The sequence below is a fragment of the Lethenteron reissneri genome, chromosome 24, assembly GCF_015708825.2.
Source record: "Lethenteron reissneri isolate LAM-NWPU_2019-01 chromosome 24, ASM1570882v1, whole genome shotgun sequence".
In the NCBI taxonomy this organism is placed as follows: Eukaryota; Metazoa; Chordata; class Hyperoartia; order Petromyzontiformes; family Petromyzontidae; genus Lethenteron; species Lethenteron reissneri.
The window spans coordinates 14,320,263-14,464,008 of NC_083802.1; the positions used below are offsets into that span (position 1 = coordinate 14,320,263).

Here is a 143,746-nt window from a genome sequence, read left to right on the forward strand (position 1 = left end):
TACTGTAATTTTTTTGTTTAGCCTCACATTACAATTTTGCCCTTAAGCATGACTCTTGAGATAATTATTTACGATCATACACGTTAGCTATCCTGGTTACCATTGAAACTGACAAGCTATACTGTAATCCACAAGCATTATAGAGCAGAGTAACGCTCCTGTATAATATAATACAAATACATAACACATTTGTAATGCTCGTAATAAAAATGCGCGTTGCTGAAAGAACGTAATTTATTGCGTATATGACAATATGTAAATAAGTATAAATAGCTTTTCAAATAATGGGGCACTTAATGTATTTGCCGTCATCCTGCAATATAACTTTGCTGAATGATCAACATGCAGTCCACGATGCAATACATTAGTTTGAACATATCTTGGGAAAACATGACGTATCTAAAATGTTGCCTCAGAGAAGATAGATTGAGAAGCGAGCACAACTACCTCTGTAGTAAATGTTATTGAGAACAAATAAAGTACTGTACAGTGGTTCATTCATGGAGTTCCGTTCATTCATATAACTCTTCAGTTCATTAATGAAGTTAATCACTTAAAAATCGGCCTTGTAACTGTACTTAAACCTACCACAACATGTGCTCAAAACCAAGTAAATTTGCAACGTTGGGCCATCGTTGACCCAACGTTCCTTATTTAATGGCTACAATCCTATGCAGGTGTTGATGCAATCCGGATGATTGTGGCATCAGTTGCATATTATGACTACTGATGGTTGTCAGATATGCGGGTTAATATTAATGATGTATGACATGTGATTATGAAATGTTCAGTCCAAACTGGATGCCAAAAGAAAATTTATTCTGAATATGACGCAACGCAGAAAAGTTTCTGATGATTGGACAAGGGCACTGTGATACCATTCACATCATCAGTACAAAACAATAGGGTGGACCTTAATACTTTGTAGATATGTACATTTTGCAAAGTTTATACTAACTACATGTTTCTATTATGTAAATGATGGACAGGAATACAGTGTAAATACTAAAGCCCATTTCAGACTGATGATAACTATTTTCTGTTGACATTTTTTAAATAATTTACAGGATTTTACCAATCCACTTATGTATGTTAATCATGGCCGGTAATCGGGCTCAGTTCGCCCGTGTCAAAAGTACGTTTAAACGCTCGTGTTATAGATGAACAATTCAAAAAAAATTGGACCTATTACATTTTCCTGAGGATGTTCGGAAGGCAGTGTCATTAACGAATGTGATTAGAATTTGCATAATCTTTGGTTTGGAGTTTTAACCAAGTAAAATGTCTTTAATTTCTTCATTGTGTACCTCTGTTGTGTTGTCTTGTGTACTGTAATTTTTTTGTTTAGCCTCACATTACAATTTTGCCCTTAAGCATGACTCTTGAGATAATTATTTACGATCATACACGTTAGCTATCCTGGTTACCATTGAAACTGACAAGCTATACTGTAATCCACAAGCATTATAGAGCAGAGTAACGCTCCTGTATAATATAATACAAATACATAACACATTTGTAATGCTCGTAATAAAAATGCGCGTTGCTGAAAGAACGTAATTTATTGCGTATATGACAATATGTAAATAAGTATAAATAGCTTTTAAATAATGGGGCACTTAATGTATTTGCCGTCATCCTGCAATATAACTTTGCTGAATGATCAACATGCAGTCCACGATGCAATACATTAGTTTGAACATATCTTGGGAAAACATGACGTATCTAAAATGTTGCCTCAGAGAAGATAGATTGAGAAGCGAGCACAACTACCTCTGTAGTAAATGTTATTGAGAACAAATAAAGTACTGTACAGTGGTTCATTCATGGAGTTCCGTTCATTCATATAACTCTTCAGTTCATTAATGAAGTTAATCACTTAAAAATCGGCCTTGTAACTGTACTTAAACCTACCACAACATGTGCTCAAAACCAAGTAAATTTGCAACGTTGGGCCATCGTTGACCCAACGTTCCTTAATTAATGGCTACAATCCTATGCAGGTGTTGATGCAATCCGGATGATTGTGGCATCAGTTGAATATTATGACTACTGATGGTTGTCAGATATGCGGGTTAATATTAATGATGTATGACATGTGATTATGAAATGTTCAGTCCAAACTGGATGCCAAAAGAAAATTTATTCTGAATATGACGCAACGCAGAAGAGTTTCTGATGATTGGACAAGGGCACTGTGATACCATTCACATCATCAGTACAAAACAATAGGGTGGACCTTAATACTTTGTAGATATGTACATTTTGCAAAGTTTATACTAACTACATGTTTCTATTATGTAAATGATGGACAGGAATACAGTGTAAATACTAAAGCCCATTTCAGACTGATGATAACTATTTTCTGTTGACATTTTTAAAATAATTTACAGGATTTTACCAATCCACTTATGTATGTTAATCATGGCCGGTAATCGGGCTCAGTTCGCCCGTGTCAAAAGTACGTTTAAACGCTCGTGTTATAGATGAACAATTCAAAAAAAATTGGACCTATTACATTTTCCTGAGGATGTTCGGAAGGCAGTGTCATTAACGAATGTGATTAGAATTTGCATAATCTTTGGTTTGGAGTTTTAACCAAGTAAAATGTCTTTAATTTCTTCATTGTGTACCTCTGTTGTGTTGTCTTGTGTACTGTAATTTTTTTGTTTAGCCTCACATTACAATTTTGCCCTTAAGCATGACTCTTGAGATAATTATTTACGATCATACACGTTAGCTATCCTGGTTACCATTGAAACTGACAAGCTATACTGTAATCCACAAGCATTATAGAGCAGAGTACGCTCCTGTATAATATAATACAAATACATAACACATTTGTAATGCTCGTAATAAAAATGCGCGTTGCTGAAAGAACGTAATTTATTGCGTATATGACAATAATGTAAATAAGTATAAATAGCTTTTCAAATAATGGGGCACTTAATGTATTTGCCGTCATCCTGCAATATAACTTTGCTGAATGATCAACATGCAGTCCACGATGCAATACATTAGTTTGAACATATCTTGGGAAAACATGACGTATCTAAAATGTTGCCTCAGAGAAGATAGATTGAGAAGCGAGCACAACTACCTCTGTAGTAAATGTTATTGAGAACAAATAAAGTACTGTACAGTGGTTCATTCATGGAGTTCCGGTCATTCATACAACTCTTCAGTTCATTAATGAAGTTAATCACTTAAAAATCGGCCTTGTAACTGTACTTAAACCTACCACAACATGTGCTCAAAACCAAGTAAATTTGCAACGTTGGGCCATCGTTGACCCAACGTTCCTTATTTAATGGCTACAATCCTATGCAGGTGTTGATGCAATCCGGATGATTGTGGCATCAGTTGCATATTATGACTACTGATGGTTGTCAGATATGCGGGTTAATATTAATGATGTATGACATGTGATTATAAATGTTCAGTCCAAACTGGATGCCAAAAGAAAATTTATTCTGAATATGACGCAACGCAGAAGAGTTTCTGATGATTGGACAAGGGCACTGTGATACCATTCACATCATCAGTACAAAACAATAGGGTGGACCTTAATACTTTGTAGATATGTACATTTTGCAAAGTTTATACTAACTACATGTTTCTATTATGTAAATGATGGACAGGAATACAGTGTAAATACTAAAGCCCATTTCAGACTGATGATAACTATTTTCTGTTGACATTTTTTAAATAATTTACAGGATTTTACCAATCCACTTATGTATGTTAATCATGGCCGGTAATCGAGCTCAGTTCGCCCGTGTCAAAAGTACGTTTAAACGCTCGTGTTATAGATTAACAATTCAAAAAAATTGGACCTATTACATTTTCCTGAGGATGTTCGGAAGGCAGTGTCATTAACGAATGTGATTAGAATTTGCATAATCTTTGGTTTGGAGTTTTAACCAAGTAAAATGTCTTTCATTTCTTCATTTTGTACCTCTGTTGTGTTGTCTTGTGTACTGTAATTTTTTTTTGTTTACAATGTCAATTTATAAAATGTACAATAGTGTACTGAATTGCCACTGTAAATTCGCACCTCCGATTAGCACGTGTAGTGCTAAAGAAGTTCAAACATACATACAATTGCAACAGTGATTATTTTAAAATTCTTACCCATGTGCCCGTATTTATTCATGCTTTCCCATTTCTCTTGTTCCAAATGTTAACCCTGATGTGATTATAGACTCTTTCCAAGTTGTGGATGTAAACCTTACTTTACAGGATAGGTTAACAATTACATCTTGTATGCACCCATAAGTCCAAGCATATTTTATGCATCATTTGCAACCACTATAAATCGTTAAAAGTACTGTATACCCATGTACAATAATCACCATAAAATACTACATCAACTTCCATGTAAATCAAATACGTATTGTAACCTTGACAATACTGTAATGCCCGTGTTGTACCTTAAATGCTTTTTTTCTTTAATGCTGTACTGCCATTGTTTTGCCCTTAGAAATTACACTTTTGGTCTCGATAGATTCCAAACTGTTATAGAGGACATCGAAGCATGGAGAGAAAAAACCCAAGCAACTTGTTACACGTTTGGGAAATACCACAACTTAAGTTTGGCTAATTGGTGCCATGCTTATTTAGAGACATCAACTCACCTCGAACTTTGTACTCCTCGGCGTCCATGGCTGTGGCTGGCTGGTGTTGATGTAGATGCCGAGTTGCTAAGTTGGAGACTACACTTCAACTGTTGCGCTGTTGAACAGACTGGTAAACTCAGATTAATTGTTATGTGAGGGTATAGCCGGGGGGTTGAATGATCACACCTCGTTACGATGATTGGCTCTACCGATCCTGGCCCATAGACAATGGGGAGAAGTCTAGGGGCGTGGCCCTGACATAATGGGAAGGTGACATCTGCAAGTAGAGGATTGGATCTGTTGGCTTTAACCACAGCCAATGGGGGGACGAGTCAGGGGCGTGGTCCTGGGATCGTACAATGGAGTCTGGAAGATTCCATGGAGGTTAACCAGGACTTGTGGGATCGGTACCACGTGACCCGTGTATTAAAAGGGGTGGAGACGGACAACACGTGGTCAGATCTGGAACGAACGAAGAGTGAGGCCATGCTGGAGCGGGGGTCCAGGCCTGCCACGTGGCAGCACGAGTCTCTCTCTCTCCCTCTCACGCTGTCAGCAACGTGAAGGAGTAAGACAGGAGTGGAATTTATATGAAGGAGTGTTGTGAACGATAGACAAATAAAGACCCTGATTCCAGAAGCCGCTTCCACGACATTTATTACGTAATTATAGAACGAGCAGCTGTTGACGTGCAGTGGGGGCAGTCGGTGTGGTCTGAGAAAATGTCATGCCCATGTATTTCCCGTGTCCATTTTATATTTGACAAAATAAATAATGAATGCTCGGTATTGTATATTGTAGGTTAAGGTACGAGCACATTCCACAGAAATAGTACCAGAACGTTTGTTGTTCTTGCGTGACATTCCAGGATTAAATAGCTAAACATCGTTCCAGCAATTTACGTGAAGACACGATCTTCTAAACTCTATGGTGTCCATTGAAACCGAAACTTATAACGAATTAGGTTGGAAAAACAAATTGGTATAAATGAATACAATTGCATTTTGGATCAGAGTTATGAATACGACCAAATAATGAAAATACGTGAATCGGTCAATGTTGACTGAAGTTTTGTTTAGCATTCATTTCCATATATATAAAAGGCAAAGTTGTGAATGTGTGTCTGTTCAAAATGTTTAGCGTACTTCCCGACATGCAACAAACTGGAAATTTGCCATGTGGGTACTTTCCAGACTGTACACCATGCAAAAAATTATAAATATATACTTTTGGGGGGGGGGGGGGGGGAAGCTCAATAATGCATATATTTTTGCACGGCAAGTGATCTGTGACGTCAAGTCTGTCAAGTGACCCACGCATGTGGAAGCGTAACGTATTGTAGTGTAGTGGTTAGCGCGCTGCGCTTCGAACCAGGCCACCCGAGTTCGATTCCTGCACACGGCCACCACCGGTGACGATTATTTGTACCGGTCCTGGGTCTCCCCTAGGTCGACTCAGCCTCAAACGAGTAACTGGTGTGGTGTGTGAACATCGCCACTGGGGAGACAAAGGCGGGCCGGGCGTGGTGAATCCAAGTCCAGGGCGAAGCCGGGTAGTAAAGCTAGTGAAATATAAAGTTTAGTTAGCAACGACTTCTGATTTGTCATTTGGAGAAATTTCACAAAAATGTCAGATTAACCAGGATTGCTCACAATTATGAATTCATTACATTATACAGAATATTGGGAAATCAAATTAATTCATTATTTTTTTGACAAGTACTGTAGATTCAATCACCAGTTATAGTCTGTTCCCCAATACATTATAACAATATTATGCCCATCACCACATTGGTAGAATATCTGATACATTTAATGTGTTTGTCGCACAAATATATAGTTCATTATTCACAATAATACTAAAAGCTGTGAAAAAGGAACACTCGTGGACACAGCTTTATAATCAACTTTCGTTTTTCTGCACTTACATTCTACTGGGCTACATTAACCACAGCGTAAATATTGAAACTCCTGAATCTTATCCGAGGCCGTGTTAAACATTTTTTCTATTATCCATACTATCCAAGTGATCTGTGCTATTTCCTATTATCAATCCACGATCATTAATATCCGAGCCATTGCACTGCTTAGAAGTGAAAGTAAATCCTAATTATTCATGTTTAGTTGTGGATAGGGAATCAGACTCTTTCTTTAGACTGGAGGAATGTGATGAGCTATGAAGCTCTTTTTCACAGACGTCCAGTAAGTCCTTCACAAAAGCAAGCCATAATCAACGGATCATGCGCATTATTTCCCGGCCATGACGTACATAATCAAATATGCATTCGTATGTTTCCCACGTCATTATGGTGATGTTGATTGTAGATTTGGTGATTACGGTACTGCATGCTATCTGATGTTTTACTCCACATGCCAGTAGTTTATTTTGGAAATGTATATATATGCAGAGAGTCCACCAGATGAATATTGAGGGTCGACACTTTTCTTAATTTCGCGTGGGCTCACGCCGTACGTGTCCACCCTGCTCCATTCCTCTCCCAGAAACGCCACGATTGCCCCGCCTCTCTCGATGACGTCACCTCTCTCTCTCTCTTTTCTCGTGATGTCATTCTGATACTTTACCCTTAAATCACCCGTGTATTTCTACCCTCGGATCACGTAAGTATCAGTACTACATCAAGTCCTCCCCCTCTTCTGAAGAAAAGTCGTCCTCAACTAAATACAACCCGGTTCGGCATCTTCCTTAACGTTCCATTTTCTCTGAACCCCCTCTAGTCCTTGATGGGTTGATGGATCTGCTATTTGCGTGATAATAGGTTGTGGCCTCATCACCTCCTCATGGGCTCTTATGCTCTTCGCAATCCACAAGGAGGTCTGCTTGTCCTCATCATTGGCTGGCTAAACTATTCTTAAGGCCTGTGCCAGTGCTAAAATTTGCTCAGCAACCATAAAGTCCAAGGCCCCTGCACCCAGGCCCAGGAAAGCAGCCAGGGCCATGAGAGTGCTTCTGTGGGCCAAGGTTGATCCCCCTTCTTCCCACCGACTGTTTTGGAATAGTCTTTATGCACTGGATGGTGGGTCAAAAATCTCAACCATCTCTCGATAAGCAGCTTGTAAGGTATGGAGGAATAAATAATCAAAGCGTCGTCGCTCAGGTCCATAGGGAGATCCTTCAGTGCCTACGCGTCCACTCTACTCTGTTCCTCTCCCAGAAGCGCCACGATCGCCCTGCCTCTCTCTATGACGTCACCATTGATGTCTTGCATGAGGCTTCACCATGCAGCTAGTCCAGCCAGAATGAGCGAATCACAAACCACAACCTCAGGCCATGGCAGCACAGTCAGCGGTATCTGCCAATGTTGAACGAGATGTTTCTCAAATCACCAGATGTGTCATATTTGGGGTTTTTTGCCACAATTATAGAAGCGTTCAGTTACAGAGCAAATTCCACGGCACAATTTAAAATTAAGTATTTAATAATTTTTCTCTAGAGCAAGATGGCGGCAGCGCTGTGCAAGCTTGCAGCAGCAGCAGCCATCTGCTCGATCCCTACTTTCCCTCTGCCATCCCTTACCTCCCCGATCTCTCTCTCCTCTCTTCCCCTTCTTTTTCCCGTCCTCGACAATTATTATTTTATTTATTATATTGGCGACACCTTTGTTTTTTGGAGGCGCCACTCCCCGACCACGTCTCGTGTCTACCCTGTGCCCATTGGGCATCCAATGGCAGCCTGGCTGCCATTGGTTCCTCGATGGTCCGCATCGTCGCCCGCACCGTGCGGCTTCCTCGCTGCCCCTTACGATCGGTGCTGCTCCCCTCCCTCATCTTGTGCCTGACCCCCCGCCCACCAGGCGTCCTCTTGTATCAGCATGCCGGAGATGGAGGGAAGTTTCGCATCCATGGCAAGCAAGCCGGGTCAAGGCTGTGCCTATCCCAACCCCTCTTTATCAATCCATCTTGCTTTGCTGCATCAAAACTATACCACGTACAATAACCCAATTCTTTATTTCAAATTATTGTCTTGCTATGCACAATTTTATAATTGCGGTAAAGCGCCTTGGTAAAGCTGCTATGTAAATATCATTAAGATATGATTCACAACACAAATAACTGCTCCTACATGAATATGGATTTATATTTTCCCCTTGGCAAAATACAAAAGTTATTTCAATGCGCTCTCCTAGTTCATTCGTTATTCACGAACTTGCTATTCACGATTTTGGTTATCCGCGAGATGAGTCTGTGTAGAAAATTTCAGCGCGTTAAGCCTTGTAGATCTGAATATATCAAGGTCAATGGTTTGAAAGAATATAAACAAACAAAAGGGCAAGTTCAATAAAAGTATTTTTTTGTAAATACTCTGCAGACTCTGCTCGACAGTTACCCTTGGACAATACGTCACGATGTTACCAGGTGGTGAGGGGGGCATGACGTTTCATTGCATTCCTGCTTAAAATGAAGTCTTATCTGTTTAAAGTCTCATCACTTGTGTATGGCAAGCTTACTTTAGCAGCAATGCAACAATTCTGCTTTACGCACCCATTGTAGCCTTGTTAATGCGTGATGCAGCTTGAGGTATGAAGGCAAGCACCACACGCGTCGTTGGCTACAAACTTTGATTCACATCTCACCCCACGCTCTGCTGTCCCGCTCTCCCCTCTGGATTCGCACCCCCCGTGGCACGTAATCACACGGCACACATTACTTCTCAACCTAAGTATTTATTAAACAACGGAGCAACAAGAAACATTACCCTTTCGGTAACTGTATAACCGTGTCTCTCGCTCCTGTGTATCTAGTGTATTTCCCGCACAAACAGTATACGCTAGCTACTAAGCTTCACTCCCTGGAAGAGTTATAATTCACTGTGTAACAAAAAAAACGTTTTTTTTGTTCCTGGGTAGTAAGTGTTATTTTCTAATTGCTTATGCCTCAAAAATACAGAAAAATCTATATTGGATATTATTCCCCACAAACTTTTATTTTGTGACCAGGACACGAAAGCAAAGTTAATAATCCACTCCATTAATAACACTGCGTAACAAATGTATTTTTTTTTGTTCCTGGGTAGTAAGTGTTATTTCCTAATTGCTTATGCCTCAAAAGAACAGAAAATGGCTATTATTCCCCACAAACTTTGCTTTTGTGACCAGGACTTTATGTGAAGGAATGACACAAATGCACACGTTTTCTCATTGAAAATAGGTACATTTCAAAATCTCACTGTGCTGGTCACAGGAACAAAAATTGTGTTACATAGCGCGATTGACCTTTCCTCAATATCCGACGTAGAGATGTTCCTTCACTGGGATAATTATTGACGGATTTGTTGTTTTTACATTTTTTTCAACGGTTTAATTTTAGCTCCTATCTTCCATGGCACATGATCCTGTAGCACAGTTCCGTTCTCTAGTAGGCAAATCTGTCTTCTCTTGCAATATTCCTTCTCCATTACTCACTTTTAGTTTCTGTAATCTCACTTGCCATATATATTGGCTCAATATTATTCTTAAAATATTATTTTAACTTCTTCAATGCTTTACTACGTACCTTCTCAACTGCTTCACCACAATACCTCTTGAGCAGTTACTCTATTTCAGCCGTTTTATTGTAAACTCACTTATTTGTATAGGCTTTCCCTGTAACTTAAGATTTGAAAACCAATTTTGTTGTCTGATTGGATTATGCTTATTATTAGATTTGGTCATAGTTAATTTTCATTTTTTGGAGATAAAAAATAGGTGTGTCTTTGTCCGAGCGTTTTTGGTCCCTGTGCAGCGGAGCTAATTACTAGGGAGTATCTCCAGCACATTATGAACCAACCTCATTGCATTTGTACAGGGTTCTCATTGTAACAAAGCTCTCAAGTCAGTAAAAACTCCTGTCTGTGGTGCCAAGTTTCCTCAACGAAAGAAATCTATACTTAGCAATTAACTAACAATTAATAATTGTCCTCATCATTATTAGTATGAAAATACAGAATATGATTGAAACAATTAGTATTTAATAATACCGAACATTAAATGTGTTTCGTAAGGGAATATCGATGACAGTGTACATGTCTTTTGAGTAACGCTTTGAAAAAGGCCTCCTCAAGCTGCCAAATATGCATTTTCCCCACCACACCGGCATAACGTTTGCAGGGGATTTTTTAAAAGTGCAGTGTATGGGTGTTCCAAGTTAATATGTAGAACATTCAAAAATATATTAGATCTGCTCTGCTTCCTCCCTGGACTTTGGTTTTATGAATGAATGAGTGCGGTGAGGTTTTTCCACTTTTGGGAATGCCAGCGAGTGTCACACGAGGCCCTCACCCTGCGTACGTGCTCCTGCAGACCGCCCAGCCCGAATGAGCGAAGATGCTAATTGGAAATGGAGCATGTTCCAGGACGGATTGTACCTTTATGGACAACTCAGAGGACATTGATGGCTTTTATCATTAACAATGTCTGTTAACAGAAAACTACATAACAGGTCATCATAATATAAGGAAATAGTCATTCTAAAATGCAGACACAGCATGAAGACTGAAAACATTAGAAATCCCAATTTGCACTACAGACCTTTTAGTTGTATTCGTTCCGAACTTCATAAACTGAATGTAATTTATTTATTGTGGACCGATCTATTATTTCAACGAGTTATGAATGAAATAAATATATCTTAAATATATATGCAGTAGAAAACATTGAAGTACTAGTACTTAATGCAAGAAATTCAAGTGTTGACTTTATAAATGGGGTTGCCTTCCATTGGTACAGCCTTAAAATTTGAGTGTATCCTAAAGGACATTACTAGCAGCCAACCATATTTAAACAAATTGGATTACATTTGTAGATGAGTACCGCGAGGGGCGAGCGCGAGAAAGTGTAAGTTTTTGGAAAGGTCGTGCAAGGGCATGCATGATGCAACCTTGCGCAAGACTCTCTGTGAGTGGGGGCAATTGGGAGCGAACAGGTGTGCGCGTGGTAGCACGGGGTTGGCGCCGTGGAGATGGGGGTGATGATAAGGATTAACGAGTGCGAGGAGCGCCATGGAGACTGCAGCTTAAGTGGGAGCACGTGCGGGCTCAGAATGAGGAGGGATATATAAGCAGGAGTGTGCGTGAGCTCTGGATCGTCGTCGTTGGGAGAGAGAGGAACAAGAGCCTGCGTGGACGACATCCCAGCCAAAGAGGGCTTGAGATGTAGAGGTCGCACCTAGTCGCCGGGTGGTGTTGGATGATCCCCTGCCCGGGACAGACGAGTGGGTAGACAAAGGGGAGCCATACCGGGGCATAGATAAATGAAGAGATGTGCGCGTGAAGGACAGAGTCCTGACGTGCGCCATAACGGGTGTAAGCGTCGAGTGCAGAAAGTGTAAGGTAGCAGTGAGTATACAGTGATCAGAGTGTGCATGAGTAAATAAACGGCAAGCAGCCTTAAGTAAGAATCTTCGTCTCCATCTGGTTCTACATTCATCCTTGGTGTCCCATGTTTTACCTTCATAAGACAATTTCCCAAGGCAAAACTACGAAAAGCAATCATTGGGTCCAGCACAATTAAATAACACTAGTTGTTCGGGGGCACCTGTGGCACCCCCTCACAAAAGTATTTCCGGCCTTCGGCTAGGAAAGTCACAAAATGTGCACACAAACGACGCATTCTTGCAAGCACCCGATGCTCCATTTTTAACTTTTAAAATGAAAGATCTCTGAATGTATTATGTTTAGAAGTAGAAAATGTTATTTCTTCATTAAAAGCTTATATAATTTTACATCTGGAAGACTTAATTGAAAACGACATTTCGTGTGAATTTTCTCTCGTCGTTAAGTAGATGTCCTTGCTGGGGGTTTGATTCGATGCGAACTTTCACCTGTTTGGGATTGCGGGATCAAGATAAGGAGACATAGAGCTGGCCGTGCGAGAAGACCGCCGTCTGCAGATCGATTCCAACGTAATCGAAAGTCTGTCCCTGCGACTTGTTGATTGTGATAGCGTATGCGGGGATAATGGGAAATTGTCGTCGTCGCAAAACAAATTGGCAAAGTCGTGTTGGCAAAGTCGTGTTGGTGGGGGCCAAGTCGATTCTGGGAATAAACACCGAATCGCCTGGGTTACACTCGGAGATGATCCGTGCCTTGATGAAAGATCTCATGAGCTCCTCGACAATCAGTCGCATGTCGTTGCAAAGTCCTTTCTTTGGGTGGAGATTCCGCAGAAGCATGATGATGATGCCCTTCTTCAGCAGCAGGATGTGTGGTGGCATTCCCGATGGCGACTGGTTTTTGAGAAACTCTACTGGGAAATGTATTGTGTCACTGAGATCTTCGCTCACGACAGAATCGGCGCTGTAGTAGATGGCGGGCTTGCCGGGCATCTGTCCGATGATCTTGCGGTTCATTTTGAGTGTCTGTGTATTGGTCGGTGCTACAATGACTCGCTTTGAAAGGTCGTCTATAGACATGTCTGCAATGCTGCCGAAGATGGATTTGATGAGATCCTCCGTTGCCACCATCTGCTCGGGGATTTTAATTGTGCCCTCTTCGAAGATTCCCAGCACTGGGGGCAAGGTGCCTGTTCCAACTTTAAGCAGCCATTCATTGTGCTCATTGTGTCCCTCGCTGCGCATGTTTGTCGTAAGCACGATCTGCGTGAAGTTCTTCCACAACCGGCTTGCCTTGATACAGCACTCAACGAAGTCTCTTCGCGTTCCACGCTGCACAATGGGAAGAGTCTGTTGGAAGTCGCCACCTACAATGAAGACTTTGCCACCGAATGGTTTATTGTTGCCCATCACCTTGTGCAAGAGCTTGTTGATGCAGAGAAGTCCGTTCTTCGGCAGTATAGTAATTTCGTCGATGATGATGAGCGAAGCTTTGCGCAGAACTTTGGCTTGTGGTGATGCAGGCCGCATGGAAGAGACTGAAGTGTTGATCAAGGGAACTGGAAGCTTTAATCCGCTGTAAACAGTACGTCCTCCTTTGAGCATTGTGCCGGTGATGCGTGTCGTTGCAAATGGCAGTGCAATTTGTCCTCGACCCCGGATGTACGCCATGAGAGTTGTGTAGAGGAAGGGCTTGCCCGAACCTCCAGGACCGTTGAGATAGAAGCATCGGTTCATTACATTCTCGTCATCGACAGCCATGATGATCTTGTTGAACGCGTCGAGCTGCTTCTTGTTGAGCATTGCGAGACGTCGTACACCCTCGTTTTCTTCCTCAAATTGGTCATACACATCTTCTTCCGGTGGGTTTCCCTTTGGTGTTGGCAATCCAATTGCTTTGCAAGAGAATCCGTGCTGCAGCAGAACGCTGTTGATGTCGTGAAGTGCTTTGTTGATGGCGGTGTCGTCGGCATCTCTTCGCATGTAGTCGAGAGTTAAGTCCAATTTGTGGTCTTCCCACAGCTTGAGAGGTGATGCGGGCTGAGAGAAGCAGCAGATGAAAGCAAACATCTCGCGCAACTGCTTCGGCATCATGTAGGTGCCGGCATCTGTCAAGCAGCGATCCCACTGGTCGTTGGAATCAAGAAGACCTCGTGCTGAAGCTGCTGCCCTGAAGCTCTCACACACCATTCCGTCGACGGTCTGCAGCGACTAAAAGCTGGTCGCGCCTCGAACATGCAACAGCAGAATTTGAAGATAGAAACGTTGTTTGTCTTTGACGCTGACCTTGTACATGTGGAACACGATCTTGTCGGCTCCTCACTGCCGCTTCTGCCAGTTGCCTTGAACGTAGACGTAGTGCTGCGGGATGTCCGTGTAGAGCCACTGACGTGCGTCTTGATCGCTTCCATTCAGCAAGAACCACGATTCCAGCTTTGTGCGACTGGTCTGTGCTGCTAGCAGAGCTTCCTCTTTGTGTCCAGCTTGAAACATTATCGTCTGTTGGTTGGGAAGATGGACTGGCAGTCTCATCACCGTGTGCGAGCGATCGTTCATCTTCGAGTCGAGGAGCCGCCATATTGCATCTGGAGCGCTCACGTACCGGAAATCGATGAAAATGGTGATTTCATCGTAGCGCAGTTCCGGCTGTCCATTCGAAGTAAGAGCAATGTTGGCACAATCAAATTCCTTGAAGATGTATTTATATATGTACTTTGTCTCGGCCTCACTATGCGCTACGTTGCAGCACTATCCGAGTAGATTTCAAGTTTCAAGTTCAAGTTCATTTATTAGGTATAGCCCTGTGAGCCATTCAGCTCTTGAATCGGGTGCAACCGCAACAAACAAAAAACAAAAACAAAAAAACATCTTAAAGTGAATATGTGACTAAGTGCAAACAGAAAATCCAAGAAAAGACAGCAAAAATATTGCAGAAAAAACACCGTACACCAACGCTGTGTGCAAAAATCCCACTGGGATGCAAGTCAAACAACAACAACAACCACAAGACAACTTAGATTAAGGCCATCAGTCTAACTCTGTACTACAACAACACAAACATGGCTAAACCAATACACTTTTCGAAATCACCAAAATAAAGCCATGAAGGCAATGAAAAAGCAATCATAGGAACTGACGGAATTTTCACAATAAATGGCATAAACAACATGTACTACCAAAACCCTGCAGCCATAGCTGGCTGCATGAGTCACTCCACAACAGCAGGAGCATCAATCGGAGTATTGTAATTTTTCAATGCACCTTTAAGATCAGCACACTAAATCAAAACACAGGTCATACTTTGTAGCGATCATCCGGAGCGAAACATTTTATTTTAGGTCACTGAATAGCACTGGCAGCTAGGGGTGTACAACTCCTCTAAAGCAGTTTTGAGTGAAGATCTCATAGGTAGTGACTCAAGTTTCAATTTATTTGCAACAGCATTCCAGACCCTGGGGGCATCAATAGCAAAGGCCCTTCCGCCAGTATATGTACGGCAATAGGGAATATTAAGCTGGTAAATGAGTGTAGACCTTAGGTCAAATTTGTTCTTTGAAACAGAGACGAGATCCAGCAGGTAATCTGCAGATTTTTTTGCAAGTACATCATGAATAAATAAGATCTGGTGCACAAGCCGTCGAACATTCAGAGATGTTAAGTTTGACCCAATGTAGAGATCACAGTGGTGAGTCCTATATGGGCAGTTCAATGCAAATCTTAAGGCCGAGTGATACATTGAGTCAAGCTTCTTCAGTACAGTACTTGGGGCTGATTTATACACAATGTCACAGTAATCAAGTAGAGGCAGTACGGTAGCTTTAATCAATTCCAAACGGAACATAGGAGGGAAGCAGTGCTTGTGTCGATATAGAAAACCAATTTTAATTTTTGTCTTTTTCCCAATATAATCAATGTGATCTTCAAAATTCAGTTTTGAATCCAGGATGACCCCAAGATACTTATAGATCTTGACTTGCTCTATTTGATCATTATTTAAGGTATGTAATTGGGGAAAAATAACTTCCCGCTTTAGTCCTGGTGAGAAGCATAGCACCTTGGTTTTGGCAGGATTTAGGACTAGTTTAAGAGCAACTAGCTGATGTTGTAGTTTGTTGAAATCACTCTGGAGCTTAGCAATCACGTCATCCGGAGAGCGGCCAGCAGTAATTAGTACCGTGTCATCTGCAAAAAGATTTACCCTGGAATAATCCAGTTCAGTGCCCAAGTCATTAACATAAAGAGAAAACAAGAGGGGGCCGAGAATGGAACCCTGTGGAACCCCTTTTGTTATCTTAACACTGTTTGACCTCCAACCATCTGTGAATACAGTTTGGGTGCGAGAAAAGAGGTAATTTTTTAACCATTTTACTGTGTTTTCGGAAAAACCGAGGCAACTTATTTTACTAAGCAGGATGTTGTGGTCTACTGTATCAAAAGCTTTGGACAAGTCAAGAAAAAGACAGGCGCAGTACTGCTTATTATCAAGGCTACTGTAAATGTGATTCAGAGAGTCTAATGCAGCAGATGTGGTGCTGTATTTTTTTCGGAACCCAGATTGTTTTAGATGTAATAGATTGTTGGCGGACAGGAAACTGCTAATTTGGTAGGTCAATAATTTTTCAAAAATTTTCATCAACGGGGACAAAATTGAGATAGGTCGGTAGTTATTTGGATCATCTTTAGGGCCCCCTTTGTGAAGTGGACGAACATAGGAATGTTTCCATTCTAGAGGAACTGATGCTTCTTTGATGGACAGGTTGAAAATATGGGCTATAGGTTTGTATATTAGGTGACCAACAGTTAGTAGAGCAAAGACGGGAATACTATCTGCTCCGGTAGAGGAGGACCCTTTGAGGTAGGACAGTTGTTTCAGAACATTACTTTCGTGGATTGGCTGAAAACTAAATTCGCTTAATGTTTGGACAGGAGTGTAGGAATTTGCATGAGCAGGGGTGACTCCCAATACATTATCAAATAGGGTACCAGCTTCAGAAAAATGAAGGTTAAAATTGTCAACTATTTTTTGGGGATCTGAAAAATATTCCCCATTTCGGTTAAGCTGAACGGGCAGATGATCTGTTTTGGATGCCTTTTCGATACATTTGATTGTTTTCCAGAAAATCCTGGCATTTCCATGAGATTCAAGGAGAGTGGAAGAGAAGTAGTTATTTTTTGCATGCCGTATTTTTTTGACGCATCTATTCCTTAAAATCCTGTATTCTAGCCAGTCATTGACCAAATTACTTTTCTGAGCACATGCCCAAGCCTTGTCTCTAGTTTTCATGAGCTTTGTAATCACAGGATCAAACCATGGTGGACGGTTGCCTTTAGTTTTAAATTTAACCAACGGAGCATGTTTGTTAAGAATTTGGAGAAACGTGTACCTGAAGGTCTCCCAAGCCGTAGTCAGGTTTGGAATATCACAGACCTTGTCAATATCCGAGTGAAGCACATCATTAGTAAATGCCTGAGTGCTGAAGTGTCTCATGGAGTGCTTCTCAACCAATTTAGGGGGGGCTTTGGGTCTGGCTGATGATCTCACCCCAAAAATGAAGGAGTGATCACTAAGGTTATTACCTAGAACACCAGTCAGTGCGAAATTGTGAGGGGCATTTGTCAATAGGACGTCAAGCAGAGATGACTGTCCCGGATTTTTTAGGTTGGGTCTTGTGGGGACATTTATTAATTGAAACAGGTTAAATTCATCTGCAAAATTTGTGGCCACGGCCGGCGGGTTTAGCCAATTCCAATTTAGATCACCCACTAAAACTATTTCACCTTTAGGGAGGCCCCCAAGAAGCTCTCTCAGTGCAGATGCAGCTTCAACATCCTTCCCACTAGGCGGTCTATAGCAGCACACTACCAATATGTGTTGATTATTAGGGAGAGTTATTCTGAGAGCCAGACCTTCAAAGCAACATTTTTTAAACAAGGAGTGAGCTGGTGAACATGCAATAGTATTACAAACATAGATGGCAATTCCACCTCCTTTAGATCCTCGGTCAAGCCGAAAAAGATTGTAGTTGTCAATCGTAATCTGCAAGTCATTGACGGCAGGAGTGAGAAATGTTTCTGTTAGGCAAAATATGTCCGGGTCAAGATTTGCTACTTCTAGTTTTAGTTGACTTAATTTAATCAAAAGCCCTCTGATGTTGACATGTAGAACACCAACACCTTTTCTGCCAGAAAAATCTACAGAATTATATGAGTTCTTTACATTTGGTCCAGGATGAAGCTCAATACCACCCAGAAATAAGAAAAGTAGAATTAATAGTTTGCACAGATATTTTCTGTGAAAGGATGAAGAGCGACGAACCTTGGACGAATAGCAGCAGCTCGCAGATGGTGTTATTTTTAAGAGCAGAATGAAGTTTGGAAGGAGTGCTGGTGAAGTAATGGGACAAAGATAGGGTTTAAAAGGATATAATGATGGAGTGTAGAAGTGTCTATAAGTTGTTTCATTAGCAGGTGTAGTTGCAAATTTAGCAATAAGTATTGACGCGAAGTAACGCGGGTAGCCATTTGTAGAGTTGAGTGTGGCACTAGATATGGCCGGGAGGGACAGTAGTAAGATACACAGCAGGTGAATTGACATCTTTAAAACACTAAATTTAAACACACACACACAGCTCACTCACACGCAGCTCACCCTCACCCACTCTCACGCACAGCCCACACCCATGCAGCACAACGCACACGTGGCCGCACACGCCGCCGCCATCTTGCTGCTGTTGTTGTTGCAGCTGCTGTTGTTGTTGCAGCTGCTGTTGTTGCTGCAGCTGCTGCTGCTGCTGCTGTTGTTGCAGCTGCTGCTGTTGCTGCTGCAGCTGCTGCTGTTGTTGCTGCAGCTGCTGTTGTTGTTGCTGCAGCTGCTGCTGTTGTTGCTGCAGCTGCTGCTGTTGTTGCTGCAGCTGCTGTTGTTGCTGCAGCTGCTGCTGTTGTTGCTGCAGCTGCTGCTGTTGTTGCTGCAGCTGCTGTTGTTGCTGCAGCTGCTGCTGTTGTTGCTGCAGCTGCTGCTGTTGTTGCTGCTGCTGCTGCTGTTGTTGCTGCAGCTGCTGCTGTTGTTGCTGCTGCTGCTGTTGCTGCAGCTGCTGCTGTTGTTGCTGCTGCTGTTGCTGCAGCTGCTGCTGTTGTTGCTGCAGCTGCTGCTGTTGCTGCAGCTGCTGCTGTTGTTGCTGCAGCTGTTGCTGCAGCTGCTGCTGTTGTTGCTGCAGCTGCTGCTGCTGTTGCTGCAGCTGCTGCTGTTGCTGCAGCTGCTGCTGCTGTTGCTGCAGCTGCTGCTGTTGTTGCTGCAGCTGCTGCTGTTGTTGCTGCAGCTGCTGCTGTTGTTGCTGCAGCTGCTGCTGTTGTTGCTGCAGCTGCTGTTGCTGCTGCAGCTGCTGCTGTTGCTGCTGCAGCTGCTGCTGCAGCTGCTGCTGTTGCTGCAGCTGCTGCTGTTGTTGCTGCAGCTGCTGTTGCTGCTGCAGCTGCTGCTGTTGCTGCTGCTGCTGTTGCTGCAGCTGCTGCTGCTGCTGTTGTTGCTGCAGCTGCTGTTGCTGCAGCTGCTGCTGTTGTTGCTGCAGCTGCTGCTGCTGTTGTTGCTGCAGCTGCTGCTGTTGTTGCTGCAGCTGCTGCTGCTGTTGTTGCAGCTGCTGTTGTTGTTGTTGTTGTAGCTGCTGCTGTTGTTGCTGCTGCAGCAGCTGCTGTTGTTGCTGCAGCTGCTGCTGCTGTTGTTGCTGCAGCTGCTGTTGTTGCTGCAGCTGCTGCTGTTGCTGCAGCTGCTGCTGTTGTTGCTGCAGCTGCTGTTGTTGCTGCAGCTGCTGCTGTTTCTGCAGCTGCTGCTGTTGTTGCTGCTGCAGCTGCTGCTGTTGCTGCAGCTGCTGTTGCTGCAGCTGCTGTTGTTGTTGTTGCAGCTGCTGTTGTTGTTGTTGCAGCTGCTGTTGTTGTTGTTGTAGCTGCTGTAGCAGCTGCAGCCGACCCAACTGCAGTTGCAGGAGTCATACACGAAGCAGCAGCAGCTGTGTGTACTACAGCAGAGCAGCAGCGGCCGTGCGGCCTGGAGGCGCCGAGGCTGAATAGTTGCGTGATGTGGACGTGGAGAGACGAGATGTTTGGCCCATCAGCTTCATTGTTCTGCTTCCATTTACGAGCGCCCTCCACGTAGGCCTCGACGTAGGCCCCCACGTGGGCCCCCACGTGGGCCCCGACGTAGGTCTCGAAGTAGGCCCCGACGTAGGCCCCGACGTAGGCCTCTATGTAGGCCCCCGTGGGCCCCGACGTAGGCCTCGACGTAGGCCTCTACGTAGGCCTCCACGTAGGCCTCGACGTAGGCCCCGACGTAGGCCTCGATGTAAGCCTCTATGTAGGCCTCGACGTAGGCCTCGACGTAGGCCCCGACGTAGGCCTCGACGTAGGCCTCGATGTGTGATAGTGTAGTGATGTACACTCGTGTGTGAAAAACTAACGTTGTAATTAGTTAGTGGAGGCGTTATACGATAGATCACAGTGTATTAAAAAAGTGTAACTGACGAATTCTTTTGGGTTAATTAAAAAAAAATGCAATGATTCGATCTCAAATCGAATCGTTTTTTTAACAATGGTGGATAACATACACACTTACATATATAACAGTAATAATTACATCGTAACTACATATATAACAGTCAATATGCAATTAAAAGTTAAACATTCTGGCATCATTTATATACACTTATAATGAAATACATTTTCTGAACTCACATCAGAGAGCCGAAACACACAAGTCTTCCATCTGACGCCACTGCTGCAATAACAAGTGACAGATGAGTCAAAAGCCCTGGTGAGGATAACCTCGTATTCAATAAACCTTCAGAGCCAGGGTGAACATCCGACTCCAAACGTATTTAATGAATTGAACGAGGTAAAACTGATGGAAAAACACAGCACAAATACAGCATCTGTTGATACTTGGGAATAGCAATACAATGAATGAACACTACAGCATCATAACATTGTCTTAGATAAAATGAAACTCAACAATAGATCCTGGATGGACCAGGCACCCACATTAGTACTGAACAGCTATACAAGAGAATAAGCTACTGTGTTAAATAAGGGCACATCGTGTAATCACCATACTGCAGCCTAAATGTACAGCACTACACATAACACTGAACTGTGGATGAGATTTCATCATCCTTGCTCTCAAGATCGCAATAAGGTTACATGGGTACAAGTCTGACTCGACTTATTCAATTACAATTTAACATCATTATAAAGGTATTTACAGCATTATAACGGTCATTCTAACATTATAACAGCATTCCCAGTATTATCAGAACATAAACGAACTTACAGACAATGCTTTTTTAAGTCCCACAATGAACAGTTGCATATGTCTTCACGGGGACGCTCTTTGTGCCACCATTTTGTACTCTGTGTAATGGCTGACACCCTGCGGTGTGGCTGAGAGGGAATCTTAAATCGTAACTTCCTGGTTACGTGACCAAACTCAGCATCAAAACAGGAAATTCCTGTGTACACACACCCCCACACCTGCCGTGAGGCAGAACAAACTTGATGGCTTGTTGTATATGCCGGATTATGAAATTTTGATTTAAAAAAACTATAAAATGTAATGAAATTTTAAAAAATGCATAAATCGCACAAATTATGCTAATGTACGCAATTATATGCATAAATTATGAAAATCACGGAGATAATCGTAGTAATTTATGCGAATGCTTGCGATTATGTTAATGTGTGCAGTTAGGATAATTAAGCTTAGCTTCGTCATCCAGAGTTGTATCAATAGGATAAAACGATTATCTGTGATTAAACATTTACTGATTATCTTAGTGTGTTTATGTTATGTTAAGTCTCCAAATTCATATCTCAACGCAGGTTACAGTTCTTATGAATAAGACAGTTTTGCATGGACTTGGAAAGAAACACTCGAGATACTTCTGTGTTAACAATTTTTATTCTAAACAGACCTATGACACTCTAATATGCAAAGGCAAAAGTATACGTCAAGATTACATTTGTTAACGAAATGTTTGAGACAATGGTGGGTGGGTGCGTGTTTGTGGGAGAGCGTATCTGGCTCTGCTTTAATGAATTCTTAGGCGAGAGTGACAAAGAAACAGGTTTGACACGATATTCTCTCTCTGTAAACGTGTAGATTCGTAATGAGGATTTCGAGAGTTTTAGTTTGCATCGACGAATCTATTGGTCACTTATGCGATAAGAGAAAACTAAATTGAAAAGGCAAGAGAAATAAACCTCGCACTCCTATAACCGACTGATTCTTAATCACACGATGGGCCACGATACTCACGGCCAGCTGGTGTTCAAACTTTATAATTAGTCTTCTGATGATTGTCTAGGGTCGGTTCCATTGTGAGAGAGGTGGATTGTCTCTTGAATACATTTTTGCATGCCCCGGGGAATGTAGATGTGTGTGTGCATGTGCTTCCTTGGGTTTGTGAGTGGGAGAGGTGATACGACCGACTCGGAGATTTCCTCTCGCCCGTGCGGGTTGCAGCCGCGACTTTCTCCGCTGGGAGATGAGCGGCGTCGGCCCGCTGCGGTTCGCGGAGAGGCTTGGTCGCGGGGTGGTGCCCTGTGCAGGCACCCGTACTCTGACGGTGCGGCGACGTTCTCTGTAGCTCTGACGGCACGGCGACTCGCTCCTTCACTGCAGCTCTGACGGCACGGTGGCTCGTTCGACAGGCTCTGACACTCTCTCTCTCTCCACTGCTGGATGACGAGTCGGTTCTCGTTGGTGCTGGTCGATCTGTGTGTGTGTATTAAACACACGGCGCATTCGATGGCGCTGTCCTCTTCCTTACAGCCGTTTGATCAGGCTTTTTCCACTGCTTCGTGCTCTCTGCTTTGCTTGCTTGGTCGACGCTTGGCGATTTCCGCCCTTTCTCCAGGTCGCTTGTTGGTTGTCGCTCTGGCGATGAACGATGCTTTCGTTCGTTGCTGGGTGGACATTGGATGTCTTCGTTGGCTCGAGAATGATAACTGGAATCTCCGTCAGTTTCACTCGCAGCTCGGCGGCTCAGTGTAGTGATTCTTCTTAGGTGGTGCAGACCTCAGCTTGTCAATGCACGTCGCTACTCCGCGAACATCGCCATTCTGGATGACGAGAGAGCTCCTTCGTTGGCGGCGACGAGATGAGATGGGGGGCTGAGCCCCGGTGGTATACCCCCGGTGGTATACCCCGGGTGGTATACCGTTGACGGGATTTTGCCTGGGCTTATATCGGGAAAATCCGGTCTGTTTTTTTTTTGGAGTTGTTCAAAGGCCGGAACCATATAATTTTTTTTTGTTTGTGTGCGTGGACACATCTGCGTCCATGTGTGTCCGTGTGTGCGGTTTATTGGAGGAATAAGGTTCTTCAAAGAAGCAGCTGTCCGTAATAATTATGGAAAGAGGGGGGGGGTTTCCTCGCGAAACGGCGTCACAGATGAGTCATCCGACGAAAACCGGACTGACATTCGCGTTCGCACCGAGATTACATCATCATAATGGTTTTTTTTAGGTTTAGATTATGAATACTATTGGTCGCGAACGCCTACGTGTTAAACGAGTTCTATAATCCCTTCCCTCGCTCTGGGCGTTGTCCTTTGTCTCACACAGCTTTAAGTTGTTCGTTTTCGGTTTGGAAGTTAATGAGACTCACTTTACTATTGTAACGGGTTCCGGAGACACTTGTAGAGGTAACTTCTTTATTACAACACAACACTCCAACAGTCCTGATACTCTGTTACAGCCTAGGTACACAGCCTAGGTACATAGCCTAGGTACACAGCCTAGATACTCTACTCTGGCTACGCTCTGGAACTCGCCCTCACAAGGTCATAGAGTCGGGAGTTCCAGAGTCCCAGCGCTGGCTCTCACAGCATCCCAGGGTCTTCAGATGGCTGGTCGTAGGTCTTGGGTCTTGAGTTACAACTGGGCCCTGATCGTCCAGGGAGCTCTCCTTTTATGCCTGGTCCAACGAGGGGTGGGGCCGTGTGCGCCACCAGACATCCCACAGAGCACACACAGCCCCCCCCCCCCGTTGGCGGCGCCCAGAGGCTTAAGCGTCTGGACCCCCTGGGAACCCAACGCCTGGCGCCCAGAGGCTTAAGCGTCTGGACCCCCTGGGAACCCAGCGCCTGGCGCCCAGAGGCTTAAGCGTCTGGACCCGCCCGGGAACCCAGAGCCCCCAGCAGCCCCTCCCTTCTTATGTCACTACACTATTATAGTATTATTGTAATTTGATTGTAAGTGATTCAAGGTATGTGGTAGCCGTGTTCACGGTATTTCTATCGTGGTTTGATTTCTTTATGGGAAGATGTTATTTGCTCGTGTGCGCAAATCTTGCTGTCCGTGCTGCGGGAAGACAAAGACGGTCGGGCTCTCCCTCCCCACTCGCTGCAGTCCTGCGCCCGTAATTGCGCGTGTGTTTTTTATTGTTATAGAGACATCTGTTGAATTCCTTTCTCGTGGGCACCTTCCACACTCGCCATGAAACTTTTTATGAGGGCCATTTCCCTGCTTTGTTTGTTTGTGCCTGCTGCCGTTCCTCTCGGGAAGACAAAGACGGCTGTAAGCCCCCTTTCCCTGGAGTGTTACATATTGGTTAGTTATGATAGACTTCTCCGCCCTTAACTCTCCTAGGAGATCCTCTCTAGTTTCATACTTATTATTGGATTTGTGTTTATTCACGATTTGTGACTTAGCCTGTTATTATTTCTATCTGATATCCCGGGGCTAGGGAATTTGTTTTTGGCTTAGGAGCGACCCTGACTGCCATAATTATTCTTTGATGCTTCGGTCAGGCCGCGTAGAAAATTATTAAAGGTACATAATATCAGTATTGAATTCACAAATGAGGACTCACGACCCCCTGGTGCAGACTGTAGTCTGGTTTTCAATTGGAGTGAGGATAGATAATGTTTGCTTAATCTTCATGGCTAAGTTGGTAACTTTGTTTAACTAATATGGCTCAAAACCCATCTGTTTGCTTTCCCGGTTGCCAATTTGAACTTTTTAGCCGTTATAATTTTTTTTTTATTATATATGTCTCGTGGTGCCTGTTTCTTGTATTGTGAGGGGGCCTTTTGAAGTGTGGGTATTGTCTTAACACCCTCTTGCAATTCCCCCCCTCCTCTCTTGTGTGCAATTCGGGGAGGTTTATGACATTTTATGGCTGTCTCTTTCATACTCTCTGGCCTTTTGAAGCGAGGTGTGCGTGCATCTGCCCGTGGAAGCGGGGAACCAGGTTTTTAAATCCTTTATATTAAGTTCGCTTGCTTGCTTGCTTAGGACCGTGCAAATCTTTCGGTCGTTTTTTAACCCACTTCCCGTGATTCAATCGAGCTGACATTTTCCACACAGACTCGTTGTGCCAGACAATTATTGTTCGTGAAAAAAAATTCCCAAAATTTTACACTTTTTAGGCAAAAAAAATGTGTTTTACATATATTCAAATAGAACGCATTCATGGCTTTGGCTGAACGTCAGAGTGTAAGAGCCCAGAGCGTAACCCCTCCACAGGCCGTGGCGGAGTAGCGCAGTTGGTAGCGCCCTCGCTTTCCATGCCAAAGGTCGCGGGATCGATCCCCGCGTCGTCCACAGGCGAATATATATTTAAATCCTTTATATTAAGTTCGCTTGCTTGCTTAGGACCGTGCAAATCTTTCGCTCGTTTTTAAATCCTTTATATTAAGTTCGCGTGCTTGCTTGCTTGCTTAGGACCGTGCAAATCTTTCGGTCGTTTTTTAACCCACTCCCCGTGATTCAATCGAGCTGACATTTTCCACACAGACTCGTTGTGCCCGACAATTATTGTTCGTGAAAAAAAATTCCCAAAATTTTACACTTTTTAGGCAAAAAAAAATTATTTTACATATATTCAAATAGAACGCATTCATGGCTTTGGCTGAACGTCAGAGTGTAAGAGCCCAGAGCATAACCCCTCCACAGGCCGTGGCGGAGTAGCGCAGTTGGTAGCGCCCTCGCTTCCCATGCCAAAGGTCGCGGGATCGATCCCCGCGTCCTCCACAGGCGAATATATTTTTAAATCCTTTATATTAAGTTCGCCGCCACGCATATAAAGGATTTATAGTGAAAAACTTTGTTTTTACGGGTTTACTTGTTTTCTTTTCCTTTGTTTGCTACCACGTTTTCCCGGTGTCTATTAAAAAAAAATATTATTGGCAGAATTATTCTTAATATTAATTTTTGAAAAAGGGGCATAGATACAACAGGCTTGAAGGGAAGTGCACACTTTCACATTGATGTGCGCATCGTACTTGAGCTTCAAGTAGGGGTTGTATGGCACGATGTATCAATTGTCCATCGAAACGCCTCTGACTTCTGCCTGCTCAGCGTATCAACGACAGTAGAGTGGGTATCCGCTCACATTGGGGATTGTGGTGTTGTGGAAAACTTTTGGGAACTCCTTGCTGCACTTTTCGTCATTCATGCAGGGTGCGCGTAGGTTTGCAGCACCGCACGGACCGTGCATCATGCATCTCGTGACAATCTCACGCAGTCGTGGATGGTCCCGCGTTGGAATTTCGGCGCACACAAACTGGTCGATCTGTTCGGCAGTTGTGAACTTGTCCTGAGCTCGCAGAGTAACCAAGATGTGGGCTCGCTTCTGGAACTCGATGGTGTAGACGTGCGCCTTTGATTCTCCAAACACACCATGTTTGGTCAGATCGTCGATCAGAGCGTCGAACTTGATTTTGAATACACGAACCACCAAGTCGGGTCGAGCTGATGGCTGCTCGCCCGGTCGAAGGCTGTCGGTGATATCTGGCCAGCTTGGATTTGCGGTGAATGTTATGAAGAGGTTGGGTGCACCCCATCTCGCAAAGATCGACATTGCATCACAGCATCGCTCGCGCATGTTTCTCGGTAATCCCTCGAAGCCTCTCTATTCAGTTGTGCTCCCTCGTAAGCCTCGCACTGCCAGTTCGGTTGCCATCCGGGATCGCTGTACGGATAAAGAATCGCGTACGTCATGGGATCCATTTTGGGACTCAAAATATTGAGGTTGATGAACTGCTGATTGGGATTCTGTGGATTTCTCGGGTAGATGCGAATGTCACGCTCGAACGGCGGCTTGCCATGCTCGTTGACAAAGACCATCGCGACTTCGTTTGATATTGGTGCGTTGTATCGTCGTTGATCCGACTGACGATCACGTCTCAGCACCATGCTGACCAATGGAATTTCTTCTCCCGCTTGAAGTGCACAGTCAGCTTCTTGTGCTTCGACTTCGCGCATCAACTGGTAGCTGTTGGCGAATCTGTTGTGCCGGCGGAAAAAGCGATCAATTTCGTCCAGGATAGGTTGACGACACTGAGCATTTGCCATGTGCTGTTGACGGATCTCCGTTGCTTGCATGCTGTCAAGCACGTGCAGCTGCGTGTACTGCGGTGCTTGATTGTCAAGTGGCTGCAGGTGAGATGTGCGGTGATATGTCTGGCCTGGACCTTGATGATATATGGGCCTCGTCCTGGCAAATCGACGATCTTCGCTCCCATCGACGCGAAGGAGACCGCGCTGTTGTAAGATCGTATGTGATCGCGGAAGTGAGCGTGATTCAGATGAGTTGGGTCTGTCAGCAATGCGTGGAGAAACTCAGGATATTACAGCTCAATTCTGTTGATGTCCTTTTGCTTTGGCAACTTTAATTTGCCCTTATGGCATCACAAATGGAAAATTGTCGCCAAACAAATGACAAAGTCGTGTCGGTGGGGGCCAAGTTGATTCTGGGAATCGATTCTGGGAATCAACACAAAATCACCTCGTTCTGCAGATCGATTCCAACATAATCGAACGTCTGTCCGTGCGCCTCCGTTGTTCAAACCTACACGCCCCCTGCATGAAAACGACGGGAAGTGCAGCGTTCATCACAGATAAAGCTAGGCGTTTATATGTATAAATGGACATCTGCCTTTAGTGTCACGGTCTCCAGAGGCCCTGATCCTGACTCCATTAATCTGGAACAACCTCCCCACCCACCTTTTCCCTCAAATCCAATTTCCAAATCTAAACAGATTTACCCTCAGCGCTTTCATCACCATTCTCCACCGAGCCATGCAGGAGGCCCGAGACGGCCTGTGACACGAGGCTCCAATCCTGTAGCAGGTCCGCCTCTGTGGTGAACTGGGACGTGATGGTGAAGCGGATGACGAACTTGTCTCCAGCCATGGCTGACACCACAAATAGCTGCCCCGATGCGTTGAGCTTCTTGAGTAGTTTCTCCGTCATCTCGTTAGGGCCCTGCAATGAGAACAGCCTCAAAGTGAAGAGAGAAAACACACGTAGCGACTGAAAGAGCTGTGACCATGTGGGCCCTAAAAACGTTCTCACACTTTCAGCCATTACAGATGGCCTTGTCGAGAGATAATTAAAGTATTCAAGATGTAGTTTTGGCCTTTTCTCTTAACTGTATATTATAACTGTGCTTATCATGATTTGGCCAAGGTGCAGATATATTTCCATTAGGACACTCATACAGAGTGCATCACTCCTTACTCAAGGATTGATACCCTGAAGGTGATTTCACAAGATTACCTCTGAGGTCTCTATAATTACCCTTTATCCTCATTGGGTGGGATGCACCTTCTTACATGGCCCACTATGGAATTGTTCATTGCATTAAACCAAAATTGTGCAATCCTCAGCTAGAAATATGGTTTAGTGGAAACCAATTTCAAGAAGTTTTTATTTAATTTGTGCAGTCTTTTGTGACCAGGCTCAACTTGCTATACTGGAGAAGCTGCTATAGTCATTGGTATTTTTTTTATATTCGAACCCAGGATTTCAGTGGTACTGGCTCAGCCAGTGGTCTTAAAAGTGTCCACCCCCTCAGCCACCGAGCCATCTCATTGATACTTTACAATTCCAAGCTTAGGTTTGATGGTATATCTCTGAATAAGAAGACTTTAAGGATGATAACAGGTATTCACACACCAGGTAGCTGCCAAATAGCCTATGCCGTAACAAGTGTGCAGGAGGTGCAACTGCACCCAGTGCTCATACCAACATTATCCCACTGCATTTGGAGGGGTCAACACCTTAAATACTCCATGATGAATGAGAGAAGCATGGTTGTTGCAACTCACCTGGAGGCGAAACACGACAAGTCCAAGGTTTCTCTTCACTGGAATCTCAAACCGGGGGTCATCTATGACGAGTCTTTCAAAATACCTGGCAAGCTCAACGCCCTGTAACACATAACAACACTATTCACCTTCCATACATTGTCACTAAAGTATGGTCTATGGTGGCTCATGCAGTGGCGGCTCGTCAATAGAGGGCGCAGGGGCGCCGCCCCCATCAATATTCAAGAAATATAGATATACAAAATTTATATAAAAATACATAAATAAAATATTTTTTTCATACGATGTGCCGGCTGGTAGTAAGAAAAGCATCAGCATTTAATAAAAACTGGCTTTAATCGGTCAACTATGTTCTATGTTTTTCAATGTGTTTCATGCGGGGCGCCGGACAAATGGATGTCTATGTGAGACTTAAAATTTTCGGACAGCATGTGACCTGAAGCTGGTCTCTAATTGGTTTCTTGAAGATTCTCCTCGGGGCGCAAGTCGTTGCGTCCCTGGCCAATCAGAATTGGATACATGTTATTTTATCCAATCTGATTGGTTCTCGTCACCTGTCATTCAAATTTACGCTCTGGGCCACAACTGCGAGTGCGCAGGCGACACCACTTTGACACTTGCTAGGCTAATCAAATTTTTTGTGTAAACAATGGCAGCAGTTCATCCAAATTCTGTAATTTATTTACAAAAAAATCCTTTCACAAGGCTTTCGCTGGAAGAAATAAAAAAGATAAAGGATCTCGGACCGGACCAACCCGATTTACAAATCCAGCAGCAGGCCAGTGACAGAGGACGAAGCTACACACGAAGCTTCACCCGCGCTTGTTATGAGAAACGGAGGTGGGTGGCTGGATGTGATGTTAGCAATTCTCTTTTTTGTTTTCCCTGTCTTTTATTTCAAAGTGTCGGCACTGAAGTTTTGTGGACAACGACGGGGGTAAGAGACCTCAAACATCTCTCTGACAAATGCAAACGTCATGAAAGTAGCCGCAGCCATATTGATAATAGCATGAAACTAACGTTTTTATGTTCAAGTAGGCAACATGCTTTTTGGTACTTTAGTCTGAAATGTATATAAAAGAGAAACATTTATGTTCAAGTAGGAAACATGCTTTTTGGTACTTTGGTCTGAAATGTATATAAAAGAGAAACATTTATGTTCAAGTAGGAAACATGCTTTTTGGTACTTTGGTCTGAAATGTATATAAAAGAGAAACATTTATGTTCAAGTAGGAAACATGCTTTTTGGTACTTTGGTCTGAAATGTATATAAAAGAGAAACATTTATGTTCAAGTAGGAAACATGCTTTTTGGTACTTCTTTTGGTCTGAAATGTAAATAAAGATCATCAAAATTTATATTCAAGTAGTCAAAATGGTTTTTGGTACTGCTTTATATTTATTTGCCCCCCTCAATAAAATAAAAAAATGCGCCCCCCCAAAAATAAATATCACCAGCCGCCACTGGGCTCATGGCTGCAGTTTTAGGAAGAAAATGAACTTTTCTCAAGTTTCCCAGCAGAGCCGTTGCTAGGGTACAACGAATCAGGGCGACCGCTCTGGGCCCCGTATTTTAAGGGGCCCCACGCTTCGATGTTCGTGTGTTAGATGTAAAAACATGCGTTTAGAGTCGTTGGTTGCTATGAATTTCTACGTGATAAGCCACGTCATTGAGCTATCATTTGTGGCCAGGTCGCTTCTAATAAAGAGCTTTATAGCTCAGTGGGCCTTACCTGGTAAAATAAAAATAGTTTAGCTTTAGTTGGGGGCCCCACACAATGTGATCAGACCCAGGTCAAAGTGTGTAGGAGAGGTTTAGTGGAATAACTGTAATCTGATGAGTTATGATTTAGTCAGTTAAAGCACTCAACTCCGAATTGTAATGGTGTGATTCTAAATCAATCCCGGTCGGGGGTTTAACTCGGCCCATAATCTGGTGTCGATAAATCATAAATCACTTGGTGAGAAGTCAACTGCGGTTTTGTACAGGACTCATCAGTTTATTTTGTCTAACCAGGTGAACAACTCTGACTTACTCCTGCTAAAGAAATATGACATCCATGCAAGGCTGTCAATGAAAGTAGACCTACTATAATCACTCAGGAATGTCTGTCCTTAACGCTCGTGACGTCATGAAACATCGACCAGCCCCCCTCATTAATAATCATGAGCAGATGACATTACTCCACATGAAGCACCCTCCCACCTCATTAATAATCATTATAAGTTGACGTCCTCCAAATGGACACCCCCCCCCCATTCATAATAATTAGTGGTTGACGTCACTCCACATGGCGGGCTGAGACGCCTCCTCCCCCCTCCTTGGCGTCAACTTAAAACTCTCACTACAAAGGCAGAACCCTCACATCACGCGATCTCCGTAACGCTAATTAGACATCAAAGTGTAATGAGAGTGCGCCACTTACAATAGTCACCTACAGGATGACCGGGGGGTTATTGCAGACATGTGTAATGCGAGCAAGGACAGGGTCACGTGAGTGTGGGCGGAGTCAGGGTCACGTGCGGACGAGGAGTCAGGGTCACGTGAGGGGGAGGATATAGGGGGAGAACCGGAAGGGGATCGGGAGTAGAGACAGAATAGAGAAGGGAGAGGCCACGCGGAGTGCTGGCGAGGAGTGGCGCGATTGCCACGAGGCAGGAGTCACGGCACCGTCGGCCAGCGGTGTTCGTGGAGCAGCGGGGGTGTCTGCAGAGTGTGCGGGAGCACACGGAGCAGCAGGGTGGCTGCTGGGTGTGCGGGGAGCACACGGAGCAGCAAGGGGGCTGCGGAGTGTGCGGAGCACATGAGCAGCGGGGTGGCTGCAGAGAGAGAGAGCGGGAGCGGAGGACTCAGACGACGTGCGGAGGCACGAGGCGGAGAAGGTGGGGGTCGGAGCGGAGACATCGCGGGGTGCGAGCAAGATCCCAATAAAGGACACGGAGAACAACATCGGCTGAGAGTCCTTTATTACACTGGGGTCAGAAGTGAGACATGTCGAAACAGCTCAGAAGAAAGGCCATACCTGCACCATCTTCTGCGCCATCTTCTGGAGAAGACGACGACCCTTCTCCGGCGGTGGCGCTACCAACAATGGAAGGCGGAAGCGAGACAGGGACGGGCGACGCGCCGAGAGTGCAGGATGTCGCCGGCGCAGCGGGACCGTCCCTGGGGGTGGGCGCCGAGGAAGGGTGGCGACACGTGGCGGCCCAACTCGAGTCGCTGAAGGTGGTTTTAACTCAGCTTTGCACCCTGGTGACGCCCACGACGAGTCTGGGGAGCCCGAGCAGAGGGCAGCCGAGTGGGGCCTTGTCGTCGCTTCCAGCCCTCTCCGCCACGTGGCACGGGGCCGCCATCTTGGGCGTGGTCGGGGAAGAACGGCGGGAAGACGCCATCTTGCCGCCTCCGACGCGGGAGGACACCATCTTGGGAGTGGTCGGAGACAAACGACGGGGAGCCGCCATTTTGAACACGTTGCAATGTGACGCCATCTTGTCGCTACCGCATGGGACATCTTCGGCGAATGAAGGCGGCGTGGGGACCCGCAGCCAGCGTCTGACGACGGTGAAAGAGTTCTCCGTTGGTGGAAATTGGAGCGCATTCGCCTGCCATTTTCAAGCGGCGATACGATCCGCTAAATGGACTGATGCTGAGGCTTTGGAGGTCTTGCCAACGGTTCTTGACGACGAGTCCGTCCGGTTCTTTCGCTCCATCAAAGCCGCTAAGAAGACGACGCTACAGGGGGTCTTTGAGGAAATGGCGGAGGCGTATGAGCCCCCGGACGATGCACACCGCAGGTTCGTGCAGCAGCAACGGGCACCTGAAGAATCGCCGGTGGCATTCCGGGGCGCGGTGATCGAATTAGCAATGGCCGCATATCCAGAGACTGAGCCCGATTTGTTGGAACCCCTGATACTGGGCAAAATGTTGGAGTTATCCCGGGATTTGGGCATCCCCATGCCCGTGTGCGGCCACGATAAGTTGACGTCTCGGACGGCGGCCAAGTGCCTGGATGCCCAATTCAATCTTCGCCGATGGAAACAGGTGACGGCGTGGACAAGGAGCCCTACAGTCGACGGCGGTGCAACAGGAGGGGTCCCGAAGGAGGCCGTCTACGTTCGCGACGAGAGGGGTCCTGACGGGCTGACGGCGGCATCGACCCAGTGGCCGACTCGGGAGAGAGCGGGGTTGCGACCAGGGCCGCCGGCGCGGGAGCGACAAGACAGAGGGGGTGCTGCATGGCGAGCCGATCTGGCATGTTTCCGCTGCGGCCGTAAAGGCCACTTCGCCAGGGAATGCTGGGCTCGCGTTCGACCGCCGCCCCAGCAGGAGGCCTCGGTTACGGACGCAACGGGGAAGGACCACCCACGACAGGCAAGTCGGTATGCATCAGACACCCGGCAAGGCCTGTCACCTCATGCATCACCATCGATACGTGGGCCGGGTGCCATTACTGACGGGGGGGCGTTCGGTGGTCAGCGTCGCTCGCTGACGCAGTGGCGCAAATTGGCACGGAGAGTAGTTGCGGCCGCTACGGGCTCGTCGACCGTGCCGGGGTCGATCCAAGGGATCGACGTGTGCATTTTGGTTGACTCGGGAGCGTTAGCGACCATTATCTCCGACGTGATATTTCACCTCTTGTCCATTCCGCCGGGGCGCATGAGGCCGGTTTACGACTCTTGCATAGCGGCGAACGGGGGTAGTATGGGCATTGTGGGTCAGGTGGACGCCAATATATCGGTTGGGGATGTTTCGGCTACTGGGACAGTGTTGATTTCCAGGTCCCTCGCGGTGCCCTGTTTGTTGGGAACCGATTTCCTAGCCAAGATGCCAATTCAAATAAGGGTGGATCATAATTGTATTGAACTGCCGGGGGGTCGGCGTGTTTCATTCTTGCCGTCACCCTGGGGCCGGACAGCTCCTGACCGTCAGGTGCAGGCGCTGTCCGAGGTATCGGTCGATATTCCGCCTGGCTCGCAGATGCTTATTTCGCTGCGGTATCGGAAACCGGTGCCGGGAATCGAAGGGGCGGCGGGTGTTTTGTTATCACCGTCCGCTGCTGTAACGGGTGGCTTGACGCTGGTGGGGGCACAGACGATTGTCCGGCCGGGTCAACCTCCGTTTTTACAGGTATTGAATGGGAGCGCGGAAAATGTTGTTGTACCGGCCGGAACGGTTTTGGCTCACGCTACAACTGCCTTCACGAGCCATGGCGATCATGACCGTCGAGGCCTCGTAGGGGGGGTATCGGTCTCGACGTCACAGGATGATCGATGGATTGCCGAATTGTGCCGTGAGAATACGTCTTTGACTGCGGACCAGCGGTCCGCGATCCGCGCACTGTTGGGAAGGTATTCCGACGTCTTTAGTGCGGACGATTTCGATTTGGGTCGCACCTCCTTGCTTTCCCACCACATTGATACGGGGGATGCCGCTCCGATTCGGATGAACCCGCATCGGTTGAGTCCGCCGGAGCGGGATCACATTCGCGGCGCAGTGGAGCAGATGCTGGCCGCCGACATTATTTCCCCGTCAAATAGCCCGTGGGGCGCGCCGGTGGTTCTTGTGAAAAAAAAGGATGGGAAGCTGCGGTTTTGTGTGGATTTTCGCAAATTAAATAAGGTGTCGGTTGCGGATGCGTACTCCCTGCCGCGTATGGACGATTCCCCCGATGCCTTGTCTGGGGCGAATTTTTTTTCTACTCTTGATCTCTCATTGGGATTCTGGCAACTTCCCTAAGGACGAGTCCTCGAGGGAAAAGACGGCCTTCTGGACGCCGCAGGGATTATTTCAATTTAATTGTCTTCCCATGGGCCTGAACGCCGCCCCCGCAACATTCCAGCGGTTGATGGAGCTCGTGTTGACGGGTCTGCAGTGGGAGACGTGCTTAATATATTTAGACGATGTTATCGTTTTCAGCCGCACGTTTGAGGCACATTTGCGGAGGTTGGACACGGTGTTTGCCAGAATGCGTTCGGCCAATTTGAAATTTAAGCCCAAAAAGTGTCACCTCTTACAACGATCCGTGCGCTATTTGGGCCACATTGTTAGTTCCGACGGGGTCGCCACTGACCCGGAGAAGACGGCGTGCGTCCAGTGGGCGACGTGCGTCGGTTCGTTGGGTTCGCTTCATACTACCGCCGGTTCGTTCCTAACTTTGCCACGATCGCGAGGCCATTGCACCTCCTTACGTCTAAAGGCCGGAGATTCAGTTGGGGACCAACGGAAGAGGCGGCGTTTCAGGGCCTGCACGATCGTTTGGCGTCGGCACCGACGTTGGACTATCCAGATTTCACTCGACCTTTTATTCTGGATACTGACGCTGGTGACACCGGGATTGGGGCTGTTCTTTCCCAGTCTAAGAACGGCGTCGAACGCGTGGTTGCGTACGGTAGTCGCGTGTTGTCTCCTGCGGAGACCCGTTACTGCGTTACTCGCCGCAAACTTTTGGCCATTGTACATTTTCTTCGCCAATATCGGCCATATTTGTACGGCCGTACGTTTATTGTGCGCACGGACCATGCGGATTTGCAATATGCCCTGCAGGTCGACCAACCATCTGGCCAATTGGCACGATGGTTGGAGACTCTGCAGGAATTTTCGTTCGATATTCAATATCGGAAGGGCACGCGTCACGCGAACGCGGACGCACTCTCCAGATTGCCGCAGGGGTCCCCTTGCGCTTGCGCTTCGGGCACGAACAGATGTACCTGGGTTCAGCAACCCCCTCTGCCTGTTGTGTCCGCTGTAGAAGTGCCCGAGACTCCCGTTTGCCCGGGACCGGTTGGGGTTCCCGAGATTCCCGTATGCCCGGTACCAGTTGAGGTGGCCGAGGATCCCGTGTGTCCGGGACCGGCTGATGGCGTTTTGAACCTGCCACGTTCAGTATGGCTTCGCGAGCAATTGCTCGATGAGTCGCTGGGAGCCATGCGGAGTCGGGCTGCAAAGGGGACGGGGGGCCCGCTGTCCAGTGGGACGCCGGGAGCCGCTCTCCGGGATGGGTTGCTAATGTGGAGAGAAGGGTTGCACGATCGCTGGCGCCTGGTGGTGCCGTCATCGTTACGGTACGAGTTGGTTCGGACTCTGCACTCTGAGACGTTGTTACATCTCGGGGTGCAGAAAACCTTGTTAACAATGCAGCGGGACTACTTCTGGCACGGCATGACGACCGATGTCGTCGGGCACATTCGGGCGTGTCCCGACTGTGCCCGGAGGAAGCCGCCTAAACACCCATGTGTTCCACCAGTGCAGTCCATACAGGTGTCACGGATTAACGAGTTGGTGGCGTTGGATATTTTGGGGCCTTTCCCGCCGTCTGCTCGGGGGAATAAATTTTTGCTGGTCGGGGTGGAATATCTTTCCCGCTGGGCTATGGCTTGGCCCTTGCCCGACCAGTCGGCGGCGTCTATCACGGACGCGTTCCTGTTCGGATACGTAATGAACAAAGGGGCGCCGGAAAGGTTGCTCACAGACCAAGGGCGAAATTTTTCTTCTAAATTATTGGCTGAGGTGTGTGCTGCACTGGGGACCAAGAAAGTTCGAACGTCTCCCTACCACCCTCAAATGGATGGCATGGTAGAACGGCTTAATCGGACCCTGTCGGCTATGCTCTGTCACACGGTTAGCGAAAAGCAGGCTGATTGGGATTTGCACATCCCTGGGGTGCTCTCTGCATACAGAATGACGCCTCATGCGTCGACGGGGTACTCACCTTTTTTTTTAATGTACAGCCGTGAGAATGTGCCGCCGATGGACGTGCAGCTGGGTACGGGGGCGAAGGGTCCTGTTAAGCCTCTTCCGGAGTACATTCGGGACGCCGTTCGTCGCGTGTCGGAGGCACGGGAGGGGGCCAAAGAGTGTTTACGGCTAAGACCCAGGCCCGGAACGAACGTTGTGCTCGGCGCTCGGATGGGGAATCCCCCTGGCGAGTGGGGGACATGGCCTGGCTGCACTGCCCGCAGGTGCGGGTGGAGACATCCCCTAAGTTGCACAAACCATGGCAAGGGCCGGTTGTGCTTATCGAGGTGCCTAGTCCGCAGTCCGCGCGTGTTCGTTTCGGTTCGCGGCGCTGGTACGTACACACATCTCGATTTAAACCCTACGTGGCCCCACGGCCGGATGCGTCATCTCCTAAAGTTGCCTTGCCGATGTCTGTTGCGTCCGACGCGCCACTGACTTTGCCTGTTCAACCTGCAAGCGCGCCTGTCGTGCCTTCTACAGACGGACCAGCCGTGACACGGACGGAGACAGTGAGTTCTGCTCCGGGTGGGCCTACCATGGCGACGGGGACACTTGGCCCCGCCGCCCCTCCAACCCCGCCGCGGACGCATTTGCTGGAGACCCCGGCGCTGGGTCTCCCGGGGGTACGGGACTCTGACATTGGCGGGACTCCAACAACGGTGGGCGGTTCCGATCCCGCCGCTCCTAAAATCCTGTCGCGGTCACGGTCTATGCGGGGGCCGCCCCCCGTGCAGGACGGGCCGGCGACCCGCACGCGTTCCAAGTCCCTTTCCTTTCGTTAATTGTGCTATTTATTGTTGTTGTGTTGTTGTTGTTATAATCTCCGTTGTCTTGTTAGGCCTGTTGCTGGACTTTTGCTCGCATTATTTTGCTCTGTTGCAGCCGGGGACGGCTGGGTTTTTCTACACGGGGGGGGTCATGTAATGCGAGCAAGGACAGGGTCACGTGAGTGTGGGCGGAGTCAGGGTCACGTGCGGACGAGGAGTCAGGGTCACGTGAGGGGGAGGATATAGGGGGAGAACCGGAAGGGGATCGGGAGTAAAGACAGAATAGAGAAGGGAGAGGCCACGCGGAGTGCTGGCGAGGAGTGGCGTGATTGCCACGAGGCAGGAGTCACGGCACCGTCGGCCAGCGGTGTTCGTGGAGCAGCGGGGGTGTCTGCAGAGTGTGCGGGAGCACACGGAGCAGCAGGGTGGCTGCTGGGTGCGCGGGGAGCACACGGAGCAGCAAGGGGGCTGCGGAGTGTGCGGAGCACACGAGCAGCGGGGTGGCTGCAGAGAGAGAGAGCGGGAGCGGAGGACTCAGACGACGTGCGGAGGCACGAGGCGGAGAAGGTGGGGGTCGGAGCGGAGACATCGCGGGGTGCGAGCAAGATCCCAATAAAGGACACGGAGAACAACATCGGCTGAGAGTCCTTTATTACACATGTGCCATGTTGTCTCACATCCAATCAGTAAGGGGGATCCCATCTGGGTGAAAGGTAAATGGGCGGAGCTAGCGGGAAGCCTCGAGAGCCCTCTAGATGGTTCTGATAGGGGCGTGGCTAGAGGCGAGATTTAGCCCCGCCGAGAGGGATATAAGCAGAAGGAGCAGAGGACTCGGGGTCGTTTCTGTGAAGAGCCTGGGTCTGATTGTCGTCACCGCCTGCGCTCCCACCATCAGCCACGTGGCGGGCTCCACCAGCAGAGCGTCCCGAGAGCAAGAAAGAAGCAGGCCGCGAAGGAACAAGGGAGACACGTGCTGTACTGCAACTTAAGAATAAATACAACTGAAGTTTAACCCGTGTCGGAGACGCTTATTACAAAAGTAAAAAGGACGTCATGATGAACAAGGGATTATAACCTTAAAACGAAATTGGTCTGTGTCACCGCGCCCTTACAAATTGCACACGCATTAATGTCAATGAATATCACGTAGCGGTCTGCTTTTTGCTTGCAAGTTTCAGATTTACTGCAATACACCCGTCCTTGGACGTGCAAAAGGCTAGTATTTTAATAATATTCCACCGGTGTATGTGTAATGGTGTTATTGGATGAACGTACACCATCTCCGGCTAGCACCCACTGCTTACCAGTAGGGGGCAATCACGATATCCCTAGCCCAGGGCAGGGGGGGCTGTGGGGTGTCCTGGGATCCCCTGGGGCCCCTCCCGAGGGGAGGGGGCTGTGGGGTGTTTAGATCCCCCGCGCCCCTCCCAACGGGTGGAGGCTGCGGGATGTCCTGGGATCCCATAGAACCCCGCCCCTCGGTGGGGAGATGTACAGTAAGGGAAACAAATATTTGATCCCCTGCTGATTTTGTACGTTTGCCCACTGACAAATAAATTATCAGTCTATAATTTTAATGGTAAGTCTATTTGGACAGTGAGAGACAGAATAACAACAAAATCCAGAAATACGCATGTCAAAAATGTTATAAATTGATTTCCATCAGAACAAGTGAAGGTCGGCTAGCCTAGGACCCTGGATTCGTCTGACCCGCAGTCCTTGTCAGGGCCGGGCAGACTGAGCCAGTGGTGTAACCCTGGAGCCTCGGAGCCCGCAGTCCTTGTCAGGGCCGGGGCGTGTAACCAGTGGTCGAGACCTGCACCTTGGCGCGGTCAGGTCAGACTAGCCCAAGACCCTAGCTAAGGAATAGGGCGAGTTCCGTGGGGAAGTGTATATCCTTAGCTAGCGGGTGGAAGGGCCGTTACCTTCCTCTTAGAAGGTGTTGTGTTGTGTTAAGTTGGTGTTATAATGCATACGTGTTGCCTCAACTATCCGTCTACGGCAGGGGTCGGCAACCAAAATAACAAGAAGAGCCATTTCTTTCCAATTCGGTACAAAATTCGGTATTTCAAGAGCCGCAATGCATCTGAGTACATACTGTACATACGTACATATCGTCAAGAAGCAGCCCGTAAAGAGCCGCATGCGGCTCCGGAGCCGTAGGTTGCCGACCCCTGGTCTACGGCGTCTGAAGAACCCACTACATATACAAAGTGATATGTACCACGTGCAATATTTTAACATTGCGTTTGTAATAAAAATGCACACAGAAACACACAATTTTAAACGCCTGTATATTATGCGTTCGTTTACTCATCGATTAATGAATGGCTGCGGTGAGGTTTTTACACGTTCGGCATTGCCACCGAGTGTCACACGAGGCCCTCACCCTGCGCACGTGCTCCTGCAGGCCGTCCAGCCCGAACGAGCGAATAACAAACCACAGCTTGAGCGAGCGGAAACGCACAGTCAGCGGGATCTGCCAGTGCTGCACAAGACGTCAGGAGTTTTCACCTGGTTAACCAATATCCACTTGAAACTTATCTGAAATGCACTGGGATTATCGCTTAATAAAATGAAGACAATTAGTTTAAATTAAACGAATTGAAAAAAATATATATAAATTGGGGGTGGACAGAATCCACTTACCATGAAGTCGGTGACCGAACCAGAGTGCTCATGCTGTAAGTAGTGTGGCTCCACGCAGAACGTGCTTTGCAGACTCCGCTTGTCCGCCACCCTGGCACAGTGAGTCGGGCTCTTAGCGTGCGGTGAGGGCGCGGCAGTTGGGCATCGAATAATTCATCCTCACAGGGATGCAATGAATTATTATTCAGTCGTGATTTGACTCAAGAAGAGATTATGTTTTGTCCCGTTTTTACCGTCACGTATTTGAAGTTTCACTGTTGTATCACTTTATCACAGTTTTATCCTAAAAGTGACATTATTAATATATGGTTTGAATAAACCTCACCAGATTACTACATAAACGATTTGATTGGTGCATCATGAACTGGTGCATCGTTACATGCATACAGCAAATAATTGTACAACCTGGCACCAGAAAGTTAAAGGTAGTGCAAGGGCAGGGGTGGCACAATCGTTTGCGCATTCTACTGACCTGCCCTTACTGGACATCTTTTTGGCTCATCAGATTCCTCCAGTCTAAATAAAGATTCTGATTCTGCTGGGTACAACTGACCACAGCTAACAACAACACACTGTACAACATGATGAAGAATGGTCAAACAACCTCCATAACCGACGCCGTGTGGGGAGGCCATCCAGCAGTGGATTGAAAAACGAAGTGGGTTTCTACTTGAAGCCCAAATAAATGAAGACGTGCACGAATTTGGCTCCATCATTAAACAGAGTGGATTCCGCGCAGGCACTGGTATAACAAGACAGGGAACAGGAAGACTTCTTCACAATTTTGATAAATCGCCTGATGACGCTGGTTGTAATCACCAGCGAAACGTTATACTCAAATTGTAAATGTTAATAATAATGAAATTTATAACACGCACAAATTTGCGGACGTAAGGGCCGCAACTCAGAGGCGCGGAGCCAAGCTCAGAGTCGGTCGAAAGCATGGTTATAGAGGTGAGTTTTTAAGTCTCTCTTGAAGGAGGCGATTGAGGTGATGCTGCGAATGTGCAGAGGGATAGCGTTCCAGACTGTTGGGGCTGCCACCGAGAAGTGGCGCATAGACATAACCAACTGGATCTTGGTATCAAGAGGAGGTCGTGAGTCGCGCTTGGCAGGCATCTGCCGTGTGCTGAGCTGCAAGTTGTCAATAATGAAGAAAGGTACGGCGGGCAGGCAGATGTGAAGGCATTGTATCAGAGGCAGGCGATTTTGTATATTACCCTACTGGCGATGGGTAACCAGTTGAGGGCACGGAAAGAGGCTAGTGAGTCGAGACGGGGATGAGTGGGGGTTTACTCTCCAACACACCGGTGTGCTGAAATAATAACTAATTGGCACGTTTTGTTCATCTGACAAACCTTACTTGTTGGCTGTGTCGGGTGGTGGTGGGTTAACGACACATTTATATTTACGTAATCTAACCCAAAAACAAACTTTGCTATGAATAATATTGATGGTAAACAGGTATAACAACATCACTTTAATCGTGACTCGCCCCTCCAAATGTTTGGCATTCTGCTCAAGCCGCCGGTTTCGAGCCGTTACTGACGTCTCTTCTCACCAGAAGACGGCGCAGTCCAGGTTGACCATCATCCACTTGCCCAGGTTGACCACGAACGAGTCGGCTATTTCGATCCCGTGCAGGGGGTCGCGCAGCTCGGGGCACAGGAAGGCAGTGCCCGCATACGCCGCGTCCACGTGCAGCCACAGCCCCTCCTGGCGGCCTGCCGGGAGCATAAGTGGAGGAAAAGTTGGTGTTTACACATATTACACGTGGATGTCTGGATTCCTATTGTAATAGTGTAGCACCATTTGTTGAAAACAGTGCTGGATTATCCTAGTGTAGTGTCTTCAGAAATTAATCACACCGACATGTTGTAACAAGTCACCTGCTTACACTTTATTCACCTATTCTTGCACCAGTTGTTGGCACTCCTATAACTATCTATACGGTCACTTATGTTTAATCTCTCCCAACATTTCACCTCCCTTATCCTGCACTCAGCAGCTCTGCTCTCAGCGACTCCGCACACAATGTCCTCGCACACAGCTTCTTCGTACACAGCGTCTCCGCACACAGCGTCTCTACATCTCCACCGCTGCTCTCACCTACGCTCCCTCAGACCCGTTCACCCGTCTCTCCCGGGCAGGAGGATCAGCCAACACCCGCCCGGCGATGGCGTGAAGGTTGAGGTCCCATTGACGGCTGGAGCGGCAGAGGTGAGATGTCTTCACACTTGGTCCCCGGCAACAACCCCCACTCCGCTCACGTACACACCCTTATATCCCTCTGCTAATTATCCGAGACCTCTCGTGTGTCTCTTTAGGCTCTCGCCAGGCTGGCACCTGTTGGCCCATCAATCAACCCTTATCTCCCGTCTCCCTGGCAACACCTCCAGTCTCAAGGTGCACAACTGGTCGACCCCGTTTGCACCTGCTTTGCCCCTTAACAATTGGCAGTTTGGCCGTGCAAACCCCATGTTGCACAAGCGCACCTGTTTGCCCTCATTTGCCCTCGGTTAACTGTGCACACCGCGTATTTTCACTCCTCTACCCCCACAAATAAAAACGCAGCCGCCCCGGCTGTCATATCTATGCAAGCGCGCGCGTATGTGTTGTGACCGACCCATGAACTAACGTAATCATAAGCAATGACCGTGAAAGAGCAAAGAACAACAACCATAAACAGTAACAAGGGAATGTGATGGCATGAACAAACCGTCCGATTAATGAAAAGTGACGCGTTGCGAGCGAGTGTGTGTGTGTGGCAGGACCGTCCCCATGGGTAGAGAAGGTTTCGGTCGGGTGTGAAGAATGGTCCACTGCAGGAGTCCTCAATGCTCCTTCCATGGCCATTAGGCTCTCCGGTCCTTGGATTGCGGGAGGAGGAGGATGGATGCTGCGTGAACCCTCCAGTCCCGCGGCGGCAATCGACGGCGATATGGCCCGTGCAGCCGTACCTGTAGCAGGTACGGTAAGGACGCCCAGGCGGCTGGCTCAGCCTGGGGCGCAATTCCTGTGCTGATGGGCGCAGGCCAGCGCTCCTTGCCTCCATTTCCCAGGCGAAGGAGGCACATGCCCGCTCATGTACGGCCGGCTCCATTGCGCCGGCCGCCACCGCCGGCCAGTCTTTAAGGTTGAGATGCGCTTGGATACCGCAGGCTACCTGCAGAGAAGTCAGGTCGTCTTCTTCTGCCACCGTGAAGGTGACCCCCAACTCCCGAGCCAAGGAGAGAAGCCGTTCCAAGGCGAGGGAATCCAAGGCGACTCTGTCCATGTGTAGTGCTCGAACCGACACGACAGCTTCTTGTCTTTCCTCATTTCTTTATTCACGTATATAGTTCCACATCTCTCCCGTCAACACCGCTCAATGTTCCTCCGTTCACCCCAACCCACAACTCTCCGTCAACACCGCTCAATGTTCCTCCGCTCGCTCGCTGCGCTCCGCTGGCCTCGCTCGCTCCCCTCTGCTCCTCCGTCGACTCTCCTCCCCGCTCTTTCTCTCTCTCCAGCTCGGCTGCTCTTTATCAACTCCGCCGTCCCACTCTGTCGTAACCAACTCCGTTCTCCTTCCACACCCAGCCGCTTCCTACTCTCCGTCGTCTCTCTGATGCTTGCGCTACTCCGCTGCTACCCTACACTATCCTCACTCTTCTCCACTGCTACCCTATGCTGTACTCACTATCTACTACTACCCTACGCTGTACTCACTCTATCCGCTGCTCCATCTCTCCATCCGTCTGTCTCTGCGCCCAGGCACCAACTCCCGTCTCACTCCACAATCCCTCACTTTATCCCTGAACCAATTACCCCTAATTAATTAGGTCATCCCCCGCGACGCCACTCGCCCCCAGCCCCCGGTGCCACGTGGTGTTGTTTTTCCAGACACGCCGGCGCCAATCTCAGACAACAGCCCCTCTCGTCAAATCAACGCCCTGCATCCTTAATTACCCCCGGCCACCTGCGGCCCCCTTAACTATCACGCCACCTTAATTTGAACAACAACGGCCAGCCAATCAGCGCCCTGTGTCCTCATTCGCCCTCACTGTCCGCCGCGTGCGCGCATACCAACCCAGCACGTGACGCGTATCTCAAGCACTACACATGCGAGGGAAACCCGCGTGCCTCAAGGCGAGGAGTGCACTGTGATAGGCCAGCGGCATCTCGCTCTCACACCGTTGCCGCAGCCTGAATCTTCTCCGAACATTAGACGGGGGATCAAAAATAGCGGCCATCTCGGTGTAGACGCGTGCGAGGGTCGCTCTATCTGACACGGGGATAGCGAAAAAAGCGGCTAACGAGTCATCGTCGAGGGCCGTGGGAAGAGCTTGAAGCGCCTCCTGGGATGTCCATCCCAAGGAGATGTAGGTGGCCTCGAATCGGTGGCAAAAAGCCGTCCAATCTCCTCCTGCAACAGTGAACTGACGCACCGGCGGCAGCCGTCGGAACTTGGGAACGACTTCCAACTTGGAAGCTGGCGGCTGCTGCTGCGGCGAGGGCCAATCGCCTGAAATGGCAGCTGAGTGGAGCATGGCTGCAGCCCCCGAAGGCCCAGCGCTCCAGTCGCCTCGGTCATGACAGTGGCGGGAAGTGCATCTTGGCGTCCAGTGGAAGTCGCAGCAGTCATCTTCTGAAAAAGATGAGCGGCGGCTGACAGCAATCTCCCCAGGTGACCGCCGATGTCCAGCCAGCTGTGCAGAGGAGGTGGCTGGGCTAGACTCGCCATGCACTCCGGAGCCGACTGAAGCACGTCGTCAGAGCGGGCGCTCGGAGCTCCAGCAACTGGAGATGTTGGAGGGACGACGTCTTGCTCGGCGTCGTCGTTGGACGACGCAACAGGTAGGTTTTTATGTTTCATCGCTGACTTGGACATGACGGCGAGGGTTCGTTGGCACTTCTAACACCAAATGTAGTGTCTTCAGAAATTACTCAGACCAACACGTTGTAACAAGTCACCTGCTTACACTTTAGTCACTTATTATTGAACCAGTTGTAGGCACTCCTATAACTATCTATACGGTCACTTATGTTTAAGCTCTCCCTATTCTTATCTACCTTTCACCTCCATTATCCTGCACTCAGCAGCTCTGCTCTCAGCAACTCCGCACACAGCGTCCTCGCACACAGCGACTCCGCACACAGCATCTCCGCACACAGCGTCTTCGCACACAGTGACAATACACACAGCGTCTTCGCACACAGCGACTCTACATCTCCACCGCTGCTCTCACCTACGCTCCCTCAGACCCACTCACCCATCTGTCCCGGGCGGGGGGATCAGCTAACACCCGCCCGGCGACGGCGTGAGGGTTGAGGTCCTGTTGACGGCTGGAGCGGCAGAGGCGAGATGTCTTCACACTTGGTCCCCGGCAACAACCCTCTCTCTGCTCACGCACACACCCTTACATCCCTCTGCTAATTATCCGAGACCTCTCGTGCTTCTCTTTAGGCTCTCACCAGGCTGGCACCTGTTGGCCCATCAATCAACCCTTATATCCCGTCTCCCTGGAAACACCTCCGGTCTCAACATGCACAACTGGTCGACCCCGTTTGCACTTGTTTCGCCCCTTAACAACTGGCGGTTTGTCCATGCAAACCCCATGTTGCACATGCGCACCTGTTTGGCCTCAGTTTCCTCGGTTAACTGTGCACACCGCGTATTTCACTCTTCTACACTCGTAGCATGCTACAGGCCCCACACTTTCAAGGGCCCCACGCTAAATGCTTTCAAGCTATAAATTCCGTCTAGATTTGAAGCTTTCGAGACTGCAGGAATCCATACTCTTTCGTTCTTTCGGTAAAGTCACGTAGGTATAAAACAAAATAAAATATAAATTCCGGTTTAGTGATTTTGCACTTGCTCTATTTCTATAGTACGATACAGCCTTCAACCTTTATGAACAACTGGCTGTTTAATTTATCGTATTATGTGGCTGTATAGCAAATCACTGCCGACCTGCACACTCCCCTTCCATGGTCAATTCTCTACGCGGATGACGTCCTCCTCTCAGATGAAGAGAGAGGAGAAGTGGAAAGACAAACGCGCCTGTGGAAGGAACGTTTGGACGAAAACGGGATGAGATTCAAAATCAAAAAGACGGAGTATATGGAGTGTGGCCCCCAAACCGACGGCACCATCAGCATTGACGGAGAAGATCTGAAGAAAGTGACGGACTTTAAGTACCTGGGCTCCACCATCAGCTCAGATGGTAGCATCACGACTGATGTGAGGTCACGAGTCAATGCGGCGTGGATGAAATGGAGGAAAGTCACCGGAGTCCTCTGTGATCGGAAAATGCCGGATAGGCTGAAGGGAAAAATATACAAGACCATCGTCCGACGGGTGGCACTCTATGGATCCGAGTGCTGGCCAGCCACAACTGTACACGAACAAGCTCTCCACACCATGGAGATGAGGATGCTCAGATGGAGCCTCGGGCTCACTCGATGGGATCGTGTCAGGAACGAAGACGTTCGGAAGCAACTTGGTGTGGCCCCCATTGCGGACAAGATGCTTGAGGCAAGGCTTCGGTGGTACGGCCATGTGATGCGAAGTGAAGAGTCATCAGTGGCCAAGACTGCCGTGCGTATTGAGCCAGAGGGCCGCCGTCCACGCGGACGTCCGAAGAAGCGATGGATGGATCGAATAAAGGAAGACATGAAGACGGTCAAAGCATCCCCTGAAGATGCCCTGGACCGAGCCAAATGGAGAAGACAATGCCGAAAAGCGGACCCTGCGCCACAGCGGGAACAACGCTAGGAAGAAGAAGATGTGGCTGTATAGCAAATGAAAAAAAACTATATCTTTACTATGCAAGAATTTTTTTTTTAATATTTACGTGTATTTTTTACCTTAGGGCCCCTTTATAACATATGCTACAGGCCCCACGCTAGCTGAATTCGGCACTGGTTGAAAGTATTGTGCAGTAATACAAGTATTTTACATCGCACCTCTATTTAGCACAGTTGACGGTGCGAAAGAAGTTCAACATACATACATTCATGAACAAGAGTAAAACATTTGTTTAACCTTTTGGCTTTCGCAACGAATATGTATTACGAGTAACAAAATCAGAATGCCTAAGAAATTGTGTCAACACTAAAGCTTGCCTCGATTATTTCAACATCAACATGAGCTATTTATTCAATGCTGTGTGAAGCCCTCATGGACTGCCAATCTGTCGTTAGTATTAATCACCAGTCAGCATCCCCCCTTGCAAAGTGTAATCCCACCTCTCCTAAAAATCAATATGTCTTTAACTTGTGTACACATTGTCTCTGTTTTGATTTAAAGCTTTCGTGACTGCAGGGATTCATATTCTTGGTTCTTTCGGTAAAGTCAAGCAATCATCATCACCTGATGATGATTGTTTGTGTTGCAGTCGAAACGTCGTGATAATTTTAATTGTTTTATATTTGTATTATTTTATTATTTCCCTTCTACGTGACTTTACTAAAAGAACCAAGAATATTGTCTCTGTTATTTATTATTCAATGGTTGGAATTTACACTCAGTTCTAGGCAGGCAGATTAATTATTATGCTTGCTGTACTGCCAAGAAGTAGTAGGACTGCCATGTAGGTCTCCTGGCCACCATGAATGGGACCCAAAGTAGGCCAACTAAAGAGCCTGCAACTACTGTTTGTGTTTGCAACTACTCTTTGTGTCTCCTCGCTCTGTCCATAATATTTGTGTGACGATGGTGTGTTGGCATTCGGTGCATTTCAAAGATGGTGTCTCACAGACAGGGCCCAACTCGAACAAGTTGTCAAAGGCGCACACGCCCGTCGATCCAAGGGTCGCACACACCTACAGAGAGCATGGGAACGATGCACAGCAGTCAGAACAGCCACCACCAGCACACAGATGAGCGGATGATCGACCCAAGAAAACAAACTGGCATAGAAATCCTCAATATTCAGTGCGAGCAGGCCAGACCTTAGGGGTGGGTGATTTGAGTGGCTACCCAAGACGTAAGACATAAAGAGGCATTGAAAATGTCTAATGGACACTGACAAGTTGCAGGCGGAGGAAGAGAGGGGCACAGAGAATAATAGAGAGACACACGACGAGACACAGAGAGCCGGATACACATTGAGAGGCACAAAGAAAAACTCGCAGAGAGATATCGAAGCAAAAAGAAAGAAATAGATGTTTTATATTCAGGGTGGACCTGGCACCAAGGCTCTCTGATACATTAACCATAACTTGGTCGTCTGTGACATGTTAACACAAATAACTTTGCATATAATGAATCTGATTCGTAAAAGATTTTAATGAAATAACGATGCCAAAATAAAATTTATTTTAAAATAAGAAACTGAGAAAAATCATCAAAACTATTCATAACTTCGTGACATGTAGAAGATTGTAGAAGGTAGAACATTTTTGTACAGAATTAGGGGTTACCAGCTTTAACCTTCTCCCATTGTGAAAACAAGTGAACAGTTTGATAATGTTTTTAATAATTGGTAGTATCATGGTATAAATGAAGCCTCAACTTACGCACAAATTATTTGTGCAAAGAGTGAAGCGACTCACGAAGAACGGGACGAGGCCCTGTGCTTGGTCCTCCTCCACGGCGCGTCGGAGCGTCTCCCCGCGTAGCGAGAACTCCAAGTCCGTGGGCAGCGAACGCAGCCTCACCAGAGACACGAGGCTCGCCTTCAGCACCGACGAGTGAGCCTGGCGGATGTGCACAAACATTTACAAAACACGTAATTTTTACATAACGCACAATAAAAAACTAAACACATTCGTCAATGACACTGGGAAATAAACGTGTGTATTTTCGATCCTCTGATTTTACATTAACAGGTTAAATGTCTCACACTAACACAGCCACCGTCGCTCGCGTCCTCGACGTGGCGGCGGCTCTGCGATCTTACATTAACATGCTAATCTCTCACATTACAATAGCCACCTCCGTGCCTTCGCCGTGGAAGAAGCCCTTCGATCTTACATTAACATGCAAATGTATCACTTTGACATCACTAGCCCTGCCCACTTCGTTTAAGAACTTTGGGCTACACCCATTTCAAACCTTTAAAACAGCCTGCCTCAGCAGCTTTTCCCCTCTTTTCTCCTCCTGATGACGATTGCTTGTGTTCCGATCGAAACGTCGTAGTTTTTTTGTTCTATGTGACTTTACTGAAAGACCCAAAGAATATAAAAACTTTGTTTGTTGGGTCCATAATGCAGTGCACTAATCACTGCACCACCACTTCACCCCTTTGGGATATCTTTTTTATTTTGTTTTGTAAGCAATGTTCACATTTGTGGGTGGATCGCGTTGGGGGCCATCTTGTCGGAAGTGTACGCCAAGCTAGCCTGAAGACGGATGGTATGTCTCAGTAAAATAATAATTTTCCAGCAAAAATAAAATTTATTTGTGTAAGTTTGCTTGCCATAGCTCTTCATCAAATTAACCTGTTGTCATTATTCCGGTTGAGCCGCCAAAATATTTGATTCATCATTCGAAATACTTATTCAAGATTTAAGCAATGTTATTCAACATGTGTGGCAATATAGCTTGATGTGACAAAAAAATACCAACGGTAGTTTTCCCCTTGATAACGATCGCAATGTCGATCTGTGATCACACCATCTGATTTTCACAACCGCAGTGCTCCTGGGTGATAATTATCGGTGCGTGTTAGAGGACGAGTTATTATCCGGGCAGAGGTGCGCACCTGGTCGGAGGTGTATGCTACGAGGCGCGCGTTGAGGAGCGCGTCCTGTCCCACGTCTACGCGCGCATCCCCGCGCAGGCGGGCGAGAGCGCGCGTCCGTGCCGCCAGCAACGCCAGCAAGTTGGATTCGCTCACCGTGGTCTGTGGGACACAGAAAGAGGCAAAGATCCCCCTTATAGCCTTAGTAGACTTTTAGGGCAAGTGCTTTTAAGCGAGCACCTATGAAGGGCCGGCTCGGTGCACGAGGGAGGTGGGCAGCCAGCACCTCGCCTCCCCAGTGGCAATGTTTACACACTGCATCAGGTACTCATTTGTATGTATGTTGAACTTCTTTCGCACCGTACGTTGCCAACCGTGATAATCGAAGGTGCGGGGGAAGAACAACAAAATAAACTTTAAAAGCAGCTCTTGAGTCTCAGTCGACCTTGGTTAGGCCCAGAACCGGGTCAGATATTCGTCACTGGAGTTAGCCGTGAGCAGGAATTGAACTTCTCCGTCTGTGGGACACACAGACACTGTCGCCTCAAAGAAGACTGTGGACACGTGCAATTATCTTGAGCACCTAACCCAGAACAGTACAAGAGGGAGTGGTGCAAGCACTGCACCTCTCCACCTTCATATCTCCATTTCCATTGTTCATCACGTAGTGCAAGGCTGAGTCGACGTAAGAAAGATTAATTCGTCTAATTGCCATTGGTGACCATGGCCAGGCATTGAACCCATATTGTTAGGTTTGTGTTAGAGCGCGCAAATCACCACGAGTCCCTTGCACATTTGTACAAGTTTGGACATTTGTACTACTTTGATTGAAAATGAATAAGTCAGAGAAGCATTATGTTTGTTATGATAATCGTTTTCGAATGACGACGACGATGGTGTTTTAGATGAAGCACCTGCATGACTCCGCCACCGCGTCCGCCTGGGTGGTCGTGCCGGAAGGTGTCGGGCAGGGACAGCATGGTCGCCAGCCAGTCCGTCACCACCATCTCCAGCTCCGTGCTAGCCGGGTTCGACGCCTGACCCAGGTCACGCATCCCCCACAACAACAAACACGACGCTCAACCCCAACACCGCCCACTAACGTTGCTCGTTTTGTCGACTCACCGTGCAGTTATTGCCTGACACCTGCCGGCTGGACGGTGTATGCCAGATGTCTGACTGAAAGGAATGGAGTGTCTACGGTTCTCATTTGTACCTATGGGCTCTGCCACATCAACGAATTAAGGAGGCGATAGACACGACACGCACCATTACTGCAGTTCAACAGTGGAAGCAACGAGAGAAGTCACGGAGCTCTGTACGTGAACCTTGTGAACGTTTCCTATCTGTGTGTAAGAGATTCATATTTCTTCGACACAAGACTCATCCAATGTCAAATAAACCACCATGACATTGATAAAATGTATCTTCGCGTTGACTACCTCCGGTAAACTCTTACTCCAGTTGACTCTTTGGAAAGCTGGATTTTTGGCCAAGCTTGTATTGTGGTGGGATCGATATGGCCTAGTGTCATCAACTGAGTGACTGAATCAAGGCACTGTCAGAGTCACATCTCACCACCATTTAACAAATTGGAAATTTTGATCAAGTGAGCCATCACAGCAGGCTCCAGTGAGTAGATGTACCCGTGCACAACGATTAACACATTTATGCAACATTTGTATGCCTTACGAATCCATTATGCTTTTAACAATGCATTATTGTGTTCACAATACAGAAAATTAGGTGTGTATTTGATAATCAGTTATTTTGCATTTAAATATGTTGTATATAAGAGGTTCATATGACCCCTGCAGCCGCTGGAGGCGTTCAATTCATACAAATAAATATATCTTCAATCATAACATGTGATCAATTGTAGCATCACAGAGAGGTGGACGCATGGATAAGTCTCCCAGCCGTACACCTACCCATGTAAACCCAACGCCGTTCATCCCAGTCGCCAGCATGTCACCCAGGAGTGACGGGTACGAGTTGAGCCCCGGGTAGTACCCGTGCATGTGCGGGCTCTGCCAGTGTACGACCTGCACACGGCACAATTCACTTACATTCATGCAGCAATCTACGTGGTCAAATGCAAAATCCAACAGATATTGATTTTAAGCTTCCGTGACTGCAGGAATCCATACTCTTTGGTTCTTTCGGTAAAGTCACGTAGTTAGAAATAAAATAAATCACGTTTCATAAACAGTTTGCCTTTAGAGGCTGACTCCTTTGCCTGATGACGACCGCTTGTGTTGCGATCGAAACGTCGTGATTTGTTTTATTTTATTTCTAACTACGTGACTCTACCGAAAGAACCAAAGAGTATCCAACAAATAATCAATAATAACAATTTCAGCTTGTAACGTGCACAGTATTCGCTAACTCTCGTAGAGAGAACAACTCAGAGGCACGAGGAATCACAGACAAGCAGGAAGGCAGCCACGTGATGAGCCGAAACCAACAATTGCGCAAGCTCTGTGGTTCTCTATACTGTAAATGAAAGGTTTTATGGGCCAATTAATGAGTGTTTTACATGTCGAAAAAAACCACAGCACCAACAGGAAACCCACTCTATCCCATACAGATGGAACAGGTGGAGTCCACACTTGGTGACCTGCCTTCTGGCAAGCCAGGGTATGACACCTTGACGGCCACGGGAAGGGAGTTTTGCAACATTTGTGCGATGCACCAACCCTCGCCTGCACAGTGCTGGATTACAGGAGTGGACCACCAGTGCCTTTTTTTAAACGATTTTCTGCTAAATCGTCAACATCTGCTGCATGGCCATTATCAAACTCAAATAATGCACGCAGGGTGCGGAAACCACCAAATCACACTGCATGAGCCCAATCTCTTTAGTAAGCAGATTAGAGACTGGTTAATACTTAGATGAGAGACTGACTGGCAATACCAGGCCTTGAATAATTGGGCTGTAAGGCAGCCAGGAGATGGCTGAACAGCTATGGATTCTTGAATCAAATTGTGCAGGGCTTTGAGTGTCCCGTGCTCATATGCGGGGGTTTTCAGGTCCTCTGGTTTCCATCCCTCACACCACTCGTGAATATAATTAGCCAAACAACCCACTGGAAGACTCTCCGATATATATATAAATAAAAACTGTTTTGAATTTAATAGCAATAATTTTAATAGTATCTATGTGGTCAAACACATAACTCCATGCTGTTCAGTGGTGATCGGTCTCAATTCTAATATTTCCCTCTATTTCTAAGTCTTATCCATGTTTCTGTGGCTGGGTGCGTTACTCCAGGCATGATGAGCCGCTCCACGTCCTCAAAAATTCTCTCCCAGGGCTCTCCTTGCTGCGGGGGGCCAGGGGGCAGCAGGGGACGCAGGTAGCCGGGCCGCACGGAGGGGTTCACGGGCCGCTTACGTAGCTCACGCAGATACATAGCGATGTAGTCCACCATCTCCTTACCTGCGCGCACCGCCGGGGATAGTGCCGGGGATAGGTGTGGTAAACTGTGCTTAAGGTAATGGTGCAGCCCTGCAATTTCTTGCAAAGCTCGTGATGATGCCTGCCAGTGCTGGTCACATTTGCTATAATCCCATCACCTAATGTTAATGTTAACCTGGGTCGTGGTTGCGTATATATCGGGACTGTTAAGCAAGAACTGGTTACACTATAGCTGCGAAAATGAAATCCCAAAACATGTCAAGCTGCATTTAGAAGCTCTCCGTTGCTATTAATACCGTCAACGGCTTCTCTCGACGCTATGCAAGCTTTGCCAAGTGTTGTTCGTTTGTCTATTCAGTTTTTGAGTCAACTGGCAAGGATTTTTTGCTCTCGCAAAAGCAGACCAAGCATCAAACTTTGTGGAGCACCCTTTGTGATTTGGATTTTTGTGCCTGAAATATTATCAATTGACACCATTTTAAAACGGTCTGAAAGGTAGCACAAAAAAACCAATTCATTGTGCTGTCTGAAAACCATAATGACATAAATAGACTATTTCCTGGTAAATGGAAATACATCTGAATTTTGACCTTGTACAATATTTTTTAATATGAATTCAAATCATGGAGAAATATACTATCATAGGTTACTATAAGTTTTCAGAGAAAGCTAGATCAGCTGGCCAAATTGCATTTTCTCATGGCATCATCACAAACTCATTGCAGCCATTCCATCCATTTGTAATCATAGTCATTATAATTATATAACTCAATTATATTCCACTTTCCTTTACACCTTTAGAGGACATTTTTTTTTTAATTCAGAATAAGAAGGGGGTTTTTCACAAGTAAAGCCCATTGAGCTAAGATGCCCTTTTTCAAGGGCAACTCGGCTGGCAGACATCAAAGCATTCCACAATGAACATCTCGTTGCTCTTCTAATATGCAGTTGTGCAAGGGTACGGCCTTATTTGATCGTGTGAAGCACTTGGTATATTACTGATAAAGTATTGATCATAATGTATGTAAGTATTATGCCCATGCGTCATTCACTATGGGAATTATAATTTGACTGAAATCTCACTGACATAGGTTACGAAATTATTCAGTTTCTTTACCAATTGAAACTCCTTTTATCATTATATAGTTTTGGTGATCTGTGCCTAACGCCTGACACCCTGTACGCTGTATGTGACGCTGGGTAGGCTACGTGGATTTTCATGCAATAAAAACACATTTTCATTAAAGGCTTATTACAATTGTAACTAATAATTGTTGGATTGTTACAAGAATAATACTTTTTTTCAAAAATATACCAGCTCCGCTTTTGATAAAACCCAAGCGCACCCTTGTTTTTGTATTTTATCTTTTCGTTTTACACACCTTTAGAGAATAATGATAAATAATCTATTCAGTTAATTTGTGTGACAATAGTTTTTTGGACATCGACTAGAAATTAAAATAAAGAAGCAGAATCACTTTTAATTTGAACTCAGTGGAGTTTAACTTTCATGACTTTTGCTCGCATTTATAGTGGAAATTTGTGAAAATTAGTGAACACCGACCTCTTCCCTTCCAATCAATAAGTGGAAGTTCATTTTTTTAAAGCGACCTTCTGCTCACATTTTTAGCGAAAATGAAATAGTTTATTTTTTGAATTATCAAAACAGAATGCAGTCAGTCGATACTTATAACAATTCCTACAACAATTGCACATTTGCATCAAACAGAAGTCGAGAACTAAGTGTTTATATTCTTTTATTCACTCTCACAGGTGAGGAAAATGTTAAGTTTGGAAAACCAATTTTTTTATTTAAACATATTGTTCTTATAACCTTACGATGAAGGTGATTTGCAATTATAATTCTTTATTTACAGGTTTGTAATACATTACTCTGAGTAAATTAAATTCAGTACATCACATTCCGTAATTTATATTTCATTCAGATGAAAAAAGAAGGGTCTACACACAAAAGAAGACGTCGATTAAACAGAGAAAGACAGCAGAGATGGCGTAATTGACAAAGTCAAGAAACACTGGATCGTTTACGATCTGAAAATACCTGTCATCTGACGGCCGATTACACTAGTTGTTATGATTATTATTATAATTGGCACCGTTGTGTAATAAATTCAACTCACCTCGATTTCGGTATTCATCATTGTCCATTGTGCTGCTGGCAGGTCGTGATACGCTTGGTGAGCTGTTGGGCTGGTTGTTTATCAGTGGTGAGCTATAATATAAGTTTTTTGAATTAGATCGCATAAATATTTACTGAATGTATTTACGCGATCTCAACGCGCAGCCACCCGCGCCTATTGGCCACCACATGCACGCGCTAAAAGTAGCGCGGCAGCTGCCAGCACGTCGCTCACCTCGCATGCTCCGACTCTATAAAAATAGCAGCACGAGCCCCACTAGCCGTACAACCAACCACAATGCCCACCACCACCACAATAACCGCCACCACACCTACCACTACCACTGTATGAATATGCACGTGTGTACCCGCGTACCTCGCGGCGCAGCTCTACATAGGCCTCAGCAAGGAAAGGTAATTTACCATTTTTACCGGGTAAAAGGGTAAAGGTGTCGACATGCCAAGTGGTAAGGTAAAGGGTAAGGTAAAGGTAGCTCGGAAGAATTACCCGGTAAATACAGTACCTAGTTTACCGCTAAAAGCTCCGTGGCGCAGTCCGTGGCCTCCATTTAATAATATAAAAAAAAACTTTTTTAAAACACGCTTTTATGAAATGTACTAGTAATGGCAGAACTCCACGACTCCAGGAAGTGGCCCCGAAGCTTGCCATAACGTAAGGGACCGTGGCCAATTACAGCCAACGTCAGTTGAGCGTGGACAATTAGATCCAAGCCGAAACATAACATATAAAAAAATATATATTTTATGATAGAATATAGTGTTGTCATATGAGATTCCAAGAACACAGGATGAGATGTTACTATCCTTTGTGCAAGCACTTCCAAGAGTTCATGAACAGTGAGCCTGGTGAAATTTGGGGAGCGCATCGCCAGTAGTGTACCTTTGGTTGCTAGGGTGTTTCGGCTTTTCACACTATACACCCTCCCCAAAGGCGGCCAGCGACAGGGTGATCAATCCTACGCTTGCGTCCCATTCCCAATTAGTCATAGGAGTTGCCTTGTTGTTGATAGCCAACATCCCATGGGACTATGCATGGCAGGGGCGTCCCCCTCCCTGAGTCAAGCAATGTTGACCGCATACCTCCTGGCCCTCTCACTTCGGGGCCCAGCTGGGGTCTTTCCTCTTCATCCAGAGCCACTGACTGCTGCCTTCTACCGCCTCCGATACAGCTCTGATTGCCGAACGCTGGCTCTGGCCCTTAATTCCCAGGTCTCTAAGCAGTCTGGTTGTAGATGTTGCCACAAAACCTCTGCAGCCCACCTCCACTGGTCGGACTTCTGTGTTCCAGCCATGATGCCGTGCTTCGGCAGCTAGATCGGCATAGCGCAGATGTTTTCGCTCATAAGCCTCATCTACTGAGTCCTCCCAGGGTACTGTGAGCTCAATGATGAAGACCTTCTTGAGCGAACGGGACCAGAGCACCATGTCAGGTCTTAGGGTGGTGGTTGCGATCTCCGGAGGAAACACAAGTTGCCGGCCAATGTCAGCTAGTATTTTCCAATCGCGGGCCAAGCGCAGCTGGTCTCGCTCTAATGGTGTAGAGCCGCTCTTCGGTGGTTTAGCTCCTTCGCGGACAAAGGTCGTCCGTAAGTGGTGTGATGCTGCTGGGGGTGGTTGGGAGTTGGTGGCAGCTCGCTTGTCCTCCAGGGCGGATGCAAGGTTTTTAAGGACTTGGTTGTGACGCCAAGTGTAGCGTCCTTGGGTGAGGCTTGTTTTACACCCTGTGAGAATGTGCCTGAGGTTGGCTGGCATGGAACAGAGGGCACAGTCCGGATCTTCACCATAACATTGAAGATTAACTGGTGTTGGAAGGACGTCATATGTTGCTCTGATGGAAAAGTTCAACCGTCTCGCTTCCATGGCCCACAGATCCTTCCAGCTGATCTTCCTCTTCTCCACACTGTCCCATCGAGTCCACTGTCCCTGTTTGGCAAGAGAGACTACATTGGCCCACCTTGCAGCCCCCTCCTGATGGCGTACTTCCTGCACTACCATCTTCCGCCGCTCTGGTGCAGTGGCCTTACTCCAAGCAGCACGGCTAGTTAGCCCAAGGCCTCCTCTCCCTTGCTGAACATGACCCACAATGTCAGCATGTCTGAGGGCTGCTGTTGCCTCCTGGACTGCTTTTCCTGGCCTCCATTTGTATGACATAAGCATACCAAGTCTGCAGTCGATATCACATTAGGAAGTGGGTAAAAATTGAGTTACAAGATTTGAGGATACAGCAACGACGATGACAACAAGTGTGTAAAATTGGAATCATCGAGAGAATTTTATATGAATAAAGCGCTCTACCTGGCATTTACCGTTATAAACCTTGTTCATGTGTAGTCCCCTAGTAATTACCCTGTAATCGGGTAATTTGTATGGGGTAAGGGTAAAAGGTAGGGTAAAAGGTAGGCTCGTTGCTTTTTACCTTTTACCTTACCTGCTAAAGGGTAAAAGGTAGGGTAGAGTGATTGTATTGTGGTAAGGTAAAAGGTAGGGTAAAGGTAGGCACGTTGTTTTTACCTTTTAACGTTTACCTTACCTTGCCGAGGCCTAGCTCTACACACGCGGCAACCACCGCCAGCAGCACCACGTGCTTGGATTACGTAATACAGTCGAACCTCGGTATACAACCGCTTTGGAATACGTCGAATTTGGTATACGTTGTGTTTTTTCAAGAAAAAATGTCTTGAGATACGACGTCTTGCTTGGGATACGACGCACTTGCTAGAACTTGTATGGGTCGGGATGAGTCACCGCGTTCAGTATCCGCGCATGCCCCGTTCACGACTGAAACAAAGCGAGAGGGGCGGGGTGGCGTGGGGGAAAGGGGCGGGGAGCGTGGGGGGCTGCCCCCATGGAGGGTGGAGCCCCGGGTCGAGGCGCGCGCGACGTGCGGGGTTGAGGCACGCCACGTGACCAGCGCAGCTGGCAGCAGCACGGTCATGTGGCTTCTGTATGCATTTTAGTAATTAGTGTCTAAATTATTTTATACAACCCCATTAATGTATAATATGCGATAAAAATATCATTTATTTTTCTCTGGAACGGATTATTTCCTTTCCCTTTCTTTCTTATGGGAAAATTCGTTTGGTATCCGTCATTTTCGGTATAAGTCCTACCTTCTGGAACGAATTAACGATGTATACCGAGGTTCCACTGTATCTGTGTTTTTCTTATAGAATGCAGAGAAACATGTTCAATACAACGGAAACGCTGTTAAATACATCAGAATAGACTTTCATATTAAGGTCAATTTGCTTAGCTAAACTATGTTATTTTAAAGAGAGAGAGAGCAAGATTAACTAATTTTATTGACATCTTGACAAAATGGTGCTTTAGGATGATATCTGCTGTGTTCTCAGAGCAAATATACCCATGTAATAAAGGACTCGTTCACTGTGTCTGTCTCCGTTGTCCTTTATTCGGGTTCTTTACAACTTGTCCCACACGGCCCTCGCTCAGAGCCTCCCCGCTTGGCAGCTCGATGCTGCCGTCGCTCCCGTAGCCTCTCTCCACTCCGATGCAGCTCCGCTGCTGGTTCCCTCGTGCAGGCCTCCGGCTGCCCTCACTGCAGCCCCACCGCTGCTCCCCGTTCCTCCGTGCTCGCCGACGGTGCCGAGTCTTACTGTGTGTGTGGCGATCTCGCCACTCTCCAACCTCCGCCGTGCGTGGCCTCACTCTGTCTCTATCTCCAACTCTCTCCCGTCTCTTCCGGTATCTCTCCCTTAAGACCTCATCCCTCTCTCTCACGTGACCCAACTCCTCCCCCCGTGACGTCATATCCGCGAGGCCGTTTACGCCTGCATGACACCCACATAAAATGTTCGGGTGTGTTTGTGAAATTATTTAAGATTGTATAAAAACGATCATATTCTTTGCACCAAGAATATCAGAGCTGTTGGCTTGGTACGCCTAGACATAATGTAATGGAGCATAAACTGTTCTCTTCCATGAATGCATGCCATTTTACAAACAAAATATGTTTAGTGCCGCAGATTCACCCACCATGAAGTCTGTGACCGAACCGGAGTGCTCGTGCTGTAAGTAGTGCGGCTCCACGCAGAACGTGCTCTGCAGACTCCGCTTGTCCGCCACCCTGGCACAGTGAGTCGGGCTCTTAGCGTGCAGTCAAGTGTGGGAGGCTGGCCAATAAGAGGCATGCAATTACGTAGTTGAACTGTGACAGTTAGTTCAAGAGGTGTCAGTGGGTGGGATCTCTTTAATCGAATGCCCTTGTAGCATTCGAGAAACCGATCAGTCGGTTGCCAGTGGGGTGGAAATGCTGTCACGACACTCTTTGGCACTTCACTTCCGAGAAGACAGGAAATCGAAGCATATTAAACAGGTATATATGATTTCCAGGTCATATAAATATCTGACATTGAGCAGTGAAAAAGAAAATCCAAATAAACAAACCTTAAGTGTCTACATCATTAGACCTCCTTTGCCAGTACCAGAATATAATAAGGGTTTTCCCCTTTTTCTGGCAACAAAACTGAAACCTTTTTTTACAAGGAATCATGTGTGCATTAACCACAATACTTGCGGTCAAAATGCAAACAAAAAACACACTCCGATAATATATGCATTGTCCTTGAAACTGATTGGTCCACACCAGAGACGGCTTTCTTTTGACAACCCCGAACCCTCATTACATTGATAGTGCATTGTCTTTGAGCTGTATGCCTTTTGGCATCCTCTGGTCAAGCACCAATTGAGACGAGGCTCAATTTATGTGTGTATGTATGTTGAACTTCATTCGCAACGTACGTAGCCAAACGTGATAATCGGAGGTGCGATTATAACGGTTATGAACATAGGGTGTTAGGAATAAGAGAAATTCAAAGACCAGATCTCACAGATTGGGCCCAGTTCAGCCATGTTGTCAAACGTGCACACGCCTGTTGTGCCAAGGGTTGCGCACACCTATACACGCACGCACAAGATGCACGGTGGTGAGAGCATGAAAGCATTATACACACGTAGTTATTTTACCAAGAGAGCTATCATAATCTGAGTGTTGCATATGTAGTGTTGCAGACTCTGGAGACTTGTCTTGGAGGCACACTTGTTTATTAAAACACACCGTACGGGAATACAAGTTATGGCTAGCGTGCCTGACACCGGTCACACTCTCGGGTCCTCCGGCTAATAATTACCTAGGAGAGGTTATCTGACCCGACCTAGCCAGGGTGCGGGTCCCAACCACTGGCCTGCTCAGACCCGGCTCTGATAAGGACGTCGGGCCAGGGGTTCCCAGGGTCCTAGCTGGGCTGCTCCATCTTCTATCTTCGCCCCGTCTTCGTACTGGACCCCGAAGCTCTAGAGAGGTCCGTTTATATACGTTTTTCCCACCAAAGGGCGGGGCTGTGTGGGATCCAGGAACACCCCGCAGCCCCCACCCTTTGGGAGGGGCCGCTGTCGGTCGTCACGGCGCCCGGCGTGGTCGGACGATCGCCGGCCTGTCGCCCCGGTTACCGCAATGGCTCGATTGGGGGAGAAGTCGTCATCCCTGCTGGCAGGCTCCGGAGTCGAAGCCGAGGCGGCGATGGTCGCGTCCCTTGTGGAGCAGTAGATGCGCGTGGATGCTCCGAGCTGCTCGTAGCGAGCACATATTTTCGTCATCGACTGCTTGGATGACAACGCGCAGCTCGCGCGCCAGCTCCAGCAGTTTCTAGAGGACGAGAGCATCGATGGCTTCGTAGTCCATGCGGGGGTAAGCCACCCTTGCCATGGCGAGTAGAGTGGTCCGATACGCCAGGGGAGACTCTTTGGAGTTGCGTGTCAGACGTCGGTTCGAAGACGTCGGACATTCGCCGAAGAGCTGATTATAGAGTCGCCCTTCGTTGCTTGGGAATGGTGAGGAGCGTGGCGAGAGCGGCGTCATTCAAAGTAGCCGGCAGCGCCAGTAGTGCCTGCGCGTCCGACCAGCCCACCATCTCTTGGTGGCTGAGGAAGCAACATTGGAATGCCGCCCAGTCGCCTCCTGTGGACTTGAACTCTCGAAAGCTGGGCAGGTCTTGTTGAAGAGCGGCCAGATTCTCTTCGTCAGCTTGTTTGGACTTAATCCGAAAATCAGCGATTACTTGGCCGACAGTATCCACTGTACAACGTCGCCGCTGTGATGACGCGGCGTCGGCTGAGGAGCTTGAGTTGCTAGCATCGCCTGCCGATGATGCGCGTCTTGTGATTGGCCCACAACATTCCCAGGATGCACTTGGCTTCCGCTTCTGGCGGAAACACGTGACCCCTCTGCGGGAAATTCAAACTGTTTGGTTTGCCCGATGGCGGGAACTGCCGGCGGCGCCCAGTCCACCCCGCCTGCAGCCCCCAAGTTGATTTCTTGGAGAATGAAGGCTGCAGCATGTAGCAGTTGGGCGAGACGGCCGTGTGCAGCTTGAATGTCGTCGTCCATGGCGACGGATTGTCGAGCTGGTGGTTGGGCGGCCGGCAGCACGCTGGTATCCTCAGCGGCGTTTTCAACCCCCGCAGGTAAGTCGGAGTTCTCGTCGTCCGGACCTTGCATGCTGGCTGTTCGTCTTGTTTCCATCTTTTATTTATCCACTTCTGACTCCAATTGTAGTGTCTTGAATCACGGACGAATAAACTCCTTTGAGGCACACGCTGTTTATTGCCTTTCTTTCGACACGGTCCCTAACACACACGGGATATACGGTTCCCTTACCCGTTAACTTGAGGAGGTACAGCCTCTGGGCTTGGCGGGACCTACACACAGCCTACCTGCTAACCTAAGGAGGTACAGCCTCCGGACTTGGCAGGAACTAGACTCGAGTCTACCCGCATAACCTAGCGTCCTCTGGCTGGGACCTAGGGGAGGCTAACTGACCCACCGCTGGCTCGGTGCGTCCCCGACCTCTGGTCACGCAGAGCCTTAGCGCTGAGAAGGGCTGGAAGGCTGGGACCCAGGGTCCTGCCTATCCAGGACCTATTCTCCCCTGACCGCTGGAACACTGAGCCTCAGCCCTTAGAAGGGCTAGAAGGCTTGGTCGAGGGTCCTATCTTCTTCAGCCCAGGCTTCGGTCTTCGTGTACGTAGAACTGAGCCAGAGCTCTCAGAGCTCTGGCTTTTATACTGGTTCGTGGCTGGGCTTGTCCAATCCCAAGCTACTTTGTGCACCCTTCTGATTGGTACTTCCCAATATGTCGTTTGGATCCTCTTTCACCTTATCTGACCCTTGGCCGTTTGTCTGGCGGGAATCTGTGATTACGATCTGCTCTCACCTCTCCCTGACCCCGACCGTTTACCGAGGGAGGCAACGCTGTACCGTAGGTCCCCGAATAATGAGTAGCTATCACCTCTACACATGTGTAGGCTCTTAGATGTTCCAGTAGCCTATAAACATATGAAAATTCTTCTCTAAAATCAAATTGTCTAATTGGCCCCAGACACTCAGTGATGGGGTTTTTTCTGGGTAATCCAATCAAGTACATAATCATAAATGTTGGTGCACATTGCATCGATAAAAAAACATTCACGCTTGGAGTTAAGTAACTCACGAAGAACGGGACAAGTTCCTGTGCTCGGTCCTCCTCCACAGCGCGTCGGAGCATCTCCCCGCGCAGCGAGAACTCCAAGTCCGTGGGCAGCGAGCGCAGCCTCACCAGCGACACGAGGCTCGCCTTCAACACTGACGAGTGAACCTGGCGGGAGTAAAAATTCACCTTCATTCGTATTCAGTAATTATGTATGGATGTATGTTGAACGTCGTTCGCACAGTCCGTAGCCAAATGTGCTATTCGAAGGTGCAATTAGGTATAAGTTTTGAGAGCGAAAAGTTACGAAAATGAGAAGCAGGGAGCATTTTCCACACCCTCTGATTGAAGCATCATTCATCAAAAGCGTACAATAATGCTTAATATTCTTCTATTAAAATTACAATTTGTGGGGGGGGGAAATAAATTTTAAAACATAAGGTGAACACGGGCATTAGAGAGTGTAGACTCGCACACCTGGTCTGAGGTGTTCCCAACTAGTCGTGAGCTGAGGAGTGCGTCATTGCCGACGTCCTGGCTCACATCCCAGCGTAACTGTGTAAGAGCGCGTGTCCGTGCCGTCAGGAGAGCCAGCATGGTGGATTCGCTCACTGAGCTCTGTTCAACAAACACGCAAGTACACACGCACACATTTTTGGAATGAGTGCAACTAATAGATCCATTAATAATTATAATTGATCAAAAGTTTTAAGAAAATGGTCCACTGACTTTGGAGGCAACTGTGCTACGCATGAAGGCCATGCAAGCACCCTGATGAACACATGTGACAGTATGTCACTATTACATTGCGGTTAATATGACAATTGCTATCACTCATTTATATCAACTGGCCCCTTCTAGCATTCAAATCTCTTCTTAAACACATCACTTCCAACTTGTATTTCCCACAGCGCCATGCTATCAATTCTCCTGTCTGTCTTGATTTGAAGCTTTCGTGACTGCAGGAATCCATACTCTTTCCATACTCTTTTGAGTATGGTCTCCTGTCTGTCTCCACTCTCCACCCCTTAAATGTTTGCTTCTAATCTTTCTTGCCTATTCTGGTAATGTTTATCGTTTTAGATGTATTTAGATTTTAAATGTACTGCTTTGTAAACCAAAGTGTTGCAAATATGATGATGATATAGATGAAGGACCTGTATGACTCCACCTCCACATCCGTCTGGGTGATCATGTCGAAAGGTGTCAGGGAGGGACAGCATGTTCACCAGCCAGTCCGTCATCACTATCTGCAGCTCCGTGGAGGCCGGGTTAGATGCCTGGCCCAGATCACGCATCAACAGTTACAAAACACAAACGGTCCCCTTATTACCATAGTTTTAATAATAGCGTTGGAGCTGCTCAATAACCAATAAAACAAGGAATTTTACTTGAATCAAATAACCTACCTATACAGTCTCAGCTTGCAAATAAATAGTATATTGAATTTGTAAAAAAAAATATTCTTGCAAGTGTTTTTTTATTCTGTAAATAAAAAAATCTGAATATTTTTTTGGGCCAGATTAAGTCTGGCCATGTTTAACATTTGTGGCAAGCAATATCCGATCTTCCCTGGACCCCCCTATTCATCACTGAATATATATTTTTACTTGCATATCTTAAAATATATCCATTAACACGTTTTCTTTAACATTACGCGATTTTATATAAATGTAAATACTTAATTTGCTGTAATGATTGTGTAATAAACTATTTAAATGATCAAACTTCAGGTAAATTTGTACATTTGTATTGTTACCCTTGCATCTTGTTTTCTCAAAACGTTTCCAAATATCTTCATTTAACTAAGATGCATATCTCAAAGAGTTCCTGCATGATTTTTGATGGTTGTCCATCTAAACTCCCTCACGAACAACAGCCGCTTCTTGAGGGAAGGCACCTCCAGGCGAAATGTTAGTGGCAGGTCGAATTTGGGGAGAAGTGATTATTGCCTGATCGACAAAATGGCGGACGCTCGCGCAGGGCCGGAGCTCCGCCATTTTTCCTGCGCTTGGTCGGCGGCGACGGTAGGGCTGTCTGCTCGCTGCCCCCTTCCTCCGGCTCCTCCACCTCCAGGTGCACAACCAGCACTGCTGCCGCGGATAGTAGGTCCGCGAGGCGCGCCTTGCGTACAAGCCGTCCTCCTCCAGACGGCGGCAGCACAGAGTCGTCATTTCCTGCCCGCTGCTCCACCGGGACCGCCTCTTTGGGACCAGTTACCGGGGTCCTGGATTCCAGGGCTGTCTGGGGGATCACCTCCCCGTCGTCTTCTTCTTTCAATGACGCTACGGTAAGAGCTTTACTCCTCGTTGACTTTGATATTGTAAAGCAAACTTTCATTTCCCTATAAATACAATTAAGAGAATTGTCTTTTTTTTATTACTTCTGGCACCACATTTAGTGATTAACTTCAGAGACACTAATAGTAGGAGGCACTCTGCTTTATTCTAGCCATCACAAGTACAGGGGATAACTATTCTATGGTCAGGACAGCTAGCACACAGCTTCACCAACAACGTCGAGGAGGTGAAGATGAGGATGAAGACGGGAACAAAGACTTGGTAGCACGACCGGTTCCATTCCAGACAACAGCCCCAACCCTGAGTCGGGGCCTCCCTTTCATCCCCCCCAGCGTGGCCTAGCTCTGCCCTCGGCCACGCCCCCTTCTGGAACCTACCAGAAGGTTTCCAGCTTCACCTCACGTGTCCCCTCCGTCACTTTTGCCTGACATCCCTTTCCCCGGCCTATCACATGCCCTGCTGGCAAACCGGGCTGCTCCACCCTCAGATCCCCCTCTCTGCCAACAACCAGCGCAACGTGCCCTCGTGACACATTCTATGTCACTACATCTCACATGCCCTACTGGCAGACTGGGCTGCTACACCCACAGATCCCCCTCTCTGCCGGCAACCAGCGCAACGTGCCCTCGTGACCCATTTTATGCCACTATACTCGTAAATCGCTCCTAATCTTTTGAGTAATCCATAGTCGACAAAAAACGTGACATGATTAGCAGCATTGCTTTGATCACGTTTTCCTGTCGCTTAGAAATGGAGCCAAACCTATAGGGGTAGTGTGTTCCCGCATGTTGCAAAGGTTCACGGTTCAATTCCAGTGACTGCCCTGGTTAACGATAATAATATGCGCCGTATGCTTGATAGTGGATGTTAAATATCCCCTGACGTCATTCGCACGAGAAGGCCATTGTGCGCCTCTGTCAGGGTCCAAGTTATAAAATTACCTGAAATACTCAACTTAGCAAACATCGCCCTCTGTAGGTAGAACAGTGTCCCAGGTCACCCTTGAAAATGAAGTTATCCTGGTCTCTTAACTGCTCGCTTGGTTCAACAAAATAAACTCGAAACAAATTCCTACACATGCAAACGTATGTTTACTGCTTATTGATATAATTGAACTTGCACCTGACCATGTCATTTAGAATCTTTACTCAGAATCTTTATTTATCCTGGAGGAGTTTATTACACTGAATTCCACCAGCAGAGCCAATCACGGTTGCAATGGCAGTTGCATATTTGTCAGTTGCATTGCCTCGCATGTACACACTACATTGTTCAGATTTAAACTGAACGTTGGCTATAAGAATATGTTTGACCCTTTCTGGCAATAAAACAGGTGTTAATATGTTTAAACACCAAACTGAAACCTTTTGCAAGGAATCATGTCTGCATTAACCAGATATTACCACAGTTTGGTGTTTATACATCTTCACACCTGTTTTATTTCCAGAAAGGGTAAAACCTATTCTTATATTTTGATCCTGACAAGGGACTTCCAATGATGAACGTTGGCTGCTTGCTCATCTTGGGCACTTATATAACTTTATCCAGGAGAGGGCACTGTGCGTCTCACTTTCTCTGCTTGCGTGGGGAGATGTCGTTGGGATAGTTAGCGCTACGCTGCACGACGAACCCAGCCGCCCGAGTTCCATTATCTGAACCGTTCTTGGGCCTCCTGAAAGGCCGACTCAGCGTTATAATGAGTACCTGGTCTGATGTGTCAACATCGCCACACGAGGGAGACAAAGGTGACCGGGTGTGGCGCTAACCAACCACACCCCCTCGTGTGCCACAAGTGCCGGCCTTCACAGGTGCTTGCTAACAGCACTTGCCCCAACAGTCTTTTAAAAACTACACTCGGGATCTTTGCCCTGGTTTTGAGAGGGTGAGCGCTCGTGTTGTTGGAAATAAACTGAGGGTAAGAATATGATTCGGTGCTCGGGTTAGTTTGGTGGACCACCATGCAAATATGCATGTATGTTGAACTTATTTCGCATCGTACGTAGCCAACCGTGACAATTTGAGGCGTTATAACGTCAGTAAACCAATGTCAGCAAATGAGCAGATTCAGTCAATCGCCAACTTGTGTGTACGAGTCGCGATACAATCGAAATAGTTGTACAATGGGTAGTAAAAATAAAATACGGTGCTTTGTGAAGAAGAAAAAAAATCGAGCAGTTCCGTGGACCACTTCCCACAGCCTTTTCGGACCACAGGGTGGGAACCACGAATTAGGGCATAACGAATAGCGTTAATCCGAGGCTTTGGGTTGAGGTGAGGAGTCAGGTATGAATAGGGTTTTAACATGGGTTTATATGAGGGTGAGCACAGGGTTACGACTTGGGTTGGGTTAAGATTAGGACAAGGTCTAGAGTTTGCGTTCGGGTTATGGGATGACACCAGACCAACGACAGCATCTGCAATTCGCCACGCAGTGGCGATGACGTTACGGCATTTATTCCAGGCCAGGTGCACTTTAAAGCCACGTGTCGAAGGCTCGCTGGCAAGAGGTCACGGGACAGACCCAGGTACCGTGGGTTGACTGAGGTCATATGATACCTGACCTCGCAAGAGGGCAGAAGCGTGGTCACCACATCTACGCCTCTATATAGTTGTAATTACTGGCGAAACGTCGTACTCAGATTGTAAATGTTGTGGCTTGGCTCTCCAACAAACCGGTGTGATGTACTCGTGAAGAATTGGCACGTTCTGTTTACGTGACAACCCTTACTCGTTGGCTGTGTCGGGTGGTGGAGGGTTTTAACACATTTAAAAATGTACGTGATCTAACCCCAAAAAAAACCTATTATGGATGATATTGGTCGTGAACGCTTACCACGTGTTAAACTGACACCAGCACTGATCCCATTCTCCCCCCCCCCCCCCACCCCCGTGTTGTCTTGTCGTCTCATCCCTCTGGCTGCAGGTGCGCACTTGGTTCTGTGGAGGAAGTTGTCTGTGAGCCACTTTTGGGGAGACTGCCGCCAGCACGGCGTCACCGTGTTCCAGTACGTCGGCGAGATCTGCCGATACGTCCTCAGCCAGCCCAAGGTGCCAAGTGTTGTCTCGTTAACGATCAATGCGCGTTGAAAATTCATCAAGCAATTGCGGGTGATGGGCCCTCAAAATAAAGACCATGTGTGTGGACATGTACGGCCCTTTTTGTCAAGGCACTGCTGCATGAGGAGGACTTCTCAATGGCATGTGGGTCATGGGGTGTGGAGGGTTTGACCATACTTCAGTGAATTCAGTTCAGGAATTCAGTGAAGAAGCTCCTAAGCATGCGGAGCAAAATGTCAGACATAATGCCCAACGACACACGATAACAACACCGAAAACACATCGGAGACAGTACAGCATAAGTGCCAAAATACCTACTCAGTGATAGTACACCACCTTATACATTTTCCACATTGTCAGTGATGGCACACACACTATCATGTCTTCTCCATAGATGCTTCGAAAACAAACTTTCGCTCAAGGAACATTCTTTTCCTCACCCTCCCTACCTCCCTCGCGTGCCGTGTCAAGAACAAGCTGGACCGCTTGCACTCGGTTCGCATGACCGTGGGGAATGGAATGCGAGCAGACGTGGGGGCGCGTTTTCTTGAGCGGCACGGGGACGTGAGATTCTGCGATATCTACGGCGCCACCGAGGGCAACGTGGGCTTCGTCAACGTGGATGGAAAGCTCGGGGCCTGCGGCCGGGACCTGCCCTTCCTGCGTGTGCGTTGTAATTTCTCAGCCGTTGTTATTATTGTTGTCATTCCGCTGTCAAATCCTGGCTTCTTGCCATACCTCCTTCTTCGCAGACTGCCTGGACCAAGGTTAGCTTAGGGAGTGTGCCTGTATTTTGGGTGTGCTGTCTTGGGACGATGTTAACAAAAACTCAACACGTTCGTCAACAACACTATGCCCTTATAAAGGAAAATAGTAGAAATTGGTGATGTGTAGGGCAATGGCCCTTCTTTATAGCACAAATATTTAATATATTAAAATTTTAAGGCAGCGTTATTAAGAAACGTTTTGAGTTTTTGTTACTTGTGCCAACACAGTATCGTCTATAATCTATTTTCCTGGTTATTATCGACCCATAACACTCTTGACCACCATGGGAGGTGAAAATGCTGCTTCAGCTGTTACTGGGCATTTGGAGCTTGTTGAGTGGGGCCCTCCAGGGTTTGTTCAAATTAGGATCATCATGAGCAATGGTCGATAGGTAAGCCCTGGACAAATCCACAGGCATCTTACAAAGATGGACTTTGGCACGTTGAATATTGTATGATTAAGAATGCAAATGAATACATACCAAAAGACAAACATTTATTTTGTAAGCAAGACATGAAGTGCAAATCAAGAAGAAATACAATACAAAGTATAATTTGCAGAAAATGAACTATCACAACTGTAAGGCAGCAAACAAAGTAATTTAAATCTACAGTGTCTTAAAATTCACAAAACTGTTGTTTCCTGAGTGGAATTAAAGAAAGACCTAAAAATTATTTGTAAGACAGCCTTTGCCCCAGCAGTCAAGGGTAACAACTATAGCTTGTGCGGGAGGACTACAAGGGAAAGATGAGTGACCTTGAAATTGTTCGTATGGCTTTGCTTTATTTCAGCTCCTGATAAAGTATGCTCTGGTTAAGTATGTACATGAAAAGGATGGAACCGTGCGTGATGACAAGGGCTTCTGCATCCCCTTACCCAGAGGTGAGGGCACCAGACACTGACGACTATAGCTCAATAACAAGGCAGACACACCAAGATTGAATGATTCCTTGTTTCTGTCGATAAGGTGGAAAGGTGAGAACGTCTCGACCATGGAGGTGGCAGACACTCTGAGTGACCTGGACTTCATCAAGGAAGTCACAGTGTACGGTGTCACCATCCCAAGTTGGTGGTGCAGCTAATGAACGACTTTAAAACAAAACTTCAATGGAAAGCAGATTTATGAATGATTCAGCACCTGCTCACCTTCTTGCCCCTCTTCTATCGCTGTCCCCGTGAACTTCACTCAGTGATTCCTGCTGCTCCCATGTTGGGGACTCAATCTTCCAGACTAATTACTACCTCAGTGGGCTTCGCCTGGTAGGGTGGGGATGGTTTTGTTTTATTTGTATGTTTTTGGTTGATTTCTTTATCTTTTTTGTACTTTGCACTGCTATCGTGTTTTGTATCGCTTGTTGTTGTAACGTTCTACCTTCCCCTATTGACGAGCTTAATCAACGTTGATCTCATTTTTCTCCCTAGTTATTGAAGTAAAACATGTATCGGATCGCCCTCACCAAATGAATAATATGTTCGCATTATATATAAGTGGTCATCAATCATTATGTAGTCAATATAATATTCATGGGAGTAACCACATGCTAAGAAACGTTTTATAGGCACTGAATAAATTAATATTATTTTCTATTTTGTGATGTTATGAATCTTTGTCTTCACTCGTTGTTCGTGTTGATAATGAACGTAGTTAAACAAGTTATAAAAAGTAACACTTAGGCCTAGAGCAGGGGTCTCCAAACTTTTTGCAAAGAGGGCCAAATTTGATAAAGTGAAGATGCCCGGGGGCCAATAGTTCCTTTTTACATTTTTTTTACCACAAAAGTTACGTGAAAATACACACTGTTATAAAACAATTTTCATTGTCACAATTACCTTTATTTTTCAAATGACAATGTAAGCAAATATAAGCCACTCAGGCAGACGTGAACAACTCTCAAAACACAATTCTGCCTTTCATTCAGTCAGATAACATTGAACAAACTGTATAGAATACCTTAAATTTCCATGAGTTAAATATCTTTGCCTCATGAACATTTTAAACAGGAGTTATAAGTAATGCAAAGTGGGCTGTTATCATGAAACTTTAAATCAAGTGAATTTTTCCCCTGGCTGATCTTTCAGAAAGCAATAGTTTGTGTCACATCTACAGGTACATAACATCAACAGTTATAACCAAATCGTATTCAAGAGTTTAGTAAAAACAAGTTCCATAAGTCCAAGTACATTAGTGTGCTTTAGGCTTTTCACTGTCAATAGTGACAGATGTTACAATGTAAGCAAATATAAGCCACTCAGGCAGACGTGAACAACTCTAAAAACACAATTCTGCCTTTCATTCAGTCAGATAACATTGCACAAACTGTATAGAATACCTTAAATTTCCATGAGTTAAATATCTTTGCCTCATGAACATTTTAAACAGGAGTTATAAGTAATGCAAAGTGGTCTGTTATCATTAAACTTTAAATCAAGTGAATTTTTCCCCTGGCTGATCTTTCAGAAAGCAATAGTTTGTGTCACATCTACAGGTACATAACATCAACAGTTATAACCAAATCGTATTCAAGAGTTTAGTAAAAACAAGTTCCATAAGTCCAAGTACATTAGTGTGCTTTAGGCTTTTCACTGTCAATAGTGACAGATGTTACAATGTAAGCAAATATAAGCCACTCAGGCAGACGTGAACAACTCTAAAAACACAATTCTGCCTTTCATTCAGTCAGATAACATTGCACAAACTGTATAGAATACCTTAAATTTCCATGAGTTAAATATCTTTGCCTCATGAACATTTTAAACAGGAGTTATAAGTAATGCAAAGTGGTCTGTTATCATTAAACTTTAAATCAAGTGAAATTTTCCCCTGGATTTTACAAGATCTTTCAGAAAGCAATAGTTTGTGTCACATCTACAGGTACATAACATCAATAGTTATAACCAAATCTTATTCAAGAGTTTAATAAAACAAGTGCCATAAGTCCAAGTGCATTAGTGTGCTTTAGGCTTTTCACTGTTAATAGTGACAGATGTTACCGTTCAAAACACTCAATTTGAGATTGATCAAGGAACAGATAACTTGCTGACACTAATGAGAAGGGTGATACTGAGATCTAGATTTCATCTTCTTGGTTCTTTCGGTAAAGTCACGTAAAAGGGAAATAATAAAATAAAGCAAATAAAAAGTATTTTTCATTTATTTTTATTATTTTATTATTTCCCTTCTATGTGACTTTACCGAAAGAACCAAGAAGATTAATCCCTGCAGTCACGAAAGCTTTAAATCGAAATCTAGATTTCAGTAAAGAGACCAGGTCTGGCTTGAGGGCAGTGGTTGAGATGCGTAAAATGCCACGCAAGTGGGAGTCACTCATCCTTGACCTCAATCGGTTCTTGTTTAAGTTCATGACTGATAATGTTTGCTCACACAAATATGTGGAGCCGAATAAGCTCAGCATTTTCTTAGTGAATGACCGCATTTCTTTTTTTGCAGTCGCCATGGCAGAAATGACTCGAGAAGGGTTTGCGGCACAGATGCAGAGCCAGATAGAATTAGAATGGTGCTGTCACCGTGTGGTGAAAGGGGGAATTACATCTTTAAAGTTTTATGATTTATAAGACCGAAGCTGCAGGCCGTATGGAATCTGACCGTGGGCCGTGATTGGCCCGCGGGCCGGACTTTGGACATGCCTGGTCTAGAGGATTCTAACACCAATGTGTGTAATTATCAGTACAGAAATTGATGGGTAACCATCAGGACAAACGTTTTGAGCAATTCCTTGATCAGTTTATCTTGTTTTCAATAAGGAAAGTCCAAAATAGCAAGACAACTTTATACCACAGGTTCATTTTTTTATTGGATCATCTTTACGAGAGTTGTAGTTCTGGACGAACAGAGCGAACGCATAAACGCTTTGAACCTTAGTTTGAAACCATAAAAAATATATCACTATTAACCACCACCACTGCTTCTGATGGCTGCGTTTTTTGTTCTCAGATAACGAGGGCCGGGCCGGCATGGCAGCTGTGATCCTCGAGGAGGGCCACTCGCTCGACGGCCCGGAGCTGTACCGCCACGTTGTAGGACACTTGCCAATCTACGTCCGCCCTTACTTCATCCGCTTGCAGGTAGAGGTTGTCCGCCATGGAGCCTACAGAGTGGCGTCGCAGGAATGTGAGATATGGAGAGGCCTTAATCCAGCAGTTGGATTATGGCTGATCGTGATGGATGGATGGGTGGATGAAGGGCTCAGGTCGATCCCCAACAGGGCTTTGAACTGAAAACCTTTTGATTGCAAGGCTTGCACTCAACCACTGTGCTACCACTGAGTTTTACAGTCAAGAGGTTTTACTATGTATGAGCTTTTATGTTTAGTTTGTTTTTTGTGTTTGATTTGTTGTCCTTCCCCCACATCTCTCCGATTAGCACGGTTGACTACGTACGGTGCAAATGAAGTGCATACAAGCTCACCCTGCCATAGGAATGTAGACTTTCCACCACTTGCTAAGGGCGACATACTCCTGATGATCACTGCCCCATGGTTACTTGAGTAGAAAAACTCTGGCTTTTGAGTTATTTTCAGATCATGGCAATGTTGTAAATAATATTTGCTGTACATGCGCAAAATGTTAACATCCTTACATAAACATATGGGCATTTGATACAATCTATACCAAAGAACAGCAGGCATTCTTTAGTTTGTTTACACATTTTTATTGTAATTTCTAAATCATAATCAAAATATTAATTTATACTGGAGGAATGCGATGAGCTACAAAACTCATTTTCACAGATGTCCAGCAGTGGCAGGTTTTATCTATGATTATTTTGTTTACTCGTAGTGTGTTTTCCTAATTATTTTACCATTCCGGATGTCACACCCTGAACCCCTTGTCACACAGGAAGCATTGGAGTTGACGAGCACATTCAAGCAGATCAAGACGCACCTCTTGCAGGAGGGCTTCAACCCGGCGCTCATCCGTGCGCCCCAGTTTTACCTGGACAATGCAGCGTGCAGCTACACGCCGCTAACGCGACAAATCTACGAGGGCATCGTCAGCGGCAAAGTGAAGCTTTGAGTGACGAGCGTGAGGGTTTTGAGCCAAGTCATTCCTCAGAGGAGGGATCAGAATCTGTATTCATCCTGGAGGAATCCGATGTGCTATGAAGCTCTTTTTTCACAGATGTCCAGTCGGGGCAGGTCAGTCAGAAAGTTAGGAGGAACCATGGTGCTGAAGTAATGCCTCATTTTAATAATAAAAGGCTGATATCTGACACCAATTGGGATTTGTATTAATCCAGCTCAATTCCTGAGCCACCGAGCCAACTCAGTTTTTTTAGTCTTTTGTGTCATACGAAAGCAGAGTTATGAGCGAACACCTATACATAATATGTAATGACAAATATCTATACTGCCATTTTCTGATCTTCACGCAGTCTGCATGTGCCAATGGTGGTCAGCGTGCTATGCTATGATCTCGGTGACCCGGATTCAATTCCTGGTCACGGCCAACTTTGTGGTGGGCGGTGTCCTCCACCATTCTCTAACCTGCACTGCCCGTAATGCTGAATTATGGTCAAACAACCCGTGACCAATATGGAATTGGGAGGTTTTCATTCAGCAGTTGCTCGTTAAATGGCTGTAACTTACAACTGAGCAATCTCATAGTGCTGTTGGTGATTACGGTCATGGCGCTTAGGGATATTAAAGATATTTTGTGCAATGCCACCTCAGCAGTTGCCTTTATGTGCAAACGGAATTCAAATTGTATGGCTTGAATCCACTTCTCCCAAAACTAAGTGGTGAGAGGGGTACCGCGGTGTAAAATGATCTCCCTTGCTGGGTATGCAAGCGGTCGTGGGTTCGATCCCAACCCTGACGCCTGCTGTATATTTGGAGTTTGCGTGTCTCTCTCCCTGTGGTTTCCCCTCCACTTTAGAAACATTTGTTTCGTTTATTTAGCTGCTATACATTTTCACGCTTCTGAAAAAGAGCTAATAGCTGATCGGGCTGGACCTGGTAAATAAAAGTTGATAGCTTTATATATTATAACTGTTCAATAACTAAAGACTTTTCACCATAGGTGGTACCAATTTCTCCTCTGAGCCATGGAATACAGACCAATGGGCATGAGGTTTTAAATCATGTCCAGGCAGTGATAGTATACAGTACATTCCCAAATTAATGATATTTTATAACGAAATCACTTTACCTTTTTTTCCCCAATGACAAATGTGTATTTCAAGTTTAAAAACTATGTATCAGATAAAATGACATTAAAATTGTTTATGAAAGAACATCTATCCATATGCCCCCATCATTCAGTACCCACAACTTGTATTACATCGCTTCCAAATTAAATGTTGAAAATATCAATGGAGGCAGATCTAGAAACTTCTAGGAGGCGGGGGGGGGGGTGATCATAAAATCTCAAACTTTTTCAATCAGGCCCTCAAGTAAATACAGCATTATTTGGTGAATATCAGGGAGATTTCCACCATCTGGCACGAGAGAGCTCTTAACTCCTGGCCAGTGCCATGACCTCTAGACACCCTTGACTTGACTATGGAGGTCAAGGGCAGTCTCTTCCTCTCTGCCCACAATGCAGGTCTCCATTTCCCTCGCATAGTCCTTGGCTGCTGAGCCCTGCAGCAGGTCTGTAGCAGCCTGCGACACGAGCCGCCAGTCCCGTAGCACATCCGCCTCTGTGGTGAACTGAGACGTGATGGCGAAGCGGATGATGAACTTGTCCCTGGCCATGGCTGGCGCCACAAACAGCTCCTGCGACTCATTGAGTCGCCTGAGAAGTGTCTTTGTCAGTTCGTTTGGGCCCTGCAACGAGAACAGCCTCAATATAATAAGGTGCTTGAATAAAGCAATATCTATTTTACTGCAGCCGTTAAACCTTTGTACATCTCAACAGGTTAACAGCGATGAAAAATAAGAATAGGTTTTACCCTTTCTGGCAATAAAACCTATTATTTTTCATACTTTGATATTGGCAAAATGGTCCCATAGATACGCTCACATCTTTCCTAGCCTGCAGCCATCTACATCGGTTGGTTGTCATCCACCGTGTTAGTCTACCACACCACCAGTCGAAGAGTTCTGAGTATGAGCTTAACGGCCTTGCAGGCCACAACTGAAGGTAAGAGGGTATAAATGGATAAGAAAACTCAAAGAGTGACAAAGCCACAGGCTAGGTAACTAATTATATTCTCCTAGCTTTTTGCCTGTCCAAGGACGGGTGTATTTCAGTAAATCTGAAACTTGCAAGCGAAAAGCAGACCGCGACGTGATTGCATCAATTCGTGTGCAATTTGTAAGGCTGCGGTGACACAGACTTAATTCATTTAAAGGTTATAATTCCTTGTTAATCATAACGTCTCAATAGCGTTACGGAGATCGCGTGACGTGAGGGTTCTGCCTTTGTAGTGAGGGTTGTAAGTTGACGCTGAGGAGGGGGGAGGAGGCGCCTCGGCCCCCCATGTGGAGTGACGTCACCCGCTAATTACTATTAATGGAGGGGGATGTGTCCATTTGGAAGACGTTATCTGTTCATGATTATTAATGAGGGGGGCTGGCCGACGTGGAGTAACGTCACCTGCTCATGATTATTATTGAGGGGGGTGCTACATGTGGAGTGACGTCGCCTGCTCATAATTATTAATGAGGGGGAGGGGGGGGTCCATGTGGAGGACATCACCTGTTCATGACTATTAATGAGGGGGGCTGGCCGACATGGAGTGACGTCACACCCAGGACACACAGACATTCTTGGCTCATTATAGTAGTAAATTACATTTAAGATTTATATAGGGCCCTTTCCAGGGCACTTTACAATGCAAGCTAACGGCGGTACACAAAGGGGCAAAAGTGGAGCAACGGATGGGGTGGAGTGGCTGTCAGTGAGGATGGCTGGGGGAGAGATGTGGTTAGGTGCACATAGAGAAAATGAGACGTGGGAGCCGGGTCAGGAATTAGGGTCGTAGTAGGAAGTGGACCGGGAGTGGGTTAGAAGCGGGGGAAGGAACCGGTAGGGGTGGAGGCAGTGGAAGTGAATAAGCGATAGAAAAGAGAAAGGACCTGAGGGCAGAGCAAAAGGAGGAAAGCGAGGGGAGAGTCTAACGTGGAGGCCAGTAATTAAAAGCGTTCCACTGCATCTTCAATTTAATGGGGAAAAGCTGTAAAATCTCACCTGGAGACGAAACACAACGAGTCCCAAGTTGCTCTTCGCTGGAATTTCGAAGTGGGGGTCTTCCCTGACAAGGCTTTCAAAATACCTTGCAAGTTTATTGGTCTGTAGAAAAACATACAACATTGATATACCCCTTCCACAATTAGTATCAGTAAATATGATAATTGTTTCAACTGTCCTGAGTGTCAGTGACTAGGAGCACGTGTCACACGAGGCCCTCACCCTGCGCACGTGCTCCTGCAGGCCGTCCAGCCCGAACGAGCGAATCACAAACCACAGCTTGAGCGAGCGGAAACGCACAGTCAGGGGGATCTGCCAGTGCTGCACGAAAACACCACCCCGATCATTAACACAAATCTCACAGCACAATCATGTACTGTACTGGGCATGAGGACAGTTGCTGAATCATGGTGGGTGAAAATATGAGCCCCCCTCATTTAATAGTGCTCATTAGCTCCCTTGACTACTTGATATGGGCCCCCATGTCCACCTCCCGTCCCTCCCAACTTCCACAACGTTCCCACATATCTAAGCAAAATTATAAAGGCTTGGGTGTCACTGGTTACAGCAAAAATGACATTCTATGTGTTTTCTTACAGAATGCCAAGAAACATGTTCAATACAACGGAACCGCTGTTAAATACATCAGAATACACTTTCATATTAAGGTCAATTTGTTTAGCTAAACTATGTTATTTTAAAGAGAAAAAGCAAGATTAACCAATTTTATTGACATCTTGACAAGATGGTGCTTTCTGATGTTATCTGCTGTGTTCTCAGAGCAAATATACCCACTTAAAATGTTCGGGTATGTTTGTGAAATTATTTAAGATTGTATGAATACGATCATACTCTTTGCACCAAGAATATCAGAGCTGTTGGCTTGGTACGCCTAGACATAATGTAATGGAGCATACACTGTTCTCTTCCATGAATGCATGCCATTATATGAACAAAACATGTTTAGTGCAGCAGATTCACCCACCATGAAGTCTGTGACCGAACCGGAGTGCTCGTGCTGTAAGTAGTGCGGCTCCACGCAGAACGTGCTTTGCAGACTCCGCTTGTCCGCCACCCTGGCACAGTGAGTCGGGCTCTTAGCGTGCAGTCAAGTGTGGGAGGCTGGCCAATAAGAGGCATGCAATTACGTAGTTGAACTATGACAGTTGGTTCAAGAGGTGTCAGTGGGTGGGATCTCTTTAATTCAATGCCCTTGTAGTATTCGAGAAACCGATCAGTCGGTTGCCAGTGGTGTGGGAATGCTGTCACGGCACTCTTTGGCACTTCACTTCCGAGAAGACAGGAAATCGAAGCATATTAAACAGGTAAATATGATTTCCAGGTCATATAAATAAATGACATTGAGCAGTGAAAAATAAAATCCAAATGAACAAACCTTAAGAGTCTACATCATTAGACCTCCTTTGCCAGTACCAAAATATAATAATAGGGGTTTTCCCCCTTTTCTGGCAACAAAACTGAAACCTTTTTTTACGAGGAATCATGTGTGCATTAACCACAATACTTGTGGTCAAAATGCAAACAAAAAAACACACTGATAATATATGCATTGGTCCAGACCCTATTATTATATTTTGGTATTGGCAAAGGAGGTCTAATGATGTAGATGCTTACCCGAGCCCTCATTATTTTGATAGTGCATTGTCTTTGAGCTGTACGCCTTTTGGCGTCCCCTGGTCTAGCACCAATTGAGACGAGGCACAAAAGAAAGCCGTCTCCGGTGTGGACCAATCAGTTTAAAGGACAATGCATATATTATCAGTGTGTTTTTTGTTTGCATTTTGACCACAGGTATTGTGGTTAATGCACACATGATTCCTTGTAAAAAGGTTTCAGTCTTGTTGCCAGAAAAAAGTGGAAAAACCCTATTATTAAACCTTAACAGCTTGTGTTTCGTGCAACAAGGCCAACACGATCTTGTCCAAAACGTATTTTGCACGATTCACGGAGGCCTCACCAAAATATGGCGCAATCCAGGTTGACCATCATCCACTTGCCCGGGTTGACCACGAACGAGTCGGCAAACTCGACCCCGCGCAGGGGGTCACGCAGCTCGGGACACAGGAAGGCAGTGCCCGCGTACGCCGCGTCCACGTGCAGCCAGAGCCCCTCCTGGCGGCCTGAGTGGATCGCAAGAAAAGCCAATAATAGTGTTTCACCCTGATGTTTGGCTCTTGCTTGTAAAAAGGTTTCCTAAACTAGGTCTAAACAAATTAGTTACAGTAAGCAAACATTTAGCTCCTGCTTTTAAATGGCATAGGTAAGGACTTCAGTTTATGTGTGTATGTATGTTGAACTTCTTTCGCACCGTACGTAGCCAACCTTGATAATCGGAGGTGCAATTATAACGGTTATGAACTTAGGGTGTTAGGAATAAGAGAAATTCGAAGACCAGATCTCACAGATTGGGCCCAGTTCAGCCATGTTGTCAAACGCGCACACGCCTGTTGTGCCAAGGGTTGCGCACACCTATACACGCACGCACAAGATGCACGGTGGTGAGAGCACGAAAGCATTATACACACGTAGTTATTTTACCAAGATAGCTATCATCATCTGAGCCATACTGTTCGTGTTGCATATGTAGTGTTGCAGACTCTGGAGACTTGTCTTGGAGGCACACTTGTTTATTATAACACACCGTATGGGAATACAACTAATGGCTAGCCTGACACCGGTCACGCTCTCGGGTCCTCCAGCTAACAATTACCTAGGGGAGGCTATCTGACCCGATCTAGCCAGGGTGCGGGTCCCAACCACTTGCCTGCTCAGACCCGGCCCTGATAAGGACGTCGGGCCAGGGGTTCCCAGGGTCCTAGCTGGGCTGCTCCGTCTTCTCTCTTCGCTCCGTCTTCGTACTGGACCCCGAACCTCTGGAGAGGTCCGTTTATATACGTTTTTCTTACCGAGGGGCGGGGCTGTGTGGGATCCAGGAACACCCCGCAGCCCCCACCCGTTGGGAGGGGCTGTGTGAGATCCAGGAACACCCCGCAGCCCCTCCTGCTCCAGGGCTAGGGATACTGCAACTGACCCTGCAGGTAAGTGTCTGCAGTCCCTCCCCTTTGCCCCACATATCCCATTTATACCCCTACACATATATCCTGTCAGCTTACATGGCTAATTAGCAGGTAAATTATACCTCCATCATGTATTTTGTTCCATGCAAGTGACACCAAGTACCACATCTAATGAACCACACCAAAACATTTAAATTAATGTGGAAGTTGTTGCATCCTTGTCATGTTCATATTGTTGCCTGGTTGTGTTGCAAGGCACTTTCTTGCAGCATGACTGAATGAATGGGTTTTCCAGAGCACGTGATGTCATCAAGTTATGTTGATAAGCAACAGTTGCTATGTGTGTGAAGCTTAAAAGTTAAGAATCCTTCAAACAGAATCAATACAGGTACTATATGACTATTGTGAACAAATATTCAAGCATGTGGTGCAGAATCTCAATAGAAATACAAACCCCATTATGAGTAATTCAGTAACTTCTAGGCAGTCAAACACAGTACTGTACGACAAGTAGGTTTCTGACATATGTGTGGAATTTCAGTGTTTTGCCTTGCATGTGGAGTGTCTTGAATCACGGACGAATAAACTCCTTTGAGGCACACACTGTTTATTGCCTTTCTTTCGACACGGTCCCTAACACACAATGGGGTATACGGTCCCCTTACCCGTTAACCTGAGGTACAGCCTCCGGACTTGGCGGGAACTAGACTCGAGTCTACCCGCATAACCTAGCGTCCTGCGGCTGGGACCTAGGGGAGGCTAACTGACCCCCCGCTGGCTCGGTGGGTCCCCGATCTCTGGTCACGCAGAGCCTTAGCCCTTAGAAGGGCTGGAAGGCTGGGACCCAGGGTCCTGCCTATCCAGGACCTATTCTCCCCTGACCGCTGGAACACTGAGCCTCAGCCCTTAGAAGGGCTAGAAGGCTTGGTCCAGGGTCCTATCTTCTTCAGCCCGGGCTTCGGTCTTCGTGTGTGGAGAACTGAGCCGGAGCTCTCAGCGCTCTGGCTTTTATACTGGTTCGTGGCTGGGCTTGTCCAATCCCACGCTACTTTGTGGACCCTTCTGATAGATTCTTCCCAATCTGTCGTTTGGATCCTCTTTCACCTTATCTGACCCTTGGCCGTTTGTCTGGCGGGAATCTGTGATTACGATCCGCTCTCACCTCTCCCTGACCCCGGCCGTTTACCGAGGGAGGCAACGCTGTACCGTAGGTCCCCGAATAATGAGTAGCTATCACCTCTACACATGTGTAGACTCTTAGATGTTCCAGTATCCTATAAACATATGAAAATTATCTAAAAACAAATTGTGTAATTGGCCCCAGACACTCAGTGATGGGGTTTTTTCTGGGTAATCCAATCAAGTACAGTACTGTAATCATAAATGTTGGTGCACATTGCATCGATAAACAAATTCACGCTTGGAGTTAAGTAACTCACGAAGAACGGGACAAGTCCTTGTGCTCGGTCCTCCTCCACGGCGCGTCGGAGCGTCTCCCCGCGCAGCGAGAACTCCAAGTCCGTGGGCAGCGAGCGCAGCCTCACCAGCGACACGAGGCTCGCCTTCAACACTGACGAGTGAGCCTGGCGGGAGTCAGCATTCACCTTCATTCGTATTCAGTAATTATGTATGGATGTATGTTGAACGTCGTTCGCACAGTCCGTAGCCAAACGTGCTAATCGGAGGTGCGATTAGGTTTAAGTTTAGAGAGGGAAAAGTTACGAAAATAAGTAGAAGCAGGGAGCATTTTCCACACGCTCTGATTGAAGCATCATTCATCAAAAGCGTACGATAATGCTCAATATTCTTCTCTTAAAATTACAATTTGTGGGGTGAAAATATTCATTTTAAAACATAAGGTGGGCACGGGCATTAGAGAGTGTAGACTGGCACACCTGGTCTGAGGTGTACCCCACAAGTCGTGAGCTGAGGAGTGCGTCATTGCCGACATCCTGGCTCACATCCCCGCGTAACTGTGTAAGAGCGCGTGTCCGTGCCGCCAGGAGGGCCAGCATGGTAGATTCGCTCACTGAGCTCTGTTCAACAAAAACGCAAGTACACAAGCACACACATTTTTTGGGATTTGTGGAACAAATTTATCCATTAATAATTATAATTGATCTGAAGTTGAAAAAAAATGGTCCACTGACCTTGGAGGCAACTGTGCTACACATGCGACAGTATGTCACTATTACATTGCGGTTAATATGACAATTGCTATCACTTATTTATATCAACTGGCCCCTTCCAGCATTCAAATCTCTTCTTAAACACATCACTTTCAACTTGTATTTCCCACAGCGCCATCCTATCAATTATCCTGTCTGTCTCCACTCTCCACCCCTTAAATGTTTGCTCCTAATCTTTCTTGCCTATTCTGTTAATCTGTTTATCGTTTTAGATGTATTTAGATTTTAAATGTACTGCTTTGTAAACCAAAGTGTTGCAAATATGATGATGATATAGATGAAGGACCTGTATGACTCCACCTCCACATCCGTCTGGGTGATCATGTCGAAAGGTGTCAGGGAGGGACAGCATGTTCACCAGCCAGTCCGTCATCACTATCTGCAGCTCCGTGGAGGCCGGGTTAGATGCCTGGCCCAAATCACGCATCAACAGTTATACAACACAAACGGTCCCCTTATTACCATAGTTTGAATCATAGTGTTGGAGCTGCTCAATAACCAATAAAACAAGGTATTTTACTTGAATCAAATAACCTACCTACAGTCTCAGCTTGCAAATAAAATTTATATTGAATTTGTAAAAAAAAAAGTTTGTTGCACGTGTTTTTTTATTCTGTAAGTTAAAAAATCTGAATATTTTTTTGGGCCAGATTAAGTCTTTCTAGATTTAGTCTGGCCATGTTTAACATTCGTGGCAAGCAATATCTGATTTTCCCTGGGCCCCCCTATTCACTGAATATATATTTTTACTTACATACCTTAAAATATATCCATTAACACGTTTTCTTCAACATTACGCGATTTTATATAAAATGTAAATACTTAATTCGCTGTAATGATTGTGTAATAAACTATTTAAACGATTTAGCAAATGTTTTCAAACTTTAGTTAAATTTGTACATTTGTATTGTTACCCTTGCATCTTGTTTTCTCAAAATGTTTACAAATGTCTTCATTTAACTAAGATGCATATCTCAAAGAGTTCCCACATGATTTTTGATGGTTGTTCATCGATCTGTTTAATATGTACTGTCACTTATTTTGTATGCACCTAGCCTGGCACAAGCGCTATGTGGTGACGTCACCGCCACTTAGTGGTGAATGGTCGTTGCAGTCGTTATGCAAATACGGCACTTTTACATACAGACGTACCCATGTGAAGCCGACACCATTCATCCCAGTCGCCAGCATTTCACCAAGAAGCGATGGGTACGAGTTGAGTGCCGAGAAATATCCATGCATGTGTGGGCTCTGCCAGTGCACAATCTGCATGCACGCCACAACTTGCATTAATACAGCAGAAATTAAATAGTGGTCCGATGTGTTTTCAGGTTGCACCACATGTTGTAAGGCATGATCTTGGCTTGATCTTATCTTATTCACGTTTCTGTGGCTGGGTGCATTACCCCAGGAATGATGAGCCGCTCCACGTCCTCAAAGATTCTCTCCCAGGGTTCTCCTTGCTGCGGGGGGCCAGGGGGCAGCAGGGGACGCAGGTAGCCGGGCCGCACGGATGGGTTTACAGGCCGGTCACGTAGCCCAGTTAGATACGCGGCGATGTAGTCCACCATCTCCTTACCTGTGCATGAAACAATGCAGTACATACTTGCATGTGGCCATTTACTGAATCAAAGCTGCATCTGAATCTTGGTGCTTCTCTGTACAACGTTTAAATAAAATCATGTAAGTGACTATGGTTGCTAAGCCTGAACAACAGCGTTCTACAGCTCTGGATTCACCAATCATAGCATCAGCTGGGAAGGTGAAGCAGCGGCGGGATATGGACAGAACACGAGGAATTTGATCTTTGATGCAGACTCCGATCAATATTTTAATTTTCTTTATGCAAGCCACCCACTTTTATTCAGCACATCAAATTTGACTATTTCTGGGGTGACAATAATTCATTTTCTACTTTTGAGTGCAAAAAAAGTCTGTACGTTGAAACACTTTGTTTTACTTTTTATATGTGTAATGGGTTCCGGAGACACTTGTAGAGGTAACTTCTTTATTACAATACAACACTCCAACAGTCCTGATACTCTGTTACAGCCTAGGTACACAGCCTAGGTACAGAGCCTAGATACACTACTCTGGCTACGCTCTGGGGTCCTCTGGCTACAATTACCCTAGGGGAGGCTAATTGACCCGACCGAGCCAAGGTGCGGGTCTGGACTCTGGCTTCCTCGGAACTCGCCCTTACAAGGACGTAGAGCCGGGAGTCCCAGAGTCCCACCACTGGCCCTCACAGCATCCCGGCCCTTACAAGGACAAGCGGGACGAGGGGGTCCAAGGTCCTAAACTGGCTGGTCTTGGGTCTTGAACTGCGACTGGCCCCGATCGGCCTGGGAACTGCCCTTTTATGCCTCGTCCCCAACGAGGGGTGGGGTTATGTGCGCCCCCAGATATCCCACAGAGCACACACAGCCCCCCCGTTGGTGGCGCCAAGGGGCTTAAGCGTCTGGGTTGCCTGGGATCCTAGCGCCTGGCGCCGAGGGCTTATCTGCCTAGGATCCCAGAGCCCCCAGCAGCCCCTCCCTCTTATGGCACTACATATGTATAGAACGCCTTACCTCAACGCGCTTTACATAGTTTCAAAGTAACAAAAATAAAGTGATTTAGATGGCAAAGGTGTGCAAGGGCCGAGGAATGAGTGACCGTAACAGGAGGCACTTGGAGGTTACAAAATTGCAGGTGAGGGACGGGAAGGAGTGGAGGGGTGAGGGCAAGGAAGAGGATTGGAATGGGCCATGGAGAAGAAGTGAGTTTGATAAGAACACTTGTAAGGCACATACACTCGTAGTTGACTTCTAGCCTCTTCCCAGAGTCCTCTCCTCTCAGTCCCCGCCATTATGTATCTTTTGGGTTTTTTCTCCAAATTTCATTTTCCTGGGTGTGATCTCCTGTCCCTTGCGTGACCTCTGCATCAGAATCAGAATATTTATTTATACTTTGGGAATCTGTTGAGCTACAAAGCTTTTTGTCACAGATTTATAGCAGGGGTGGGTCAGAATGTAACAACAACAAACAATACAAAACACTAAAGGAGTTAAAAATATAGGAGAGCTAAAAAAATGTACTTAAATAATATACAAATGCAAATAAAAAAAATGCTTACCAGGTAAAGCCTACTGAGCTATTATATTCTACTTCAGAAGTGACCTTGCCAAAAATAATAGCTCAAGGAAGTGGCTTTTCACGTGGACATGTATAGCAACAAAATAATTATGTAACAGATTATAATCTCTGTAGTAAATATTATAATCTGTTACATCACCTCACTGTGTCCAAGCACGCCTTCTACATGTAAAGCATATTCAAGTGTTGCCCTTAAGCATGACTCTTGAGAGAATTACTATAATACACGTCAGCTATCCTGGTTACCATTGAAATTGATAAGCTATACCAGGGGTCGGCAACCTACGGCTCCGGAGCCGCATGCGGCTCTTTACGGGCTGCTTCTTGACGATATGTACGTATGTACAGTATGTACTCAGATGCATTGCGGCTCTTGAAATACTGAATTTTGTACCGAATTGGAAAGAAATGGCTCTTCTTGTTATTTTGGTTGCCGACCCCTGAGCTATACTGTACTGTAATCCATAAGCATTATACAGCACAGTACGCCCCTGTATAATATAATACAAATACATAACACATTTGTAATGCTCGTAATAAAAATGTGCGTTGGTGAAAGAACGTAATTTATTCCGTATATGACAATAGTGTAAATAAGTATAAATAGCTTTTTAAAACACGTTCCTTCGGAGTGGGAAGGTAGGAAATTGGTTGGACAGCGCTGCAGCGCATTCGTGCGATCCGTGTCACGCGGCGCAAGCTGCTTGGGGCGGTGCGTCACGTGGTGCTGAGCCCGCCCGAAGCGCTCTATGAAATACAAATCGAGGGCGTGGCTATGCACGACAGACAGACAAATAATCCCTGGTGGGCAGTGTGGAACTGTTGTTCCTACCTGTATAATGGGGCACAATGTATTTGCCGTCATCCTGCAATATAACTTTGCTGTATTATCAACATGCAGTCCACGATGCAATACATTAGTTCGAACATATTTCGGGAAAACATGACATCTATCATGTTGATGCAGAGAATATAGATTGGGAAGCGAGCACAACGACATCTGTAGTAAATGCTATTGAGAACAAAAAAAGTACAGTTAGTCCCCGAGTTACGATGGTCCGACTTACGATATATCGATCTTACGATGGCGATAGCGATACAACAAAATTGCTATCAACAACCTAACATCGTTAAAGTATGCAGACGACGGACAGAATCTTGGCGAGGACAGTACAATATGATACGTTACGATACATTCAATGCATGTATGATACGTAGCTTTAGCGATTTCATTTTAATGTTACCACGATACGATACGTTCAATGCATGTTAAAAGTTTTTTTATAGCAGATAGGATTGTTTCCTGAAAAAACGTTCTATTAAATTGCAGTTCATATAAGTAGGCTAAGAATTTACCCTGTTTTTTTACTTTACATTTTACTGTGCAATACAGTATTCTAATGAATAAATACATACAGTATATCAGTTTATACAGTACGGTACTGTAAATTGCTCTGTTTTGCTAAATTATTACCATTCTTTAAGACTCCTGGGTAGGCTATGCCATTTTCGACTTACGATATTTTCGACGTACGATGAGGCCGTCGTAACGCATCTCCATCGTAAGTAGAGGACTACCTGTACTGTACAGTGGTTCATTCATGGCGTTCCGTTCATTCATATACTGTAACTCTTCAGTTCATTAATGGAGTTCATCACTTAAAAATCTGCCTTGTAACTGTACTTAAACATACCACAACAGGTGCTCAAAACCCAGTAAATTTGCAACATTGGGCCAACGTTGACCCAACGTTCCTCATTTAATGGCTACATACCTATGCAGGTGTAGGGGTGTTACGGGAGGGAAGCGGACAAGTGCACAGGGGTGTCTACATCCACGTCCGTGAACGGTTGCCGCCCTGGGGGGCTGTGGGGGGATGCTGTGATCCCACGCGGCCACGCCCCTCGGTGGCAAGTTGGTATAAAATGCGGGGAGCGAGAGGGCTCGGGGAACAGTGTTGGGGAGCTAAGGAGCGAAGAACCAGTGAAGACTGAAGACCGGGCAGATATGCCCTGGAACTCCTCTGACCCACTGTCCTTCTCAGGACCGGACAGAGCAAGCCAGTGGCGTGGCCCCAGAGCCTCAGAGCATATGTTCTTCTAAGAGCCGGGTCTGTCTGGCAGGGTGTCGTGACCTGTGCCTTGACCAGGGCCGGGTCAGATAGCCTCCCCAAGTACCCTTAGCGGATGACCTGGGAGCAGAACAGTTAGGCAGATAGCCTAGGGGTGTATCCCAGTCCAGTACGGGTGAAGGGGCCGTTACCCCTTCCAGTGTTGTATACGTTACCCTGTGCTAAGTATAAAGTTATAATAAATAGTGTGCCTCGACTACACCGTCTCTGTCGCTTGTGAACCCACTACACGGGTGTTGATGCAATCCGGTGGATTATGGCATCAGTTGCATATTATGACTACTGATGGTTGTCGGATATGCGGAGTTAATATTAATTATGTATGACATGTGATTATGAAATGTTCAGTCCAAACTGGATGCCAAAATAACATTTAATTCTGAATATGACGCAACGCAGAAGAGCTTCTGATGATTGGACAAGGGCACTGTGATACCATTCACATCATCAGTACAAAACAATAGGGTGGACCTTCATGCTTGGTAGATATGTACATTTTGCAAAGTTTATACTAACTACATGTTTCTATTATATAAATGTTGGACAGGAATACAGTATAAATACTAAAGCCGATTTCAGACTGATGATAACCATTTTCTGTTGTCGACATTTAAAAAAATAATTTACAGGATTTTACCAATCCACGTATGTATGTTAATCATGGCCGGTAATCGAGGTCAGTTCGCCCGTGTCAAAAGTACTTTTAAACGCTCGTGTTATAGATGAACATTTCAAAAAATTAGGACCTATAGCATTTTCCTGAGGATGTTCGGAAGGCAGTGTCATTAACGAATGTGATTAGAATTTGCATAATCTATCTTTGGTTTCTTAATTTTGTACCTCTTTTGTGTTTACTGTAATTGTTTTATTTTTTTGTTTACAATGTCAATTTATAAAATGTAAAATAGTGTACTTAATTGCCACTGTAAATTCGCACCTCCGATTATCACGGTTGACTACGTATAGTGCTAAAGAAGTTCAACATACATGCAATTGCAAGTGGTTATTTTAAAATTCTTACCCGTGCGCCTGTATTTCTTCATGCTTTCCCATTTCTCTCTTTCCAAATGTTAACCCTGACGTGATTGTATACTCTTTCCAAGTTGTGGATGTAAACCTTACATTACAGGATAGCTGACAGGTTAACAATTACATTTTTTATGCACCAATAAGTCCAAGCATATTTTATGCATCATATTTGCAACCACTATAAATCGTTAAAATCACCGTATAGCTATGTACAATAATCACCATAAAATACTACATCAACTTTCATGTAAATCATATACATATTGCAAACTTGACAATACTGTATGCCCGTGTTGTACCTTAAAACATTTTTTTCTTTTATGCTGTACTGCCATTGTTTTGTCCTTAGAAATTACACTTTTGGTCTCGATAGATTATAGAGGACATCGAGGCATGGAGAGAAAGTTTGGCTAATTGGTGCCATGCTTATTTAGAGACATCAACTCACCTCGAACTTTGTACTCCTCGGCGTCCATGGCTGTGGCAGGCTGGTGTTGATGTAGATGCCGAGTTGGTAAGTTGGCAACTACACTTCAACTGTTGTGCTGTTGAACAGACTGGTAAACTCAGATTAATTATATAACGAGCAGCTGTTGACGTGCAGTGGGGGCCGTCGGTGTGGTCTGAAAAAATATCATGCCCATGTATTTCCCGTGTAAATTTTATATTTTACAAAATAAATAATGAATGCTCGGTATTGTATATCGTAGGTTAAGATACGAGCACACATTCCACAGAAATAGTACCAGAACGTTTTGTCTGACCCGGTCTTGCATCACATTCCAGGATTAAATTGATAAACACCGTTCGTTCCAGCAATATATGTGAAAACACGATCTTCTGAACTCTATGGTGTCCATTGAAACATAAACGTATAAAGAATTAAGTTTGAAAAACAAATTGGTATAAATAAATACAATTTCATTTTGGATCAGAGTTATGAATACGACCAAATAATTAAAATACGTTAATCAGTCAATGTTGACTGAAATTTTGTTTAGCATTCATGAAATATAAAGCTTAGTTAGCAACGACTTGTGATTTGTCAATTGTCGAAATTTCACAAAAATGTCAGATTAAGCAGGATTGCTCACATTTATGTATTCATTACATTATACAGAATATTGGGAAATAAAATTAATCCATTATTCTTTTTGACAAGTACTGTATATTAAATCACCAGTTATAGTCTGTTCCCCAATACATTTGCCGGGCTTGCGAGGCCACGGCAGGATGTATACTGTTGTGTGTACACCCTGGACACGGGGTGTAGTACCAGCTCTAGTGGGGGTTTGGGTGAACGCTGGTTAAGGGCGATGGCACCACACAGCGTGCGGTGTGGGCTCCCGTTGAAAGAGTGAGAGAATGTCAGTCAGCTAGGGTTACGTTGGAGGCATGATACTCTGGCTGACCTGGGGACATGTGACCGGATGATACTGGAGGGGGGCCACCGGTGGAGGGGGCCAATGGGTGGTCACATGGTCCAAGAAGAACTCTCGAGAGCCTTCGGGCAAGGGCGAGAGAGATCGAGAAGGTGGGCGGGGTGAGAATCAGAGGCAGCCCCAGCCCGGCCCGATATAAGGGGGGCACTGAGATGGGCTCGGGGTTCTTGCTGTTGGAGAGGCAGGAGATCCACATCAAGCTTGAAGAAGCCTCCAGCCACGCGGTCCGGGACCCAGCTTGTGGTTAGTTGGGTGGTCACCACATGAGAATATGTTGTGTTAATAGCCTGGAGTATGTTGTGCTAAAAGTTTAATAAAAATGTGTTGCTCCCAAGACAACGTCTGTGACTCAGTTGAACTCACTACAAAAGCAAGCACCACACGCGTGGTTGGCTACAAACTTTGATTCACATCTCACCCCACGCTCTGCTGTCCCGCTCTCCCCTCTGGATTCGCACCCCCCGTGGCACGTAATCACACGGCACATATTATTTCTCAACCTAAGTATTTATTAAACAACGGAGCAACAAGAAACATTACCATTTCGGTAACTGTATAACCGTCTATCTCGCTACTGTGTATCAAGTGTATCTCCCGTCAAACAGTATACGCTAGCTACTAAGCTTCACTCCCTGGTAGAGTTATAATTCACTGTGTAACAAAGAAAAACAGAAAATGGCTATTATTCCCCACAAACTTTGCTTTTGTGACCGGGACTTTATGTGAAGGAATGACACAAATGCACACGTTTTCTCATTGAAAATAGGTAGATTTCAAAATCTCACTGTCCTGGTCACAAAAGCAAAGTTTGTGGGGAGTAATAGCCATTTTTCAATACTTTTTGAGGTATAAGCAATTAAAAATAACAAAAATCGTGTTACATAGCGCGATTTACCGTTCCTCAATTATTGGCGGATTTGTTGTTTTACACTTTTCTTTGCTCCTATCTTCCATGACACATGACCTTGTAGCACAGTTCCGTTCTCTAATAAGCACATCTGTCTTCTATTGCAATATTTATTCTCCATTACTCACTTTTAGTTTCCGTAATCTCCCTTGCCATATAAATTGACTCAATATTATTCTTAAAATACGCTTTTAACATTGCTTTACTACTTACCTTCTCAACTGCTTCACCACTTGAGCAGTTACTCGATTTCTGCAGTTTTCTTGTAAACTCACCTATTTGTATAGGCTTTCCCTGTAACTTAAGATTTGAAAACCAATTTTGTTGTTTGATTTGATTATTTTTCGATTTGATCATAGTTAATTTGCATTTTTTGGAGATAAAAACAGGTGTGTGTTTGTCCTCGCGTTTTGTGTCCCTGTGCAGCGGAGCTTATTACGAGGGAGTTTCTCCAGCACATTATGAACCAACCTCAATTCCTTTTAAAGGGTTCTCATTGTAACAAAGCTCTCAAGTCAGTTAAAACTCCTGTCTGTGGTGCCAAGTTTCCTCAACGAAAGAAAATCTATACTCAGCAATGAACTAACAATTCATAATTGTCCTCATTATCTTCTTGGTTCTTTCGGTAAAGTCACGTAGAAGGGAAGTAATAAAATAATAAAAATAAAACATAATAAAACAATTCTCACGACGTTTCGGCCACAACGCAAGCAGCCGTCCTCAGGTGAAAACCAGGTCCGTCGAGGCGACAGAGTCTGAATGAAACAGCACACGAGCTTGGACCTGGTTTTCACCTGAGGACGGCTGCTTGCGTTGTGGCCGAAACGTCGTGAGAATTGTTTTATTATGTTTTATTTTTATTATTTTATTACTTCCCTTCTACGTGACTTTACCGAAAGAACCAAGAAGATGAATCCCTGCAGTCACGAAAGCTTTAAATCGAAATGTCCTCATTATCATTGTTATTAGTATGAAAATACAGAATATGATTGAAACAATTAATGTTTAATCATACCGAACATTCAATGTGTTTTGTAAGGGTATATTGATGACAGTGTACACAATGGCGGAGCCAGAATTTTCAGGTAGGGGGGGCAACCCTCCAGCAATGAAAAATGATAGGAGTTGTTAGTAAGTAAGGACTTGTCCCTTGCTTTTTATTCGACGCGTGTGCGGCGATGGCACAGCCATCGATCGAGGGTCGAATTCGAACCGCGCTATGTGATCGGCATCGCGCTCACTGAAGGTGAATGCCTTCAGGGAAGTTGTGAACTGTATACGCAACTGCGCACAATTATGTGAGTCACTTATAACTGCTTTGCTGTTACATATTGCCAATTATGGACTCGGACTATTGTCCTATCATCTCATAGAGTCCCTGGCACGTAATAATATGCTACACAGTGGTAGTGGGGGGTCGCTGAATGCCGATGTATTACTAACTCGCTTTACTACCCGGCTTTGCCTGGGACTTGGATTCACCACGCCCGGCCGCCTTTGTCTCCCCAGTGGCGATGTTCACACACCACACCAATTACTCGTTTGAGGCTGAGTCGACCCAGGGGAGGCCCAGGACCGGTTCAAATAATCGTCATCGGTGGTGGCCGTGAGCGGGTATCGAACTCGGGTCGCCGGGTTCGTAGCTCAGCGCGCTAACCACGACACTGCAATGCGTTACGCTTCCACATGCGCGGGTCACATGACAGATTTGACATCACAGCTCACTTGCCGTGCAAAAAAGATATGCATTATTGAGCCCCCCCCCCCAAAAAAAAGTACCCACATGGCAAATTTCAAGTTTGCTGCATGTCGGAAAGTACGCTAAACATTTTGAACAGACACACATAATCACAACTTTGCCTTTTATATATACACATATATAATAGCCCAGATCGTCCCTCTGTCATTCTGTGACTGTGATTAACGCGCCACGGATTGGTTGAAGTGCGTCACGTGACCGCGCGCCCCCGGATTGGTTGAAGTGCGTCACGTGACCGCGAGCTGCCCACTTCGTGTTGTGGTGCACCCCGCACCTCGGAGGCGCGAGAAGCAGCAACATGACGGCCACAGCGCTGGAGACGCAGCCACGGAAACCTGACGGTCGATCCACTCACACACGGCTCACTCACTCACACAGCTCACTCACTCACACACAATCGCATGCACCTCAGAGGAGACTGGGTGAGTGAGAGTGAGGCAGAGCCATGCTCCGTCCACTGCTGCCCTGAGGGACCCCGTGCTCTCCACTGCTGGCTCGAAGGAGAGCCGCACTCTCTCCACTGCTGCCGTGAGGGAGCCAGACGCACTCTGTCCACTGTTGCCTTGAGGGAGAGCCGTGCTTGCTCCGCTGCTGCCCTGAGGGAGAGCCATGCTCTGTCCACTGCTGCCTTGAGGGAGAGCCGTGCTCTGTCCATTACATTAGTACTCGAGTTTTTTTGGTGCTTAAATCCACTGCTGGATGAAGGCCCACCGCACGCCGTGCAAGTGGATCGTAAAGATTTACTTGACCAGTCTGTTGGGGGCCGCCGCAGGCTGTGGTTGTTGGGGGCCGTCGCACGCTGTGGTTGTTGGGGGCCGTCGCACACTGTGGTTGTTGGGGGGTGCCGCACGATGTGGTTGTTGGGGGCCGTCGCACGCTGTGGTTGTTGGGGGGTGCCGCACACTGTGGTTGTTGGGGGGTGCCGCACACTGTGGTTGTTGGGGGCCGTCGCACGCTGTGGTTGTTGGGGGCCGTCGCACGCTGTGGTTGTTGGGGGCCGTCGCACGCTGTGGTTGTTGGGGGGTGCCGCACACTGTGGTTGTTGGGGGCCGTCGCACACTGTGGTTGTTGGGGGGTGCCGCACACTGTGGTTGTTGGGGGCCGTCGCACACTGTGGTTGTTGGGGGGTGCCGCACGCTGTGGTTGTTGGGGGCCGTCGCACGCTGTGGTTGTTGGGGGCCGTCGCACACTGTGGTTGTTGGGGGGTGCCGCACACTGTAGTTGTTGGGGGCCGTCGCACGCTGTGGTTGTTTGGGGCCGTCGCACGCTGTGGTTGTTGGGGGTCGTCACACACTGTGGTTGTTGGGGGGTGCCGCACACTGTGGTTGTTGGGGGCCGTCGCACACTGTGGTTGTTGGGGGGTGCCGCACACTGTGGTTGTTGGGGGCCGTCGCACGCTGTGGTTGTTGGGGATGCCGCACGCTGTGGTTGTTGGGGGGTGCCGCACACTGTGGTTGTTGGGGGTGCCGCACACTGTGGTTGTTGGGGGGTGCCGCACGCTGTGGTTGTTGGGGGGTGCCGCAGGCTGTGGTTGTTGGGGGCCGTCGCACACTGTGGTTGTTGGGGGGTGCCGCACACTGTGGTTGTTGGGGGCCGTCGCACGCTGTGGTTGTTGGGGGCCGTCGCACGCTGTGGTTGTTGGGGGCCGTCGCACACTGTGGTTGTTGGGGGGTACCGCAGGCTGTGGTTGTTGGGGGCCATCGCACACTGTGGTTGTTGGGGGGTGCCGCACACTGTGGTTGTTGGGGATGCCGCACGCTGTGGTTGTTGGGGGTGCCGCACACTGTGGTTGTTGGGGGTGCCGCACACTGTGGTTGTTGGGGGGTGCCGCACGCTGTGGTTGTTGGGGGCCGTCGCAGGCTGTGGTTGTTGGGGGCCGTCGCACGCTGTGGTTGTTGGGGATGCCGCACACTGTGGTTGTTGGGGGGTGCCGCACACTGTGGTTGTTGGGGGGTGCCGCACACTGTGGTTGTTGGGGGGTGCCGCACACTGTGGTTGTTGGGGGACGCCGCACACTGTGGTTGTTGGGGGTGCCGCACACTGTGGTTGTTGGGGGGTGCCGCACGCTGTGGTTGTTGGGGGGTGCCGCACGCTGTGGTTGTTGGGGGTGCCGCACACTGTGGTTGTTTGGGGGACGCCGCACACTGTGGTTGTTGGGGGACGCCGCACACTGTGGTTGTTGGGGGTGCCGCACACTGTGGTTGTTGGGGGTGCCGCACACTGTGGTTGTTGGGGGGTGCCGCACACTGTGGTTGTTGGGGGTGCCGCACACTGTGGTTGTTGGGGGGTGCCGCACGCTGTGGTTGTTGGGGGGTGCCGCACGCTGTGGTTGTTGGGGGGTCCCGCACACTGTGGTTGTTGGGGGGTGCAGCACGCTGTGGTTGTTGGGGGGTGCCGCACACTGTGGCTGTTGGGGGGTGCCGCACGCTGTGGTTGTTGGGGGGTGCCGCACGCTGTGGTTGTTGGGGGTGCCGCACACTGTGGCTGTTGGGGGGTGCCGCACACTGTGGTTGTTGAGGGGTGCCGCACGCTGTGGTTGTTGGGGGGTGCCGCACACTGTGGCTGTTGGGGGGTGCCGCACGCTGTGGTTGTTGGGGGGTGCAGCACACTGTGGCTGTTGGGGGGTGCCGCACGCTGTGGTTGTTGGGGGGTGCCGCACACTGTGGCTGTTGGGGGGTGCCGCACACTGTGGCTGTTGGGGGGTGCCGCACACTGTGGTTGTTGGGGGGTGCCGCACGCTGTGGTTGTTGGGGGTGCCGCACGCTGTGGCTGTTGGGGGGTGCCGCACGCTGTGGTTGTTGGGGGGTGCCGCACGCTGTGGCTGTTGGGGGGTGCCGCACACTGTGGCTGTTGGGGGGTGCCGCACACTGTGGTTGTTGGGGGGTGCCGCACACTGTGGCTGTTGGGGGGTGCCGCACACTGTGGTTGTTGGGGGGTGCCGCACACTGTGGCTGTTGGGGAGTGCCGCACACTGTGGTTGTTGGGGGTGCCGCACGCTGTGGTTGTTGGGGGGCGCCGCACGCTGTGGCTGTTGGGGGACGCCGCAGGCTGTGGTTGTTGGGAGGCGCCGCAGGCTGTGGTTGTTGGGGGGTGCCGCACGCTGTGGTTGTTGGGAGGCGCCGCAGGCTGTGGCTGTTGGGGGGTGCCGCACGCTGTGGTTGTTGGGGGGTGCCGCACGCTGTGGCTGTTGGGGGGTGCCGCACACTGTGGTTGTTGGGGGGTGCCGCACGCTGTGGCTGTTGGGGGGTGCCGCACACTGTGGCTGTTGGGGGGTGCCGCACACTGTGGTTGTTGGGGGGTGCCGCACACTGTGGCTGTTGGGGGGTGCCGCACACTGTGGTTGTTGGGGGGTGCCGCACACTGTGGCTGTTGGGGAGTGCCGCACACTGTGGTTGTTGGGGGGTGCCGCACGCTGTGGTTGTTGGGGGGCGCCGCACGCTGTGGCTGTTGGGGGACGCTGCAGGCTGTGGTTGTTGGGAGGCGCCGCAGGCTGTGGTTGTTGGGGGGTGCCGCACGCTGTGGTTGTTGGGAGGCGCCGCAGGCTGTGGCTGTTGGGGGACGCCGCAGGCTGTGGTTGTTGGGGGACGCTGCACGCTGTGGTTGTTGGGAGGCGCCGCACGCTGTGGTTGTTGGGAGGCGCCGCAGGCTGTGGTTGTTGGGGGGTGCCGCACGCTGTGGTTGTTGGGAGGCGCCGCAGGCTGTGGTTGTTGGGGGGTGCCGCACGCTGTAGTTGTTGGGGGACGCTGCAGGCTGTGGTTGTTGGGGGGTGCCGCACGCTGTGGTTGTTGGGGGACGCTGCAGGCTGTGGTTGTTGGGGGACGCCGCACACTGTGGTTGTTGGGGGACGCCGCAGGCTGTGGTTGTTGGGGGGCGCCGCAGGCTGTGGCTGTTGGGGGACGCCGCAGGCTGTGGTTGTTGGGGGGCGCCGCAGGCTGTGGCTATTAGGGGACGCCGCAGGCTGTGGTTGTTGGGGGGCGCCGCAGGCTGTGGTTGTTGGGGGACGCCGCAGGCTGTGGTTGTTGGGGGGTGCCGCAGGCTGTGGTTGTTGGGGGTGCCGCAGGCTGTGGTTGTTGGGGGGCGCCGCAGGCTGTGGTTGTTGGGGGTGCCGCAGGCTGTGGTTGTTGGGGGCGCCGCAGGCTGTGGTTGTTGGAGGTGCCGCACGCTGTGGTTGTTGGGGGTGCCGCAGGCTGTGGTTGTTGGGGGTGCCGCAGGCTGTGGTTGTTGGGGGACGCCTCAGGCTGTGGTTGTTGGGGGGCGCCGCAGGCTGTGGTTGTTGGGGGGCGCCGCAGGCTGTGGTTGTTGGGGGGTGCCGCAGGCTGTGGTTGTTGGGGGGTGCCGCAGGCTGTGGTTGTTGGGGGTGCCGCAGGCTGTGGTTGTTGGGGGTGCCGCAGGCTGTGGTTGTTGGGGGTGCCGCAGGCTGTGGTTGTTGGGGGTGCCGCAGGCTGTGGTTGTTGGGGGGTGCCGCAGGCTGTGGTTGTTGGGGGGTGCCGCAGGCTGTGGTTGTTGGGGGTGCCGCAGGCTGTGGTTGTTGGGGGGTGCTGCAGGCTGTGGTTGTTGGGGGTGCCGCAGGCTGTGGTTGTTGGGGGGTGCCGCAGGCTGTGGTTGTTGGGGGGTGCCGCAGACTGTGGTTGTTGGGGGTGCCGCAGGCTGTGGTTGTTGGGGGGTGCCGCACACTGTGGTTGTTGGGGGGTGCCGCACGCTGTGGTTGTTGGGGGGTGCCGCACGCTGTGGTTGTTGGGGGGTGCCGCACACTGTGGCTGTTGGGGGGTGCCGCACACTGTGGTTTTTGGGGGGTGCCGCACGCTGTGGCTGTTGGGGGGTGCCGCACACTGTGGCTGTTGGGGGGTGCCGCACGCTGTGGTTGTTGGGGGGTGCCGCACACTGTGGCTGTTGGGGGGTGCCGCACACTGTGGTTGTTCGGGGGTGCCGCACACTGTGGCTGTTGGGGGGTGCCGCACACTGTGGTTGTTGGGGGGTGCCGCACACTGTGGCTGTTGGGGGGTGCCGCACACTGTGGTTGTTGAGGGGTGCCGCACGCTGTGGTTGTTGGGGGGTGCCGCACACTGTGGCTGTTGGGGGGTGCCGCACGCTGTGGTTGTTGGGGGGTGCAGCACACTGTGGCTGTTGGGGGGTGCCGCACGCTGTGGTTGTTGGGGGGTGCCGCACACTGTGGCTGTTGGGGGGTGCCGCACACTGTGGTTGTTGGGGGGTGCCGCACGCTGTGGTTGTTGGGGGGTGCCGCACGCTGTGGTTGTTGGGGGTGCCGCACGCTGTGGCTGTTGGGGGGTGCCGCATGCTGTGGTTGTTGGGGGGTGCCGCACGCTGTGGCTGTTGGGGGGTGCCGCACACTGTGGCTGTTGGGGGGTGCCGCACACTGTGGTTGTTGGGGGGTGCCGCACACTGTGGCTGTTGGGGGGTGCCGCACACTGTGGTTGTTGGGGGGTGCCGCACACTGTGGCTGTTGGGGAGTGCCGCACACTGTGGTTGTTGGGGGGTGCCGCACGCTGTGGTTGTTGGGGGGCGCCGCACGCTGTGGCTGTTGGGGGACGCCGCAGGCTGTGGTTGTTGGGAGGCGCCGCAGGCTGTGGTTGTTGGGGGGTGCCGCACGCTGTGGTTGTTGGGAGGCGCCGCAGGCTGTGGCTGTTGGGGGGTGCCGCACGCTGTGGTTGTTGGGGGGTGCCGCACGCTGTGGCTGTTGGGGGGTGCCGCACACTGTGGTTGTTGGGGGGTGCCGCACGCTGTGGCTGTTGGGGGGTGCCGCACACTGTGGCTGTTGGGGGGTGCCGCACACTGTGGTTGTTGGGGGGTGCCGCACACTGTGGCTGTTGGGGGGTGCCGCACACTGTGGTTGTTGGGGGGTGCCGCACACTGTGGCTGTTGGGGAGTGCCGCACACTGTGGTTGTTGGGGGGTGCCGCACGCTGTGGTTGTTGGGGGGTGCCGCACGCTGTGGTTGTTGGGGGGCGCCGCACGCTGTGGCTGTTGGGGGACGCCGCAGGCTGTGGTTGTTGGGAGGCGCCGCAGGCTGTGGTTGTTGGGGGGTGCCGCACGCTGTGGTTGTTGGGAGGCGCCGCAGGCTGTGGCTGTTGGGGGACGCCGCAGGCTGTGGTTGTTGGGGGACGCTGCACGCTGTGGTTGTTGGGAGGCGCCGCACGCTGTGGTTGTTGGGAGGCGCCGCAGGCTGTGGTTGTTGGGGGGTGCCGCACGCTGTGGTTGTTGGGAGGCGCCGCAGGCTGTGGTTGTTGGGGGGTGCCGCACGCTGTGGTTGTTGGGGGACGCTGCAGGCTGTGGTTGTTGGGGGGTGCCGCACGCTGTGGTTGTTGGGGGACGCTGCAGGCTGTGGTTGTTGGGGGACGCCGCACACTGTGGTTGTTCGGGGACGCCGCAGGCTGTGGTTGTTGGGGGGCGCCGCAGGCTGTGGCTGTTGGGGGACGCCGCAGGCTGTGGTTGTTGGGGGGCGCCGCAGGCTTGGCTGTTGGGGGCCGCCGCAGGCTGTGGTTGTTGGGGGGCGCCGCAGGCTGTGGTTGTTGGGGGACGCCGCAGGCTGTGGTTGTTGGGGGGTGCCGCAGGCTGTGGTTGTTGGGGGTGCCACAGGCTGTGGTTGTTGGGGGCGCCGCAGGCTGTGGTTGTTGGGGGTGCCGCAGGCTGTGGTTGTTGGGGGCGCCGCAGGCTGTGGTTGTTGGAGGTGCCGCACGCTGTGGTTGTTGGGGTGCCGCAGGCTGTGGTTGTTGGGGGCGCCGCAGGCTGTGGTTGTTGGGGGACGCCTCAGGCTGTGGTTGTTGGGGGCGCCGCAGGCTGTGGTTGTTGGGGGCGCGCCTGGGTGCCGCAGGCTGTGGTTGTTGGGGGTGCCGCAGGCTGTGGTTGTTGGGGGGTGCCGCAGGCTGTGGTTGTTGGGGGTGCCGTAGGCTGTGGTTGTTGGGGGTGCCGCAGGCTGTGGTTGTTGGGGGGTGCCGCAGGCTGTGGTTGTTGGGGGTGCCGCAGGCTGTGGTTGTTGGGGGGTGCCGCAGGCTGTGGTTGTTGGGGGTGCCGCAGGCTGTGGTTGTTGGGGGTGCCGCAGGCTGTGGTTGTTGGGGGGTGCCGCAGGCTGTGGTTGTTGGGGGGTGCCGCAGACTGTGGTTGTTGGGGGTGCCGCAGGCTGTGGTTGTTGGGGGGTGCCGCACACTGTGGTTGTTGGGGGGTGCCGCACGCTGTGGTTGTTGGGGGGTGCCGCACGCTGTGGTTGTTGGGGGGTGCCGCACACTGTGGCTGTTGGGGGGTGCCGCACACTGTGGTTTTTTGGGGGGTGCCGCACGCTGTGGCTGTTGGGGGGTGCCGCACACTGTGGCTGTTGGGGGGTGCCGCACGCTGTGGTTGTTGGGGGGTGCCGCACACTGTGGCTGTTGGGGGGTGCCGCACACTGTGGTTGTTCGGGGGTGCCGCACACTGTGGCTGTTGGGGGGTGCCGCACACTGTGGTTGTTGGGGGGTGCCGCACACTGTGGCTGTTGGGGGGTACCGCACACTGTGGTTGTTGGGGGGTGCCGCACGCTGTGGCTGTTGGGGGGTGCCGCACACTGTGGTTGTTGGGGGGTGCCGCACACTGTGGTTGTTGGGGGGTGCCGCACACTGTGGTTGTTGGGGGGTGCCGCACACTGTGGCTGTTGGGGGGTGCCGCACACTGTGGTTGTTGGGGGGTGCCGCACACTGTGGCTGTTGGGGGGTGCCGCACACTGTGGCTGTTGGGGGGTGCCGCACACTGTGGTTGTTGGGGGGTGCCGCACACTGTGGCTGTTGGGGGGTGCCGCACACTGTGGTTGTTGGGGGGTGCCGCACACTGTGGTTGTTGGGGGGCGCCGCACGCTGTGGCTGTTGGGGGACGCTGCAGGCTGTGGTTGTTGGGAGGCGCCGCAGGCTGTGGTTGTTGGGGGGTGCCGCACGCTGTGGTTGTTGGGAGGCGCCGCAGGCTGTGGCTGTTGGGGGACGCTGCAGGCTGTGGTTGTTGGGGGACGCCGCAGGCTGTGGTTGTTGGGGGACGCTGCACGCTGTGGTTGTTGGGAGGCGCCGCAGGCTGTGGTTGTTGGGGGGTGCCGCACGCTGTGGTTGTTGGGAGGCGCCGCAGGCTGTGGTTGTTGGGGGGTGCCGCACGCTGTGGTTGTTGGGGGACGCTGCAGGCTGTGGTTGTTGGGGGGTGCCGCACGCTGTGGTTGTTGGGAGGCGCCGCAGGCTGTGGTTGTTGGGGGGTGCCGCACGCTGTGGTTGTTGGGGGACGCTGCAGGCTGTGGTTGTTGGGGGGTGCCGCACGCTGTGGTTGTTGGGGGACGCTGCAGGCTGTGGTTGTTGGGGGACGCCGCACACTGTGGTTGTTGGGGGACGCCGCAGGCTGTGGTTGTTGGGGGGCGCCGCAGGCTGTGGCTGTTGGGGGACGCCGCAGGCTGTGGTTGTTGGGGGGCGCCGCAGGCTGTGGCTGTTGGGGGACGCCGCAGGCTGTGGTTGTTGGGGGGTGCCGCAGGCTGTGGTTGTTGGGGGACGCCGCAGGCTGTGGTTGTTGGGTGGTGCCGCAGGCTGTGGTTGTTGGGGGTGCCACAGGCTGTGGTTGTTGGGGGGCGCCGCAGGCTGTGGTTGTTGGGGGTTCCGCAGGCTGTGGTTGTTGGGGGCGCCGCAGGCTGTGGTTGTTGGGGGTGCCGCACGCTGTGGTTGTTGGGGGTGCCGCAGGCTGTGGTTGTTGGGGGACGCCGCAGGCTGTGGTTGTTGGGGGGTGCCGCAGGCTGTGGTTGTTGGGGGGCGCCGCAGGCTGTGGTTGTTGGGGGGTGCCGCAGGCTGTGGTTGTTGGGGGGTGCCGCAGGCTGTGGTTGTTGGGGGGTGCCGCAGGCTGTGGTTGTTGGGGGTGCCGCAGGCTGTGGTTGTTGGGGGGTGCCGCAGGCTGTGGTTGTTGGGGGTGCCGCAGGCTGTGGTTGTTGGGGGGTGCCGCAGGCTGTGGTTGTTGGGGGGTGCCGCAGACTGTGGTTGTTGGGGGTGCCGCAGGCTGTGGTTGTTGGGGGGTGCCGCAGACTGTGGTTGTTGGGGGGCGCCGCAGGCTGTGGTTGTTGGGGGACGCTGCAGGCACAACCACATACTAGGTTGTTTGGGGGACGCCATAGGCGCCTCCCAAACAACCTAGTATGAAGATAAACTCTAATCAGATCGAAATTACGGATTTCGATCGGATAATTGGGGGGGGAGGGGACACGTGCCACCAAAGGCGTAGCGAGGATATTTTGTGCCCGGGGACGAACTATAAAATTGGCGCCCCCCGCCACCCCCCCCGTTTAATCACATACCAAAATGTAATTACATGACATGTAGGCTGTGTGTGGCGGGATATATAAACGTTTAGGTTGAGGTGTAGATTTGTGCAGTAGTTTCAGGCTGCCGCGCCCGCCGCAATAAGTTAAAATGTAACTTTCGATTTAAAGCTTTCGTGACTGCAGGGATTCATCTTCTTGGTTCTTTCAGTAAAGTCACGTAGAATTGAACTAATAAAGTAATAAAAATAAAACATAATAAAATAATTCTCAATTATAATAATAAAATAATAAAAATAAAACATAATAAAATAATTCTCAATAAAAATTGTATAAAGTTTTATTTTTATTTTTTCCATTCTACGTGACTTTACCGAAAGAACCAAGAAGATTATAATGTAACGTAAGCCTCATTTTGGCGCCCCTTTACCTTGGCGCCCGGGGACACATGTACCCCCCTGCCCCCCCTTAGCTACGCATCTGCGTGCCACCTCACCCACTGGCTTCGCCAGTGAGTGGATATGTCTTTTTAGTAATGCTTTGAAAGAGGCCTCCTCAAGCTGCCAAAGATGCATTTTCCCCACCACCCCGCATAACGTTTGCAGGGGATTTTTTAAAAGGTCAGTGTATGGTGTTCCAAGCTAATATTTAGAGCATTCAACAACTCATTAGATCTGCTCTGCTTTCTCCCTGGAATTTTGTTTATGAATGAGTGCGGTGAGGTTTTTCCACTTTCGGGAATGCCAGCGAGTGTCACACGAGGCCCTCACCCTGCGCACGTGCTCCTGCAGACCGCCCAGCCCGAACGAGCGAAGATGCTAATTGGAAATGGAGCATGTTCCAGGACGGATTGTACCTTTATGGACAACTCAGAGGACATCAATGGCTTTTATCGTTAACAATGTCTGTTAACATCAAACTACAGTACATAACAGGTCATCATAATATAAGGAAATAGTCATTCTACAATGCAGACAGCATGAAAACATTGGAAATCCCAATTTGCACGACAGACCTTTTGTATTCATTCCGAACTTCATAAAATGAATGTGATTTCTTTATTGTGGACCGATCTATTATTTCAACAAGTGATGAATCAGATAAATATATCTTAAATATATATGCAGTATATAACATTGAAGTACTAGGACTTAATGCAAGAAATGCAAGTGTTGACTTTATAAATGGAGTTGCCTTTCTTTGGTACAGACCTAAAATTTGGGTGTCTCCTAAAGGACACGACTAGCAGCCAACCATATTTAAACAAATTGGATTACTTTTGTAGAGGAGTACCACGAGGGGCAAGCGCAGGAAAGTGAGTTTGTGGAAAGGTCGTGCAAGGGCATGCATGATGCAACCTTGTGTAAGACTCTCTTGTCAGTAGAGGCAATTGTAGCGAACAGGTGTGCGCGTGGGAGCACGGGGTAGGCGCTGTGGAGATGGGAGATATGATAAGGATTAACGAGTGCAAGGGGCGCTATGGAGACTGCAGCTTAAGTAGGGGCACGTGATACCGTGCAGACAGCAGCTTAAGTGGGAGCACGTGCGGACTCAGAATGACGAGGGATATGTAAGCAGGAGTGTGCGTGAGCTCTGGGTCGTCGTAGTTGGGAGAGAGAGGAACAAGAGCCTGCATGGACGACATTCCAGCCAAAGAGGGCTTGATATGTAGAGGTCTCACCTCGTCGCCGGGCGGTGTTGGATGATCCCCTGCTTGGGGCAGACGAATGGGTAGACAAAGGGGAGCCATACCGGGGCGTAGATAAATGAAGGGATGTCCGCGTAAAGGACAGAGTCCTGACGTGCGCCATAACGGATGTAAGTGTCGAGTGCAGAAAGTGTAAGGTAGCAGTGAGTGTACAGTGATCAGAGTGTGCATGAGTAAATAAACGGCAAGCAGCCTTAAGTAAAATCTTCGTCTCCATCTGGTTCTACATTTATACTTGGTGTCCCATGTTTTTCCTTCATAAGACAATTTCCCACAGCAAAACTACGTAAAGCTATCACTGGGTCCAGCACAATTATATACCATGGACATCTGCCTTCAGTGTCAAGGTCTCCAGAGGCCCTGATCCTGACTCCATTAATTTGGTACAGACTCCCGACCCACCTTTTCCCTCAAATCCAGTTCCCAAATCTAAAAATATTTACCCTCAGCGCTTTCATCACCCTTCTACACCGAACCCTGCAGGAGGCTCGAGACGGCCTGTGACACGAGGCTCCAATCCTGTAGCAGGTCTGCCTCCGTGGTGAACTGGGACGTGATGGTGAAGCGGATGACGAACTTTTCTCTAGCCATGGCTGACACCACGAATAGCTGCCCCGATGCATTGAGCTTCTTGAGTAGCTTCTCCGTCATCTCGTTAGGGCCCTGCGATGAGAACAGCCTCAAAGTAAAGAGATTTTAAAATGTGTAGCGACTGAAAGAGCTGTGATAATGTGGGCCCTAAAAACGTTCTTACACTTTTAGGCATTACAGATGGCCTTGTCGAGAGATAATAAAATTCTTCAAGATGGAGCTTTGATCTTTTCTCTTAACTGTATATTATAACTGTGCTTATAATTTGCCAAAGATGCAGATATATTTCCATTAGGACACTCATATAGAGTACATCACTCCTTACTCAAGGATTGATACCCAGAAGGTGATTTCACAAGACTACCTCTGAGATCTCTATAATTACCCGTTATCCTCATTAGGTGGGATGCACCTTCTACATGGCCCACTATGGAATTGTTAATTGCATTCAACCAAAAATGCGCAATCCTCGGCTAGAAATATGGTTTAGTGGAAACCACTTTCAATAAGTTATTATGTTATTTGTGCAGTCTTTTGTGACCAGGCTCAACTTGCTATACCGGAGAAGCTGCTATAGTCGTTGGTGTCTTTTGTAATATTCGGACCCCGGATTTCAGTGGTACTGGCTCAGCCAGTGCTCTTAACCGTGTCAGCCCCCTCAGCCACCCAGCCATCTCATTAATACTTTACAATTTCAACCTTAGGTTTGATAGTGTATCTCTGAATAAGAAGACTTTAAGGCTGATAACAGGTATTCACACACCAGGTAGCCCCCAAACAGCCAATGCTGTAACAAGTGTGCAGGAGGTGCAACTGCACCCAGTGCTCATACCAACATTATCCCACTGCATTTGGAGGGGCCAACACCTTAAATACTCCATGATGAATGAGAAAAGCATGGCTGTTGCAACTCACCTGGAGGCGAAACACGACAAGTCCCAGGTTTCTCTTCACTGGAATCTCAAACCGGGGGTCATCTATGACGAGTCTTTCAAAATACCTGGCAAGCTCAACGCCCTGTAACACATGACAACACGATTCACCTTCCACACATTGTTACTAAAGTATGGTCTATGGTGGCTCATGGCTGCAGTTTTAGGAAGAAAATGAACTCTTTCTCAAGTTTCACAGCAGAGTCGTCGCTAGGGTACAACGAATCGGGGCGACCGCTCTGGGCCCCGTGTCTTAAGGGGCCCCACGCTTCGATGTTCGTGTGTTAGATGTAAAAACATGCGTTTAGAGTAGTTGGCTGCTATAAATTTCAATGTGATATGCCACCTCATTGACCTATCATTTGTGACCAGGTCGCTTCTAATAAAGAGCTTCATAGCTCAGTGGGCCTTAACTGGTAAAATAAAAATAGTTTAGCTTTAGTCGGGGGGGCCCACACAATGTGATCAGACCCAGGTCAAAGTGTGTAGGAGAGGTTTAGTGGAATAACTGGAATCTAATGAGTTATGATTTAGTCAGTTAAAGCACTCAACTCCGAATTGTAACGTCGTGATTCTAAATCAATCCCGGTCGGGGGTTTAACTCGGCCCATAATCTGGTGTCGATAAATCATAAATCACTTGGTGAGAAGTCAACTGCGGTTTTGTACAGGACTCATCAGTTTATTTTGTCTAACCAGGTGAACAACTCTGACTTACTCCTGCTAAAGAAATATGACATCCATGCAAGGCTGTCAATGAAATTAAACCTATTATAATCAAAGAGGAATGTCTGTCCTTAACGCTCGTGACGTCACGCCACATCGCCCAGCCCCCCTCATTAATAATCATGAGCAGATGACATCACTCCATATGGAGCACCCTCCCACCTCATTAATAATCATAAGGTGACATCCTCCAAATGGACACCCCCCACCCCCCATTCATAATAATTAGTGGTTGACGTCACTCCACATGGGGGGTCGAGGCGCTTCCTCCCCTCTCCTTGGCGTCAACTTAAAACTCTCACTACAAAGGCAGAACCCTCACATCACGCGATCTCCGTAATGCTAATTAGACATCAAAGTGTAATGAGAGTGCGCCACTTACAATAGTCACCTACAGGATGACCGGGGGGGTTATTGCAGACATGTGCTATGTTGTCTCACATCCAAATCAGTAAGGGGGATCCCATCTGGGTGAAAGGTAAATGGGCGGAGCTAGCGGGAAGCCTCGAGAGTCCTCTAGAAGGTTCCGAGAGGGGCGTGGCTTGAAGTGGGATATAAGCAGATGAAGCAAAGGACTCTGGGTCGTCGGTGTGAAGAGCCTGGGTCTGAACTTCGTCACCGCCTGCGCTCCCACCATCAGCCACGTGGCGGGCTCCACCAGCAGAGCCTCCCCTCTCTCCGACACGCTGTCAGCCAGCGGCAGGGCGGAGAGAGAGGGAGTGCCACGGCGGCGTGAGGCAAGCGTGAGCCGCGTCCCGAGAGCAAGAAAGAAGCAGTCCGCAAGTTTCAGATTTACTGCAATACACCCGTCCTTGGACGGGCAAAAGGCTAGTATTTTAATAACATTCCACCGGTGTATGTGTAATGGTGTTATTGGACGGACGTACACCATCTCCGGCTAGCACCCACTGCTTACCTGTAGGGGGCAATCACGATTACCCTAGGCCAGGGTAGGGGGGGCTGTAGGGTGTCCTGGGATCCCCTGGGTCCCCTCCCAACGGGTGGGGGCTGAGGGGTGTCCTGGGATCCCATAGAACCCCGCCCCTCGGTGGGGAGATGTATAAAAGGCAGGAGCCCGAGAGGGTCTGGGAGTGTTGCCAGCGAAGACTGAAGAACCAGTGAGGACAGAAGGCCGGCTAGCCTAGGACCTTGGACTCGTCTGACCTGCAGTCCTTGTCAGGGCCAGGCAGACTGAGCCAGTGGTGTGATCCTGGAGCCTCGGAGGCCGCAGTCCTCGTCAGGGCCGGGTCCGTGTAACCAGTGGTCGAGACCTGCACCTTGGCGCGGTCAGGTCAGACTAGCCCAAGACCCTAGCTTAGGAATAGGGCGAGTTCCGTAGGGAAGTGTATCTCCTTAGCTAGCTGGTGGAAGGTCCGTTACCCTTCCTGTTAGAAGATGTTGTGGTGTGTTAACAAGTTCGTGTTATAATAAATACGTGTTGCCTCAACTATCCGTCTACGGCGTCTGAAGAACCCACTACATATGCAAAATGATATGTACCACCGTGAAATATTTTAACATTGCGATTGTAATAAAAATGCACACAGAAACACACAATTTTAAACGCCTGTATATTATGCGTTTGTTTACTCATCGATGAATGAATGAGTGCAGTGAGGTTTTTACACGTTAGGCAATGCCAGCGACTGTCACACGAGGCCCTCACCCTGCGCACGTGCTCCTGCAGGCCGTCCAGCCCGAACGAGCGAATCACAAACCACAGCTTGAGTGAGCGGAACCGCACAGTCAGCGGGATCTGCCAGTGCTGCACAAGACGTCATTTTGGATCGGCATCATCGTCATAATAATAACAACCAACGTCATCATCAGCACTGTCATTTTCATTTATGTCAATCGCCGAAATAATTAGGTTATTATATTCATTCTAGATTTGAAGCTTTCGTTACTGCAAGGATTCATATTCTTAGGTTTTTTCGGTAAAGTCATGTAGGTAAAAATCACGACGTTTCGGAGGCAACACAAGCTTCCGTCTTCAGGTGGAACCGTCACAGCACGATTGCTGTTTCAAGTAAAGCAGGTGGTGGGGTCGAGGCACCCCCTGCCCCCACGCTTGTTACACTACTGCTGTGATGCCCTTCCGCTGCTATATTAGGACCCCCCCCCTTCTCTGTTTTATGCCGACTGACCGATGCCCCACTGCTCCCCCTGTAAAAACTGAAAATAATCTATCCGAACCACGTTGCTCGACAGGGAATTTATTATTGAACACTTACTTTTGTTTCTGCAACATTTTCCATTTCTCACAAAACAAAGTTGTTTTTGCGCTCATTTCTATTTGCTTATTTGCTGTACGTACTTTATTTGTTTTGCCATTTTTGTGACCTAGTTCACCCTCTGAAATGAGACTACCCTGGTCTATCCAGGAGTTTTCACCTGGTTAACCAATATCCACTTGAAACTTATCTGAAATGCACTGGGATTATCGCTTAATATAATGAAGACAATTAGTTTAATTAGACGGATTGAAAAATATATATATATAAATTGGAGGTGGACAGAATCCACTCACCATGAAGTCGGTGACCGAACCAGAGTGCTCGTGCTGTAAGTAGTGCGGCTCCACGCCGAATGTGCTCTGCAGACTCCGCTTGTCCGCCACCCTGGCACAGTGAGTCGGACTCTTAGCGTGCGGTGAGGGCGCAGCAGTTGGGCATCGAATAATTCATCTTCACAGGGATGCAATGAATTATTATTCAGAGTAGTGATTCGATTCAATAAGAGATTCTGTTTTGTCACATTTTTACCGTCACGTTTTTGAAGTTTCACTGTTGTGTCACTTTATCACAGTTTTATCCTAAAAGTGACAACATTATTAATATATGGTTTGAATAAACCTCACCAGATTACTATATAAACGATTTGATTGGTGCATCATGAACTGGTGCATCGTTACATGCATACAGCAAATACTTGTACAACCTGGCACTAGAAAGTTAAAGGTAGTGCAAGGGCAGGGCTGGCACAGTCGTTTGCGCATTCTACTGACCCGCCCTTACTGGACATCTTTTTGGCTCATAAGATTCCTCCAGTCTAAATAAAGATTCTGATTCTGCTGGGTACAACTGACCACAGCTAACAACAACACACTGTACAACATGATGAAGAATGGTCAAACAACCTCCATAACCGACGCCGTGTGGGGAGGCCATCCAGCAGTGGATTGAAAAACGAAGTGGGTTTCTACTTGAAACCCAAATAAATTAAGACGTGCACGAATTTGGCTCCATCATTAAACAGAGTAGATTCCGCACCGGCACTGGTATAACAAGACAGGAAACAGGAAGACTTCTTCACAATTCTTATAAATCGCCTGATGAAGCTGGTTGTAATCACCAGCGAAACGTTATACTCAAATTGTAAATGTTAATAATAATGCAATTTATAACGCACGCAAATTTGCGGACGTAAGGGCCGCAACTCAGAGGCGCGGAGCCAAGCTCAGAGTCGCTCGAAAGCATGGTTATAGAGGTGAGTTTTTAAGTCTCTCTTGAAGGAGGCGATTGAGGTGATGCTGCGAATGTGCAGAGGGATAGCGTTCCAGACTGTTGGGGCTGCCACCGAGAAGTGGCGCATTGACATAACCAACTGGATCTTGGTATCAAGAGGAGGTCGTGAGTCGCGCTTGGCAGGCATCTGCCGTGTGCTGAGCTGCAAGTTGTCAATAATGAATAAAGGGACGGCGGGCAGGCAGATGTGAAGGCATTGTGGCAGAGGCAGGCGATCTTGTATATTACCCTACTGGCGATGGGTAACCAGTTGAGGGCACGGAGAGAGGCTAGCGAGTCGAGACGGGGATGAGTGGGGGTTTACTCTCCAACACACCGGTGTACTGAAATAATTACTAATTGGCACGTTTTGTTTACCTGACAAACCTTACTTGTTGGCTGTGTCGGGTGGTGGTGGGTTAACGACACATTTATATTTACGTAATCTAACCCAAAAACAAACTTTGCTATGAATAATATTGATGGTAAACAGGTATAACAACATCACTTTAATCGTGACTTGCGCCTCCAAATGTTTGGCATTCTGCTCAAGCCGCCGGTTTCGAGCCGTTATGACATCTCTTCTCACCAGAAGACGGCGCAGTCCAGGTTGACCATCATCCACTTGCCCAGGTTGACCACGAACGAGTCGGCGATTTCGATCCCGTGCAGGGGGTCGCGCAGCTCGGGGCACAGGAAGGCAGTGCCCGCATACGCCGCGTCCACGTGCAGCCACAGCCCCTCCTGGCGGCCTGTGGGGAGCATAGGTGGAGGCAAAGTGGGTGTTTACACATATTACACGTGGATGTCTGGATTCCTATTGTAATAGTGTAGCACCATTTGTTGAAAGCAGTGCTGGATTATCCTAGTGTAGGGTCTTCAGAAATTACTCACACCGACACGTTGTAACAAGTCACCTGCTTACACTTTATGCACCTATTATTGCACCAGTTGTAGGCACTCCTATAACTATATACGGTCACTTATGTTTAACCTCTCCCTACTCTTATCTCCCTCTCACCTCCCTTATCCTGCACTCAGCAGCTCTGCTCTCAGCAACTCCGCACACAGCATCCTCGCACACAGCGACTCCGCACACAGCATCTCCGCACACAGCGTCTCCGCACACAGCGTCTCCGCACACAGCGTCTCCGCACACAGCGTCTCCGCACACAGCGTTTCCGCACACAGCGTCTTCGCACACAGCGTCTCCGCACACAGTGTCTCCGCACACAGCGTCTCCGCACACAGCGTCTCTGCACACAGCGTCTCCACACACAGCGACAATACACACAGCGTCTTCGCACACAGCGACTCTACATCTCCACCGCTGCTCTCACCTACGTTCCATCCGACCCGTTCACCCGAAAGAAGTTCAACATACATACATTCATGAACAAGAGTAAAACATTTGTTTAACATTTTGGCTTTCGCAAACAATATGTATTACGAGTAACAAAATCAGTATGCCTAAGAAATTGTGTCAACACTAAAGCTTGCCTCGATTATTTCAACATCAACATGAGCTATTTATCCAATGCTGTGTGAAGCCCTCAAGGACTGCCAATCTGTCGTTAGTATTAACCACCAGTCAGCATCCCCCTTGCAAAGTGTAATCCCACCTCTCCTAAAAATCTATGTCTTTAACTTGTGTACACATTGTCTCTGTTATTTATTATTTCACTGGTTGGAATTTACACTCAGTTCTAGACAGGCAGATTAATTATTATGCTTGCTGTACTGCCAAAAAGTAGTAGGACTGCCATGTAGATCTCCTGGCCACCATGTATGGGACCAAAAGTAGGCCAACTAAAGAGCCTGCAACTACTGTTTGTGTTTGCAACTACTCTTTGTGTCTCCTCGCTCTGTCCATAATATTTGTGTGACGATGGTGTGTTGGCATTCGGTGCATTTCAAAGATGGTGTCTCACAGACAGGGCCCAACTCGGACAAGTTGTCAAAGGCGCACACGCCCGTCGATCCAAGGGTCGCACACACCTACAGGGAGCATGGGGAACGATGCACAGCAGTCAGAACAGTCACCACCAGCACACAGATGAGCGGATGATCGACCCAAGAAAACAAACTGGCATAGAATTCCTCAATGTGTATTCAGCGTGAGCAGGCCAGACCTTAGAGGTGGGTGATTTGAGTGGCTACCCAAGACGTAAGACATAGAGAGGCATTGAAAATGTCTAATGGACACTAACAAGTTGCAGACGGAGGAAGAGAAGGGCACAGAGAATAATAGAGAGACACACGACGAGACACAGAGAGCCGGATACACATTGAGAGGCACAAATAAAAACTCGCAGAGAGATATCGAGGCAAAAAGAAAGAAATAGATGTTTTATATTCAGGGTGGACCTGGCACCAAGGCTCTCTGATACATTAACCATAACTTGGTCGTCTGTAATATGTTAACACAACTAACTTTGCATATAATGAATCTGATTCGTAAAATATTTTAATTAAATAACGATGCCAAAATTTAACTTACTTTAAAATAAGAAACTGAGAAAAATCATCAAAACTATTCATAACTTCGTGACATGTAGAAGATTGTAGAAGGTAGACATTTTTAGTACAGAATTAGGGGTTACCAGCTTTATCATTCTACCATTGTGAAAACAAGCTAACAGTTTGATAATGTTTTTAATAATTGGTAGTATCATGGTATAAATGAAGCCTCAACTTACGCGCAAATTATTTGTGCAAAGAGTGAAGCGACTCACGAAGAACGGGACGAGGCCCTGTGCTTGGTCCTCCTCCACGGCGCGTCGGAGCGTCTCCCCGCGCAGCGAGAACTCCAAGTCCGTGGGCAGCGAGCGCAGCCTCACCAGCGACACGAGGCTCGCCTTCAGCACCGACGAGTGAGCCTGGCGGATGTGCACAAACATTTACAAAACACGTAATTTTTACAAAACGCACAATAAAAAACTAAACACATTCCTCAATGACACTGCCTTAAAAGGAGAAAATATATAATAGGTGACGTTTTGGGCAATGGCACTTTTTAAAGATGTGCAATTAGTAATAATTATAGCCCTAAATGTCGCCCATTATACGATTTTCTTTTAAGGTAGTCTTATTGACGAAAGGGACAATTTATAAAACATGGAATTGAATGCAAACACACGTTGTTTATTTCCCAAAGCAGATGTTATCGATTAAAGTAGGCAAACTGAGGAACTGTAAGAGCTGATCGTGGTGCCTTGTCTTTTTTCCAGTAATGATTTAGAGCGATTCATCACTATGGGGACCTCATTTGCCAGTAAAAATATGATAATTGGTTCTTTACCCTTCTATCTGGCAACAAAACTGACACCTTTTTGCAAGGAGTCATGTTTGCATAGACCGCAATACCTGCAGTCATAATACAAACAAAAGAACATAACTCTGATAATGTGCACTGTCCTTGAAGTTGATTGGTCCACACCCGAGACAGCTTTCCTTCGAGCCTAGTCTCATATGGGTTGGACCAGATGACGCCAAAAGGCGCACAACTCAAGGACAATGCACCATCAGAGTATGAGAGCTCGGGGCAAGCATCTACACTATGGGGACCTCATTTGCCAGTAAAAATATGATAATTGGTTCTTTACCCTTCTATCTGGCAACAAAACTGACACCTTTTTGCAAGGAGTCATGTTTGCATAGACCGCAATACCTGCAGTCATAATACAAACAAAAGAACATAACTCTGATAATGTGCACTGTCCTTGAAGTTGATTGGTCCACACCCGAGACAGCTTTCCTTCGAGCCTAGTCTCATATGGGTTGGACCAGATGACGCCAAAAGGCGCACAGCTCAAGGACAATGCACCATCAGAGTATGAGAGCTCGGGGCAAGCATCTACACTATGGGGACCTCATTTGCCAGTAAAAATATGAAAAGGTGTCAGTTTTGTTGCCAGATAGAAGGGTAAAGAACCAATTATCATATTTTTACTGGCAAATGAGGTCCCCATAGTGTAGATGCTTGCCCCGAGCTCTCATACTCTGATGGTGCATTGTCCTTGAGTTGTGCGCCTTTTGGCGTCATCTGGTCCAACCCATATGAGACTAGGCTCGAAGGAAAGCTGTCTCGGGTGTGGACCAATCAACTTCAAGGACAGTGCACATTATCAGAGTTATGTTCTTTTGTTTGTATTATGACTGCAGGTATTGCGGTCTATGCAAACATGACTCCTTGCAAAAAGGTGTCAGTTTTGTTGCCAGATAGAAGGGTAAAGAACCAATTATCAGCGATTCATCAATTAACCACTGGATGAAGGCCTCCTCATGCCATGTCAGTCATAGTGATTGATTAACCATGCTTTGACATGCTGGTCAGTTCAGGTTTGGTGAGGGGTGGAGGTGGCCATAAGTGGTTCAAATATCCTTTGTCACAGGTGTTATAACCGTGGCCAAGAATAAAACTCTGTTTTGACTTAAAGCTTACGTGACTGCAGGAATTCATATTATTTGGGTCTTTCAGTAAAGTCACGGAAAAAAAAATGTACATCTAAAAACTACGACGTTTCGATCACAACACAAGCAATCGTCATCAGGAGGAGAAAAGAGGGGGAAAGCTGCTGAGGCAGGCTGTTTTAAAGGCTTGAAATGGGTGTAGCCCAAGGGTCGTAAATGAAGCGGGCAGGGCTAGTGATGTTAAAGTGAGAAACTTGCATGTTAATGTAAGATCGGAGGTCTTCTTCCACGCCGAGGGCATGGAGGTGGCTATTGTAATGCGAGAGATTAGCATGTCAATGTAAGATCGCAGAGCCGCCACCACGTTAAAGACGCGAGCAGCAGTGGCTGTGTTAGTGTGAGACATTTAACCTATTAATGTAAAATCAGAGAGTCGAAAATAACAATTAACATCGAAAGGTAGGATGGAAACACAGCCAGTCACGACTTAAACTGGTTAATAACATCCTTCCAATGATTGCTCACTTTGTAACCATCTTCTAGGTTGAAATTGTGACTGTGTCTATATATATCACACGAAATAGATTTCTTCAAGACGAAGGTACTTTGCAAACCCACTGGCTATCAATAAAGATTCGTTCATGAAGCCATCCAGATTTATATACAGAGACAAAATTTTAACCGAAAAGATGGGTACAAACTCAGCAATTATTGGAAGGATGTTATTAACCAGTTTAAGTCATAACTGGCTGTGATGTTTTCATCCTACCTTCAGATGTTAGTTGTTATTTTCGATACTCTGATTTTACATTAACAGGTTAAATGTCTCACACTAACACAGCCACCGTCGCACGCGTCCTCGACGTGGCGGCGGCTCTGCTATCTTACATTAATATAATAAAAGACGTCGTCACACACTGCTGGTCTCCATTGCTCTTTTATTTATCTTCTTGCTCGCACCCTGCTGGTCCTGACAGCAGACCAGCGTCTTCTCACGCGCGCCCCGCACGCGCTTCCTCGTCAGTCCTTCGGCTCCCCCACTCCGCACACCGCTGGCCGACGGTGTGCCGAAGCTCCATCAGCCACATGGCTGATGGCGCGGATCCCCTCCGGCCACCCAACGTGGTTCAGCTTCTTCACTTCAACAACTGACCCGGAGCCCTTCCGGGCTCCCACCTATATCCCCTTTACCACGCGATCCTGTCTCCTCCCCTTCCGGACTGTCAGATCCGGCCTTCCCATAGCACCCTGCTGGCTCCACCCCCATTCATCTCGCTTCCGATTGGACCCGAGGTGAACGGCGGGCCCTCCCATATGCCCCCATACTGGGCTCCGCCCCCCAATACCCCGGGCCGTATGATTGGGCCAGAGCCTAGCAGCGAACCCCGTTTACGCTCGCATTACATTAACATCTTAATCTCTCACATTACAATAGCCACCTCCCCGCTTTCGCCGTGGAAGAAGCCCTCCGATCCTACATTAACATGCATATTTCTCACTTGAACATCACTAGCCCTGCCCACTTCGTTTAAGAACTTTGGGCTGCACCCATTTCAAACCTTTAAAACAGCCTGCCTCAGCAGCTTTCCCCTCTTTTCTCCTCCTGATGACGATTGTTTGTGTTCCGATCGAAACGTTGTAGTTTTTTGTTGTTATTTTTTTTGTCCTATGTGACTTTACCGAAAGACCCAAAGAATATAAAAAAACTTTGCTGGGTCCATAATGCAGTGCACTAATCACTGCACCACCACTTCACCCCATTGGGATATCTTTTTTATTTTGTTTTGTAAGCAATTTTCACATTTGTGGGTGGATCGCGTTGGGGGCCATCTTGTCGGAAGTGTACGCCAAGCGAGCCTGAAGACTGATCGTATGTCTCAATAAAAGAATAATTTTCCAGAAAAAATATAATTGATTTTTTTAAAGTTTGCTTGCCATAGCTCTGCATTAAATTAACCTGTTGTCATTATTCCGGTTGAGCCGCCAAAATATTTGATTTATCATTCAAAATACTCATTCAAGATTTAAGCAATGTTATTCAACATGTGTGGCAATATAGCTTGATGTGACAAAAAAATACCAACGGTAGTTTTCCTCCTGATAACGATCGCAATGTCGATCCGTGATCACACCATCTGATTTTCACAACTGCAGCGCTCCTGGGTGATAATGATCGGTGCGTGTTAGAGGACGAGTTATTATCCGGGCAGAGGTGCGCACCTGGTCGGAGGTGTACGCTACGAGACGCGCGTTGAGGAGTGCATCCTGTCCCACGTCCACGCGCGCGTCCCCGCGCAGGCGGACGAGAGCGCGCGTCCGTGCCGCCAGCAACGCCAGCAAGTTGGATTCGCTCACCGTGGTCTGTGGGACACAGAGAGAGACAAAGATCCCCCGTATAGTCTTAGCAGACTTTTATGGCAAGTGCTCTTAAGTGAGCACCTATGCAAAGGGCTGGCTCGATGCACGAGGGAGGTGGGCAGCCAGCACCTCGCCTGATCCCCTTTGTCTCCCCAGTGGCAATGTTTACACACTGCATCAGGTACTCATTTGTATGTATGTTGAACTTCTTTCGCACCATACGTTGCCAACCGTGATAATCCAAGGTGCGGGGGAAGGACAACAAAATAAACACTGAAAGCAGCTCTTGAGGCTCAGTCGACCTTGGTTAGGCCCAGAACCGATTCAGATATTTGTCACTGGAGTTAGCCGTGAGCAGGAATTGAACTGGTTCGTCTGTGGGACACACAGACACTGTCGCCTCAAAGAAGACTGTGGACACGTGCAATTATCTTGAGCACCTAACTAACCCAGAACAGTACAAGAAGGAGTGGTGCAAGCACTGCACCTCTCCACCTTCATATCTCCATTTCCATTGTTCACCACGCAGTGCAAGGCTGAGTCGACGTAAGAAAGATTCATTTGTCTAATTGACATTGGTGACCAATGGCCAGGCATCGAACCCAGATTGTTAGGTTTGTGTTAGAGCGCGCAAATCATTTTGTGAATATCAGTGGCGGCTCCTGCAAAATCTTTCAGGGGGAACAAATGTCTGGATGATTGATAAGGATAAGGTCCACCCATGCAATGGATAAATTAACAGCTTAAGCATGTAAAGGCAACTTCACTTCTTTAATATTAATGAAAAATAAAGTGACTCTTACAATACATCTTGTTTGTTTCTATACTCACTATTATTACAATCCACTCAGATTCTTTTATTAAAGATTCCACTAGGTGGCGACAAATAATAATGTTGACTGAAACGTGCTTAGGTATGATGACGTAAGCACGTTAGTGCGAGCCCTCCCGGAAGCCATAGAGAATGCATTGGAGCGCCCGCCGTTCGAAAAAAAAAACATCTTTGAATGTAAGTCTATGGGAACACTCTGGGCGATTCTCAGCCAGAGTGAAATCGCCCAAAAAGAGGCGGTACTCCACAGAATGTGACATGACGCTAATTGGACTATATCGAGAGGCACAATAACGGCTAGCGTAACTCTGTGGTTGAATGACATTGGTGGTGCGTCGCCCAATCGCCCTAATGAAGAAACCGCCCCTGGTGAATATGCTCATGAACGCCTGCACGCACACGCGCACTTGGTTGGCGATGCTTCACTTTCGTATATTAGTGAAGAGGATTCAAATGGAACCCACAATTAAGGGATAGACAATTTTCACATTTATACAACTTTGCTTTGAAAAACATTCAGAGAAGCATGATGTTAATTGTTAAGATAATATTTTTCAAATGATGACGATGGTGACGTAGATGAAGGACCTTCAAGACACCACGAGTCCCTTGCACATTTGTACAAGTTTGGACATTTGTACTACTTTTATTGAAAATGAATAAGTCAGAGAAGCATGATGTTGATTGTTATGATAATCGTTTTCGAATGACGACGACGACGATGGTGTTTTAGATGAAGCACCTGCATGACTCCGCCACCGCATCCGCCTGGGTGGTCGTGCCGGAAGGTGTCGGGCAGGGACAGCATGGTCGCCAGCCAGTCCGTCACCACCATCTCCAGCTCCGTGCTAGCCGGGTTAGACGCCTGACCCAGGTCAGGCATCCCCCACAACAACAAACACGACGCTCAACCCCAACACTGCCCACTAACGTTGCTTGTTTTGTCGACTCACCGTGCAGTTATTGTCTAACACCTGCCGGCTGGACGGTGTATGCCAGATGTCTGACTGAACGGAATGGAGTGTCTACGGTTCTCATTTGTACCTATGGGCTCTGCCACATCAACAAATTAAGGAGGCGATAGACACGGCACGCACCATTACTGCAGTTCAACAGTGGAAGCAATGAGAGAAGTCACGGAGCTCTGTACGTGAACCTTGCGAACGTTTCCTATCTGTGTGTAAGAGATACATATTTCTTCGACACAAGATTCATCCAATGTCAGAGAAACCACCATGACATTGACAAAATGTATCTTAGCGTCGTCTACCTCTGGTAAACTTTTACTCCAGTTGACTCTTTGGAAAGCTCGATTTTTGCCCAAGCTTCTTGTATTGTGGTGGGATCAATATGGCCTAGTGCAGGGGTCGGCAACCAAAATAACAAGAAGAGCCATTTCTTTCCAATTCGGTACAAAATTCAGTATTTCAAGAGCCGCAATGCATCTGAGTACATACTGTACATACGTACATATCGTCTCCGGAGCCGTAGGTTGCCGACCCCTGGCCTAGTGTCATCAACTCAGTGACTGAATCAAGGCACTGTCAGGGTCACATCTCACCACCATTTAACACATTGGATATTTTGATCAAGTGAGCTATCACAGCAGGCTCCAGTGAGTGGACGTACCCGTGCACAACGATTAACAGATTTATGCAACATTTGTATGCCTTACGAATCCATTATGCTTTTAACAATGCATTATTGTGTTCACAATACAGAAAATTACGTGTGTATGTGATAATCAGTTATTTTGCATTTAAATATGTTGTATATAAGAGGTTCATATGACCCCTGCAGCCGCTGGAGGCGTTCAATTCATAAAAATAAAAACATCTTTAGTTCAATCATAACCTCACTCTGTGATCAATTGTAACATCACAGGGAGGCGGACCCATGGATAAGTCTCCCAGCCGTACACCTACCCATGTAAACCCAGCGCCGTTCATCCCAGTCGCCAGCATGTCACCCAGGAGTGACGGGTACGAGTTGAGCCCCGGGTAGTACCCGTGCATGTGCGGGCTCTGCCAGTGTACGACCTGCACACGGCACAGTTCACTTATATTTATGCAGCAATCTACGTGGTCAAATGCAAAATCCAACAGATATTGATTTGGTCCCCGGCAACACTTGGTCCCCGGCAACAATCCTCTCTCCACTCACGCACACACCCTTACATCCCTCTGCTAATTATCCGAGACCTCTCATGCTTCTCTTTAGGCTCTCGCCAGGCTTGCACCTGTTGGCCCGTCAATCAACCCTTATATCCCATCTCCCTGGCAACACCTCCGGTCTCAACATGCACAACCGGTCGACCCCGTTTGCACTTGCTTCTCCCCTTAACAACTGGCAGTTTGTCCGTGCAAACCCCATGTTGCACATGCACACCTGTTTGGCCTCAGTTGCCCTCGGTTAACTGTGCACACCGCGTATTTCACTCTTCTACACTAATAGCAAAAACAGTATATGCTACAGGCCCCGCACTTTCAAGGGCCCCGCGCTAAATGCTTTATAGCTATAAATTCCGTCCTGATTTGAAGCTTTCGTGACTGCAGGAATCCATACTCTTTGGTTCTTTCGGTAAAGTCACGTAGTATAGAAATAAAATAAATCACGACGTTTCATAAACAGTTTGCCTTTAGAGGCTGACTCCTTTGCCTGATGACGACCGCTTGTGTTGCGATTGAAACGTCGTGATTTGTTTTATTTCTAACTACGTGACTCTACCGAAAGAACCAAAGAGTATCCAACAAATAACCAATAATAACAATTTCAGCTTGTAACGTGCACAGTATTCGCTGACTCTCGTAGAAAAAACAACTCAAAGGCACGAGGAATCACAGACAAGCAGGAAGGCAGCCACGTGATGAGCCGAAACCAACAATTGCACAAGCTCTGCGGTTCTCCATACTGTATATGAAATGTTTTATGGGCCAATTAATGAGTGTTTTACATGTCGAAAGAAACCACCGTACCAACAGGAAACCCACTCTATCCCATACAGATGGAACAAGTGGAGTCCACACTTGGTGTCCTGCCTTCTGGCAAGCCACGGTATGACACATTGACGGCCACGGGAAGGGAGTTTTGCAACATTTGTGCGATGCACCAACCCTCGCCTGCACAGTGCTGGATTACAGGAGTGGGCCACCAGTGCATTTTTTAAAAGATTTTCTACTAAATGGTCAATATCTGCTACATGGCCATTATCAAACTCAAATAATGCACGCAAGGTGTGGAAACCACCAAATCACACTGCATGAGCCCAATCTCTTTAGTAAGCAGGATTGAGCCTGGTTAGTACTTAGATGAGAGACTGCCTGGAAATACCAGGGCTTGTAAGATTGGACTGTAAGCCAGCGAGGAAGTGGCTGAACAGCTACGGATTATGGAATCAAATTGTGCGGGGCTTTGAGTGTCCCGTACTCATATGCGTGAGTTTCCAGGTCCTCTGGTTTCCATCCCTCACACAACTCGTGAATAAAATTGGCCAAACAACCCACTGGAAGACTCTCCGATATATATATAGATAGAAACTGTTTTGAATTTCATAGCAATAATTTTAATGGTATCCACGTGGTCAAACACATTACTCCATGTTGTTCAGTGGTGAGCGGTCTCAATTCTAAGTTTTCCCTTTATTTCTACATCTTATCCATGTTTCTGTGGCTGGGCGCGTTACCCCAGGCATGATGAGCCGCTCCACGTCCTCAAAGATTCTCTCCCAGGGCTCTCCTTGCTGCGAGGGGCCAGGGGGCAGCAGGGGACGCAGGTAGCCGGGCCGCACGGAGGGGTTCACGGGCCGCTTACGTAGCTCACGCAGATACATGGCGATGTAGTCCACCATCTCCTTACCTGCGCGCACCGCCGGGGATAGTGCCGGGGATAGGTGTGGTAAACTGTGCTTAAGGTAATGGTGCAGCCCTGCAATTTCTTGCAAAGCTCGTGATGATGCCTGCCAGTGCTGGTCACATTTGCTATAATCCCATCACCTAATGTTAATGTTAACCTGGGTCGTGGTTGCGTATTTATCGGGACTGTTAAGCAAGAACTGGTTCCACTATAGCTGCGAAAATGAAATCCCAAACCATGTCAAGTTGCATTTAGAAGCTCTCCATTGCTATTAATACCGTCGACGGCTTCTCTAGACGTATTGAAAGCTTTGCCAAGTGTTGTTCGTTTGTCTATTCAGTTTTTGAGCCAGCTGGCAAGAATTTTTTGCTCTCGCAAAAGCAGACCAAGCATCAAACTTTGTGGAGCACCCTTTGTGACTTGGATTTTTGTGCCTGAAATATTGTCAATTGACACCATTTTAAAACGGTCTGAAAGGTAGCGCCAAAAACCCATTCATTGTGCTGTCTGAAAACCATAATGACATCAAATCATGGAGAAATATACTATCATAGGTTACTATAATTTTTCAGAGAAAGCTAGATCAGCTGGCCAAATTGCATTTTCTCATGGCATCATCACAAACTCATCGCAGCCATTCCATCCATTTGTAATCATAGTCATTATAATTATGTAACTCAATTATATTCCACTTTCCTTTACACCTTTAGAGGACATTTAAAAAAAATTCAGAATCAGAAGAGGTTTTTCCCCAAGTATAGCCCATTGAGGTAAGATGCCCTTTTTCAAGGGCAACTCGGCTGGCAGACATCAAAGCATTCCACTATTAACATCTCGTTGCTCTTCTAATATGCAGTTGTGCAAGGGTACGGCCATATTTGATCGTGTGAAACACTTGGTATATCTCCATATATATAAAAGGCAAAGTTGTGAATATGTGTATGTTCACAATGTTTAGCGTACTTCCCGACATGCAACAAACTGCTAATTTGCCATGTGGTACTTTCCAGACTGTACACCATGCAAAAATTATAGAAATACACTTTTGTTTTTTTTGGGGGGGGCGAGCTCAATAATGCATTTATTTTTTGCACGGCAAGTGAGCGGTGACGTAAAATCTGTCACGTGACCCGCGCATGTGGAAGCGTAACGCATTGCATTGTAATGGTTAGCGCGCTGCGCTACGAACCCGGCGACCCGAGTTCGATTCCCGCTCAATACCACCACCGGTGACGATTATTTTAACCGGTCCTGGGCCTCCCCTAGGTCGACTCAGCCTCAAAACGAGTCACTGCTGTGGTGTGAACATCGCCATTGGGGAGACAAAGGCGGCCGGGCGTGGTGGATCCAACTCCCGGGCGAAGCCGGGTAGTACAGCTAGTTACTGATACAGTATTGATCATGATGTACGTAAGTATTATGCCCATGCGTTATTCACTATGGGAATTATAATTTTACTGAAATCTCACTGACATAAGTTACGGAATTATTCAGTTTCTTTACCAATTGAAACTCCTTTTATCATTATATAGTTTTGGTGATCTGTGCCTAACGCCTGACACCCTGTACGCTGTGTGTGACGCTGGGTAGGCTACGTGGATTTTCATGCAATAAAAACAAATTTTCATGAAAGGCTTATTACAATTGTAACTAATAATTGTTAGTTTGTTACAAGAATACTATTTTTTCCCCAAAAATATGCCAGCTCCGCTTTTGATAAAACCCAAGTGCACCCTTGTGTTTGTATTTTATATTTTCGTTTCACACACCTTTAGAGAATAATGATAAATAATCTATTCAGTTAATTTGTGTGACAATAGTTTTTTTGGACATCGAATAGAAATTGAAATAAAGAAGCAGAATCACTTTTAATTTGAACTCAGTGGAGTTTCACTTTCATGACTTTTGCTCGCATTTAAAGTGGAAATTTGTGAAAATTTGTGAACACCGACCTCTCCCCTTCCAATCAATAATAATTACTGTAGTAACTTTTTCTAATTAACATCAATTCAGAATCCAGTGAGCTATTGTAACTAAGTGGAAGTTCATTTTTTAAAGCGACCTTCTGATCACATTTTTAGCGAAAATGAAATAGTTTATTTTTTGAATTATCAAAACAGAATGCAGTAAGTCGATACTTATAACAATTCCTACAACAATTGCACATTTGCAACAAACAGAAGTCGAGAACTAAGTGTTTATATTCTTTTATTCACTCTCACAGGTGAGGAAAATGTTAAGTTTGGAAAACCATTTTTTTACTTACATATTGTTCTTATAACCTTACGATGAAGGTGATTTACAATTGTAATTCTTTATTTACAGGTTTGTAATACATTAAATTCAGTACATCACATTCCGTAATTTATATTTCATTCAGATGAAACCAGAAGGGTCTACACACAAAATAAGACGTCGATTAAACAGAGAAAGACAGCAGAGATGGCGTAATTGACAAAGTCAAGAAACACTGGATCGTTTACGATCTCAAAATACCCGTCATCTGACGGCCGATTACACTAGTTGTTATGATTATTATAATTGGCACCATTGTGTAGTAAATTCAACTCACCTCGATTTCGGTATTCATCATTGTCCATTGTGCTGCTGGCAGGTCGTGGTACGGTTGGTGAGCTGTTGGGCCGGTTGTTTATCAGTGGTGAGCTATAATGAGTTTTTTTGGATTAAATTGTATAAATATTTACTGAATGTATTTACGCGATCTCAACCAAAAAACCCCTGTATTATGGATGTTATTGGTCGCGAAAGTCGACGTGTAGTGGTGAGCCGCTGTACCTGCATGTGACTCACGCAGCTGACCACAATTGTTTATCTGAAAGCTGTCAGACACGTTGGCCAATCAGATAAGGAGTGCTGATGTGGTTATTATCTATTAGGGGTCAGAGTGACTCTTTACGCTCTGCACACTGTAAACCTGCTCTCATATCCCAACACTGTGTACACACATTTGGAAGAGGAAAAGCATTCCTGAAGTAATTTACGATGTGCATGAATGTGGAAGGTTTGAAGGGTCTCTTGCGAGTGATCGAGATGGAGTGAAACACAATCCTCATGTATAGAGAGGCTATATGATAAAGGGAGGTGACACCGCAACGAGGAACTGCATGGATGATGGTGTTGAATATGAACGTTATCAGCACCACTGAGTGACAGAGCCCCGCTCCTACAGCTCGTGGCTGTGAGGTGGAGTGTGATCAGCAGACAATTGCTAGGGGGGGGCTGTCGGTTGGGGCAATTAACGGACAGCCACGAGGCTGCCAGTTGGGGGCAATTAAGGGAATAGGAGAGTAGATATAAAAAGTGGAGAAATAGACTTTTTAACGTTGTGTCTTTCGTTTATGTTCAGAATTGACGGTAATCATGGAGTGATATTTTTAGTCTCTAGGATTTAAACATAGCACTTTCCGATTCAATAGCTCTCTAGTTAGACAATAATATGGCTATTACCTGAATTAAAAAGATGTCTGACCTGATAAGGAAACTTGATTTTTTTACTTAGTTTCACAAACATTTACATTCTACAGTACAATGATTTGGTACATTATGCTGTGTGCTTAAAACACAACATTTACATTTTAAAGCAACTTTTACTTTCCACTTTTTAAAAAATATGTTCACAAAAAACAGTTCACATCTTAAAATTTCTGAAAGAAATGTAAAAACAATAGGTTAAGTAAAATTAACTTACTTACATTTTGTGGAGGAAAAAAAACAATCAGCCCCACAAAATGAACATCCCTGACATAACAATAGCTTTTACCCGTTCTGGCAATAAAACAGGTGTCAGGATGTTAAAAACACCAAACAGAATCCTTATTCAAGGAATCCTGTCTGCATTAACCATGTAGGGGCTGCTGCCCCCCGACTCCTCTCCCCCTTCCTCCTCCTCTTCCTCCCTCCTCGCTGCCTCTGCGTCCCCCCTGTGAGACATTACTCTTGGGATGGCTCTCGGCCACCTCGGGTCATCCACACACACTCCCCGCGTGCATTCCCCCCAAATGTTCGGAGAAGACTCCTGGCACGCGCGTGCCCATGCACGCCGCTGCCCACACTCGGACACGCGCAGCCACCCGCGCCTATTGGCCACCACGTGCACGCGCTAAAAATAGCCTTATAAAGATGCGCGGCCGCGGCGCAGCACGAACCCCACTAGCCGTACAACCAACCACAATGCCCACGACCATCGCAATAACCGCCACCACACCTACCACTACCACAACTGCAACAACCGCTGTATGAATATGCAGGTGTGTACCCGCGTACCTCGCGGCGCAGCTCTACACACGCGGCAACCACCGCCAGCAGTACCACGTGCTTGGATTACGTAACACAGTGGAATCTCGGTATATAACCGCTTTGGAAAACGTCGAATTTGGTATACGTCGTGTTTTTTAGAGAGAAAAAATGTCTTGAGATACGACGTCTTGCTTGGGATACGACGCGCTTGCTAGAACTTGTATGGGTCGGGATGAGTCACTGCATTCAGTACCCGCGTACAGTGATACCTCGGTTCACAAACGCTTCTGTTCACGAACAACTCGGTTCACGAACAGAAAAATTCATAAAAATATGCTCCGGTTCACGAACTCCGCTTCGGTTCACGAACAGGAGCCGCGGCCATTTTAATGCTATTTCCAGGCTGTCACGTGGTCGTGACTTCCTGTAGGAAGATCGTGGAGAGAAGAAGAGACACAGAAAGAAGTACTGTGAGTACTGTGAAGACACTTTCAGTGACTTTTGGCTTTTTGGTGTGCTTTTTAGCACATACAGTACTGTACTGTACTACTGTACTGTACAATACTGTACTTACTGTATTGTACAGTTCACCCGTTTGAGTGCTTACTGAAGTCATCTCAAGCAAGGTTAGTGTTCTCTCTTTATACATTACTATACTGTACAGTACTAATGTGTATTGTAATTTGTTTCATATTTTTGTGCTTCAAAAACCAAAAAAAAAGGTCAGAACGGATTAACCGGATTTACATTGAACCCTATGGGAAAATGCCTCGGTTCACGACCAATTCGGTTCGCGACCAGAGTCAGTTCACGAATTAAGTTCGTGAACCGAGGTATCACTGTATGCCCCGTTCACGACTGAAACAAACCGAGATGGGCAGGGTGGCGTTGGGGAGAGGGGCGGGGGATGTGGGGGAGAGGGGCGGGGGGCGGGGGGCGTGGGGGGCTGCCCCCATGGAGGGTGGAGCCCCGGGTTGAGGTGTGCACGATGTGCGGGGTTGAGGCACGCCACGTGACCAGCGCAGCTGGAAGCAGCGCGGTCATGTGGCTTCTGTATGCATTTCAGTAATAAGTAGTGTCTATATTATTTTATACAACCCCATTAACGTATAATATGCCATAAAAATATCATTTATTTTCCTCTGGAATGGATTATTTCCTTTCCCTTTATTTCTTATGGGAAAAATTCGTTTGGTATACGTCATTTTCGGTATAAGTCCTACCTTCTGGTACGAATTAACGACGTATACCGAGGTTCCACTGTATTGTTTTATTTGCCGTCGCAGCCGTTCCGAATCAATGAATTAATCGGCGCTCTGGAGAGCGATCGTCGTCCTTGCAGAAGGTCTCTGTTCCGTGTTTTGCCGCGAATGGAAGTTCGCTGGCGATTATCGGGCAAATTCGGGCGCAAATTTCGATTGGTGATATTAAATTGGCCGGCCCTGTTTTGGTCTCTTCCTCCCTCGCTGTGCCGTGCCTCCTGGGAACTGATTTTCTCGCCAAAATGCCGATTAAAATCCTCATCGATCAGGGGTGTATTGAACTTTCGTCGGGCCGTCGGATGGCGTTTTTACCTGCGACCACGCATTCACGTACGGCCAATGCCTCTGTGCAGGCTTTTGCGGCTTGCACTGTACGCATTCCGCCAGGGGCGCAAATGCTTGTACCCCTGCGGTTAAAGAATCCACTCGCTCCTAATGCCTCGGTACATGGCGTTCTGTTAGGGCCCTCCAACACGGCGGTTAAGGGCCTAGCATCGGTGGCGACACAGACCCTCGTAGCGGCCGACAGGGAGCCATTTTTGCAAGTTTTGAATGTTGGTCTGTCCGAAACCGTCGTTCCACAGGGGACTGTGCTCGCTCACGCGACAGTGGCGCCCCTGGGGACCGAGGTCGTGGGAAATGTATTTGACGACCCGCAGCCTCAACCTCCTCCCAAATCAGACGAGGGATGGTTAGATGCACTTTGCGCAGACGCTGGCGATTTATCCAGGTCACAGCAGATGAAATTGCGGGCTCTTTTGCGGGAATTCTCGGATGTGTTCAGTAAATCAAAATTTGATATTGGCTGCACTAAGGTGCTGCGTCACTACATTGATACTGATGACGCTGCCCCTATCCGTCAAAACCCGTTTCGGCTCAGCCCGGCGGAGAAACAGCATGTGAAATTGGCAGTTGACGTCATGCTGGCGGCTGATATAATTTCTCCTTCAACCAGTCCCTGGATGCTCCGATAGTGCTGGTCAAAAAGCACGATGGCAGTCTTCGTTTTTGTGTTGATTTTCGGCTCCTAAATAAAATTTCTGTGGCTGACGCCTATTCTCTCCCACATATGGATGAGTCATTGGATGCTCTGGCAGGGGCGCATTATTTTTCCACTCTAGACCTTCTGTCGGGGTTTTGGCAACTTCCCCTCGACGAGGCGTCAAAACCAGACTGCTTTTCGGACACCACAGGGCCTTTTTGAGTTTAATAGATTGCCCATGGTTATCCACTCGGCCCCAGCGACGTTCCAGAGGCTCATGGAGCTCGTCCTCGCTGGGCTCCAGTGGGACATCATCGTCTTTGGCCGCACGTTCAACGAACACATTGAACGGTTGCGCGCTGTTTTTTTGAAGATGCGTACTGCTAACTTGAAGTTCAATCCGCAGAAATGCCACCTTCTGCTTGAGTCGGTGCGCTATTTGGACCACATAGTCAGTCGCTCAGGAATTTCCACTGACCCCGAAAAGACAAAATGTGTCAGCCAATGGCCTACTCCCACCTCTGCGGGGGACGTTCGCAGTTTTATCGGGTTTGCGTCATATAACCGACGTTTTGTTGCTGGCTTCGCGACAATCGCCAAGCCACTGCATGCCCTTACATCAAAAGGGGTGAAATTTCATTGGGGGGATGCTGAACGGGCCACATTTGACTCCTTGCGGAACGCTCTCGTGGCGGCACCGACCTTGGCTTACCCCGATTTTGCGAAACCGTTTATTCTGGACACCGATGCCAGCAACACTGGAATCGGTGGGGTGCTATCCCAAAACGTAAATGGCGTAGAGAGGGTCGTTGCCTATGGGAGCAGGGTCTTGTCCCCTGCGGAGCAACACTATTGCATAACCCGACACGAGCTGCTGGCCATTGTTAATTTCATCCAGCAATACAGGCCGTACCTGTACGGTCAACGTTTTACTGTACGCTCTGATCATTCAGCGTTACAATACGCTGTGCGTGTTGACCAACCATCCGGCCAGCTTTCCCGGTGGCTCGAAGTCCTCCAGGACTACGATTTCATGGTTACTTACCGCAAGGGTACACAGCACAGTAATGCCGACGTGTTATTTTGACTTCCACCGATGAATAAATGCGCGTGCTTTATGGGTTCTGGCCGCTGCAAGCCGCCACTGGTAGAGCTGGTTGGGCCTCTTGAAACAGTTTCCACCGCGCTTCCCTCCGATTCTGCACCGGGGGTGGACCATGCGGGTCCGGCAGCAAGTGACGTCTTGCTGGGGCTAACCCTGGACAAATGGGGTCGGTACCAAATGGACGACGCATCGTTGTTGTCTCTGCGTCGTCGCGCACGTGATACGGCCTCACGTTATGTGAAATTTAATTCTTCGCTATACGGCGCGGTCTGCTCATGCATTGGGATGCTGATTCATGCCATTACAAAATTGTGGTGCTTTCGGCTTTGTGATGTAAAGCCGTGTGGGCGGCACACGAGCGATTGTTGCACCTGGGCGTGCACAAAACCATGGGCTTGCTACGTTTTCAATTTTTCTGGCCAGGAATGCTGCGTGATATAACAGATATTTGAATGGGCTGCACCCAATGTGCGCAACGGAAGCCGCCAGCGAAGCCTGCATGCCCACCCTTACAGCCCATCTCGGTGTCCCGTGTAAACGAGCTGGTTGCTCTTGATATTCTGGGGCCTTTCCCTACTACGTCTCGTGGTATCAATTACCTTCTGGTTGGGGTTGAGTATTTTACATGGTGGCCTATGGCCTGGGCCCTCCCCAACCAGTCAGCAGCAGCCGTCGTGGACGCCTTTGTTCAGGGCTACGTATTGGATAAGGGCGCTCCAGAACGGCTGCTGGCCGATCAGGGAAGACATTTTTCGAGTACCCTGTTGAGCGATGTATGCTGCCTGCTGGGCACAAAGAAGGTGCGCACTTTGCCCTACCACCCTCAAACTGACGGCATGGTGGAGTGCCTGCATAGAACCCTCACCTCTATGCTGTGCCATCAGGTTGATGAATCCCACCTAAACTGGGACTTGCAGGTTCCGGGGGTCCTCGCTGCATACCGCATGGCGCCACATGCAGCGACGGGGTTCTCCCCGTTCTTTCTAATGTACGGCAGGGATGCCATTCCCCCCGCCGACGTTTGGCTAGAGATAGAGCAGCCTCCACAATCATCAAAGCTCGCTGATCACTTACGCTTCAATCTCCGTAAGCTGTCCGAGGCACGTGATGCGGCAATCGAAAATTCCGCTATCCCGCCAGCGGGCTAATTCAAGGCTGCAAGCCCCTCACACGTCCACGCATCAGTGGGCGCCGGGTGATAAAGCATGGCTCCATTTCCCCCAGGTGCCGGTGTCCACATCAGCAAAGCTCCTTAAACCATGGCGAGGTCCGGTTGAAGTGGTCGATATTGTACGACCACAATGTATTAAAATCCGTTGGGGACGGCGTCGCTTATTTGTGCACCCTTCTCGCTTGAAGCCATTTGTTGCGCCGCGTCAAACTCACAACACGAGGGCTGAGCGTGTGATGTGTCCGACGAGCTGGATGTCGGTCCGTTGGTGCCTAATCCACACCGCAGACGTGTCATTCCTCCTGCAGATGATGCAGGAATGATGGAGCCGTGCAGGCCACGATCAGCCACTGGGGACCATGGGCCGTCAGGGGTCTCCACGGAGAGGCCTCCTGACCCACCGAACATTCCCGTCATGCCGCCTGATCTGCCTGCACCACTGAGGGGGCCACCCGTCCTCTACGTTGGCCCCGCGAAACACACGCGTGCCAAATCCCGCCGGTTTTCATAAATAGCTACGCTACATTGTACGACACGGTCCCGGTTGTGCATCGTTTTTTTGCAGCAAATCGCTGCCTGGGTTGTTGCGTCGCGCATGTCGTTTAATTAATAATTGTTACTCACCTTGTACATATGTTGTGTTATTGAGGGAGGTATTTATATTGGGTATTTGTTATTGTTCTTGGATCTTGTTCTTGTTCACAAGGCACACACACTTCGTTTTGCATTGTTGGGGTTCCCATTGTTGCAGCCGGGACGGCTGAGGCTTCCGAAGAGGGGGGTGATGTAGAGGTGCTAGACACACTCTATTCGGTAACCTGCGGGGCACTATGTAATCAGAGGGGAATGCAGTGTTACCACTCTGGGACCAACGGCCACGGTCAGGGAAAGGTGGGAGCGGATCGTAAACACACTTTCCCGCCAGACCAACGGCCAAGGGTCAGTTAGGGTAAAAGAGGATCGAAAACACAGATTCAAGAGAATCAATCAGAGGGTCCCACGAGGGAGCATGGGACTGGATAAGGACTCTTACAAACGGGTATAAAAGGGCGAGCGCGGGGAGCGCCTGCCAGTTCTCCTCAGACGAAGACTCAAGCCAGCTCAAGATGGCTAGGACCCTGGAACAAGCCTTCCAGCTCTTCTAAGATCTAAGGCTCAGTGTTACCAGTGGTCAAGGGGAGAATAGGTCCTGGCAGGCAGGACCCTGGCTCCCCAGCCTTCCAGCTCTTGTAAAAGCTAAGGCTCGGCGCGACCTGTGGTCAGGGGACCCACCAAGCCAGCGGTGGGTCAAGCTAGCCTCCCCTAGGTCCTAACCGGAGGACGCTAGGGTAGCGGGTAGACGGAGAATAGTCCCCGCCAGTTAGAAGGCTGTACCTCCCTAGGCTAGCCATCAGAGCCGTGTATAGGTTCCGCCAGGTACGGAGGCTGTACCTCCTTAGGCTACGGGTGAGGGAACCGCATATCCCTCTGTGTGTGTATAGGGACTGTGTCGGAAGAAAGACAATAAACCAGTGTGTGCCTTAAGAAGTTTTGTCATCTGTTATTTACAACACTACACATACATAAGTGGCATGAGATCTGGATTAAGCATATAAACTTGATAACGAAGTGAGGAAGTTTTGTATTTAAGTATTGAACCTAAGCATCATTCATAAAACATACATAATACGAATTGTGTAAATTCTCTATGACCAAAATGATATGTATTCCAGGGGTATAACCAGAGCCTACCCGACCGCCTTTGTCTTCCCAGTGACTGTCATTGCATGCTGCAGCATGAATTTGAAGGTTGAGTCTACCTAAAGGGGGGAGGGGGTGGGTAAACAAGGCCGTTTCACAATAAGCATGGCTACAGACACACACCACATCTAGAGGCAATTAAGCGGGTATGTGCTCCCACAAATCTTGGGATGACCACTGTACGGAGTATGAATTAAAGCGGACTCAATGGATGCACCACGTGTGCAAAGGTGGGAGGAACGTCGGGCCTTGATGTGTCTTAGGTAATTAATCACATAAGCTAGTAAATCCTATATAAACACCACACAAAATCATATAAACCAGTCTTGCAACGGCAAACTCAGGGATCTGGCCCCCGTAATCAGCCATAGTGTTGAGTTCTGCGCTGACAAACTAAGTATCGCTGAAAGTTTTATTCTACGTTTTTCCTTATATTTTAGTCACTTGCAGAGTCAAGGATTTCGCGAAGTTGTACTGTACTGAGCTAAGAGAGTGATAAGCTAAGAGGTGTGCGAAGGAATTTTCATATAATATTGTGAAAAGCTAAGAGGTGCGTGAAGGAATTTTCATATAATGTTCTGCCTCACGGCAGGGGTTTTGCCTCACGGCAGATGGGGGGGGGGGGCGTATGTACACAGGAATTTCCTGTTTTTGATGCTAATTTTGGTCACGTGACCAGGAAGTTGCGATTTAAGATTCCTGCTCAACCACGCGGGCATCGGCCATTACACACATAATTCAAGATGGCGGCACACATTGCGTCCCAGTGAAGCCAGCCGCAATTGTCCATTGTGGGACTTTAAGAAGCATTGTCTGTAAGTTCGTTTATGTTCTTATAATATTGGCAATGCTGTTATAATGTTAGAATGACCGTTATAATGATGTAAATGCCTTTATAATGCTGTTAAATTGTTATGATAAATACGAGGCCTAGTTAACAACGAAGCCTGCAACTTTCCTTATTGTGAATGTTACTTGTAATTTAATAAGTCGAGTCAAACTTGTACCCAAGTAACTATATTGCGATCCTGAGAGCAAGGATGACGAAATATCTCATCCACAATTTAGTGTTATGTGTAATACTGTACATTTGGGGTGCAGTGTGATGAATACACGATGTGCCTTTATGTAACACAGCAGCTTATGCTCTTGTATAGTTATTCAGTGGTAATGTAGGGGCCTGGTCCATCCAGGGTCTATTGTTGAGAAACATGTTATCTAAGACAATGTTCTGATGCTGTGGTGTTCATTCATTGTGTTGGTGTTTCCGGGTTATAACAGATGCTGTATCTGTGCTGTTTTCTCACCAGTTTTACTTCGTTAAACTCAATAAATGACGTTTAGCGTCGGACGTTCATCCTGGTTCCGAGGGTTTATTGGACGCGAGGTTAACTACTCAGCTAGCGGTGCAACGCAGCGCACAGCGAGGCCGAGACATATAACATTGTGATAAGCTAAGACGCGTGAAAAATTAAGGGGAGATTTGAGTTATACACCAATATCGAGTTCATGAAATAGTCCAAGCTATAGGCTGGAAAAGTGCGGTGGGTCAAGTGACTGATGTTTTATGAATTATGGGAGAGGCCGGGAGTGAGTGAGCGAGACAGCAGACCTCCCTGGGGGGAGTGGGGAGCACCAAGGGTGCTCGCGAACCAAACAGCCCGACTGGCAGGCAGCGTGCTGAGCAGCAAGAGCAGCGAGCAAGAGCAGCCAACTGCAGATGAAGCCTGCCGTGCCTGCGAGCGTGCAGCGCAGTAGCTGATGGGCTGACCACAAGAGTGCTGACTCGAGAGTCTCGAGCACACTCCAGCTGTGGATCGAGCATGATGCACAGACATCACCGCGAAGGAGCAGCGAACAGCGTGGCCACGAGTGCACTTGCAGCTGTGGACCAAGCCTGCCGTTCTACACATCGTTGTGGGGCTTGAGGTATTGTCCGGGAAGAAAGAAGACGGGAGGAGGAACATTGACTTTAGATTCACTCACGATGTTTAACTGTACTTTGTACAGGTTGTGGGCCAAGAAGAATCCCATCACACACCATAACAAAGGAATTGTGTATTGTCGCGTTATGTTTTAATCACGTGATCGTGAGATCCGATCGTTGACGCTCTCTAACTATTTTATATGCATGTTATGAGCACGCATTCTGTACCAAATTTCTATTTTGAGGTGCCTATTCTATTTTAATCACGTGATCGTGAGATTTAACCATTGATGCTTTAATGATCATCCAGTACGGATTGATGAGTACGTACATTTGCATGGACACTGTTGGTATTCCATAAGAGTTTTTGGATGTTAGGGTAAGTTGATATTAAAGTTGCTTCGATTAAAAACTCGTCCATCATTGTCGTAATGACAAACTGTAATCTACGGTGAGATCTGAATCCCGAGACCTGACATAATTACACACAATTGTTCAAGCAAGAATCGGTAAATGTTCAAGTGAGTATCATTGATATCATGATGATTAGTGATACCCCTAGACAACGAGACAACCAATAATAATCGCACCACATAATCACACACACATGCATTTTAATCATTCATTATTTTTTAACACATTAGTAATTACACTTAACACACATCTTTGTTTACACTTACACTTAATTATATTAACATTCACAATTTTACATATATTTTCACAATAATTGTATTACTTTATTAATGCTACTTTTTTTTAGCACCATATATACAACGGTTACATACGGTGCAAAATAAGTTCGACATACGTAAACTCAGGTCTACTTTGAAAAAAAAAACTTCTATTGTCGATGGGCTCTTAACATTAATAATTCAAAACTCTACGTACAATCCACTGTTGGATAAAGTCTTCCAGAGGAGGCTGAGGACAGATATCATTTACCACTGACGTGAGGCGTGGCCGGGATTCAAGCACAGTGTTGCTAATCACCGTGCCACCGCTCCACCCGATTGGGTTATTTTGCCTGGTTGTGAATAAAAGTCACCTACCTACCTACTTTCGGATGCATATTCCATATAATTGCCATATAAATCCTACATAGGACTAAGCTCGTCAAATGATCAGCTATCATTGGTTCATTATATCTCACTTGGTCACTGCTTGTATATACGACGACAACAACAACATCTTTCCGATGAACCAAGCCCGCCCTCGACCTCAAAGCTGTGCCAGTTCACGATTGTCAAGGCGGCGGCAGTAGAAGCACGCGACACCGGGGAGACTGCACGAAGGCGAGCAGTGGTGGCTGTGAAACTGGTGTCGCCTCTTTCTTTCACGAGGGATCGTGACCTCTCCGTGGTGGCCAAGTTTATAATTTTCGAGTGAAGCAGACTCCTGCCCGTTCTCCTCCTTCCTCTCCTCCCCATTACTGTATTCTCCATCATCCTTGATCAGTGCTTCCACCACGATTGCTTGCATCTGGAAGCTGGCCTCTGCCGGCGTGCCGATAGCCAGCTCGAATGGGTCTATGGCGGTCACACCAGCGCACTCGTCTGACTGCTCATCCTCATTTCCCTGTGGTGACGATGGCAGTGATCGGGAGGTGGAGCCCTCCATGGGTGAGGAAGATCTGTCTGTTACGCTGTGCCACACACCACTCTCTGGTGTCGGGCCCTGTAGCAGGCCTAATGCAGCCTGCGACACGAGGCTCCAGTCCTGCAGCAGGTCCGCCTCGGTGGTGAACTGGGACGTGATGGTGAAGCGGATGATGAACTTGTCTCCAGCCATGGCTGGCACCACGAATAGCTGCCCCGATGCGTTGAGTTGCACCAGGAGCTCATTTGTCAGCTCGTTAGGGCCCTGTTGAGAAGAGGTAGACACACCGCACAACACGCACGTAAACCATCACACGCCATTACATGCCATCACCTACCATTTCACAGAGAGCATATGTTACACACCCATACCATACGGTCTGTTTTACACACCATCAAGCCACCATCAAGCCACCATCGTACACATCCCATCGGACACACCATAATATACACACACATCACACACGTCCATCCCAGCTCACCCGAAGACGGAAAACCACAAGTCCTAGGTGCCTCTTTACTGGAACCTCAAAGCGTGGATCTTCACGCACGAGGTTCTCAAAAAATCTTGCGAGTTGAACTCCCTGTGAGCAGAGGGACCATGGCGGTCAGCACTGTCACAAGCTTGAACATCATCATAGGGCATTATTGTCTTCATCATTGTATAACTTCACTGGATCAAATTTACGCAACCCTAAAACTTAAGAGGCAGAAGTCCCCAAAAGGTGACCTCACTCTGCGCACATGCTCCTGCAGTCCACCAACGCCGAACGATCGAAGGACGAACCAGATCTTGAGTGCACGGAAGCGACAGCTCAGTGGGATCTGCCAGCGCTGTGGGTGCAAACAAACATGAATTATATTAATATATATTGGTGGTTTAAAACGATGTATCAATTAACATCGATTCTTTAACTCAGGAATACATGTATAAATCACGTGTGTAATAATCGCTGTGTTTGTATTTGTCATCGTATGCAATGGGTTCACGTGACTCTTCTAGCTGCTAAATTTACCCGTGTGAAATAAATAAGTAACATCTTTAGCGATTAAATGCCTAATCGACTTGTTAGTAGTAAGGCCACATCTGCTGATATTTGATTGGAACAAACTGCCAAATTTCGATTTAAAGCTTTCGTGACTGCAGGGATTCATCTTCTTGGTTCTTTCGGTAAAGTCACGTAGAAGGGAAGTAATAAAATAATAAAAATAAAACATAATAAAATAATTATCACGACGTTTCGGCCACAACGCAAGCAGCCGTCATCAGGTGAAGAACAGGTCTGTCAGAAAGACAGCGTCTGTTCTGTCTTTCTGACAGACCTGTTCTTCACCTGAGGACGGCTGCTTGCGTTGTGGCCGAAACGTCGTGATAATTATTTTATTATGTTTTATTTTTATTATTTTATTACTTCCCTTCTACGTGACTTTACCGAAAGAACCAAGAAGATGAAACTGCCAAATTGGTGGTGTTTTATATTGGTGTGGTTATTTATCTTTCAAAAAAACACATAAGGTAAATTGGCTTCTGCTAGCACGTGTCAGAAAGCCATTTTTGTTTTGCATCCCATGAATCGGAGATACTGCATATTGAGAGTCAGAAGAGTGGGGGACACACACCATGAGATCTGTGACCGAGTTGGAGTGCGCATGCTGGAGGTACAGAGGCTCCACGCTGAACGTCTTCTGCAGGCTAAACTTGTCCGCCACCCTGCCATCACCACCACCATCATCATCATCCTTCATTGATCTTCATCATCATTTGCAATTTTGCCATAACCGTTCAACGACCTAATTATCATCATCCGGCTTTAATCAATCAACATTACTGTTATCATAAACATCCTCATTTATCCATAATCATTATTATCATTCATACTTTATCAATGATCATTAACCTTATCTATTCATCTCTCATCAACATATTCGACTTAATTTTTCACCATCATATCATAAACATTATGGTCATCATCATCATCATTACTATAAGTACCATCACCAATTGAGCAACAGGCAAATCATATGGTCTACTTTCTAAAATATGCAATGGTGCAACACTGATCTTAGTTGGTGGCCCTTATTGGGTTTGTGAAGCTTCCTCATTTCTGTAATAAAGTTAAGTTTATATGTAGTATGATCACAGTTGTTTAAATAGTAACATGACAACTTCATCCAGGAAAGTTCTGTTTTTATGTGTATCCGATTTCTTAAGCGTTTTTGTGCGTGTGGGAGGGGACTGGAAAATGCACACATTTAATTGGAAGAGCAAAGTTGAACACGGATCTCAATGGTAATGGTTGCTGCCTCATCGAGGCACCAACTCATGTGCTCAGTGGGCAAGCATTAACTTCACAGCGCGAAATTAACATTTTGTGAGTCACTGGTAGACGAGTAGGTGGCACGTGACTAATATCTGCAGCGTTAGACATATGCTGGGTGTGGTGTGTCGGGTGTTGAAATCTATGTTTTTTGTTCGTTGAGCCTGACAGACTCAGGTGAAATTATACCCGAATTAAAATGGTGCCACCACCACCCCTACCACTTATAGAGTGATAGCCCCCGTCAGCAGGAGATGCAGTGGTTCGCCTGAAGGGCAATCACACAAGTGGAATGGGAAGCACTGAGGGCAGAGTGAGTGAGACTGCCTCACCAGAAGACGGCGCTGTCCAAGTTGACCATCATCCACTTGGATGGGTTGACCACGAACGAGTCGGCGAACTCGACCCCACGCAGGGGGTCACGCAGCTCGGGGCACAGGAAGGCAGTGCCCGCGTACGCCGCGTCCACGTGCAGCCACAGCCCTTCCTGGCGGCCTGCCACATCATAATCATGGAAAGCCGCACGTTCTCTCAGGCCGGGTGTGCACATCGCAGCAGAACTTCTGGATACCAATAACCACCAATTGTGTGTAGAGCTGGGATACAGGAGAATCATTTAAAGACACGTTTTTCTTGCTTTATACAGGTTTGGTTTGTGCACGACTAACATATTTCTACCCAAAATTCGCGATATGCGGTTTGAATTAACTCATATGCTGATATGCAGTTGGATGTGGGACAATATTGTGTGTGTACAATTCATCTTTTTGAAACACCCTGTACTGTATGTGCGACTTGGCAGGCAGTTGTCTCCTCAGGTTGGATGACTGTGCGGTCCGTGCTACGTGGTTTGTTTTGTGCACCCTTTTTTTGGAACGCATCTACTACCGCATGAAGTGAGGGAAACCTGCAATCCACAAGTCTTGGTTTGGTGGCACGGTATGGTCCAGATTGAGCCGGGGAGGGATGGGGGGCGTGGTTTGGCACAATTATACTCTGGGCCTGGATGTGTATGTCCTGATATAGGTGGGGTAGGTTGGCTACCTCCTCGTTGGTGCCGGACGGCAACGTTGTGGTGGGCAGTGCCGTGGGGGAGGGCCTATTTAGATTGGCCATTCCCCTCATGAAGTTTGTAACCACCACAGCGGCCAAATGGGGGCTCTGGACGGGTGCGAGGGGCTGGGATCCCCTCCACCTTCAATTAATTACCAACAAACCACGACTGAAAAATGTCATTAATAAGCTTGTGCCGGAGGCCCTGGGGGGACAGTCATCTATGTCGTCTCCTGGCCAAACCCCATTTGGCGGAGCCAGGAGACTGAATCCTTACCCTCAGGGCTCCTCCAGAAACAACAAAAAACCACTGCGGATGGCCACGTGGAATGTCCGAACGCTCACTGCGGAGGAGAGGCTGCCACTCCTCTGTCGGGAGCTGGACCAGTACCGCCTGGATCTCTGTGGTATTCAGGAGGTCCAGTGGACCGGCTCTGGCTCCTGCCACCATGAGGGGTGCCAAACAACAGGGAGTGAATATTCTTCTGAACAAAAGAATGAAGGGGGTGTAGGAGCATGGCGGTGAGTTGTGGGAATCTGTAAGCCCAGGCTACTTTGGGCTCGCCTTCCCATCAACCAGAGGTGAGGAGTGGTGGTCGTGGTTACTTATGCCCCCACCGAAGACGAACATCCGTGGAGGGATGGAGGCAAGGCCAATGAGTCAGATGCCTTCTATGACCTGTCACAGGTGCTGGCTAAAGTGGCCACTTGGGATAGAGTCATCTTGTTGGGTAACTTCAATGCTCAAGTTGGTCATGATGCTGGCACCTCGTCTGGAGTGATTGGAAGGCATGGGCCAGATCATCTCAATAACAACGGCAGGAGGCTGCTCGATTTTTGTGCAGCCCATGGGCTTATAATTACCAACACGCTGTTCCGGCATCGGCGCATCCACACAACATCATAGATGCATGCCGGGTCTAAGCAAGAACATCTGCTGGACTACATAGTGATGGAACAGCAGATGCGGGCCCATGTCCCTGACACCAGGACCTACCGTGGAGCTGATCTGCCCACTGACCATTGACTTGTCATCTGTAAGATGCGCCTGCCATTCTTCCACTCTGGTGGTGGGTGTACACCCAGGACCTAATTCAAACCCATAGTGGCATTGTCTCAGCTGGCTGATGAAAGTTGTAAGCGAGAATTTCATCATCGCTTGCAGCTGGGGTTGGCATCGTCCCCCACTCCTGATGTCGAGGGGAATGGGCGAGATTTAGGACTGTGGCTCATGCAGCTGCAATGGCTGCTTTGGGTACACGGTCCAGACCTCCCCAGAGACCCTGGCTGACAGAGGAGGTGTTCAGGCTGGCTGTGAAAACGCGACAGGCCCACTCTCATCGGCTACAGCATCCCACGTCGGAGAATGAGGAGGCTTACCGCAGCCTTCGCTCAGAGGTTCGGAGAACTGTGAGGCGCTGCAAGGATGGGTGGTGGTCGCGGGTTGTTAAGGAGATGGAGTCTGCCTCAATGGCCCGTGATCACAAATCGCTCTTTAACTCCATCAAAAAAGTAACCTGCAGCACCATACCTATTGCCATCATTAGGGGAAAGAACGGTGGTCCAATCTCTGACCCACATGTACAGATTTGCAGATTTGCTGAGCATTTCTGTGAGGTCCTGGGGAAGGGGAAATCCCTCAGCCTGGAAAACAACATGGGACAAAGTGGGGATGACCCTGCTGAGGCTGCGGTGCCTCAAATATTGGAAGAAGTCACCCCCTGTGAGCGGCTGCCTGAGGTGTCATCTGTTGAGGAAGTACTGAAGGTGATCCGGAGTCTGAGACCAGGAAAGGCACCGGGCAGAGATGATCTCCCAAGCGAAATGCTGAGGGAGGGTGGCGTTTGTGCACAGACTGCCCTACATGACATCATAACAACAGTCTGGACCACTGGACAGGTTCCGCAGGATTGGAAGGATACCCTGGTGGCCCCCCTCTTTAACGAGGGGGACCGCACAGACTGTAATAACTACAGGGGCATCTCACTCCTCAGTGTGCTGGGAAAGGTCCTGGCAAGGATTATTAAACATCGTCTTGCTAGGCACGCTGAGCAGAGGCTTGCGGAGCCCCAATGCGGTTTCAGGAAAGGGCGGTCCTGCACAGATGCCATATTTTCTGTCCGTCTGCTACAGCAGAGGTGTAGGGAATTCCAACAAGACCTACATCTCTGCTTTATTGACTTGGTCAAGGCCTATGATACCATCAGTAGGCCTGGGCTCTGGGTTATTCATCGTGCTTTTGGAGTCCCTGACCCTCTGCTCACGATCATTAAGGACCTTCATTATGGTGAACAGGCCCGGGTAAAACTATGTGGCCAGGAGTCGGAGCCATTCTCTGTACATCTTGGGGTGCGACAGGGATGTTCTCTGGCTCCCACATTATTTAACATCTATTTTGACCACATAGTTCGTGAAGCCTTCAATAGCTGTACCAGAAGAATTTCCATTGGGTACAGATACAATGGGAGGCTGATCGATGTCCAGGTGCGGTCAAGTGATGGCTCCCTATTGCTCAATCATGTTATGTATGCCGATGATCTGGTAATTGCTGCTCACTCAGAGGAGGAGTTGGAGGCGCTGCTGCTGAACCTGGAGCTTGCCACTAAGAGGTGGGGCCTTACCATCAGCCTCACCAAAACTAAGCACCTGCCTGGGTATTTTGTACCATCGGACACTCCACCCCCACAACTCCCAATTGGTGATGAGGCAGTTGTTGAGAGAGAGTGGAGAGTTTCCCATACCTGGGCAGTGTGCTCATGACCGGCTCCAGTTTGACAGCAGAGGTCTCACTCCGAATGAGTTGAGCGGCAGTATCTTTTCATCGGTTGTGTAACGCTGTGTGGAAGCTACCTGGTCTGTCGCTCCACACAAAGCTTCAGGTCGTGGACTCCCATAATGGAACATCTTCGTCAGTTAGAAGCATTTAGACTGGCCTGCCTATGATCTATCCTGGGTTAAACCAGGCTGAATTGTGTGAGGAGCTCACAAATCCTTGAAAGATCTGGACAAAGTCCATCGGTGAACTCCTCCGGCAGGCAAGGCTGCGTTGGCTGGGTCATGTAGTCCGCATGCCCAGCCACCACATGCCTAAACAGCTTTTGTTTGGCCGGATCGAAGTGGCTTAATGGGCGCGGTACGGGCTGGAGAAGGGATGGAGTGATGTGGTACAGGAGGATGTGGAGCTGAGTGGACTTGCCGATGACTGGTACCAGTGCTGTCAAGATCGGCCTCTGTGGAGGAGGCTCGTGAAGGACGCTACTGGGCAGTTGGAGGTAGTCGCCCTCCAACAACAACAGAGGGCGGAGGAGCGACGCTCACAACAACGAGTGGAGCGCCGGGTGGCTAAAGCACAGCAAGTTGGCACAGTAGGGGCACTGGTGGTACATCAGCCAGTCATCTCAGTCAGTCGTCCCTTGGCATCTAGGTCTGCCCCGTGACCTCATGCCAGCGGGCGTTCGACACTTCACGTGGCCTCAACGTGCACATAGCCTGGCACAAGCATCGTGGTGACATCACCGCCACTTAGTGGCGAATAGCGGTTGTTGTTGTTGGGGTAGGCTGGGAACTACAAATATGAGTTCCCCTAGTAAATGCCCATATCTGGCACTGCCTGTAACTGCTTCCTTTAAATCACACGAAATCAAATGGCAGATATTCAAAACATTCCACAATACAACCCACCTCTGAGCTGTACATAAATGGTCCCTAACCTGCCAGCTGGACACGCACATTAATGTGTAGTGGTTCAGATGTGAATATTTTTTTCTTTATTTAAAGACGTATCTTTTATATATCTCTCTTCTTTAAACTGAACTTACAAATTGGACCCAGCTCGGCCAGGTTGTCGAAGGCGCACAAGCCCGTGGTGCCGAGGGTCACAGACACCTGAGAAGACAACAACACCGAGCTAGGTTTATTGTGGCACAGGTAACCCCCATTGAGCATTCAATGCTCATGTCCGATGGGGACACGGGTAGACTATAAAAAACCTGATTACAGCAAAAACAACAACAACAAAACATTCCAAAAACAGCTGTGCATGGTCAAGTTTCAAACGACCATGTCACGGGGCATGGTGTTGCAAGCACCATGCCTTTCCGCCTCTGCCGCCCCATTGCCAATGTGATCATTCAAGACGATGAACAGGAAACAGCCACTCGAGATACACTGATTCCTAAATGTAGTAGTGTATCGCGGTTGGCATGAGTCCTAGTACAAGGAATTAAATAGGGCTCCCTGTCCAATGTACATTCCCTATTCGTAACTCAGTGCCTCAGCCCTTCTGGCCCAGGCGTCCCGATGCAGTTGCACCACCTGCACGTTCGATAGCTAGGCCACTGTCTGAATGGTCATCTGAGGATAAAGACAAGATTGTAGTCACACACACAGGCGTGGAAACAATCATCCAGCAGGAGTGACAGCTGCTGTCCATTCAAACATTTTGGAGGGTGGTGAGGTGCAAGCTAAACGTTGGGTTTCTTTATGAACCATCTTGCCAACATAACATAGGCTCCCTATGGCTATATATGTATGTAAAACTTATTTTGCACCATACGTAGCCAACAGTGCTAATCGGAGGTGCCTCCTCGACTTCAAAATCAGTCGCACGTGCAGTTGTCACGATACAGGTAGATCAGGTGTGCCCGGTCAGCGTGTAATTGTCCTTGAAGACATGGTCTCGAAGTAGCGACTCACGAAGAACGGGACGAGACCCTGTGCTCGGTCCTCATCCACGGCGCGTTGGAGCGTCTCCCCGCGTAGCGAAAACTCCAAGTCCGTGGGCAGCGAGCGCAGCCTCACCAGCGAGACGAGGCTCGCCTTCAGCACCGACGAGTGAGCCTGGTGGATGCGTGATTAAGCACAAGATACGTTCATACATATGCAATTTGTGTATTTTATGTTGACTTAAGTTTTTCAATTTAATCCGCGTGTGTGCAGGAGATAAACGACTTTTTACAGGAACATGGTAATGGCGATGGCTGAGGAAGGCTTCATCCAGCAGTAGATAAATTATGGCTGATGAAGATACGTTTGTAATGGAATTAATGTAATTAATTTGTTATCTATAATGAATACAAGTGAAATTCGACTAATTATATTATGAATCGCTGAATAATTTCTGATATAATTTATTATAAAATTGTATCTTAAAAGTTTGATTAGCCATAGTTAATTAAAAGGAGACCTGATGGTTCAATGAGCCACTCTGTCTACAGGAAAGCCACCCATACAGATGCTTACCTAAAACCGGATTCCCACCACCATCCATCCCAGAAGAATTCCCCCATCAAGACTCTATACCATAGAGCCCAATG

The 143,746-nt window shown here is 47.7% G+C and overlaps 5 protein-coding genes across 12 annotated transcripts in view; 1 reads left to right on the top strand and 4 right to left on the bottom strand.

The window, feature by feature from the left end:
* Positions 1–14,263: 14,263 nt before the first annotated feature.
* On the bottom strand, positions 14,264–55,611 carry LOC133346664 (histidine decarboxylase-like). 4 transcript variants are annotated; one of them, XM_061558426.1, is made up of 13 exons: positions 55,430–55,611; positions 53,137–53,309; positions 51,799–51,912; positions 50,782–50,904; positions 49,889–50,029; positions 48,738–48,881; positions 47,939–48,005; positions 41,758–41,920; positions 40,197–40,287; positions 39,937–40,035; positions 29,044–29,145; positions 27,979–28,198; positions 14,264–14,529 (listed from the first exon to the last, which is right to left on the bottom strand). In XM_061558426.1, the coding sequence occupies exons 1-13, from the start codon at positions 55,551–55,553 to the stop codon at positions 14,264–14,266; spliced, it is 1,827 nt and encodes a 608-aa protein (XP_061414410.1). In that variant the 5' UTR covers positions 55,554–55,611. The 4 variants fall into 4 exon arrangements, with proteins under 4 accessions (XP_061414410.1, XP_061414411.1, XP_061414413.1 ...); XM_061558428.1 differs by having other exon boundaries at positions 14,388–14,762; XM_061558427.1 differs by lacking the exon at positions 39,937–40,035.
* Positions 55,612–67,535: 11,924 nt separating this feature from the next.
* On the top strand, positions 67,536–74,203 carry LOC133346348 (long-chain fatty acid transport protein 2-like). The gene is made up of 7 exons (XM_061557843.1): positions 67,536–67,551; positions 68,157–68,281; positions 68,762–68,956; positions 69,850–69,940; positions 69,986–70,123; positions 73,011–73,141; positions 73,916–74,203. The coding sequence occupies exons 1-7, from the start codon at positions 67,536–67,538 to the stop codon at positions 74,090–74,092; spliced, it is 873 nt and encodes a 290-aa protein (XP_061413827.1). The 3' UTR covers positions 74,093–74,203.
* Positions 73,771–89,342, bottom strand: LOC133346669 (histidine decarboxylase-like). The gene is made up of 12 exons (XM_061558444.1): positions 89,187–89,342; positions 83,846–84,018; positions 83,592–83,705; positions 82,726–82,848; positions 82,146–82,286; positions 81,690–81,833; positions 79,636–79,702; positions 79,191–79,353; positions 78,198–78,288; positions 77,435–77,533; positions 77,213–77,314; positions 73,771–75,846 (listed from the first exon to the last, which is right to left on the bottom strand). The coding sequence occupies exons 1-12, from the start codon at positions 89,212–89,214 to the stop codon at positions 75,559–75,561; spliced, it is 1,533 nt and encodes a 510-aa protein (XP_061414428.1). The 5' UTR covers positions 89,215–89,342; the 3' UTR covers positions 73,771–75,558.
* Positions 89,343–102,943: 13,601 nt separating this feature from the next.
* LOC133346670 (histidine decarboxylase-like) lies at positions 102,944–124,890 on the bottom strand. Of its 5 annotated transcripts, none has more exons than XM_061558448.1 (13): positions 124,735–124,890; positions 123,594–123,655; positions 120,852–121,024; positions 119,095–119,208; positions 117,912–118,034; positions 116,200–116,340; positions 112,302–112,445; positions 111,498–111,564; positions 110,156–110,318; positions 108,591–108,681; positions 107,727–107,825; positions 105,319–105,420; positions 102,944–104,475 (listed from the first exon to the last, which is right to left on the bottom strand). In XM_061558448.1, the coding sequence occupies exons 2-13, from the start codon at positions 123,619–123,621 to the stop codon at positions 104,278–104,280; spliced, it is 1,443 nt and encodes a 480-aa protein (XP_061414432.1). In that variant the 5' UTR covers positions 123,622–123,655; positions 124,735–124,890; the 3' UTR covers positions 102,944–104,277. The 5 variants fall into 5 exon arrangements, 4 of the variants coding, with proteins under 4 accessions (XP_061414432.1, XP_061414430.1, XP_061414429.1 ...); XM_061558446.1 differs by having other exon boundaries at positions 124,731–124,754; XM_061558445.1 differs by lacking the exon at positions 124,735–124,890 and having other exon boundaries at positions 123,594–124,367.
* A 9,793-nt stretch (positions 124,891–134,683) lies between these two features.
* The window catches only part of LOC133346349 (histidine decarboxylase-like), a 19,199-nt gene continuing 10,136 nt past the window's right edge, over positions 134,684–143,746 (bottom strand). Inside the window, 7 exon segments of the mRNA XM_061557844.1 lie at positions 134,684–135,325; positions 135,543–135,644; positions 135,796–135,894; positions 136,681–136,771; positions 137,711–137,873; positions 142,250–142,316; positions 143,127–143,270. Of these exon segments, the coding sequence (XP_061413828.1) occupies positions 134,684–135,325; positions 135,543–135,644; positions 135,796–135,894; positions 136,681–136,771; positions 137,711–137,873; positions 142,250–142,316; positions 143,127–143,270 (1,308 nt within the window).

What these genes read in the sequence shown, in the direction of transcription:
- LOC133346664 (XM_061558426.1), bottom strand. Translation starts at nt 55,553, where the DNA reads ATGCGATCTAATTCAAAAAACTTATATTATAGCTCACCACTGATAAAC. An exon ending in CTGGACTGCGCCGTCTTCTG is followed by an intron (nt 40,288 to 41,757) that starts GTGAGAAGAGAC and finishes TCACTGTGCCAG; the next exon opens with GGTGGCGGACAAGCGGAGTC. An exon ending in GTTCGGTCACCGACTTCATG is followed by an intron (nt 40,036 to 40,196) that starts GTAAGTGGATTC and finishes CGTCTTGTGCAG; the next exon opens with CACTGGCAGATCCCGCTGAC.
- LOC133346348 (XM_061557843.1), top strand. An exon ending in GTACGGTGTCACCATCCCAA is followed by an intron (nt 70,124 to 73,010) that starts GTTGGTGGTGCA and finishes TTTTGTTCTCAG; the next exon opens with ATAACGAGGGCCGGGCCGGC. An exon ending in CTTACTTCATCCGCTTGCAG is followed by an intron (nt 73,142 to 73,915) that starts GTAGAGGTTGTC and finishes CTTGTCACACAG; the next exon opens with GAAGCATTGGAGTTGACGAG.
- LOC133346669 (XM_061558444.1), bottom strand. Translation starts at nt 89,214, where the DNA reads ATGGACGCCGAGGAGTACAAAGTTCGAG. An exon ending in GTGGAGGTGGAGTCATACAG is followed by an intron (nt 82,287 to 82,725) that starts GTCCTTCATCTA and finishes TTTGTTGAACAG; the next exon opens with AGCTCAGTGAGCGAATCTAC. An exon ending in CTGGATTGCGCCATATTTTG is followed by an intron (nt 78,289 to 79,190) that starts GTGAGGCCTCCG and finishes TCACTGTGCCAG; the next exon opens with GGTGGCGGACAAGCGGAGTC.
- LOC133346670 (XM_061558448.1), bottom strand. Translation starts at nt 123,621, where the DNA reads ATGGACAATGATGAATACCGAAATCGAG. An exon ending in TGATGAATACCGAAATCGAG is followed by an intron (nt 121,025 to 123,593) that starts GTGAGTTGAATT and finishes CGGTGCGCGCAG; the next exon opens with GTAAGGAGATGGTGGACTAC. An exon ending in TAGCGTACACCTCCGACCAG is followed by an intron (nt 112,446 to 116,199) that starts GTGCGCACCTCT and finishes CACATCCGCCAG; the next exon opens with GCTCACTCGTCGGTGCTGAA.